A 144179-nucleotide genomic window follows, 5' to 3' on the forward strand; every position below is an offset into this window, starting at 1 on the left:
TTGGACTTCACACTCTTCGCATGCATGGTTTCATCCATGGTGGGAAGCGGTTGGTTTCTTGACAGTGGAGCTTCTTTCCACATGACCGGTGACAAAAGTTTGTTCAGTACTTTGAAGGAGAAAGATCTCCAAATACTCATAGGGATGGGTAATGATGAGAAGTATAGTGTCTCAGGTGTAGGCACGGTTATTTTTCAAAGGGAGCATGGAGCTCGCCTTACCTTGACCGATGTCAAGTATGTACCAGGACTGAAGAGAAACTTGGTGTCGATCGCGATGTTGGAAGACAGAGGCTATGATGTGGTCTTTAGTAAGGGAAAGGTTTTCCTTAGACACATCATCACTAGACAGGTGAAGCAGATTGGTTCACGGGTCAAGAACCTGTATGCTCTTGAGGTTCAAGATGCATGCAAAGCCTTGAGCACCGAGGCAACTGATGGAGACTTGGTGGTTGAGAGGGAGCGTATATTACCTCTCAACATGCAGAGCCAGAAGAAGTCTCAGACGATTGTGGAGGAGCCACGATTGGTGCAGCAGCTTCAGGAGGTTGTGGAGGAGCCACAACAGGGGAAGTTGAGAGGAGATCGAGTAGAGACATCTACTCATCCAGAGACCTCCAGTAGGGGGAAACTTCAAGCCAGGTGGGCTGAGGGATCGCATGCAGCCATACCTCCAGGTAGGAGGTGGGGTGATGTGGATTGATTGTCCCAAGGAGGAGGGGCAGGATCCTTGAGGTACCCAACCTCTTGGATGAGACCTTTCTACGGGAGCCCAAATGTGTAGTAGCAGGAACTGACTGATTGGGTAGAGACAGATGCGGATGGAGCGGCAGAGAGAGCGACAGTGCAGGGAATCCCAGGACAGCGCATAGCTAGCAGGCTGCAGCAATGCGAGAGGCACAAGTGTTTTGCACAGTGCTAGGTGGCACAGAGAGGTGTGCAATGGTGCGAGATGCATGGAGATGTTGCAGTAGCGCAGATGTCAGAGAGGGAGCACTTTTCAGCAGCAGGTAGAGCTTCAGCATCAGAGGGTGTTTCTATCCCAACAGGGAGGTCAGTTGGGAGGTGCAGTGCGGATGCAATGCTGGGAGATAGAACCAGCAACAGCACGGATGAGGTCATAGATCAAAGTGACAGAGGCTAGAGCAGTCATATACTGAAGAACACAGAGATGCAGAGTTTTAGTCGACAGAGGTAATAGCAGTCAGAGACTTTGATGACAGAGCAAGTGGACCGGCCAGATGTGTTGCATGGAGAACATTCCAGAGTTACAGGATCGGGTTTGAGAGGAAGCCTTTCTTGTTGAGAGGGAGTGTTGAAAAGTGTGCAACAAGAAATGCTTGTTGAGATTGCAACAAGATGATGGAGCTTAGTGAAAAGAGTCGCCTTCACTAAGTGGGCCCGCAGGCTATTTTTGGCGCAAGTCTATTTTTAGACTATGTCTATTTTTAGACATATGGATCATGTCTATGGATTGCAGGTTGTTGTTTATGGATGATTGATCAAGTTGGGAAAAAAATAGATGGACTTCTATTTTTTATGAAAGTGTGAGTGATCACAGTGTGAGTGATCAAAGTCAAAAATAGAAAAGTCAAATATTATTATCTCACAATAATATTTGGACTATAAACTTAATCTTATTCTCTTGGAGCACTTCAGGATGAGCTACAGATGTGGTACATGCAAATCCCAGAGGAAAATACGTGGTTACCTATGGGATGACTAATATTTGCATGCATGACTTCAGTTAGAACTCAATCAGTTGAGTTTGGTGGAGTTGATGGAGTTGTGTTCAGTTTAGCCCTGTTAAACTGGTTGTATTTAGTCTAACTGGCAAATAGACTAGAGATGAGTTGGGTGAATTAGTTATTAATTAATTCACAAGTTATTAACTCATAATACAACTAATGAATACATCAGTTAACTCAGTTGCATGTCAGTGCATGTTCAGTTCAGCAGGGACAGGTGTTAGAGAATCAGATTGCTATCAGTTGTGACTATAGTTGTGCACCAGATCTTGCACAATAAAGGGATTGAGTATGCCAATGAGTTTGCTCACGTATTTGCCCACATTATAGCTTGTGCTCACGTCCAAAAAAGTGTGAGTGACTATTTTGCAGGTGAAATACGAGTTTGGGAAGCCATTCTCATCAGTTCTTGAGCAGGTATTGAGCTGTGGAGGCAGGCAAGCAGCGGGGGAGATTTGGAGATCAAATCTAAGCTGTATTGTGTGTAGCATGTGGAGATAGTACTGAGTACTTGTGAGGAGTATTGTACTATGTATTGTTACATGATTCAATCGATATAATATACAGATAGTGTGGGGTTTTCAGCGAGATGCTTTCCCCGGGATACATACTGTGTTTATGAGTTTGATTGATGCTTCTATGTGTGCCTGTGAATGTTTCTGCTTCTGTAAATTGATGATCAATGTAGAGGAGATTATGTATTATACATGTTCCGCTTATAATTTTATGATCAGGATAATCTCTGTGAATATGTGTTAAATTATTCAAAATTTCTACACTTATTGCCAAAGGGAAGTTGATAAAACACATGGATAGTGGACTCCATCTCTTGAGTATTTGACTTAAACTTGGTGTGAAATTCCCTTGAGTATGTATCTCCTTAGACTTTGAATCTGGCACGGGGGTGGTAAGTTGCAAGAAAGATTATTGTGTAGCTGACCTATGGTTGGGAGAAGTTGAAGTCCTTCCTTTAGTTTTCAACCATTTTAACTTATTCAAATAAGTATACTAACATGCGTTTATTTGAACTATGGATGATGAACTTATATGATATGTTATTAATACATTTATGGTTAAACATTACTCATGGAAGGTTGTTGAATCCATTGCATGTTCATGGTGAATGAGTTTCCTTATATATCTTATGGTTATCTTGAACTTTTTGCAATATGTGATGATTATTATCTCCATGAACTACATGGTTATTTATATGAATATGGTTGGTTGTATGAGATCTTTCAGTTAACTTGTTATTACAAGTATTTTTAGCCATTTGGCATGTTTGAGAATTGAATGGTTCATTGCCATATTTAATATTGTAGACTATATCATATGTTAAGAAGGTAACTTATTTTTGTATATTAAATGAGAATTTAACTAGCGTTGATGGTCACTTGGTTTTGGAGTGATAAAATGATTCTATGGATTACACACAATTGTATATTGTTGTGATGTCCTAAGATTCAGTGATCAAAGCTCAGTTTGTAGCTTTCTTGTGAAATCTGGTCTTTGGATCCATTTCTTTCATTATTCAAGTTCTAAGGTAAATTAATTTTTGTTGGTACCCTTGAATTCTTGTGGACATAACATAGTATCTCTGAAGGATTGTTCTTAGGATTTAGCCAATGTCTTAGAAAATTAGAGTTGGGCATAGGTATTAACTCTTTAGGAAATTATGGTATTTTCCCTTGAATTTTCTTCCCCACTAGTCTTAGCAGTAATCTAGAGTTATCCGAGTTCAGATGGTCCTCTTAATGAACTTTACATCTAGGTTGAATACTGCTTCATATCCTAAGTTTCATTGTATCTAGATATTTAAGGGGGGCAGATGTTACCGGGAAAAGTGTCTATTTAGAACTGCTCTATCCCACTAAGGTGTGACAGCTGCCTTAGAAACAAACAGAGAAAACTACTTTTGTATTTCCTTTATGAATTAAAGATAGAGGGGGATAGAAAGAACCGACCTGTGTCTTGCGCTAATCCTTTGATTCAATCCCTCTCTTCTTTGACAGCTTCCAGCTACCTGCTCCCTTACTTGCCCAGCTTCACCAAGTTCCTGTAAGATCACAGAAGAAGAAAACTATACAAAGACATGGATCTATATTCATAAACAGCTTAGGATCATATTTAAGCTAACCATACAAATGTAACAAGCATCAATGATACACAAGCATGTAGGAAAAACTCAAATAGTTTTTATTGATATACAAGAAGATCCAGGAGGAGTTACAACCGATGATTCCTGACCCAGCATCAACCTCCCAGCAAAGAAGCCCCTCTTCACCTCCAACAAAGCATAAATCACCCAATACTCTGATATCTATCTCAAAACCAACAGCAATTCCTTACAATGTGCAAAATTCCAGCCTCCTGGATCTCTGGGATGAGGGATCCATATATAGATGTATGTAAGGAGGATGAGTCAGCTTGTGATTTGATTAGTGTCTTCTCTCTGTCAGTTCTTGCTTCCACTTGGAGACTAAAAGCCTCTTACTCATCCTTGGTCAAATTCAGTGAGGCAAGTGTCATAGGAGAAGATTCTGGAAGCTTCCATTGTCTTTCCACCTCGCGGAATGGCACTGCCATTTGTCATTTCTCGCTCAACGCACCCTCATAGTGCATTTAGGTGCGTTGCAACGCACCCAACTAGTGTGTTTAGGTGCTATGCAACGCAGCTAGCTAGTGGAGCAGCTGAAATGATCATGTTTTGACTTATTCTGAGCAGTTTCTGGTGGAGAACTTCTGGGAGAAGCTGTAATTTGTTGACCTTGTTCCTTTAGGGGTTAGAACAACACTTTTAGGGACTTAGGAGCCCTTGGTTTATGGACATTTCATGCCTGGAGCTGTAAGGCACAAAAATGTCTATAACAACAGATTTGCAATTCTGTTTGTGGATGCATTTTGTAATCTAGGCATTCAAATGGTCAATACATGTACTCATTGGAAATGGTTCAAGTTTAGTTCGTATTAGATTTTGCGATAAGCTCAACTTGTAACTAGAGATTTGGGGTGGGCCCAACATTGGCAGTTCCTTTGTGTGAGGGTTAGATTTACTTGTGAAGATGAAACTATATCTGGGATACAAGAAATATGAATATGGACAAGTTTTCATACATCTGAGAGGTCCCAGATAGGGCTGGGACCATATTTCTTTTATGCACACATAAGATTCAGGGAATTCAAGATCTAGGGGTGGCAAGTAGTGCACAACTTTGTGGATACCCAAATGTCCGCTAAGTTAGATATCACTCGGCACAACCAAGTAATTCATAGGTTCAGGAGTCTAGGGTGTGTCAATAAAGGGTAAATTTGCAACACCCTGAATTTCTCTTGAACTAGATATAGTGCTATATTACCATTTGATACGAAGAGGTTGGGCCTAATGGGACCCATAAGCTTGACTTGATGTGGCAAGTGCCATTGGGATTTGGTAATGATTACACAATTTCCACGTAGGGGGATATGAGTGATGTGGAACTAATAGAGATGACATGGAAAGATCACATGGGTCACACATGGATGCCACATGGAAGTCCCTTGTTGATGTGGCGCAACACAATTGATTACACTTCGAACGGACATAACTTTCAATCTGGGATTTCGATTGAGATAAAATTTATATCATTAGAAAGCTCTTAACGAGCTAAATGCGATAATAAAGATTGTTTTGGGTTTCAATGAAGTTGGAAGAAGAATATTTGTGTAACTCCATCTTCATAATAGACCTTGGAGGTCAAGTTAAATCATCAAGTAACACCTCTCACAACCTGTATACCTTGAAGGGGGTGAGAGGGAGTGTTACACATTCCTATTCATTTTTTTCTAGTCTATCATCATTATTGGATGGGTTAGTCAACTAATCCTAGTTGAATCCACATATCTCACTCAATTTTGGTTTGTATTATAATTCAGTCGACTCCTTGTCAAGTTCGTTGATTAAGTCAGTTAGTTAGCATAACTGTTGTAACTAGATAAAGGCGGTATAAATATGTATGTACTTGGCACTATGAAGTTGTTGTTGGTTACTAATATCTAAAATATAAGGGTGCTTTTGCTGGATCTCCACCAAATTTTTTGTCTCTTTCCCATTTTCTCATTATGTATATTGTTATATAAGATTGTTGGGCATATATAATACCGGTAACTAATGCATGGTATTCCCTATATTAAACAAACACCATACCTGTAGCTGCAATACCAAGATCCATAATGACCCATTGTTCTTTTTCTACAAGAAGGTCCTCCAACTTAGGATTTCATAGATTAAAGGTTTTCCATTAATTTTCTCAATCTCAATCTTATAACTACTTTCCATTCTCTTTCATGCAAGAATCACCATTGCAAATCTCCCACAAAACAAGGCTTATCATTGATCAAGATAAACTAGCTCTATCAATAACAAGCTAAACCCTTAGAAACCAAGGCATCCCCACAAACCCAATAACCCCACTCTTATACCAAACATAAGTTTTAAACCTTTTCAAGTGAAGAAATGCACATACATTCTCAAGCAAAACAAAAAAGAACAACAATGTCGCACACACAGTTCACAAAGATTTACCCTCAAAACACTTCATTAGGAAATCCAACAAAATTAAAGCTACACCTTTCTCTTTTTCATTCTATTCACTTCATTATTCAAAGTTCAATATTTATATATATTTTTAGCATGAAAAACCTTAATATGTTAACCTAGATTAGATTACATTGCCAATCTTGTAAACAAGATTAGATTACAATTGGTTGAAACTATTGGCTGAAAAAGTACAACGACTCCTCTCCCTACCACCCGTAAAAAAATTGGTGACATCGCCTTAAACCCTGCCTAACGCTTATGGATGACTGCTCATCCACATGCGACAATTAACACTTCATGCATCATTGCACAATATACAAGCAAATAATATAATACATCTCCAACAATTTCTTCATCATTATGCATGGAAGTTGTTTGGGAGGTCAACATTATGAGGACTATCTTGTGAGCTTAGTAATGAGTAACTTCACTATTTTTGGAAGAGGAACTTGTGGAGTTGATTGTTTTATAAGTGGAAATTTAGTAGGGTCTTCTCTATAGAACCTTATAGAACCTTACTATCCATTGTCTTCATTGATTTATTTGATGTTTACAATGATCATGTTCTATTGAACTTGATCTAGATAAACTTATGGAGAGATGTTGATGTACTTTGGTTTGATCCTCTAATTTTTTTTTAAGGTGGCATGTTGGAATCTTATGATGTTGACAAACTCTACTTGTTAGAGTTGACATGGTTGATCAACTAAGGGAGTCAAATGATAGGAATTCAACTAAATAGGGGAGTTAATCAATCAACCCACTCGGTACCATGGCATTAATTAGATTCTCACTTTAGCCATATGGATCCCAACTTACATAGGGGTATTGAGCAAATCTTGTGGAAATTCATGGTTGATGGGGCCACTCATAGGGTTTCAGGTGAAAAACCCAGACTTATATATGAGAGACTTTAACATTATCGTATTATGAAGTATATATCACACATTATATCAATCTACTACAAGATTATGTTGTAAGGATCATCACGGATTTCAATGATAATGATATCTTGATGTTCTTCTATTGATGACTCAACAAAGCAATGATGATGATATATTGATGTTCTCCTATTGATGACTTAACAAACTCTAAATAATGATAATAACAATTAGTTTAAATTGATGTTAACTCTATATCTATTAAGGGAAGGTATAAAAGGCAAATAAAATTCAAAAAAAATTCAAAAAATTTAGTCAACAATATAGTCATTAAGAAGTCAACATGTAAATTGTTGCATTGGAAATTTGATATAGAGAATAATACTTCTCCTCTCAACCATACAAGCTAAACCAAATTGACCATAAACTAAATACATCTCTCACTCATAAAATTAGAATGTAAGATTTCAATTCACATTGCTAAAGTTTTTGACATTTCTTAGTGTTAGCACAACCACATAAATTAAATGGCTCGTAAACACCATAGACATCAAAACAATTAGCTTATGATATATCTCACATTGCCAATATTAAAAAACATAAAAATTAAGTAAATTATAACTTTCTTTTAATTATTTTGATTATTATTAATTAAAAAGAATAAATATATGAGTTAAACATATATACATTTAAAAATACATGTAAGAAGATTTTTAACCATGGAGATTCATTGTCACTTTATTATGGAGATCTTTATACTCTAAATAGGTTTTGCTACAATGCCACGGCTTACAAAAAAACTGTAACTCATGTTCACATGACCTTTTTGTTTAATTAATCAATTCAATTAAAAGAGTAGAAATGACATGACCATGGTATTGTAACAAAGTCTATTTATTGGACGCTCCCTAGCCTAATATGGTAGAGATGTTGTAATGTCTTGTGAACATAATTTTTTATTTTTTTATTTTTGTTTTTTATTATATATATATATATATATATATATATATATATATATATATATATATATATATAGATATTTATAACTATAACAATTATATTAATTATTTAAAACCGGTTGGGCCAAAACCAAAACAACCATCAATACAATATTCAAGATTCCTTTTAGTTTTAGCTCTCCTTTTCCTTACATAGATGTAGATTTACCCTAGATTACGGGATCGGGTTCCATGTTGGTTCTTCATCATTCTTGCTTAAGGTTCCTTGTGGCAGGAGGCATACCAAGTTTGCTTTTGCGTCTGCTTCCTTATTTGAACCACGTAGAATATGGAAAAGGAGATAGGAAGAGAAGTCTTGGAGCACATATCTCAGCGTTTGAAGTGTCTTGTTAAGCACCAGATTGCTGAAGTGGTCCTCCGAATTTAATATCTTTATCAAAATTTCTGAGTCCCCGAAGACTTGTATTTCCTTAATGCCTTTTTCATGTGCTATCTGACAGGCTTTTAGCAACCCAAGAATTTCTGCCTGGTTGTTGGTTCTCTGTCCAAGTCCCCAGCTGAAGCTATCTTCACGAATACCCTCCGGGGAGTAGATCACTCCGCCTGCTCCTGCTGTCCCTGGATTGCCTTTGGAGGCACCATAAAAAAAGATTGTTGTTTTACCCTGTTTCCTCCACCAAGCTTGAAAATCTGCGTCTGTTTCTCGTAGTCTCCATACAAGAGGTTTACTAGGGCAAGTGGTGTTGTTTATCCTGTCTCGAAATATATAAGTTCCCATCCATTTTTTTTCTTCCAGGAGAAGCATGTTATCGTTTTTAAGGGGATGATTGGCCACAGTCTCGAGGAGTAATGCTTTTGCTTTTGCTGCCACCTTCAAAGGGGAGTTCGAAATGTTGTTGAAGATCTGGTCGTTTCTTGTGAGCCATATTTTCCAACAGACATATTTAGGTACTACTTTCCAGATTTTGTTCCATGTTGTCTTTCTTTGGGTCATGTGGGGATAACGCATTCTCCAGGTGCTAAAAAGGTTAGCTACTTTGACTTGCGAAGGGGCTGAGACGTTGAGGCCTTGAAGGATGCAATCCCAGACTTCTTGAGCAAAAGAGCAGTCCACAAACACATGCTCCATGGTTTCCTGGGCTTTGCAGCAGAGAGAACACAGATGTGGCCCGTGAATACCGCTTTTAGTCAGATTGTCACCAGTTAGCACTTTCGCATGCAATAATACCCAGGTGAAGAAATTTATTTTGGGGAGACTGAGAGGGTCCTAGACTTGTTTCCACATAGATGCAGTATGGCTCGAAGCTTGCTGTGGTTGAAGAGCGGCAAATCCATGTCTTGCGTTGTAGATTCCAATCTTTCCCCATCCCCATTTGTCCATCAAACGCATGTGAACTAGTGCTAGTCCCGTTAACGCTTCTTCCAGGAGGATATTTTAACTGCGCATTTGATCTGGAACTCGAGGGATTTCCCAAGTTCACCATTTCCCGAAGTCGTCCCATGTCGAGATATCTGCCAGGGTGAGGACTCCTTGTTGAATGAGCCAGTTCCTGATTTCTTTGATTGCTTCATTTTTGCTCAAAGGCGACTGTCCCATTATGCTGTCTTGCCAGAGCATCATGTTTTTTCCATTGCCAGGAATGCGATACAAGTGCTTTTGGAAGAACTCTATCCCATGGCGGTAGAGATGCCATATCGACATCCCTTTGATGTTGTTATCTATCTGTATGTTCCTTAGCGATGAGCCTTTTAGATATTTTTTTTCCTTATGACCTGACTGACAGGGTGTTTGCTGTTTGAGAAGAGGGTCCAAAGTATTTTACCTCCAAGAGCCAGATTGGCAAGGCCTGGGTCTCTTATTTGCAGGCCTCCTTCAGAGATGGGGCGTTTAACTGTATCCCAATTCACTAGATGGAATTTTCTTTGGTTTCCTCTTCCTCCTCTCCACAGAAAATCCCTGATAAGTCTGGAGATCTGTTCCGTGATCTTCTTTGGAGCCAGAAGAAAGGAAGCCTGATAAATAGGCAGGGAGGACAGTACAGATTTTATAAGGATGAGTTTGCCAGCATTGGTGAGCCATTGACCTCCCCAAGCTGTAATCTTGGACTTAATTTTTCTTATTACCTCTTTCCACAACGATAATTTGTTAGGGCCCAGGGTTATTGGTAACCTGAGATATTTGATTTTATCCCAAGAAGCGAATCCCAAAAATCCTAAGGAGAGGGCTATTCTCTAAATTGCTTGTTGATCCACATTCCACCTGTATATTTCACTTTTCCTTTTATTTATAAGAGCTCCTGATATGCTGCAGAATTTTTGAAGAATTCCACTATAAACTTTGGCTATCTTGATGGAGGCTTGCCCCAAAAGAAGAGTGTCATCTGCAAACAGTGCGTGATTGAGAGGCTCTAGCCCTTTCGTCAACCTGACTCCTGGAGCTGTCCCTACTTTCTATTCAACTATCAGTTTTCTACTTAGCGAGTCTGCCATTAGAATGAACAAGAAAGGGGAGAGGGGGCAGCCTTGCCTTATTCCCCTCGAGGCTTGGAAATAGTTTGATGGCCTACCATTAACTATAGGAGCTATCCATGGCTTTTCAGTACAAGCTTTAATCAAATTGACAAAGTTAGAGCTGAAACCAAAGGAAAGGAGGACTTTGTACAGGAAAGAAAGATTTACCCGGTCAAATGTGTCTACCATGTCTAACTTTATGAGCATACCTTGCTCCTGCCGAAGATAACTGGAATGTATGACTTCTTGTACCTGTATTACATTGTCCAATATATGTCTCCCTTTGACAAAGCCGCCTTGGGTGGGAGAAATGAGTTTCCCAAGCAGTGGCTTGATTCTGTTTTCCAGCAGTTTTGTCAAGATTTTGTATGATGCATTGCAGAGCGAGATTGGCCTAAACCTGTCAAAAGTGCCCAGATTCACTTCTTTTGGAATTAATGCAAGGAAGGTAGAGTTAGTACTGCCTCCCACTTTGGCTTTTTGATGAAAAGCTTTAATCATCCTTAGAAGATCAGTTTTTATTTTTTCCCAACAGATTCTGTAAAAATGAATTGAGAATCCGTCAGGTCCTGGTGCCTTGTCTAGTTCCCTGGACCATATTACTTTACAGATTTCCTCCTCGGAGAAAGGTTTCGTAAGATTAGTGTTGTCCTCCTTTCTTTCCAAGATGGAATGTGGGGGAGAAATTCAGAGGTGACTTCTTCATTCCCATTCCCTTCCTCTTTATATAGATTCTGGAAATGATCTTCTGCTGCCTTTTTTAGCTATTCTTGTCCTTTGAGCACAGTCCCATTTGAGCAAGTGATTTCAAAGATATGGTTTCGAGATAGCTGGGCTCTATATTGTCTATGGAAGAAAGAGGTATTTCGATCTCCAGCTTTAAGCCATAGGCTACGAGACTTGAGCCTCCAAGTCTCTTCTTCATGGCGGAAAGCGCGAAATGATTTGCTTTGGGTAGCTTGTTCTTTTTTTAAATCTGAAGCAGAGATCTCCTTACTTTCCAAATCCATTTGCAGATTTGATAAAAACTGAACTGTTTTCTTTCTGTTACTAGTAGGAGAATTTGAGGGTTCTTTTATCCATTTTTCCAGGGCTCTCTTGGTTATTTTTAGTTTCTGCTCCCACACGAAGTTGGGAGATCTTGTCTCAGGTATGGACCATGCCTCCAGAATAGTTTCCATGAACCCTTCTTTCCCTGACCAAAGCAGGTTGAATCTAAAGGGGATACGGCCCAAATTTTCTTCCTCTTCTAGTTGTAAGAGAATAGGTTTGTGATTTGAGGCCAGCTTTTGGAGAATTTTCGAGGAGATCAATCTTTTTCCTAGCAACAAAGAGCTTTGCGCTAGGAAGCGATCTAGGCGAGCAGAGATGTGTTCTGCCCCAACTCTATTGTTTGTCCAGGTGTAAAGACCTTTCTTCGGTTTGAAGTCCAGAAGATCCCAATGAAGTATCAACTCCTTTACTAATGGAAGCATTTGGTCCCTGCCACTATTGCCACCTCTCTTTTCTTTTGGATCAATGACGGGGTTGAGATCTCCAACCACTATTATATTCTAAGGGGAGTAAATGTCTAAGAAATCAGATAAAGTCTACCAGCATTCTTTCTTCTCTGTAAGGTGGACTGGAACATAAAGGTTGAAGAGCGAGATGGAGAGCTTACTAGAGAGGTGTCGAAGTTCGGTGAATATCCAATGTTGGGTCTCAAAGGAGCTTTCTAGTTGATACTTGTCCTTCGACCACAAAGTTGCTAGGACACCAGAGGTACCTCTTGCACTAATGGCCTTTCCTGCATTTTTTTCCCCATTTTAATTTGTTGATCTCAAGAAGGTTTTCCCCTTCAATCTTAGTCTCTCAGAGCATGAGGATCTCGGGAGTTTCTATTTTCAGAAGATCTTTGACTGCTTTAACTTTCGAAGGGTTCCCAAAGCCTCTGCAATTCCAAGAAACTAGTTTCATTATTTAACGGAATTGGAGTGAGTTGATCCCCCCTTAGAGGGACTTGTTATGGTGTTTCTCCTGATAGAAATTTTAATGGTGGATTGGCTGCCTTGCATTTTTTGCCTCTCCGCCTCTTCTTCCCTGGCTTCATTATGAGATTTCCTTCCAAATCTTTTAGAGGGTCTCTCGAATGTCTCGTCTTCATATGACCCAGAGGTTTCCAGGGATTTTTTCCTTGTCATTTCTGCATATGTGGGTGAGGAGGAGGTTCCTACTGGGGAGTCAAGTTGGGTTACTTCTATGTTCTTCTTTTCTGCTTCAAGTGAGGGGACTTGTCATTCAATCTCCTCTGTCTCTGTTTCTGGAATTTCGATTGAAGTGCTGAGGGTTTCAAATGGGTTTATTGAGGCCATTGTCTTTGGCTGTTCTCCTCTTCCTTCTGTTTGAACCATTCCTATTAAGGGGGTTCCAGACTCCATCAGTACCTCTTTCCCTTTATTCCTGCTACTCACCTTGGCCTGGACTGTTTTCTACACCTGGATCCATTTTTCTCCTTTCAACTTCTCTAAATCTCCCTCCTTTTTTTTGCTGTATCTTGCGAAATGCCCATATTCATGGCAATTTCTGCATTTGAATGGTAGCTACTCGTAGTCTAAATCTTGGATATAAGACCAGTCTGCTATTGTTAACTTTATGGCTTTAGTAACCCTATTTCCAAGTCGACTTCAACCCATATTCTTGCACATGAATACTGATCCCTTCTCTTTGCTCTGTCTATGTATTTTCCCAGGGTGTTACCAATCATTTCTAGTGACTTCGGGTTCCAGCAGTGCAGTGGAAGATGAGGGAGGCATACCCACACTGGAACTGCTGATGGCACATCTTGTGTCGGATCGAAGTCTGGTGACCATGAGTTTAGATACAAACCCTGAGGTCCCATGAAATATGGTCCATTCCTAAAGATGAGATTTTTGTCTTCTACTGAATCAAAAACAAAGACAAAAAAGCCCTTACCAACCAGGAAGCTTCTAATGCCTTCCTTTACTAGTGGTCGCCAGTTCCTCTGTACCCACGCCTCGACAGCCTTGGGGGAAGGCCATAGCCCTGTAAATTGACCGATGAGCCCTCTTTCAGCTAAGTTCAAAGCAGATCTACAAGAATCTTCAACGGGCAGGGCGACTGTGGGGATGCTGTCGAGTTTCTTTACAAACTTTCGCTGAGTTTCCCTTGCTGGGCGTTTACTACTATCGCCAATTAGCTTCCTGAACGCAAGGATCTCTGGTGGAGGAGGTGAAGGAGGAGGGGCCTTAGGGCCCCCTCCTGGGGTCATGGTGTTGGAGGGAGTACTGTGCCAGGGGTTGCTGTTGTGCGCGCGAATCATCTCCAGCTCGCTCTCTTGTCTCAAACGACAATTCTTGTGAACATTTTAGTTAGGTCGAATTACATAAAAATAAAATAAAACAAAACAAAATAAAATACCTAAAATTAATAATTATAATTATAATTATAATTAATAATTATAATTATAATTATAATTAATAATCAAACTAGCTTAGATCCATCTTAATTCAAGATCTAATAAGCATCGAGAGGGATCAAATCTCTTGAGATGCAAACCTCTTTTAAAGTGAAAAGATATTTGATTCTTCTAGGTGCTTGGTATATTCAGAGTTAAAATGGATCTAGGTTGGTAGGTTTAAAAACACCATAATAAAATGTGGTTGAATTTCTATAATTAATATATATATATATATATATATATATATATTCTCTAGAGTGTCCACCCCAAACATTGGACATGATCTTAAATCCTACACATAGTGCTATCCATAAAATATTCACAAGAGTGGAAATCCACAGTCTTTCAATTTAAATAAAGTCATAATTTAATTAAGTTTTATGATTTTTTAATTTGGTAATGTGAAATATATTGTAAGTGTTTTGATGCCTATGATATTTATAACATAGAGCCTAACTAAATTATAACTTCTTTGAAATCATCATTATTATTATTAGTTATAAAAACAATTGATATATAAGTTAAACATATATACATTTAAAAATATTGAACAACATTTTTAACGATGGAGATTTATGTCAACTTTACATAGAGAATGAAAATTCTTTATTTGTAAATAGATTTTGTTACAATGCTATGGGCCAATACCATGACTCATTGATACCATATGCTATGGGCCAATACCATGGCTTATCAATACTATATACTCAAAGACAAAAATCATAAATCACTTCATATGACAAATAATGTTTTTTAATTAACCAATTTATTTAAAAAAGAAAAAATAACCTAACCACTTTGAAAAAATTTCAACCTTTAATTTGTATATAATACTAAAAATATTTTATAAAAATTAAATTCTTACTATCCACTTCATCTATTTAATAATAAAAATTAAATTAAAATTTTAAAAATATCAAATTCAATTTAACATTATTTTAATAATTATGGTAATGTGTCACTGTCACACACTGGAAAACTTATAATCAAAATACCAGGTTGTAATTTGTACGGTTTTTACAATCCGCGATAAATACGAAAAACTTTGCTATGTCAGAAACCCTGCCTTTGGACAGATTCAGGAAAATCCTATTTCCATCACTATAGGATCATTAATGCGCTCTTACATGCGCGGGAGATATAATAAAAATAAAAACGGCACGTTACCCCTGCGCTTGTTATAAAAGTCTATCTCCCGCGCATGTAAGAACACATTAATGATCCTATAGTGGTGGAAATAGGATTTTCCACAGATTCAAGTCAGAAATTTTATCTGTACAGTGTTGTGACCCTTATCCAATGCCTCGGAGTTGACTCAGCTTCATCCATTTAAGCACGTGGATAGTCGAATCGACGTGGCGTTAATACATTCACATGTGGGAGCACAGAGTGGACCATTGGGTAACCAAAGATAAACATTACATTTACTGTGACGGGATACCACGTCACTTCTTTTATCCATACAGAATAAGTACTGGGCGACTACGTCGGTCTTGTTTGAGTAACGATAATGGAGTTCGCACTGAGTATGCAGCAGCCAGCAATGAAGAAACCCTGCCTTGGGGCTTCTCTCGTCAAGTCCAGCGGTCTCGGGTTCGAATCGCCTCGCAGGAAATTCGATGGTTTTCGCATGGTAAAGACGAGGGTGCAGGCATCCAAGATCAGACTTGAAAGGAGACCGCAAAACAGCGACGGCGACTACTACGTGGGTAGGTGCAGTTAATCAAATGAAATATTTAAAAATTTCAGAGGATTACTGGTAATGTTGGATTCTGCGTCTGATATTTGGGATTTATATTCCAGCTGTTCATGCCATTTTGGTTCTTAGCCAATTTGTTATCCAGAATTTTCAGAAGAAATTGTGCAAAGAATATTTTAATTCTTTGGAATTTGTTATCCAAAATTTTCAGAAGAAATTGTGTAAAGAGTATTTTAATTCTTTGGAATATCTAGAATTTTCGGAAGAAATTGGGTAAATAATTTTTTAATTAGATAATTTTTTTGGGTGAATTTTTCATCCATCATTTTGGTCCGCTTATTAATATCAATGAGCAGTAAAGTGTTCAAAATAAATTTCAAAATAATAATGAAGAGAATTTTTTTTCACAATTTCTTCCGAAACAGCTCAAATTTATTTTTGTTGTTGTTTTTTTTTTTAATATTTCGTTTGAGTGTAGAAGTGAAATTTGGTTTTTGTAGACAATGGATGCATCGACTGCGATACGTGCAATTGGATGGCCCCAGTAGGCGATTCAAAATTTCCTTTCAACATTTTTTTTAGTGGTTTTCTGAATTTTTTTCTTTATCATTTTCAACAAACCATGACAAGCTTTGATAGTTGTTGCTCTGCTAATTTTTTCTATTTTCTGTTCATGTCATAGAGAACCTTTAGAAGAATCGATGAGAAGTCTGCAGTATACAGACAACCTAACTCGGCGGAAGAAAAGCTCAAAGCTCTGCAGGTATAGCAAGCTTCAACCAAAGTCGCTAATCAGATTCTATGGTGCTAACTTCAAACATAACAAATTGGTCAATGGTGTTTTCTTTCACTTATTTATAACCATGAAATTGTGAGACTGGTATTAGATTCAAATATAGCCATTTTCGCAAATATATATAATAGTCATTTTGGCAAATGGTTATCTTTAGATTCTGGCACATAATTTGAAGTCTATCTAAACTTGTGTTAGTGCAGTACTAAATAGTCTGAATCACGTAACTTGAAGTCTATCTAAACTTGTGTTAGTGCAGTACCAAATAGTCTGAATCATATAACTTGAAGTCTATCTAAATTTGTGTTAGTGCAGTATCAAATAGTCTGAATCATATAACTTGAAGTTTAGGTGGTCAATGGTGTTTTCGTTCACTTATTTATAACCATGAAATTGTGAGACTTGTACTAGATTCAAATATAGCCATTTTGGCAAATATATACAATAGTCATTTTGGCAAATATATATAATAGTCATTTTGGCAAATAGGTATCCTTAGATTCTGGCACATAATTTGAAGTCTATCTAAATTTGTGTTAGTGCAGTACCAAATAGTCTGAATCATATAACTTGAAGTCTATCTAAACTTGTGTTAGTGCAGTACCAAATAGTTTGAATCATATAACTTGAAGTTTCGTGGTCAATGGTGTTTTCATTCACTTATTTATAACCATGAAATTGTGAGACTGGTACTAGATTCAAATATAGCCATTTTGGCAAATATATATAATAGTCATTTTGGCAAATAGTTATCCTTAGATTTTGGCACATAACTTGAAGTCTATCTAAACTTGTGTTAGTGCAGTACCAAATAGTCTGAATCTTATAACTTGAAGTCTATCTAAACACATAACTTGAAGTCTATCTAAACTTGTGTTAGTGCAGTACCAAATAGTCTGAATCATATAACTTGAAGTCTATCTAAACTTGTGTTAGTGCAGTACCAAATAGTTTAAATCATATAACTTGAAGTCTATCTAAACTTGTTAGTGTACCAAATAGTTTGAATCATATAAATTGAAGTCTATCTAAACTTGTGTTAGTGCAGTACCAAATAGTCTGAATCATATAACTTGAAGTCTATCTAAACACATAATTTGAAGTCTATCTAAACTTGTGTTAGTGCAGTACCAAATAGTTTGAATCATATAACTTGAGGTCTGTCTAAACTCTTGAAGTCTCTCTAAACACATAACTTGAAGTCTATCTAAGCTTGTGTTAGTGCAATACCAAATAGTCTGAATCATATAACTTGAATTCTATCTAAACTTGTGTTAGTGCAGTACCAAATAGGTCTGTCTAAACTCTTGAAGTCTATCTAAACACATAACTTGACGTCTATCTAAGCTTGTGTTAGTGCAGTACCAAATAGTTTGAATCATATAACTTGAAGTCTATCTAAACTTGTGTTAGTGCAGTACCAAATACTCTGTAACTTGAAGTCTATCTAAGGTGCAGTACCAAATAGTCTGAATCATATAACTTGAAGTCTATCTAAACTTGTGTTAGTGCAATACCAAATAGTCTGAATCATATAACTTGAAGTCTATCTAAACTTGTGTTAGTGCAGTACCAAATATTTTGACTTGTGCAGTACCAAATAGTCTGAATTATGCCTGACAACTTTGGACACTATGCCATTTGATTGCTAAGTCTAGTAAGGCATACATACTCTATCCCACTCTGGTTTTGAACGTGTGACCTCCTAGAAGGGAACATATGCTCTTAACCATAGGTCCACTCAAGCTGTATTATATATATATATATATATATATATATATATATATATATGTACATAATGAAATGGGTATGAGAATTCTATTAAAAAGAAAATTTGAGATTTGGCTGAAAACGATTACATTTCATCAAAACTACCAATATTCCTTACGCATTTGAAATGAATTTAAGCAAAAAAATTAACAACAATATTATATAGAATTATTATATAAATAAAATAATTATACTTATTATATAATAAATTTATACAAATGTTGAATAACCACTTTAAACCTCATTCAATACAACTAAACTGAATTTTAAAACAAAATACACACCAAAATAAAATTTGATTTCACATGAGCACGGAAGGCCCTACCCACTCTCCATAGAACCCAACCTTCATACATTCTTTCAACTATGCTACTGCTTTTCAAGGGATTTGTTATCGAAGTTCTCTCCTTATACTATTAGATATTTATGAGATGAGCAGGGAAAGCCCCACCCACTTTCCATAGAACCCAACACTGATACATCCTTTCCACCATACTCCTCTTTTCAAGGGCTCTGTTGTCAAACTCTTCTCCTAATACTATTAGATATTTATATGTAGTCTAAAAACGATTTGTTGAATAATATTAGTTTAGAGTACAAACAAGATATTTATTTATGTTTAATTATTTTAAAGTTAAGGTTGAGTTAGGGTTAGTTTTAATGTTGGCTAGTAAAATGATTTGTCTAACTGTGAGATGTTGTCACCAAGATTATCCTCACAATAGGCTCTCACTCTCAATCCCTTTTCATGAAATTTGAATGTGTAATTTGATGGGGACTAAACAACTACATGAGGTTGTTGTTACCTTTTTCTTCTCCATAATAGGATCTCTATAATATTTGAACTTAAACCTATAATAAGAAGGAAATTAAATTCACACAAACCAACTCACCTATTTTTTTAAATTTTTATCTCTAAAAATACTCAATTATAGTAATTTAAACTTTTTTTTTAGTTCCCTAGATCTTGTATTAACTAGATAGCAAAAATTACATCATCAATGGGTTGCCACTTGGGAGGCCATACCAATAGCAAAATAGCAAAATTATGACACCAAAAACTATGACTAATACATCATACTTCTACTTAGACTTCCTTACAGAGGTATGATCAACACATATATATATATCTAGGATGAACAAAATGAGCTAAGTTGCATTTTCTAGAAAATAACATAAAGATAATAAAACGAAAGTGTATAAGATAAGCATAGTGAAAGCGCATAAGATAGACACAGTAAGAGCAGACCATGAGAGACAAGCATGCAACCCTTGAGAGGCCATACTAGTAGCAAAATAACAAAATTTTGACACCAAAAACTATGACTAATACATCATACTTTTGACTAGACTTCCTTACAGAGTTATGAGCAACACACTATATACATCTAGGATGAGCAAAATGAGTCAACTTGACTTTTCTAGAAAATAACATAAAGATAATTAATCGAAAGTGCATAAAATAGACATAATAAGAGTGAACCATGAGAGACCAGGCATGCAACGCCTCTATCAACAGACATTATAAATTTCCTTTACTCAACTCCATGCATGTTAGGTAGTTAGCAGCCTAGATACATCATCCACATTCCCAATACATTATAAATTTCCTTTGCTCAACTCCATGCTACGTAGTTAGTAGCCTAGATACATCATCCACATTCCCAACACATTATAAATTTCCTTTGCTCAACTCCATGCTAGGTAATTAGCAGCCTAAATACATCATCCACATTCCCAAATAGTTCTCACGGGCTATGGCAAAAATTGCTTTAAATATACTTAGCGCTAGCTACCTATCACCCTCATCGAAAAATTAATATAAACATTTAAAATAATAATATATAATAATGTTTATATATATATATATATATATATATTATTTTTTAATTTCAATCAATTTTAATCTTTTTTCACGAAATTTAATTTATGGTTTGATAAGACTAAATTCTACACCAACTACAAATTAACTAATTTAAATTTACTCAGTTTTATTACTTGAAATATTTAAAACAATAAAGAAATAAATAAAATATTTATTAAAAATATTAACAAAATTATTTTTTATATGTTGAAAATATTTTTCCCTTTTGAATTTAATTGAGGACTCATCTTACAGGGGGATGAAGATACAAATGCCGTTACCAAGAATAATTTTATAACATATAAGCTTTCATAGACTCAATAGAATCTACCCACTTATAATTGCTGTTACCGAGAATGATTGCTTAACATATAAGTTTCCATACACTCAGGAAAGTGTTTTTTTTCTTCCTGAAATTGCTTCTACTACTGATTTTATGGTTTTCGCTCTGAAAACCCCTGTTGACGCTGTCGTGCTGACTATTTTCACTTGGTGTTCTAATAAAACTTTCCCATCTGGTAAAAAATATCAGAGCAAAATTGCAAAACAGCAAAGCCTGCTCTAACCGCATGATTCGTCCCACGCTTCCTTTCTCCTTTCTTTCAGATTGCAAATTATCTGCACGAATGCATTGCCGGCCTATGCAGTGGAGCCTTGCATTTCTCACTAGTCGCTGGCAATGACTGATCCCTCCATTCTCCTCATGGCTGGAAACGCCATGGTCGATTCTTCATTTTCAGCTGTGGATTACTGGTAACTAGCCGTGACCCTTCAAAATCCGGGTCAGTAAAGCGCAGGATTTAAAAACCCTCGCGGTGTACAATCCCCAAATTCTCTGCTGAGGAAGGTCCTGGGGATGCGCACCTCGAGGGGGCTACATTGACCCGGATTTAAAAGGGTCAGAGCTAGTTGAGGACCGAGGTAGAATCTAGACAACGTGTCATAAGAGGGCCGTTATAATTTCCTTGTCACGTTTCTACTATTACTAAGTGTATTGATGGCGGTTATTTATCTGGATATATCGTCTTAAAGCTGAACAATCCATGTAAACCTCGCAATTTCTAAGCAACTCCTTCTGTTTACATTTTGCAGCCTTTTCCTGTGCTCTTCTGTGAGATTTTCTCTCTTTTCCATTGAAGCAATCTGCCTCTTCTGTCTCTTTCCACAGTCCTAATTAAACTGAACTATATAGCGACTCAACATGGACATTTGCAGAGTAAAAAGGACCTCAACTAAACAATCATGTTTGTACTCTTCTTACAGCCTGCACCAGCTTTGTTTTAATCACTATACACTGGTACTAACAGATTACATATTTATGTCTACAAAATATTTAGTAATGCACATTGGTATTTTGTTTCTCGGTATATTTGTTAAAATCACACGTGTGAGAGAAGTGTGGTTATATAAACTTCTACAGAGTGTAGAGGGTTGGGATCATTGTTAGCTACCTTACCCCATGGCATGAAGGTCACTTTCATGTGCAAATTTAAGTCAAGTGGTTCCCTGGTGAGTGCATGTCAACCTAGTGCATTTGGGCTACCATGGAGAGTGCAAGTGATAAGGTAAGATGAAGTGCATTACTTGCAATTTACACACTGATATTTTGATTCTGAATATATTTATAAAAAAAGAAGACGTGTGAGGGAATTGTGGTTATATGAACTCCACACAGTGTAGAGGTCTAGAATCATTGTTAGGTAGCTTACCCCATGGCATGAAGGTCACTGTCATGTGCAAATTGTAAGTCATGTGGTTCCCTGGTGAGTGCAAGTCAAACCTATTTCATTTGGGCTACTGTTGTGAGTGCCAGTAATAAGGTAAGATGAAGTGCATTACTGATTGTTAAATGACAAATGGCACCTTCCGATCACAATTGACTCTGTTTTTAGTTATATTCAAATTCAGCGCTCTGGCATAGCTGTTAACTACAGAAAGGATTATTTGGCTCTAGTGGTTCAGGCAACACTGCAAATGAAGTGACAAGTACAAATTTCATGATAAAGAGCTTGATGGTATACGCATGGCTGGATATAATTACTGATGTTTGAATGTGAATGATTTTCTCTTGTAGGCTCTGATATCTTGTCCCACAGCATCTATACATACAGAGAGTCCTCTCGACATTTCACAAGTTCAAATGTCATTTCCTCTTCCACTTGATGAGAAGAGTCTTCCTGTAAGAAATGGTTCTATCTTTTCTTTCATTCAATCTTAGTTCACCTTGTTTCCTTTATTTCGAGTACGCCAACAAACCTAAGACATTACATTTTCTGCCTTGCGATTCCTACACTGTTGGATTCCATTTGTAAAAGCATTCTATTAATCCATCAATGTTGTACATTATTTAGTAAATGCTCTGGGCTCATCTGTTTTAAATGTAGACAGGGCGTTTACCTCTGTGGTTATCATTCCGATAAATCGTATGGTGCAACATCATATTTTATTGTGCATCCAAAGGGAAACATTCTCGTTGACAGGTACACTCTAAAAACTATCCTTTTCTTTATGTATATTGAAAAACAGAACCATTCAATTTCCATTTGCTTCTGGCTTAATGCTTCTATTATTATTGTCCTATTAGGACCCTTCGTAATTTAACATTGCAACTCTTATGTTTTAAATATCTTATAGTAATACCACTACCATTCGTACTATTTCAAGAATAACTGAGATGGGCTATATGGAAGCTAAAGGGATAGCTCCCATATGTAGAATTCTAAGTCATATAATGGAGCTGATGAGAAATTAGATATTGACATGGCAGCCTTTGGATTCAATCAGTCATTCATAGGATTGAATATGTCAATTCTGTTATTTGCATGGAGCTGAAAGGAAATTTGGACAGAATAGTCATTGCTTTCCGAATGAGCTTGCTTTACATTTCATATCTTTGTCTGTGGTTCCATGGTTATTTGACTTTGAAGAGAAGAAACTGATTATCAGGGTAAGTAGGTGTATTGATTTTGGTTCACTTCCTAAAATCCTTGCTAAACATTGCAAGGAAGTATACATTGAGATTTAATTACGATGGTGTTCCGAATTTATAATTACTTTTGGTTACTCATTTTAATCTATTATAGATGAGACATGCACTTGGTATACCTTGCTTGATGAAAGTTGAAACTTGAATTTATAATTACTTTTGGTTACTCATTTTAATCTATTATAGATAAGACATGCACTTGGTATACCTTGCTTGATGAAAGTTGAAACTTGCTTTGCATTTGCAAAAACTGCAAAGGCTTGTGGCCTGTATGGATTACTATTTTCTTCCCTAGAATACAAGCTCTCCAATGCTTCACTACTTGATGTAAAGCTAGAAGCTCGTTGTCATAGGTAAGGTATTCCTAACATCGCTCCACTAATGGTTTTTGAAAGGTAAGCAACGTCTTTCCTCTTGCATGAGAATTGCCCCCATAGCATAACCAGATACTTTATCCTTAAGCTCAAAATGCTTTTGTAGATTTGAAAGTACCAACACCAATGCTTCAGAAATCTTTTTTTTCAAGATGTCAATGGCTTTCTCTTGTTATTTTGACCAAAGAAATTGGCTTTTTTCTCTTGGCAAGAAACGTAAAGATGTAGCAATTTCTAAGAAACTTGAAATAATTTTTTGCAAATATTGACAAGCATTGATGAAACTACTTACCTGTATATAATTCATGAGCTAGTTTCATTTCTAGAAGGTCTACACTTGACTAACTTGACACTTAGTCAATCTCCACCAATCGTTAATGCTAAGCATAAAAGTACATGTCTGGCAAGGACATGTTACAACAAAATCTAGCAAGTCTTAGAGAGGGAAACCCTGCAAGACAAGAGGTATACAAAGTGCTAACAATGGGCTAGAGGCCCAATGTCACCTCAGCCAAACCCCCTGCTCTTTATTGATTTTCACCGATGGGAAGAGTCCCGATAAGAGAGGAAGAGATAAATTCCAAGATAGATAGGATGTAGATAAGGTATAAGATGATCTCACTAAGGCTCATTCAAGAGAGAGACACAAGATAAGTTCAAAGGCTTCTTTAAGGAAGCAATTCGCTCTCAATGAAAAGACATAGAAAAGGGAGGTGCAGGACTTAGGGTTTGATGTAGTTGATGATAATGGGAGTCCCAAAGGTCAAGGCCAAAGAGAAAAGGTTCCTTGTGATGGATTACAACAATTAAAAGGCTCATGAAACCTTCAAGAAAGTCCTCAAGTTGAGGGAGAAAAATCTAGGGTTTCCCTCCCAGGACAACACCTAGGGCAAGAGATTTTATTGATGAAATTTGAGTGGATACCCAACAAAATGATAGGTCATGTAGTCAAGACCTATCTCTTGAAGTTTAGTTTCTCAAACCACCAAAATCCCTCCTTAGAATTTCGTTCTAAGTTTGAGATTCTCCTTACTAGTCTTGAAAGGACTGAATTTTAAGGAGAGAAATTTATGGAGGAAATTTCAAGATGATCAACCAGTGATAGGACTAGTGCCTTGTACTATGGGCATATGGAGTCTAGGATGCTTAAGATAAACCAAATTTGTTTCCAAGGAGACTGAATTTTGATGCCCTAGCTATCAAATTTCCAGCATTTACCCATTTAATGGAAAAATGGAGTTTCATGGAGAGCTACAAAGAGATCACCACTAGGAATATTCATTACATGTTATGATGAGTAATGCATACAACATCCATATAGATATTCTTCAATAAATTAACCTTCAACAAATTAGGGCACAAAATTTAACCTAGAATCAATAGTTCCATGCATTAGACATTCAAGAAAAAATATTCAATGATAAGATTCACTTTCAAGATAACATGCAATATATCCTTCCATTAAACCAAGAATAGCTCTAAAGAATATCAAATCAGCTTCCAAACATCAAAGTGCATCCTATGATCTCCAATTCACCCATAAGAAGCAAATGCGAATTCTCTAAAGAGGTCCAAATTTACAAAGTTGGTGATGAGAGAGATCAAATGAGGTGTCTCCAATATATGTGTCCAATGATGTCTAATTTTAACTTATTAGTCCCTCAACTAATAAAATAATGGGAAAATACTAGGCAAGGTCACATGCTGACGTTATAGGCAATGTGAAAACATAATAATTAACTCATAGGAGGGCCGAAATGTTAACATCATGCATGCATAGGCCTCCTTTAGGCAACCGTTGGGCTCCTGTAGTGCGAAAATGAGTGTAGAGGGCTCCAAAAATCACGCTCTGGGGCTAGGCCCCTAGGCTTCCATGCAAGTCATCTTGCGGACCCTAGTTTTGGTTTTGGGGCACAAAAGTTGGTTTCATGGGTCTCCTGGTGGTGAAATAGCTTGGTTCTGCTCCAATGTTGAGGGCTCTGAGGATGGTGCTAGCCCTCCCATGTCTCAAGGGGTGAGACAAACCTCATTTGGGCCTCAGATCAGGGGCCAAAACATGTGGTCATTGTTAAGCCGACTATGGCATTCTAGTCCAAGTGCATCATCTCGTGAATAATATGGGGCAAAGTGCAAGCCTGTTGAGGTGCTGAGGGTGCCCATGGATATGAATGATGCTCTGCAAGTGACAAGAGTCCCATGGCTCTCAATGCTTCACCTGTAGGGTGTCATATGCTCCTCTAATGGGCTTGGGTCCCAGTTATGTTGCCTAGCCCATGATGAAAAGCACTTGCCAATCACACACAATATCTAGTTTTGCATCTTCAACATTAGGTACAATAGTCATTAGTGTATCTAAGTGGACCAAGCTTGTTAATCAAGTGCAAAATGACACTTCATAAAAGGCTTCCCTTCCAAATTTACTGCTTTGATCACATAATAGTGTTACCTCCCTAGGTAGGAGTGGCTAATGAATGACCCTATTAGGTGTTTCCAACCCCTAAAGGGAAAGATAGGTCCTTGGTACATCCTTCAATCAATAGGTGTCATGTGAATAGTGGTGGAACAAAGGGGAAAAGGGGTATTAGGGCCAAATGCCATGGTCAAAGGGGTAGCAATGATGAGGAATTCCACATTCTGGGCGTACAAAAGTGAGGAGGGAGAAATCATGGATGCATGAGTTACCCTGAACTTTGTTTTTCCACCCTTCATATTGCCTTAGGTTTTTCTTGATTTTTCTTTGTATTATTGTGCTAAGCACTAGGAAATGAGAGCATGCTTTAATTGTTGTGTAGCAGTGGTGTTAAATTTGGACAACTAGGTCCAAACTCCATGTTCTGATGCTCAGATTAAGAGGCTAATATTTTTGTTGGATTCCTCTTTCTGAGAGGTGTAAAATCCATATAAAAATAGTCTTAATCCGATGAGCAGAACTTATATTTTGAATTTATTATTCTTAATAAATTATATGTGCAAGGTCAGCCAGTTTTGTAATGTAGGCTCACATGCCCAACAGATGTGTCACACACCCTCATTGATGGATATATATACAGGAAAAGTTAGAGAGAATTTGATGACAACACAACTCACATCTTCCTCTCTCATCCTAAAAGTACGAGCTATCTGGAGAACAAATTTCAGCCACACGTGGGAAGGACGAATAGGGTTTCTGCTGCTAGGGTTTCGCAGAAGTTCTACTGGTTGGAGGGTTGTTGTGACACATGCTGGGCTGGCTGACCAAAGGAGACTTTGCTGGTTGAAGCATCCTGTTGACCGCCGAAACGAACACATACATTTTTCTTGTTTCTGATTTGTCTTCTGTAAGATCTGCTTATATGTTCTATCTGCATTTTGCTTATCTACTTGTATGATTGCTGTGAGAAAAGTGAAATTGCTCTTAGCATAGAACATCTACAAAACTTTACATGGTATCGGAGCTGAGGTGAAGACAAACTCTATCTATATCAATCATCGGGTCTTTAGATCTCAAGGGAGAAATGGCACAGTTCTAATGTGTCTAATCTATGCGGTGGTCGCATAGAGTTCCTGTTCGAGATTCGGTGGAACAGTGAGAGATGATTTTAGGGTTGCGCAGGTCGGACGAGTGCTCAGGTTCATTCGGAGGACAGCGCAGAAGTTTATGTCTAAACAACGAACTGTCGTGGTCGTTGGAAGCGGTTCACAAGTGTAAAGCTTACAGGAGTTTGCGCAGGCTATCTATGGCATAACCTTATGAACCGAATAGTGTTGGGTAGACAAGACTACGTATATGGTAGCGCAGTCTCATTCGGGTGTTGGAGTTCTCGAATCAATACGCAGAATTACATATGCGTTGTCGGCTGTTGATCCAATATAATTGAAGCGTTGACGAACGCGAGAATTGTGATATAATATGCAGGTCTGTTGAAGGGTCGCCGCGTGGACAGAAATCTGTGTTAAAACGCAGGTCAGTTGAACGACTGTCACGTGGCCAGGAATTGACAGGACCGCAGAGAGATACCCGAACGACGGACTATCGAAGCATTACATCTGTGGGCGGCTGGGTGTATGTGAAGCGCAGGTTTGTTGACGACCTGTAACGTGGACAGATATCTCCAGGACGTTGGTGGACATCACGTGAACGGAAGACGGCAAACGCTGAAGTTGCATACAGTGGACAGTCGGGACGACGCGTGGTCAGAGATATATGGCACAGAAGTGTTAATGGTCTGACGCGTGGGCAGTTAGATATACACGCGGGTTTATATATATAAAACGCCGTATGATCAGTTGCGGGTTTATATTTATAAGCTGGAGTGTTAAGGCAAGCAGCAAGGGAGTTGCGCCAACAACACGTGGACAGAAGGCCACGAGTGCTGAAGTTGCAGAGGCGGTAAAGCAGTCGGGGCTTGGCAATGACACGCGGTCAGGTTGTTGATCTGACGCGTGAACAGTCATAAATAAACCCAGGTTTGAATATACGTATGCTGGCACGCTGGAGCAGACGGCAAATACGTAGACAGATATATATATGCGCAGGTTAGAACAGCAGACCAGTTATACGAAGGCGCAGTCGAGGCAGGCAACAGCGCAAAGAGTATAACCAGCGGACTGTTCGTAGTTGAAGACTGCCACGGTACATGATATAGCACTGTTAGCAGTTGCGCGGTTTACTGGAACAGTCTTGGCATAGTGATAAGTCGCAGAGATGATCAGCCTCGGAGGATACAGTCTCTGCATAATAAAGAGCCATTACAGTCTCGGCATATATGGGATAGTAAGGATCTCAATGCAATAAAGAATAGTATCACATCTCGATGGATCTATTTCCTAACAGTCACTATATATATATGTGATGGAAAGATCTTCGGATCCCTCACTGCTTTTGCATAGTCTCACTGTCTCGGTTTAAGAAAGATCACAATGATCCTACAGTCACAATCACAGCTCGGCATACTCGCAGTCACAGTTATGATGATTCCAGATAGACGCAATACATATAATGACTAAGGTCTCAGGTATATTCGCGTGATATAAAGATCTCACAAAGTGACTCACCTAGTCTCGACATATAAATGCAGTAAGCATATGTGGAGTTTTTATAATGATACTCTGTCTTGTTATATATAGTATGGTCGATGGTAATCATGATCTTGGTCAGATTCTTGATGAAAATCTCTGTATAGATCTCTGAAATTTTGAGGCAGAAAATGTTATGCGAAGAAGCAGTGCTGATTTGGATGAATGTGCAGCAGTTTAGTAGTGATAACATCGATGATACAGGCAGTGATGATATCAGTGATGCAATAACAGGGACCTCAGTGTAGTAGCAATAATGATGATGGTCTCAGCAGTGTCTGAGAAAGGGATTGATGATCTTGGTCTTGGAGTGGCAGAATAAGTCTGTATCATGATCTCGGTCTAGTATTGATTATGAGAAGATCTTGAGATCTCAGTGTTATAGCTATGGTTTCGGTAAAAGCACAGAGATTATCTCAGTAAAAGAACAGTAAAGTTCTCAGTAAGAATGTTACAGTAAAACAAGCAGTCATGATCTTATTCTGTTATGAAGACAAGGTCCTGAGCATGATCCTGGCTATGATGAAGGTAAGGTCCTGATCCCTATCTAGGTGTAGCTATCATAAAGACCTCATTGTTATAAAGGTTTGGTACTCAAACAAGACAATTTAGTATAGCTAAGACTCAATGCTATGGGAAGGTTATGCAGAAGAATTCATATCATCTGAAGGATAGAGGAATCTTAAGGAAAGAGGGAGTAATAAATCTCCAGTATGAATGAGATGGTATCCCTTTCGATAGGATCCTATCAGAAGTCCTTGCAGATATGATCATGATAAGAAGATGCATCATAGCATCATGGAAACAAGAGCTCGCATTGGAATCATGAAGAACATAGCTCTTGGGAATCTCATTGGATATTAAAGGAAAGGAAGAAGTCATCCAAGACAAAGGGGAACATTCCGAGAAAGCAAGAAGCCGTGTAGATACCAAGGGTATCTAGCTGCGATGAGTACTATTATACAATCTGAACCTGGATCTTTTGAGGAAGCCATCAAGCATCAAGTCTGGAAGGATGCTATGCATGAAGAATATGAGGCTATTATGAAGAATGATGTCCGGGATGTGGTCCCGAGACCGAAGGACAAATCTGTTGTCACCGCTAAATGGCTCTACAAGATTAAACATGGATCTGATGGGAGTGCTGAAAAGTTTAAGGCAAGATTTGTTGCCCGTGGCTTCTCTCAAAAGAAAGGAATTGACTATGACGATATATTTGCACCTGTGGCTCGATATACCACCATCCGATCCATCATAGCCCTTGCTGCTACGCAAGGATGGAGTCTTCATCAGATGGATGTCAAGACCGCTTTTCTGCATGGTGCAATAAAGAAAGAGGTGTATGTAGAACAACCTCTGGGATTTGAAGTTCAAAGATCGAGACACTTATGTCTGCAGGTTGAAGAAAGCCCTCTATGGGTTAAAGCAAGCACCCAGAGCTTGGTATGAGAGGATGGATCGTTACTTGATGAAGCTGGGCTTCACTCGAAGCAATGCTGATCCAAACCTTTAATTTAAGGTTGTGGAAGGAAAGCCTCTCATTCTAGTGCTGTATGTGGACGACCTCTTCCTGACAGGTGATGACCCTCTCATTCATCAATGTAAGAGGGAGCTTGCTGCTGAGTTCGAGATGAAAGACCTAGGACTGATGCACTATTTCCTAGGCCTGGAGGTCTGGCAGAGACCTGGAGAGATTTTCCTTTCTCAAGGAAAGTATATTGTGAAGCTTCTGGAAAGATTTGGGATGGTGGACTGTAAGTCCGTGTCGACACCAATGGAACTCAACTTTAAGAAGTTGAGTGGCAGCGCTGCAGGGCCTATCTTGGCCAATCCTACTGAGTATCGTCAACTCATAGGAGCTTTGATGTTCTTAGTGAACACCCGTCCGGACATATGTTTTGCAGTGAATACTTTGAGTCAACAAATGGTTGAGCCTCATCATTTTCACTGGGTTGGTGCCAAGAATCTTTTGAGATATCTTCGGGGCACGATAAACCATGGGCTGAGATACACTGCCGGGAGTGTGATACTCCGGGGATATACTGATGCCGATTGGGCTGGCAGTGTGGTGGATCGTAAGAGCACATCTGGATGCTGTTTCAATCTTGGTTCTGCTTCGATCTCATGGATGAGCAGGAAGCAGAAGTCGGTGGCTTTGAGCACCGCGGAGGCCGAAAACATTGCTGCTAGTATGGCCTGTTGTGAAGCAGTTTGGTTGAGGAAGCTCTTTAGTGAGCTGTTCCAACATGTGCTAGATACCACTGTAATACTCTGTGATAATCAGAGTGGGATTCGTATGACTGAGAATCCTGTGTTCCACGACCGATCCAAGCATATTGATATCAGGTACCACTTTATCCGGGATATGGTACAGCGAGGCGCCGTAAGGCTCGATCATATAGGAACTGATGAGCAGGTCGCGGATATTCTCACTAAGCCCCTGGGGAAGGTCAAGTTCCTAACCTTCCGTGAGAGTCTTGGTGTCGTGGAAAGACCCTATGATGTGGGTCCTGTTGGACGATGAGCTCTGGGAGCTCTGGGGGGCTTTGGGGTTAGCTTCTCGGAGCTATAAGCACTCATAATGCTTCTGCCCCACCCTTGTGATTATTGAGCTGGTTCGCCACTCATTTAATCTGTGCCCCGTATGCATCCTACCCATTGAGTTCAGGGCTCATGGGAAGTACCTCTCATTTGGCCAATGAGGTGTGGAAAAGCTAGAGACTATTAGCAAAGACTGATGGACGCATCAGAGATTGCCGTACTCTCTATCTAGGATGGCATGGTCCAACCACTTGATCTGGGATCAAGATTTGTGAGGTCTGGGACCTCTGGACTGATTATGTCAGTCGGGGAATGATGTCTTTGTGACTGACCCACTTCTGTTCTGAAATAAAGAAGCCAGCAAAGCAAGTTTCGGCGGGATGACTCACGATGTTAATTGCACTAATAGATGGAGTTCTCCCTAGTTGAGAGGGAGTGTTAAATTTGGACAACTAGGTCCAAACTCCATGTTCTGATGCTCAGATTAAGAGGCTAATATTTTTGTTGGATTCCTCTTTCTGAGAGGTGTAAAATCCATATAAAAATAGTCTTAATCCGATGAGCAGAACTTATATTTTGAATTTATTATTCTTAATAAATTATATGTGCAAGGTCAGCCAGTTTTGTAATGTAGGCTCACATGCCCAACAGATGTGTCACACACCCTCATTGATGGATATATATACAGGAAAAGTTAGAGAGAATTTGATGACAACACAATTCACATCTTCCTCTCTCATCCTAAAAGTACGAGCTATCTGGAGAACGAATTTCAGCCACACGTGGGAAGGACGAATAGGGTTTCTGCTGCTAGGGTTTCGCAGAAGTTCTACTGGTTGGAGGGTTGTTGTGACACATGTTGGGCTGGCTGACCAAAGGAGACTTTGCTGGTTGAAGCATCCTGTTGACCGCCGAAACGAACACATACATTTTTCTTGTTTCTGATTTGTCTTCTGTAAGATCTGCTTATATGTTCTATCTGCATTTTGCTTATCTACTTGTATGATTGCTGTGAGAAAAGTGAAATTGCTCTTAGCATAGAACATCTACAAAACTTTACAAGTGGCTACCCCCTTGGTGGTGGGGCAGTTCATCGCCCACCAGGGTTGTGACGTGCAAGGGTTCCTTTCCATGATGTGGTTGAGAAACATTGGCCCTAGGAATTGGGTGATGGCCATAATGATAAGGGTAGAGCTCATGCTTGGCTTTTGCTCATTGCTAATGTTAATGTTCTCGCCATCTTTTGCATTTTATAATTTTCTTTCTTTTGTTTCTTACTTGTGGTCATGATATGCTCTTTCCTTTTCTTTTAATTGCATCAACCTCCCAGGGCAAAGTTTCCAGGCTCAACCCAGATATGTGGTGAAAGGGGAGTGGAGGGAGTGTTAAATCTCAGTTCACCCATGGTAAAGTGGACTTGTAAACGGGAGGTGGATTATGGGGCTTATAAGGGGATGGAAAGTGGTAAGTATGGAATGGGGAAAACCGGACCACACTATCTCAATCAAGGTTTCCCAAGTAGTGTCCTTCTTGAAGCCACGGGGGGTGGTCCCACTAGACTAGGATTGAAGATTAACCCCCATTTAAGGTGAGAGAACAAAACCATGGTCAAAACCCTTCCTTCTTCCAAGTCACCCCATAATCCATCCCAAATGCCCAAATGAAAAACAAGCATAAGCATCCGATTGCATAATGAATAAAGCACCTTTTGGGTAAGATTGCCCACCTTCCAACATGTACTCTTGACAAATGCGAGGAAACATACCACTGACGTTGGTGGCAAAGATAAGAATGACACATCACATCAACTACTCGATGGCTGTCAGGGGTTGCTAGCTGTTGGTTGGAATAGCTAATTATCATTGTAAGAAACCCTTTCTCTTTGGTCTTGACCTTGTGAATACTTTTTTTCATCGAAAATATCAAAACCCTAGGTCTTGAGCCATCTTGTCTAAGGCTTTTCTTTGAGAGCGTTTTGCTTCTTCAAAGCCTTGTACCTTTTGTATGTCTTTCTTTGAATAAGCTTTAGTAGGGTCAATTTGTACTTTATCATTAGCATATCCATTTTAAGTGATTCCTCCTTTACTGAGACTCCTACCATCAGTGAAAATCCATAGAGTAGGGGGTTTTGGTTGAGGTGACATTAGGCCTCTACCCTATTGTTAGCACTTTGTTTAGCTCTTGTCTTGTAGGGTTTCCCTCTCCAGGACTGCTAGATTTTGTGGTAACAGGTCACACTTCTTCGTGTTCAGCTACAAATTCTTCTTTTTTGAGAGAGAGTTTCAAGAATTTGCCTTAAATGGTTCAAGTGTTCTTCAGTCTTTTGTAAGAAGGCCTCATCTAGTTGTAGGTGTTGTAAACAAATTGGTTGTGATTGGGAATTGTCATTGATCCATCCCTCATATATTCTAGGACAATTAAGTGAGCTTCATTCTAAAGAAAGATATATGTAGGCTATTGTACCGGTTGTCCATCTCAAAACCATTGAAGTCAACAGTGTGGCAAAAGGGTAAATGAACCTTCACATCCTTGTATGATATCGTCCATGGCTTGGGGATAAGATCTGAATGGTGTTTTTAGGTCACTCTCTTGATTCAGTACTAATTGATAGGTCTCTATGTTGTTTATGGTCCTAACTTGATTTTGGAGCATAGCAAACTTTTGGATTTGATGGTTTCTTTCTTGGTTGCAGACTGGATTGTAGGAAAGCATATCAATATGGTGGAGTCAGATGGTGATCATTGTGGAGGGTTGGGATTTATGGTTAGTGGTACGAAGAAGTAAGCTTAGTTCAAGTGCAAATTTTTTCTTCTTCAGATTTTTAACCCTACTAGAAACAAAAGGGGCTTAACAATGAAGGTTGGTTCACTTGGACCAACCTTTCGCTGGGTAAGGATAGAGTCTAAGCATGGTTGGATTGTTTCCATGGTCCCCAGGAGGATATGTCATTCTTTAGCAAGCTTCATCCCATGGATTTGCTTATCTATAATACGTTTGGATCATCTTTTGATTCAAACTATATGGTTTTTTTGGGTGGATTGGTTGATTCACCCCTTTATATTGTTTATACTAAATGTGTCCCATCTAGAGTCATAGGATTTCTAGGCCCTCATTTAGGGAGTTTCGAACATTTCTCCTAGGATGTTGGGGATTATCGTTGGATTTTGTGGTGGGAGGATGTTTTGTCCCACATGGTTAAGTTTAGGAAAGGTCAATGTAGGATGATAGCATGGAAGTGAAGAAAAGAGTTGCAAATGGCTTCATGAAGTTTGTATCTTTCTTGAAGAGGATTTGCATAATGTGACTCTTCAAGACGAGTTTGGGAAGTTGGAGATGGTTATAGATAGAAATAAGGGCTTTTCTATAGGGGAGATAACTTATTTCATTTCTAGCTTTCTAGGTCTCCCTAAAGGGTCTATCCAAAGCTTTCTTGAGCAAAGGAGAAGTGCATCATTGATATCTTTCTTGAACAAATAAGTATTACGGGTTTTTGCTAACCCCATGGATAAGGTCTATCTTGATGGTTTAGTGCTCTCTTTAATTTGTGAATCTGAGTCAAGCCCATCAAATCCCCTCGACAAATATCAAAAATCATCCATCCCTTTACAAAAGTTATTCTTATCTTGTTCCACGTTGTTTGTTGTCCTTACTGGAAAAAAGAGGACCAACGAGTGATCTTTTGAGATGGTCCTCCATCAAGTAGTTATTATACGTACTTCCTCTTCTTCTAGGCAACGAGTTTGTATATTTGATCCTGTCTCTAGTGGATTCAGTTGGGGGATGAGGGATCCATCTTCTATTTTGATTTCCTCAAGTGGAAGGTGGCTGTAGATAGGGTGCTTCGACTGTGTGTTGGGCTGATGCTTCTCTTGTTGAGGATCTTGTAGAGATTAAAGGTATGCTTAGCATGCATTTTCAAAATACTTTCACTCCTTATACTTTGATAGGTGGGGTTGTGGTTGTAAGAGATGTTTGTTGGAGGGTTGTACCCCACAAGGTTTATGTTAGTGATCAAGATAGGTCAAACAAAGATTTTTCGAGAGAGGAGGTTTATGTTGCTGTGTCTTGCATGTATAATGGCAAGTATATAAGCATGGATGGTCTTCCTTGTGAGTTTTACAAGGTTGTGTGGGATACCATTAGTGATGATTTCTACTATTTGACCTTAGAGGTGTTCACTTGTTGTCACTTTTTTGAATTTCTCAATCAAGGTCTAGTCAAACTTACTCCAAGGAATGCAACTTAGGAGTCCATTAGGAGGTGGTGGCCTATAATGTTGCTCACTGTTGCCAACAAGATCGTGGCCAAGGATTTATTTTAAGTAGATGGTTAGTTACTATATATGTGGTGTTTTAGGAGTAGAGAGGGTTTTTGTAGGGGAGAGTCAATTATGACATTATGGTTTTTGCTTGTGAGGCTATGGGTTGGGCTCACAATGTTGGTTAAGAGTCCCTTATCTTGAAGATTGATTTTGACATGCCTTATTATAGGGTTGATTGGTCCTTTATTTTGAAGATGTGCTTTGGTTTTAGACCCTACTATGTCACCAATGTGAATACCTTCACTAATGCTTCAACCTTTGTCTTAGTTAATAATGCGTTGTATCTTATTGCATCGGTCCATTATCTAAGGATGTCTGTTGGCTCCTTATATGTATGGCTTAACAACTAATGTGTTGGGCTACTTGCTAGATGCTACCCATATTGTGGGGCATGTTCATGGTATTCTTTTCTCGATTGCTTCAGAGATGGTTAATAACCAATGTGTTGGTGATTCTCTCCTTTTCGTTAGGATGGAGTGGGACCTAGTTGATGGGGCACTTGCATGTTTGGACACCTTTTTCTCTGCTTTAGGTGTTGTGGCCAGTGGTCATTAAACTGATTTTTGTTAGTAGGGTTAGGTTTTCCTCTAGATTGGATCTCTACACTATGGTCTTATATTCACCTTGAGGTCATTGTTCATTATTTGGGTATTCCTTTCGGAGTTGGTTTGTTCCAATCTTTATGTGGGAATGGTGTCTTAAGAGGCTTCAAATCAAGATCCATTTTTTGCATAATAATGACCTTCCCTTCGAGGAAAAGCTAATTGTTGCCGACCAAATTTTACAGGGTTCTCGTGTCTACCACAGATCTTGTAGGTTCCTTAGCAAGGCCTAGTTACGAGGATTTGACTATATTTTGAGGGTATGTATATGGCCGAAATATCACGGGGAGTGGGGTTTCCCATTGGTTCCTTGGGATGTCTACACCATGCCGAAGGATGACGGGGGCATTGGTTTGATTGATGTTGTCATTGTAGGTAGCATTCTTGCTAACAAATGGGTGGTGTGTTGCTATGAGGGTTCAATGCCTTGGTAAGTCTTGTTCCATCAATGGGTGATCATTGCACAATATACCAATCAAGTTTGAGGTGCTTTTGGGTTATGTGATATTAATCTCATTACCCCACCTTTTTCAGGTGATAAGCTCTATCATGTTTAGGAGCATTTGGATAGTATGAAATGTTGTTGTAGGTTTGATTCACTAACACTAGGGGGATAGTTGGTAGGCTGAGACTTATCGTATTGGCTCATTTGGAGTAGGCGATAGCAAAGTTCTTATGTTGCACAATTGCATTTGTTTCAGGGTCATTGACTAAGTAGAAAATGCATCTTCTTCTTGGATGATCTGTGGGATTTTGCATCTCATTCTTGGAAAGAGTAGCGATATTGCTTTTAGAAGTATGATTTCCTTTCCCTAAACCATCTCTTGATTTGGACTCAATAGGTCTTATTCCAAAGTCGAATTTGTTTAAAATGAATATTGGGTTGTCTAGGTTGTTTTGGAGGGATTAGGGTTAGTGTTTTGGTCATTCACTTCTATAGTATGACTCTTGATGGTTATACTCCATTTTTCACTAGTGACACCTTTTATCCCCTGTTCTTAATCCGTATTAGCTCTTGATAGACTCAAAGGACCAATGGGTTTGTAGACTCCCCAACATTGGGTCAATTCAACTTTCTTATATGTGGAGACATTTTGCTTGGTTGGTTATATATCAAGGGCTTTTGGTCAATGCCATGTTGGATGAGAATGGATTCTATGATGGCCTTTGTCCCATTTCTTATTGGCGGAAGATGTTGAAGCACATTTTTTTGGGAGTGTTCGATGTTGGAAGTGCTTTAAGGATCAATTTCCAATGTTTCTCGTAGGCAAGATCCATCATAACTTTGCTACATTTGGCATTTATCCACGATCTCAACATTATTCATTCTTTGAGTTTAGGCTTCTGTGATCCATATCAAAATTATTAAGATGGTTTTCGGTTATAATCACATCGAAATTCATTTGTCGACGCGTTTCGAACCAACAAGTGTGGTTCATCATCACCGGAAATTTAGGGAGGCCATTGAAATTGAAAGAAGGCCGAGCAATTTCAACAGAGATGACAGCTGGAAGATTAGTAGTTGTTGGATCCCTGACCTTTCCCCCTAGCTCCCCTCCCCCCTTCCCCCTAGTTGGTTCCACTGGGGCCTTTTTCCTATCTGGTTTTTCTCCCGGGATTGTTTACTTTCCCCTTATTTCCTTTGCTAGTGTTTTTATTTTTTCTCATTAACTTTTATTTAATTAGTATTATTAATATTTTACTCTTAATAATTGATGGTTACTAAAGCCTCCCTCTTTTCCTTTTATTAGATTTAGTTTCCTATGATCTTACCTTTACCTAGGTTTTATTCTTTGTGATACTTATAAAACTTAAATATAGTCTTATTAACTAATTTGTGGGTTATTTAATACTTTTACACCATGTTACCTTTAATATTTAATTTAACTGGTTATTTATATTTAATTTATCCAATAAATCTTCATAAGATTTACCCTTATTGTATTACCTAGGTAGTTACATATATAGTTAAAATAAATAAATAAATGCACTTATGATCTTACTAACTAACTAACAAACTATTGATTAGTTTTATAAGTCCTTTAATAATACATATCTTAAGGTAGTTTTAAAGTATTAAAGAGGATATAAAAATATTTAAGTCTGAGGTTCGATGTTTAGGTTCTTTAAAACATTTAGTTATTTATAAACAAATTTGTTGGTTAAAAATAAAAATAATTATGAATTATTTTAACAAACTAAATAAAATAATTTAATTAATAAATTAAATAATTTTGACTTCTTTCCCTTGGTCCAATCAAATGTAGTTGTTGCCCTGTCCTTTGTAGCTGTTTCCTTGGTCAAAAGTAGCCTTTGTATGATGAATCTCTCTATTTAACTTGGGGCCATGATCTGATTCTTCATCTCGTCTTGACGATGAACCACACTTGTTGGTTCGAAATGCGTCGTCAAATGAATTTCGATGTGATTATTGCCAAAAACCATCTTAATACTTATCCATTCTTTGGAAACTTAGATGTGAGGTTGCTTTTGGTTAAGAGGTCATCTCCCTTTCTACTTTTTCTTTTGTTGGAAAGATGAGGTACAATGTGCTATTGATCAAAATCTTTGGTTGCTATAAGTAGTCTAATTTTGTTTCAGCTTTAGTTGCTTTGAGGAAAAGGTTATGATGTTCATTGTATGTGCATCCTCTGCACATATTTTTGTAAATTTTTTTTTTTTTTGGTTGTTGTTTATTTGGTTGTGTCTGTAAATATATAACATATTTTTCAAAAAAGAGATTTTCTCTAAAGTCTTGTTGTAGACTAAAATGTCATCCACATATATAATTACAAAAGAGTCGGTGGAGCATCTAAGATCTTATTCATTAATGTCATAAATGTGGTTGGTATGTTAATAAGTTGAAATGGCATTATCAACCATTCAAACAACCCTTGTTTGCTTTTAAAAGTAGTCTTCCAAAGGTATTCCTCAATGCTTACCAAATGATATCCCAACTTAAAGTTAGTTTTGAAAAATTCAAAAATACTTTGCTCCTTGCAATTGATCTAGCAAGTTTTCAATCCTTGGAACCAACACAATTGGAGATTCACAAAGTTTTCAATCCTTGGAACCAACACAATTGGAGATTCACAAAGTTTTCAATCCTTGGAACCAACACAATTGGAGATTCACAAGGGGGAACTAGGCTTGATGTCGTCTTGAACCCACAATTCTTGAATCTCCCTCCAAATCTCGTCACTTTCCATAAGAGAAGCTCAAAATGTCCAAGATTTGTTAATGGTGATTCTAGTAGCAATTGAATATCATTCTCAAGTGGTCTTGTAGGTGTCAACCCCTTTGGTTCTACAAAAATGACCTCATAATTGCGTAGAAGTTGACTCAAGTCTTCTTTCTAGTGGACTATGATTTCAACTCCTCTTCTCATCTTTGTTTCTGCAACCTTATCCTCCTTGGGTCTACAATTCACATTATGCATTTGTTACTGTTGTGGATCAATCCCTTAGCCTAGCTAGTAGAAATAAAGGATATTGTCTTTTGACCCCTATAACAATTATTAATGAATGACTATCCTTCCTTCATCAACCTCCACTTCCTGTCTCTTCTCAAGAAGATAACTTCTTTATCGCACAAATATGACCTCCCATTGACAACTTCACGTGTCTAATGGCACAACATCACACACCATCTTGTTTGAAAATTGATTTGAAATACAAAATTTGAACTTACATTGGTGAGTGACTCGTAGTGTTGCATCCTTTTGTAACCAGCCCAAAGGATAAGGTTTAGGATGCTTAGTGTCTCATAACTAAGGGTCTTTTGACTCCCAAAGTCAAAGATGGTTATTTATTTATTTTTCTATATAAAATAGATCACTAGGAAACCTTTGGGACACTTCCCCTCATTCTCAGGATGGTAACAAAGGTAAACCAATTGTTGGTACCTTGCCAACCCCAATCAACAATTATCTCATGAAGAGTCCAGTAACTTGCTCATGTATAGTTGTTAACTTATGAAGTGTTCAACATATGGCTCGTGTATGTCTTATTGGGGATTTGAACCTGGGCAAGGAGAGTGAAAAAATTACCTCCCCAATTCAAGCTAATGCCCCTTGACTAAGTAAAAGATAACCATTACTATGATCTTCTTAATTTAGATCTTTACATGGAACAACATTTTCCTCACTATGTGTAAGGATCTTTGCTTGGAAATTGATTTCTTCACTCTAGTAGGGTCTTTCTTCTTAACAAACTCACCTCTTCCAATGTCTATAGTTTTTGACAGAGCCATCAATGAAACTATGTCATCAACATCCAAGACTCCTATCTTTTTTATTTCTACTTTCTAGACTTTCAAGAATTTCTTCCCAATGTGGTGCTTGGGGATAAGTTTAGGATGTAATACCCAATAATTGTCCTTATAGTGATCATCCTTCTTAGAGTGTTCAAAGTGCAAGTTCTTCTTCTGTGTGTAATGGAAAATATCATCCTTCACCTTTGTTTCCCTCTTCCTTCTTGATCCTTTCTCCCTTGTAGAAGCATTCATTCCACTTAATTTTGTGCCATCGTTTACTCTCAATATATAGGGCCAGTTACCGATCAAATTAGCAGTGTTGTTAAGGTCTTGGCAACCTGCTAGATGGGCACACATAGGGCAAGAACCCACTGTCAACTCGGCCCAAACCCCCACTATTTGGGCCCAACACCTTCTAAACAACTAATGGAGAAGTCCCTTAATCACCCTCACAACTCTGGTGTAAGACCAGTGCCTTATATGGAGTCAACTTAGGTGGAGGTGTTTACTTGATATCTGTTGCTTAGCTATATAAATGTCATTGTAGTAGCAGAATTCTAAACAGCAAAATCAGTAGCTAAAATACACCAAAAAATAGCATGCAACCTATAGATTTTGGTCTACACTGAAAATACTAACTAGAAATGATGTTATCTTTCAGTTTGTGTGACTAGTTAATGAGATATGACTTAAAACAACTTATTGTCGTGTGTAACAGACTGTAAAGTTTGTGTAAAATGCAGGGACAACAATCTGATTTAATTGTTACAGCCACCCTGACACTCCTAGAGAGTTAGTCTAGAGGGTGGAAAGGTTATATGGTTAATATAGAGCCTTGTGGGATCTCCTCTCTACCAAAATTTGACTGAAAACTCAATTTCCAACAGACTGGAAATTAATACTCAGATTTCTGGGTGAAACATTTATGTGTTTAAGGCTTAAGCACCCAAAAATATACTGGATTTAAAATATGCAATTATTTATTGCTGAAAATTAAAAAGATTACTCTAAATAATTAAAATACTGCTTTTTAAACCATTTACAACAAATGGAAAAGTTAAAAGTTATAGGGTGAGTACTTACTTGGATAGCCACAGTACTTGCTTTAAATTGTGCAGATCACTCTTGTACAACAGCATAATCTTCAAATATGCAAATGCCAATGGCTAGATACAAGTGTAAAATAGTGTATAATGGAAACTTGTACCTTATCTTGGTAAGATCTATTAATTAAATTAATTATCTCCAAGATTCTAGCTTGCTAAAAGAAATAAACAAGAGAAAACAAAAAGCTGACTTCCCACTCTAATTGTAGAAAATTAAAATTAATTTTGATATATCTGTTGTGATATATCTGTGCCCTTTTGGATCTCACCTTTCACTGGGGTGTGAAGTCAATACTTCTCTAAGTCAATATGAATGGATTTTTCCAAGGGAATGAGCTTGGTCTGTAATGGAAGTCACCCTCAGTGTTGGTTAACCTTCCTGATGACTTTCAAGCTTTCCTAGGAGCAGTCTCTTCTTGTACTGGTGTCTCCAACTTTCAATTTTTGTGTGCAGTAGAATACAAAATTCGGAAGACGAAATGAAGCTCCCTCAACAAGATGGTTCAAACACTTGGATTGACCTACCTGCAAAACCAAGAAACTCAAGTGGGGTTATCCCCTAACTGTTTTTTGCAATGTTGCGAAAATTGTTATCGGGATTTTCGGCGAGGGGAAAAAATCGGGAAAAAATCGGTAAAAATAGGGAAAAAATCGCAAAATACAAAATATTCATTTTTTATTCAATTTTTTTAATATCTAAAGCATCTACAACATAAGATAAATACATTGACACATAAATATGATAAAAGAACTAATATATAAGATGTGTAATATCATTTCTAGTGCTACATCACACATAACAACGAATCATGCCTTGAATAGTAAGCCCTGACTCCTGAGTCCCAACGCAGCCTCAAAATATCAACAAAAAATATAATAATGTATCTCACATAATGAGTCATAATGTCATATACAATGAAATGAACCAAATAACTAATACAACTGATTTCCTCTGCCCCCCTTGCGAGAAAATGCAATAGCTTTCCCTTTCCCTCTAGATGTAGATGCCGGTGGAGTTGGCAGTGGACTCTACTGTGCTCTAGACGCTGAAGAACTAGGAGCTACAGGAGGTAGACCACGTCCTCTACTGGTGACAGGGGTAGCTCGGGTAGGTGGTGTCACCTCCTCCTCCTCCTCCTCCTCCTCGCCCTCAATGCCTTCCACTACCTCCTGCTCTAACCAATCATTGGCAAATTCCATGAGAGGCCTCTCGGCCTCAACTCTCCATGCAGTAGTGGTGTCAATCCCATCCAATGAGATGGCCTCCATATCAGGTATCCTCTCAAGTTGCCTCACCCACAATGGAAGATTGTAGTAGACATAGACCATGTCATTAAGTCGTTGGGACTCCAACCTGTACAAAGATCATAAAATAATAATTAAAAAAAAATATTGTTTAATGAATTCAAAAAATAATTGGAAATTTGCAATATTTTAAGTTTTAACCTGTTGCGCTTCTTGTTGTGTATTTTTTCAAATGCACTCCAATTGCGCTTGCATCTTAAGGAGCTACATGTTTGGCTGAGGATTCGAATGGCAAGCTTTTGCAGATGGGTTACCCTGGCACCATAGATTTTCCACCATGCATCTACAACAAAATTACATATAAAATTTTAAATAAACATAAGAAAAAAATGAAATTTGAAAGTTGAAGCAAAGTATGAAGTTATGAACTTGAAGAGACAATGAAATTTGAAACAAACTAAAAAATACCTAGCATTTTAGTCGTCTTATCAGTCACAGCCATCTCAAAGCCAAATGTGCCACCTGCCATCCTATATATCTCGATTTCTTTGGATATTTCTGCACGTTCTGCTGGAGATGGCACCATCCTCTGAACACAGGTTAAGAATCCATCTATGATCTTAGCATCAAATACGAACCCACATGGGTAAGAAATTGTAGGGTTCAGGTAGATCCCTGCAGCATGAATGGGACGATGGAGTGTGTTGTTCCATTGTTCATCAATTACTTACCATAGGAGGAGTTGTTTCTGAAACCCCTCATCTCCCTTATCATCATAGTAGGCCTGAATGGATTCTTTGGCCCTGTTCATGGCCTCATACAAATAGCCCATTGCGGGCGTCTCACCATCAACTAATCAAAGAACCTTTACCAAAGGTTTAGTGATGGTGCACACCTCCTGCACTCTCGTCCAGAAGTCTTCCGGGTATGAAACTAATCTGCATATGGCCTTTCCCTCTGGTTTGCGGTTCATTTTCAAACACGCTATTCCTTTGAAAGAAACATTCTCTTCACATCCTACATAGAATTCAAGGGGGATTGAAGAGATATGAAACTGGTGGCAAACTGTGTAATGGCGGGGCGCACCAACTCCTTGTTGTTGGTGAATTTTCTCATCAAGCTAAGCACAGATGTATGATTATATATAAACTTTGTAATGCTTTTTGATGAGTCAACAATATCGTTGACAAAGGAAATTTTTCCTATGTCCTCTAACACAAATCAATACAATGTGCGGCACAAGGTGTCCAAAATAAAGTAGGATTCCTCTCCATAAGCATCTCTTGCCAGCGACAACATAATTTGCAGCATTGTCTGTTATGACTTGGACAACATGTTCTGCACCCACCTCCAAAATAAACACATCCAGCAAATCACATAAAGTTTTTGCATCTTTGATATGCGAAGATGCATCAACAGATTTCATAAACATTGCCCCCTTGGGACAATTAACCAAGAAGTTTATAAGGGTTATCCTCTTTTGGTCGGTCCAACCATTTGACATCTGTTTGTGCCCATGATGCCCTAAACTCCTCCAATCATTGGTGCAATCAACCTTTTCATCTTGAAAAATCCGACCTCTAAAGTCATCATAAAAAGGGATTTTGTACCCTATAGCATCAACAATAGGCTGGAAAAATGGATTATTCCTTGCAATGCTGAAAGGAATATCACTCCAAAGGAGAAATTTGCCCAACAACTTGTCAATTTGTTCTTTCTAAGTTTTTTTAAGCATTGAAGTGATAGATGGTTATGAACCAGGCGTGGTTCTAGGAACAAAAAATGATGAGGCAGCTACCGGGTTGGTTGTAGATATTGATGCTGAAGTAGAACCAATGCCACTTCCATGTTCACCTGAGCCTAACATTCTCCCTGCTAGGTGCTTCTTCATTTTTGCTTTGGCCACCTTCTCGTGCTCTAATTCTTCCAATGATTTCATGGCTCTTCGGATGATTCCCACATTTGTATTTGTGCAAGGCCCTCCATCAAATCCAGGGATTTGTGCAAGGTGATACTTCAATCTATAAAACCCCTCTGACATATGATGCCCACACAACTTGCAAGTCAAGTTCATTCTATCAAAACCTCCATCAGATTCACCAAATTCCCACAGAGGGTCCAATTTCCTTGGTATGTTTGTAATTTGGTTGAACTCTTGAGTTTTAATGTAAGATGAAGTTTGAACTTTGAAGTTGAACCAATGGCACAATAAGAATTGCAAGTTACAAAAATTAAAAAAAATTACATACATGACACAACACATTGAATTTTTGACAATTTAACAAACAAAAAACCCTCAACTCAATCCAAAATGAACTCTCTCCGCTCTATGCAACAAAAATGAAAAAAAAACACCAGCAAATCCACTCAAAAATCTTTGATAAACAATGGGTTATAGAAACCCAAGCAAAAACAAAAAAAAACCAAAACAAAATGGCCAAATTTGGTGCCCATACCTGGAAACCACGGTTTGCCGGAGAAATTTGATCCAAAGACAAAGTTCTCTTGTTTGGGATGGTAAAATCTTTAAGCTTCCTCCTCCTCTGCCCTAGTAGACGCCTCCCAGGGTTCCTCTCCTCCTCAGCTCTCAATCCACCAAGGTTTTTCTCCTCCTCAGCTCCCAATCCACCAGGGTTTTTCTCCTCCTCAACTCCCAATCCACGCCGTTGCCGCTATCTGTTCAAAATGAAAAAAAAAATTCATTTTTTGCCTTATAAAACCTGTTGTCCGCCACCCCCACGATAATTTCAGATCAAATCGCCATTATTACGAATTAATCACGATTATTTGAAGTTATCGCGATTATTTCGCAATTTTTTGTATTAATCAGGTGATAATATCGACATTTTCAAAAACTCGCGATTTTTTATTGTTATCGCGATAATATTGCGATTTTCGCAACACTAGTTCTTTGTCCACGTGACTAGGTAGACCTTGTTAGTGTTGGAATAAATTTATTAATCACCAAGGTCCAGAACAAGTTAGAGTTATTATGCATGAAATATATATCAAGAAGAAAAGTAAAAACAAAAGACACTTCAACCATGTACAAAATAAATTAGACAAGGGTTTGCAAAATATAAGCTCTTTATTATGATAGCACTTGTCTGAATTGACAACAATCACATTACAATGAGGAGATACTAGCCTTTTATAGAAAACATTATGATGGCTAGTTAATAGTTGGCTAATGGCTAGTTTGACTCTTTTTCAATAAAATGTTTACTCGTCATCCACATGTTGGAGACATAATAAATTAATTCATAAAATATTACAATATAATTTTATTAATTCACCCACTAAGGGGTCGACTTGGACAAATTTCCACAATTTTAGCTCAAGATTCCCTTTGCTCATGGTCTGTTGCTCGACTAATTGGTCCACCCGATCTCAACTTCTAGTTAAACCCTCTAACGACTAGTTGACTTCACCAATGGCTATTTTTGACTTGAATTTTCCCTTTAGTAATTCAACTTATCCACATGGACATTGTATCCCCAACACCCTTGACATTTTGACAATTTTGGCACCTAGGTATGTTGAAATTGGCTTGGATCTAATCTCAAGATCCATATATCTTTCTAGCATTGCCACATCATCATTTTTCCTGCCACATCATCATACTTGTGTTGGAGCTCTAATTCCCTTAGGAATTTGGAGAAACTGAGACCTCTGTTTTGTTCCCTTTGCTCTGTAAACCAATTTTGACATATTACATGTCAAATTCTGTTAAGATTTGCCCCTGTCAAGCCTTCTGGAAACCCATCTTGCCACATGGTCATGCCCAAGTGGGTGATCTCTAACGCCTTTGAGGATTTGCAAAATCCGAAACATGGGTTTTGTTCCTTTCATTGAGACCTTTGACGTAATGCATGTCATAAACAACCCAATGCTTTGCCTGAAATGCTCCCTAATAATTATTTTTTTTTGACATGTTGACTAAGTTTGATCAAGCTATAACTAGCCACAGAATGCTCAGATTTCAAAAATTTCACGCGGCATAGAATCGTCTCATCATGCTTTACAATTTGAGACTAGGTTGACTTTTTTCAAAAATTTCACGCGGCATAGAATCGTCTCATCATGCTTTACAATTTGAGACTAGGTTGACTTTTTTTACCACTGGGACCACTTTGCTTGGGAACATGAACTACTTTGGGAAACACGAATGTTGTCAAATGAGACTGCTATGCTCTGAGAGTTGTCATGAGGAATATTGCGCCAAGGCCAAGGTCACATACAGAGTTGATAGACTCTAACCATGTGGAATGACATAGGTGCAGCTTGACGTGAGCTAGACTAACCCATACACTAGTGATCACCCCTACAAATGTAGGCTCCCATAAAACTATGAGTCCTCAAGAAAGTTCAACTAAAGCCCTCCAATCCGGTTAGGGACGAAGTGACCTTAAGTGGAACCTGAAGGGACACGACATGGTCTGACCAAATAGTTGAATAAAGACTCGATGATAAAGGAATAGGTCTAGGATGCCTAATACAAGGCCTCACATGGTTTTTACATGGTTGTTGACTTGTGATCTTGGGCTTACAATGGTGATGGATGTTGCACTGAAATTTTTTATGTATCCCTACTGAGAAGAGGGGTATGAATGCCTTTTTACGTGCCTCATCAAGGGTCTTGAACTCAAAGAATCCACTTTCTTTCTAATGTCATTGAGTAGCTCATTGATGTACTTTTTTATAGCCTTCATTTTGGACTATATTAAGTTGGATACATATTCTCTTGGACTTGATTTTATATTCTTGAACTCCTTGTCTTTGTCTCTTTATGATGATGCCATTTAAAATCTCGTTCTTCTTCATATAACATTAGATGGAATTGAATTTTAACGAGGGTCTCCAACTCCTTCCAATTTGCAACTTGCTTTTTATTGTAACGATATTTTCATGACATACGCTTTCCTACCATGGTAATGCATGTACCTCTTTAGAAAATAAATAAAATGTTGTTTGTATTGGTAAAACCCATAACAATTGAAACGTTAGACTTCTTGTTGTCTCAACCAATTACTTAGTTGATAAAGGTCTATCTAACCATCATAAGGCTTTATCTCTACTTTAACTTTGACTCTAAAAGGGGTTTCGATGTCCAATGGTAATTTTTCTATTGAAAATTCTTCTTAGGGTTTGTCTTAGGGCTTCTAGGGTTTTTTTTCTTAAGTGGGAATTTCCTCTCCTCCAAGTTTAGTCTTGTCGATAATCACTCGAACCATATCCTATAGCAATTGATTTCTCAATAATTTTTGCATGCATCTCCAAATTATTGAATCTATAGCTTCTTACATTGATTTTTCAATCTTCTCCCATTGTAGTTTGACTTGAAGCACAACTATGAGTAATTACATGTAGTAATGGTTCTCCAACTTTTGAATATCCAAGTCTTGTTTTCACCATACACCCTATAAGATGACAAGAACTTTGCTCTGATACCAACTTGATCCATTTTCCAAAGAGCAAGTCGGAATCGTCCAATATATCTATACCATGGATATCATGAGACAAAACGTAGACTGTCTAATAAATATTATGGATTAAATTCTCTCCTTTGTTAAGCGCGAAACAAAATAAGGAACAAACAATTAATCTCATAATATTCACAATAGAGTACATAGTTATTTTTAAGAAGAACATTCCTAGGGAATAAGTTCCATATATTATGAAATCCTTAGAGAATGTCGATCAATGACTGTTTAAAATTGCATCCTTACACAATATCTATGATTCCACATCCACAAGGTTGTGTTCTACAATCCATGGCACCCATCATTGGAAAGTCGAGGTCTACGCTTTCCTTAAGGAGAACTTCCTTCTACTCTAAAAAAAAAAATGACTCCCTAAGCCAATTGTGATCTTTCAATCGACTCCCATAGTGAGATTGTTTAATGTCCAGTCTGTTCATCTACCTCTCCCAACTTGCAATCAACCTTCTTATGGCCCATCTCCAAGATGGTTAGATTGATTAGGTTATCTTTGTATCTCATTAGCTATCGAAACAATTCAACTTCCCCTTTGGTAACCAATGCCACCATTCAGTAAAGTCCTAATCAATGAATGCTGCATAGACATCCCTTCCTCATTGACATTTGTCTAACTATCTTAATGTTGAGAATTAAAGCTTGGAAAGGAACTTCCGCACATGTTTAGTGTGAACATGCAAGAAGAAGTTTGAGATAGTTTTAAAAAGTAATATTCTATTTTTGGAAAAGTAATTCTAGTTTGTAATTCACTTTAGTAAAAGAAGTGAAGTCTTATATTTGACAATTGAGTCTAAAATTATAATTGATGCATGACTTAGACTAGGAGAAATATTAAAAATATATTCTCCACTAGAAGTATAAAGCAAGACAAGGTGGAGGTTCTTAACACATACTTGAGCAGTTGAGTCTTACAAATCCATACAATCATACAAAATCCATATACCAGTGCTTTACAACAGTTGTACAACCCATACAATAGTGTTGTACAACAAAGAACTGATGTTTGTGTTTTTTCCAACCGTTGCATCTCTCGAACAACTTATAAAAGCTGAAATTTAGAGCAATTTTTGTAAAAAAATGTAAAGGAATGAAAAGTTGTTTTTGAAGGATAATTAAGGAATGAAAAGTTGTTTTTGAAGTAGTAATTATCTAGAGCAATTTTTGTAAAAAAATGTAAAGGAATGAAAAGTTGTTTTGAAGGAGTAATTATCTCTCTTGGTGAGAAATTAATTTTTTATGCATCCACTATTTAATTTCTATCAATTTTGTGGTTGATACTATGGACTAAAATTTAATATCAACATTAATTAAATTCCACAATCCATTTGTCTAATTGACATCATAAGGAGATTAGTCACCTAGGGCTTGAAAATTTGACATGGTATCATATCTTGATCTCTGATTGATATTCATAAGGATCTGCAACAATAAATCTTCGCTTGGAAGGAGAACCAATAGTAAGAGGCCCATGAAGTTTAATTTTCTGATTTGGGAGTATGTGCAATAGATCTCAGAGATCGCAAGAGTGGGCCTTTTGTTTGAGGACAAATTAGATGGTGCCTCAAATTTCATAACCCGGAAAGTGAGGGTTACACTTACTAGACAAGATAGATCTTTGGGATATTGTCAAGGATGTTGTGACTTTGCCTCTAGATCCACAAGACTTGGAAGCTCACAACGAAAAGGAAGTGAAGGCCAAGTAAATGATCTTAGATGGCATAAAGGACCATCAAATCCCTCGTATACAAGAAGATTACGATGAAGGAGATGTTCAATGCCCTGTGGTTAGTCTTTTCTAGAGTCGGAACATAAACAAGATGATGAAATTGTGGAACAAACTCAGAGCCATAGAATTGACTAGATTAAACATAGCGACTAGTTACCTTACGAAGATCAGATAAATTTGTGATTAGATTTCAATGGTTGGGGAGATGGTTGCAGATGAGAGCAAGTGAACATGGCATTGAATAGCTTCCTAGCTTCAGGAGGATCATTTTTCCAAGTTATTTTCACTTGGGAAAATGTTCTTGATTTTGAGAAGCTTTGGGATGATTGCATCTAGGAGGTGTCTTGGAGGTAATCAAAGGCCAACAAGAAGGGTGTTGATGAGAACCTAGATCTATTTGGTCAATGAAATAAGGGAAGAGGTAAAGGACCCAACAAGGGCAAGGGAAAGAGTGAGGAATCATTATCACATTTAGGAAAGAAAGACTTGAGTAAAATCAAGTGCTTCATTTTTCATAAGTACAATCGTTATGCCTCATAGTGTCCAGATTCCAAAGAATAAGGATAAAAGGAATCAACATCTGAAGAAGTTAACCGTTTTTGTAGAAACTCGATTGAACGAGTTTGTTGCCAAGTTTGAGACATATTTGTCAATGATATCTTGCCTTTCTAACTACATGATTTCTAGGTATGCATGGCATGTGGACTATGGGGCATATCAACATACGACATCAACTTGGTAGTTGTATTTTAATCCGAAAAGGTAGGAAGGAAGAGTACAGGGTGAGTTTGGTGATGATGCCAAGTATCCAGTAGAAGGAGTTAGTACTATTCTCTTCTAGTTTGAGTCAAGTAAATCTTTAGATTTTTACAATGTCTTGTTTGTTCTAGGTCCCAGGAAGAATTTGCTTGTGGTTTTGTCATGGAGGATAAGGGCTTTGCAATTGAGTTAAAAATCCAACCCAGATACAACTTAGGTAATAGAAGTTAGAGAAGGTAGTTTGTACAAGTGGTAGGGTGAACCTATTCAAGCTTTGGTGCATGATAATGACAACTTAAGTTGTGGGGCAAGAGGATGGGGCACTTGCATCATAGGATATTTCCTATTCTAAGGGAGATAGTCACAAATCTTCCAGAATTCAATAGTAAGCAACATGGTGAATTTAGAGGGTGCATGCTTGGCAAGCATGCTAAGGCTCCTTTCCCGAGCAACGAGCATAGGTTTAAGGGATTCTAAACCTAGTACATTCGATTGTTTATGGACCGATGTTAGTAGCATCAATAACAAGTAGCATGTATTATTATTGATGATTTCTTTTGCAAGACTTGGATCTACGTCTTAAAAACCAAGGATGAGGTCTCAAGCAAGTTCTAGGAGTTCAAAGCTCTAATTGAAAACCAAACTAGGAAGAAGATCAAAGTCTTGAGATAAAACAATGAAGGAAAGTATACCTCCAAGGAGTTTGAGGGTTTTTATAAGGAGGCAGGAATCAAGAGGGAGTTGACAATTCCGTACAAATCATAGTAGAATGGGGTTGTTGAGTTGAACAATTGATCCATCATAGGGGCTTTGCTTGGCAAGCATGCTAAGGCTCCTTTCCCGAGCAACGAGCATAGGTTTAAGGGATTCTAAACCTAGTACATTCGATTGTTTATGGACCGATGTCAGTAGCATCAATAACAAGTAGCATGTATTATTATTGATGATTTCTTTTGTAAGACTTGGATCTACGTCTTAAAAACCAAGGATGAGGTCTCAAGCAAGTTCTAGGAGTTCAAAGCTCTAATTGAAAACCAAACTAGGAAGAAGATCAAAGTCTTGAGATAAAACAATGAAGGAAAGTATACCTCCAAGGAGTTTGAGGGTTTTTGTAAGGAGGCAGGAATCAAGAGGGAGCTGACAATTTCGTACAAATCATAGTAGAATGGGGTTGTTGAGTTGAACAATTGATCCATCATAGGGGCTTGGAAGGAAATAATACATGAACATGGCTTGGCAATGTTTGTTTGGGTTGATTTTCTAGTGCTAATTTAGACAAGCACAATTTTCAGAACATCATTAAGCAATTACACCTAGAAAATTCAACAGTAGTTGCAATAGAACAATAGAGATTATAGTAGAAAAGCCATGCACAAAAGACACCAAAATGAACAATAGAGATCATAGTAGAAAAGCCATGCACAAAAGACACCAAAATTTTTCACCTGGGAAGCCCAAACTCGGGAGAAAACCCAACAATCTGTTCTAGGAGAAATTGTTTAGTTCAACAAAAGTACAATCTAATTTTTCCAGTCAAACTTGGTCAAATTGACAACATAATCCACACAGGTCAAACCTGGTTAAAATGGCCTAAATTCGGCCTCCTACATTTGCCCACAAATTTGATCAACCTTGAGTCAAACAGGCAAATTTTGGCCTCCTGTTGCTGCCTAGAAGTTCGGTTAATTGCCTTAGAAATTTAGTCAAACTGTCTCGGTCAAAGCCTTGAACTTGGTCAAACAGATCAGAACAACGCTAGTCAATAGACTCCAAAAACAACCCGGTCAAACTTCAAAAGACTTCGGTCTTCTTCTCCTTCACATGTGAACAAAAAACAAATGGTTTTTTAATGGTTCGAATCGACCTCCAAATGAAGGAGGTCGAATATGTTACTATGTATATATAGTAGTTGAAGGAGGTGGGTTTTGACCAAGGGTCACACCCATTAGCATGGTGGGGCCGACCTCACTTTCTATAGCCTACATAAGTTCATGAATAACATTTTTTTTCTTTTAATTTCGCTAACTTGAATACCAACCGTAACTACCAAAAAATCAACACATTTCCTATTTTGACGGAGATAGTCACAAATCTTTTGGAGTTCGATATTGAGTAGCATGGTGATTATAGAGGGTGCATGCTTGGAAAGCAGCATGGTGACTGTAGAGGGTGCATGCTTGGAAAGCATACTAACGCTTCTTTCCCAAGCAATGAGCATAGGTTTAAGGGATTCTAGACCTAGACCATTCGATTGTTTGTAGATTGATGTCAATAGCATCAATAAAAGGTAGCATGTATTATGTTTCCTTTGTTGATGATTTCTTTTGCAAGACTTGGATCTTCTTCTTAAAGACCAAGGATGAGGTCTTTAGAAAGTTTTCGGAGTTCAAAGCTTTAATTGAAAACCAAACTAGGAAGAAGATCAAAATCTTGAGATCAAATAACGAAGGAAAGTATACCTCCATGGAGTTTGAGGGTTTTTGTAAGGAGGTAGGAATCAAGAGGGAGCTTACAATTCTGTACAACTCATAGTAGAATGGGGCTACTGAGTTGAAGAATTGATTGATCATAGGGGTTCATAAGGAAATGATACCTGAATAGGACTTGTTAATGTTTCTTTGGGCTAAGGCATGCAACACAACAGTCTATTTACATAACTGGGGTCCTTATAAGATCTTATTAAAGGACAAGACACCAAAGGAGGCATTCACTAGTTTGAAGCCAGAGGTGAGTCATTTCTACATCTTTGGTTATCTAGTTTATACCATGTATTGTTAGAGAAGAGGACAAAGTAGAAGCCCTCTAGCATGAAGGGCTAATTTGTGGATTATGGTGGGACTTTAAAGGCTTACAGGGTATATATTCCAAAGCAAAGGAAGACAATAGTGACTTAGGATGTAAAGTTTGAGGAAGACTTTGCAACTAGGAAGTCCCATGAGCTTATTCCACTGACAGAGGATAAGGAGAAGGAAGCTTTGGAGGTTGAGCTAAGGTGACTAGTGATTTCTAGGGCAGTACAACAACCTTCAGGGGAAGAAGGGAAGATAGGAGCCCCTTCAACTTTTTTTAGGATATCTCAATGGTTCTGTAAGACATTGAGGATGATCAGGAGCATGTTGTGACTCCTAGGAGCACTTTTAGGGAGAGCAAACCTTTGAAGAAGTTTCTAGACTATATGGCATTGATGAGAAACATTCTAGATTCTAGGCCTTACAGTTTCAAGAGTTAGCATAACAACAAGTGTGTTGGAATGTCATGGTGGAGGAGTACACCTCCATCATGAAGAATGATGTTTGGGACATAGTGTTAAGACAAGAGGGGAAGTCAATTATGATTTCTAGGTGGTTCTATGAGATTAAGCATGCTATAGATGGAAAATTGAGAAGTTTAAAGTGAAGTTTGTGGCAAGAGGGTTCTCCTAAGGACAGGGAGTGGACTCCAAAGTCCAATGAGACGTTTTCTCCAATCAACAAGTACACTTCTATTAGAGATGTTATGTTCTCTGTTATGGGATGGAAGATATATCAAATTGATGTGAAGATAACTTTTCATAGTGGGATCCCGGATGCGGGTGTTGACATGGCGCGATAGGCAGGTGTCGGAAGAGGCTCGTCACGTGGGCAGACGTGAGCCCGGACGAGCCACGACACACCAGATCGCAGAGACAATAAATGTGATGGGAGGCTCCGCAAACTCGGCTTCAATGCTGGTTTTATGGCTGGTTCAACGGGCATTCATTGTGCAGCTGAGTTCGAGGCAAATGGCGCTCGTTATCTACGCTCCCCCGGTCGCCTGGATTCATTCCTGCAAGAATTCCGAGCAGACGTTGGCAGAGGAGGAACATTCCCTGGTTCAGAGCACAAATACTCAGTGGGATTCTGGTCCGAAGGTTAATTTGACAATGCAGAGGGAGAGGCCTAGGATGAGCAGTCGCAGGGGCGGTTCTAGGGGCCGCTTTGCTACCCAGCGCCCAGTCAATTCGCCCTCCTCCTCGGCGGAAATTGCTTATGAGCATATCAGAGGCTCAAACAGACCTGTAGGACGCGACACTGTGCGTGGGTGGGGAGAAATTCCAGAATGCAGGCATTTGGAGCACCCGACTGTTCGTTATCGAATTCCTTGCACGCTGGAGAACAATACTCTTATCGTTTCAGTCATGGTGGAACACTGCAATAATCATAGAGGGCCTCTGGACAATTTGGGCGTGCCAGTGGTCGATATGCAGGTTCCTGCGGTCGATATGCGGAGGCCTACCAAAGATTACTCACCCCCAGCAACTCAAGCTGAGGAAGCTGGCCCTAGTGAGCCGATTCAGCGGACGCTGCGCTCGGAAATGGGGGTCTCGCAAAAGCTCAAAGGGTAGGCGATGGATATGGAGGTCTCGCAGAAACTCAAAGGACCGGCGAAGGAGGAGCCCCATACAACCGATGAGGACTAATTCCGCTGTCAATCTGTTTACCGCTGCCAGGAAAGCAACTCTTTGTTTGCCTCTCAGGCTCTCTGTCGATTTACTGCTCTCTTTGTCAATCTGTCTATGTGTCATCCATGTCGGATCTTGTGTCCACCGTGTCAGTCAATGTGTCCATTGTGTCGGTTTGTCAACCCACCGTGTTAGTTCACATGTCCATTGTGGCGGTTTACAAGCTTACTGTGTCGATTCAATTTTGTAATGATGCTACTCAGAAGGGTCTTTCATGGAGACAATCTCGCTGGAGATGCAGGGCCACGGCCCTGGTGTAATTTTGCTGTAATTTTTGTTTTTTGTAATATAAATTAGCCTAGTCTTACAGAGAAAAAAAAAACTTTTCATAGTGGGATCATTGAGAAAGAAGTGTACATAGAGCAGCCTTAGGGCTTTGAGGTAAATGGGAAGGAGTCGCATGTGTGTAGGCTTAAGAAATCTTTGTATGGACTCAAGAAGGCACTGAGAGCATGGTATTCCAGGGTTGATGGATATCTGCAAAGTATGAGATTCACCAAAAGAGAAGTAGATTCTAACTTATATTTATTTTTACTAGTCTACTTATTTTGGTGTTATATGTAGATGACTTGTTTTCTAATAGGTGCAAAGAAAATCATTATAGGTGCAAAGTAGACATGGCATTTTATTTCAAGATGAAGGACGTTGACTTGATGCATTACTTGTTGGGTTGGAAGTTTGATAGAGATCAGGGGAGATTTTCCTTGAGAAGGGTAAGTATGCAATTCATATCTTGAAGAGGTTTCAGAAGCAGGATTGAAAACGTATTGCCACACCCATGATTTCTAATTTGAAGAAGGTGACAAATTTAGATTTAAAGTTGATGGAAACCATGATGTATAAGCAATTGATAGGTTCTTTAATGTATTTGGTCAATACCAGGCTAGATATATGTTTTGTAGACTGATAGGTTCTTTGATGTATTTGGTCAATACTAGGTCAGATATATGGTTTCTAATGAATATCTTGAGTTAGTTCATGGTAGAGCCAAGGTAGGAGCATTGGGTAACAACAAATCATGTGCTCATGTATTTGAGGGGGCATGGTGGAGTATGGTTTGATATATCTTGGAGATGGTGAAGTGAAGTTGCATGGTTATTCAAACTCATATTGGTAGACAATGTCCAAGCATATCATGATCAAAGATCAATTCATTCGAGATAGGGTTTAGAAGGGAGCAATGAATCTTCAACATATTCCCACGGATGAATAGGTAACTAATATGTTGACTAAGTGCTTGGCAAAAGGGAAATTTTGGCAATGAAAGAAAAACTTGGATCGGTACATAATTCCTTCCTCGCTAAGATGGAGTATTGAGAATTATAGCTTGGATAAAAACTTTGATATATTTTTTAGTGTGATGTTTGAACATATGAAAGGTAGTTCAAGATTTTCTCTAGATTAATTCTAAAAGTAATTCTATTTTGTAATTCAATTTTTTTTGGTAAGGTGCATTTCATTTACTCCAAAAACTGGAGATTACATCAAGTGTCAAAATTGTCTTTTCAGTGTCTCACTAGGGAGACCTAACCAGAGCCAGAAAAAGACTCTTCATAGAGAGGAGAATGATAGATGAGTACAAACAGAGATTACGAAACTCAAAATAAAACTGGAGAACTGGCCTGAGATATACTCTGTAGGAACATTTATATCATAAGATACATAGAACATCAACATGAGATATATATGTTGAAGGATCCAAGTCTAAAACTGTGATTTGTACCGGCTCCTTTGAATCATCTTTTTTGTAATTCGCTTTAGTAAAAAAGTGAAGGTCTCATTAGGGGAATTTTGAGGTCTAAAATGGGCCTCCTAAGGAAATTATAAAATAATAAAATAAGATTAGATTGCATCATCAAATTTTAGAGGGAAAAAAAAACTATTTTTTTAAAACTTATCTCCCTAGGGGTTTACTCAAATTTCGAGTGGAAACACTCGTTGGATGCAAAATTTAGTTCCTCATCCAAGGCGTGCCCATGTTGCATACTTTCGATGGACCCTGCTACGTGAAAAATGAGAAATACATGAAAAAAATGTGACTCGTTGGATGCAAAATTTAGTTCCTCATCCAAGGCGTGCCCATGTTGCATACTTTCGATGGACCCTGCTACACGAAAAATGAGAAATACATGAAAAAAATGTGATCCATCGAAAGTATGCAACATGGGCACGCCTTGGATGAGGAACTAAATTTTTTTTCCAACGAGTGTTTCCACTCAAAATTTGAGTAAAAGTTTACGGATATAAGTTGAAAATACGAGTTGAAAAACTCGTTATATTATTTTATTATTTTATAATCTTTTTACTTTTTACTCCAAAAATGGTGAATCATCCCCCATGGTTGACATCATCTTCTTGAATCCTATTGGTTCTTAGGATGCCCATTTTAGACCTGAAAATTCCCTTAATGTATATTTAATAGTTGAGTCTAAAATTGTGTCTCTTGCATGACTTAGACTAGGAGAAATCTTTAAAATAGATTCTTTGCTAAAAGTATAAATATAGGGCAAGATAGAGGTTTTTAACACACACTTAGCAATTAAGTGATAGAGGGAGAGAGAGTACACGAGTGACAAAGAGTAATTGAATCAATCTAGCTGACTACTGGAGATGGCCCATAAGGAAGTGGGCTACAAGATGAGAGGTGCTATATGAGAGGGTTGGAGATTAAAGAAAATGATTGTCAAAGTTGATTGAAGTACCACAACCAACTTAGAGAGTTGAATTTTCTAGAGTAGAAGGAAATTTCTTATGGAAAGAATGCCTCGAATTTGTTACCAGGTTTAGCAAAGGTTGTTAAACGTAGCCTTGGGGATGTGGAATACCAAGGGTTGTGCAAATGTACAATTATAAAATACTCATTGATCGATGTTCTCTAAGATTTTATGATAAAATGGAGTTTGTTCTTCATGAGGGTTCTCCTTTATAATATATGTGGATTGTGTAATGAATGTTTATGACATCGATTTCAATTTCTTATTCAATCTAAATTCTTGATAGGAAAGAAATCTAAGTTGTAAATTCATTAGAATTTAGAATTAGTCGACTAGTTGTTTTAATGATATCCATGGTGTCGATACATTTGGTGATTTCAACTTGACCATTGGAAAACAAATTATTTTTGGACTTAGATGAAGTTCTAGTTATCTTGAGGAGTGTACGGTAAAAACTAGAGTTACAATTTAGGATGATGCCCTAGCCATTGTTATGTGCAACCCTTATTCCGCAGCAAGAAGACCTTATACGTAGCTCTAAGAGACTTGTTATAGTCATCTAAGCAGCTGTCATAATGCCACATTGCTATAGGTGATAGCGTGGCCTATTTAAGGACTGTTTGGGCAAGTTAATGTTATTCTTGAGGGGTAGTAGAATCCGCAATAAGGAGGAACTAGAGGTTGTTGTTTTAGGGCTATTTGGATCCCTAAGCTACAACCAAGAAGTGCCCTAACCAATCATCATGACAGCATCAAAGATTGTGTCGTAGAAGTGTGGTGACAGTGCAATGATGAGGTTGTTCATGAGGACAATTTATAAGGTTGTCATTACAGTGAAGAAAATTGTCTTTGTGTATATTTAGATTGATTCAATCTTGTTGGACTCAATAATCATAGGCTTAACTTGCTGTTGGGCTAGGCCGTAGGCCATAGCCAGCATCACAGTTTGATCTAAGGATTGCTCAAGTGGTAGAGCCTCACCTTGAAGACCTGCATTATTGACTGTATGAAGGAAGAGCACTGAATGTTGATGACCTATCTCATAAAGCAGTGACAGCTAGTGTAGTAGCATGATGATTAAGAGCAACAAGTTTTGTACAGTGTGATGAGGTACAACTCAGCAGTGGAGCATCATGGTGCAGCTCAGGAACATGGTATGACGTTGTAGCATGGTGCAGCACGGTGAGGTGCAGCACATGGATGAGATGCAGCACAATGATATGTGAAGGAGTCACCTTAGAGAATTAGTGGCAGCAACATGTCTTCAACTGATCTCATGTCGAGATGATTGATTCTCTTATCTAGAAAGTCAAAGTGTTGACTTCTGTTGTAAATGTACTATCTCTCTCTCTCTCTCTGCTGAACTATTGAAGAACATATAAGAAGAATTGATCAAGGGTTTCCCCACTTTGAGGTTTGTCCTTGGCTAGCGCCACATCTTGTGTCCTCTTGTCTTGGCATGTCTTTTGCGATTTATGTTTATATTCTATCTGTAGTTTACTTTAATGCTGATGTGATTGCTAATCTGGAAAAGATATTGAGCTAACTATGAAAATTTAAATAAATTGCTCTAAACATAGAACATACCTAAACTTAACATGGTATCCGAGCTGAGGTGAAGACAATGCCCAAGCAAGAGTGAAAGAGCAATCACCGAAGATAGTTGGGAAAGGACAAAAGGATCAATGGGTTCTTCATCCCTCTTCAAATTCACCGAGGGTGAACTCGAAGCAGAGAATATTATCAGTATGGCGCAACTGAATATGGCCTACCTAAAGATCACTTCATTGAGAAGACTGGATCTCAGGGTGGAAGGAAAGGCAGATAACTAGTTCGGCCATTATGCGAAGGAGTGTCTGAATGGCAGGGCACATCACTTGATGATGATAATAATCATTTTAGGGACATCTTTAATGGTCAGAGGAATGACAGGTAATGCAGGTCATCAAGGAAACAACCGACTCTTCAGAGAAAGCAAGGAACCCCAGGTATGAAGAATCAAATGTTGTTTCTGATACGATAAAGAAGCGTTATCTTGTATTGGCCCTCTCCTTCAGATTCTTTGTGAATCTGGCTTATTAATTGTAGTGCCCCAAAGCATTTCAACGAATAGAAGGGTGCTCTCACCAATTTGGTAGAGATGGAAACAATCGTGGGATTATACTTTTGGAGCTGATACTACCTATCCCAGAAAGGGTGTAGGAAATGTTACCCCTCTTGAATGATGGTAACTCGATTCATTTACATAATCTCTTTTGTGTACCTAATCGCAAGAAGAACCTGGTGTCCATTTCGACAATGGAAGTCAAAGGTTACAGGGTGGCATTCATCGATGAAAATGTACGTGTTTGAAAATGAAATTTTCAAAGATGCTTTTACTCATGGGTTCAGGGTTGGCAATTTGTATCAAGTTGCAAGATGGTCCATTGGGGACCATGTCAGTTGACACATCTCATCTGTAGCACCGGAGGTCTACTTATTATGGGGCCCTACCCGATGTGAGTCAGATGGTGATTGGGATGTCTGAATTCAAGAAGAGCATGAAGGTACATGTCTGAGATGTACCAAAGGAAAATCTTACAAGGGGACCATTCCCCTCATGTAGCAGGTCCACAGGTTTGGAACAACCCGAGGGGTTTGAGATTCATGATCGGGAATCTCATGTATGCAGGTGGAAGAAAGCCCTCTATGGCTTGAAGTAAAACACCCCAGACCTAATATGAGAGGATTGATAGCTGTCTGATGAAGCTGAGATTCACTAAAAGTGAAGCCGATCCAAACCATTGTTTGAAGGTTGTGGATGATAGACCTCTCATACCAACACCTTCTGAGGACGACCTATTTCTAACAGGTGCAGACCCTCTCATTTGCAGAAGTAAGAGGGAGTTGGATTCCGGATGTGGAAAGGTAAAACTGCAAGCCCGCGACTACCTCGTGGATCTTAACTTTCAGAAGTTATATGGTAGTGATGCCGGACCAGATTTGGGAAATGCCTCTGAGTTTCATAAACTCATTTGCATTGATGTTCTTGGTGAACTTCCGTTTGGATATATGTTTTGTAGTTAGCATGGTGAGATCATATTTGATGGAGCCTCACTGGATTGGTGCCAAGAATCTTCTGAGATGTCTTCAGGGCACAATCTGTCATGGATTGAGATACACTACTGGAAATATGAAGCTACATGACTGTTCGAATGTTGACTAGGCAGGCAGTGTGGAGGATCTCAAGAGCACTTCTGAGTGCTGATTCTCTTTGGGTTCTGCTTCGATATCATGGATGAGTAGGAAGCACAAGTCGGTTGCTATAAGCACCACCGAGACCGAATACATAGCTATGAATATGATCTCGTATGAAGTTGCTTGGTTGTGGAAGCTCTTTAGTGAGCTATTTGTACACATGATGAAAACCACCGTGATCCTCTGTGACAACCAGAGGGGGATTCGATTATTGAGGAATCCTGTATTCGATGATTGCTCCAATAGATAGACATCAGATACTACCTTATCTGGGATATGATAAGTCGATGAGCGAGGAGGCTCCATCACATTGAGATTGATGTACAGGTCGCAGACACTTTTTCAAAGCCCCGGGGAAAGGTCAAATCTGTGATTTTCCCGAACGACTTGGAGTCGTTGAGAGACCTTCGTATAAGGGTCCTGCATGTTGCATGCATTGAGCTCTGGGAGCTCTGGGGGGCTTGGGGTACTTACTGGAGCGACATACGACCATAGGGCGACTCACCCTCCCCTGGTGGTGTGCTATGTACAGGGTGACAGGTTCAACCTTTCCCTGTGATACCTCGTGGCGACTATGGAACAGGATGATTAGTTCTCTTGTGGGCCAGGATGATTAGTTCTCCCATGGAAACTATGGAATAGAATGATTAGTTCTCCTGTGGGTCGGGATGATTAGTTCTCCTGTGGCAACTGTGGAACAGGATGATTAGTTCTCCTATGGGCCGAGATGATTAGTTCTCCCGTGGCAACTGTGGAACAGGATGATTAGTTCTCCTGTGGGCCAGGATGATTAGTTCTCCTGTGGCGACTGTGGGACACGATGATTTGTTCTCCTGTGGACAGGATGATTTGTTCTCCTATCGAGGCATCCTACCCATGCAGTCTGGGACTCATGGGAAGTACCTCTCATCTGATCAATGAGCAGGGAAATGGGGTTAGGGACCATAGTAGTACTATTGATGGACGTATCGTTGTATCTACCGTACTCCTTATGCTAGGATGACCTCCATTGATCTAGGGTTAATGTAACTGATCTGGGATCAGTATGAGTGATTGGAGACACTCTCTTGTGATATTGATCCGGGATCCATAAAACTGACTTCGGGTGAGTAAGATGAAACTGACTTTGGGTCAGTAGAGAATGGTATGAGACATTCTTGATCAATTCTTCTTCTTCATGGTTCAGCAGAGCAGAACTGAGCAGAGCTCAGCAGAGCAGTGCAGGGCACTGATGGCAGAGATAGTACAGTCGAACATATGGATCAACAGATGGAGTTTTCCCTAGTTGAGAGGGAGTGTTAAAATTGGCAACTAGGGCCAAACTCCATGTGGGTCATCGTATTAATGGCAACTGATTTTTTTCCTTTGATCCCTCTCATCGAGAGGTGTAGGATTAATCTAAAGATCATACGATTCTGATAAGTATTCATGGAGATATGAATTTATTTGTGTTATGGGACAATTCGTCGAGGTTGGCCAACAACCAAATAAACCCCACTTGTGCTCAACGTTTTAGTATAAATAAATGAGGACTTAAAGTCATTTAGACACTTATCCTTTTGGTGATCTCTTCCTCTCCACTTGTCTTTGGGTTTTGGTGGGAGGGGAGACCTAAAGAGGATACACTGCCCTAGAGGATGCCCTATCCTATACACTGTCATGAAGGAGACCTCTACGCTGCCCTAATGAAGATCAAGCTTCAACCATGGAGTGATCTATACGCTGGACACCCTATAGACACAGTCAAGGAGGATCCTTGTATGCTATATAAAGGAGGCCTTAATAAGCCCTAGCCGCAGTCACAAAAGAGGCATAGCCGCAGTTGGAAGGAGCCATACCTCAGGTTCGATTACACAGCAAAAGGAGGTCTAAATATAGCCCTATATCCGCAGTTGAAGGAGGCTTCTATATGCTGCACAAAGGAGGACTAAACGCTATCAAAAGAGACCTAATCTATCCGCTGTTGAGGAGCCCTAATCCACAATCCTGAAGGAGACTTATACGCAGTCAAGGGAGGACCTATATGCTCCCTGAAGAAGCTCCTCCTAAACACTGTCAAGGAAAGGTCTTAGACATAATTTAGGATGATGCCCTAGCCACTGTTATGTGCAGCCCTTATTCCGCAACAAGAAGACCTTATACGTAGCTCTAAGAGACCTGTTACAGTCATCTAAGCAGCTGTCATAATGCCACATTGCTATAGGTGACAGTGTGGCCTATTTAAGGACTGTTTGGGCAAGTTAATGTTATTCTTGAGGGGCAGTAGAATCTACAATAAGGAGGAACTAGAGGTTGTTGTTTTAGGGCTGTTTGGATCCCTAAGCTACAACCAAGAAGTGCCCTAACCAATCATCATGACAGCATCAAAGACTGTGTCATAGAAATGTGGTGACAGTGCAATGATGAGGCTATTCATGAGGACAATTTATAAGGTTGTCATTACAATGAAGAAAATTGTCCTTGTGTATATTCAGATTGAGTCAATCTTGTTGGACTCAATAATCATAGGCTTAACTTGCTGCTGGGCTAGGCCGTAGGCCATAGCCAGCAGCACAGTTTGATCTAAGGATCGCTCAAGTGGTAGAGCCTCACCTTGAAGACCTGCATTGTTGACTGTATGAAGGAAGAGCACTGAATGTTGATGACCTATCTCATAAAGCAGTGGCAGCTAGTGCAACAACATGATGTGTGCAACATGATGATTAAGAGCAGCAAGTTGTGTACAGCAGTGGAGCAACATGGTGCGGCTCAGGAACATGGTATGACGTTGTAGCATGGTGTAGCACGGTGAGGTGCAACACATGGACGAGATGCAGCACAATGATAGGTGAAGGAGTCACCTTGGAGAATCAGTTGAAGCAGCATGTATTCAACTGATCTCATGTGGAGATGTTCGATTCTCTTATCTAGAAAGTTGAAGTGTTGACTTCTGTTGTAAATGTACTATCTCTCTCTCTCTCTCTGCTGAACTATTGAAGAACATATAAGAAGAATTGATCAAGGGTTTCCCAACATTGGGGTTTGTCTCTGGCTAGCGCCACATCTTGTGTCCTCTTGTCTTGGCATGTCTTCTGCGATTTATGTTTATGTTCTATCTGCAGTTTACTTTAATGCTGATGTGATTGCTAATTTGGAAAAGGTATGAGATAACTATGAAAATTTAAATAAATTGCTCTAAGCGTAGAACATACCTAAACTTAACATAGCAAGAGAAGAAAGTCCATGAAAATGTGAATTATGAAATGCGTTCTTAGATAGTAACAATCCATTTATCACATGTGCTTGAAACTCTCAAACAAAAGAAGTTGAGCATTAAGAAGTGTAATCATGTACTTCTATACCTAAGATTCATGATTGGTGAATATTGGTTAAGAATTGGCCTAGTGAAAGCGAAAATCATTTAGAATTGGCCTAGGATTGTGAATCTCATAGAGATAAGAAGTTTTGATGGTGTTTGTGAAAGTTTATTTAACATTTTTTAAGTATTGTTGCACCTTTGCATTCCTTAACAAGAGGAGATAGTCAAATTCTTTGGAAAGAACAAGAAAAAACCTTCAACATACCAAAGGAGAAGATTTGTGAAGCATTTGTGTTCAAGACTTCCAAATTTGGAAAATCATTTTGAGGTTGATACTGATGCCTTTAATTATGCTATGGGTACAATCCTCATGCAAGAGGAAAGAATGATTGCTTATCATTCATAAACATTCAGTGGAGCTATTGGCTTTACATCAAGCAATGAAGCACTAGAGAGGCATTCTATGGAAGGAGACAATGATCCATTACAAACACAGTTCTTTGCAGTTTTTGTAGAGGCAAAGTCAGTCGCAACAAGCAATCCTTATCTAAGTAGATGTATTATTTGCAACAATTTAACTATATCATTAAATACAAGGGGGTTACTAATAAGATTGTTGATTTCTTATCTAGATCACCAAAGTCTACAACAGTTCTCACAACCATTATGAAACTACAACCTTTTCCATTTGAAGCCAAGTAGATTCGATATGAAAAGGATGTATGATTTCAGCCTATTGTGGTTTGAATTGTAGTGGGAAGTGAAGAATCCAGACTACCATATAAAATATGGCCTATTGTATAAATATGATGTCGTGTATACCAATTGGAGGAACTACGAACCACACTATTAAGAAAATCCCATGCTTCCATAGTTGATGTACACTTTGGAGTTGGAAAGACTTTCTTCTACCAAAGGTATATGTGTATTTGCCACACATCAATTGATGTTGCAAAATTTATTAGATCATGAATATTTTTTTGTGTTGAAACTTGCCAATAGTAAATTGGGTTTATATATTCCTTTCTCAATAATGTGTTGACCATTTGGATGGATTTCCATGGAGGATTAAGCTAGAACATGTGGTATTTTGGAGTGGAAGCTTCTTGAAACTTGCAAGGGTAAATGAGAGTTGTTGTAAACTGGTTTAAAGGGCCACAATATATATATATATATATATATATATATATATATATATATAAACGGTATATGTCAGAGGATGTGAAGGACAAATTTCCTCATTTTCTTCAAAACTAATAAGTTTTTTACTATGTTGCATGAGTTTCTGGAACGTGGAAATTTTGGGAACTTGGGGCGGGTGTCGGGAACGGCGAGAGGTTTCCACAAAATTTACGGGAAACGACTAATCGAGAGCGGTAATTTTATATAATAAAAAAATTGAAAATATAAAAATAAAAAATATTTTTTTAATTTTATAATTTATATAATAATCAAAATTAATATTGAATCAAAATATTCAAATATTCAAATCAATTTAAATATATAAATAATAAATATATAATCTCTCTTATATATAAATATATTCTTTGGGTGTCCTCTCCCTGAGTCTCTCCCTTTTATATATATAAAATATTAAAATGTCAAGTTCATTATGACACATGACGAGTCTTTGAAACAATCTAGCTTAATAATACAAAGGAACTATTTTACATATGTTTCTCTAGTTATTCTTAAGAGAAAAAGTAAAGAAACTCTAATGTTTAAGCATTGATTGCCACATACAATATGCACACACAATCTTTTGCCATATATATACATAAACAACATATAAACAACAAAAGAAATACTCATCAGCATGACATCCCGGATATCGCCCTTACATCGAGGTGCCACATGCTTCCTTAACCCATCAAGAGATTGCTCCAGTTTCTCAATTGAGGATATCGGCGTTAAGGATGTCTTTAGCCTTTCTTCCTGCGAAGGTTTCAACTTAGGCTCATGTTTTGTGGGTAGTTCAACATATTTCTCTACATGCTTTGTATTCCCCAACCCCAAGGAACGTTGGAACTCCAAAAAATTTGTCTTCAAAGCTCCTGGAACTTTCCCAAGCCCCCATTGCAGCTCCCGCTGAGAAGGGAACGTTCCCATACGGTTCCAAAGCTCCCGGGAATACGGGAACCATTGGAACGGGTTTCCCAACTCATGGGAGCAGTCCCCATGTAACAGAGGTTTTTTACAAAAGAACTGCAAGAAAGGGGAGGTTTTATTATAAATTGGATAGACTAGAAGAACTCTAGGCATCTAGGGGTAAGATCGATTAAGAAAGTTGTTTAAACCAAGTTGACTACTTGATAAAGAATTGACGATGAAGTTGACTAGCATATCAACTAGTCCACATATTTTGATGACCAAGCATGGGGATTTTCTCAGATTCGATGAAGGCATGGATTAAAGGATTTGTGGGAGCCTTGTGAGTAATATTAATTTAGTTAGACAAGTGTCAGCGAGGAGGGTACACTTATGCTGCATTCAATGACTAGGATGACTCATTTGGATAGTGGTGTTAGTCACCAAAAGGGAAGTTGGAGGTGGCCCATAGGGAGGTGGACTATGGGATGCTAGGGTTGGAGATTGAACAATATAACTATGCAAGTGGATTGAAGGATTGTAGACTTGGAGAGCGGGAGGAAGTTCCCTTTGGAAATGATAGTTCTAGACTTTGTTACCATGAGTATCAAGCATTGTCAAAAGCAACTTTGTGGATATGGAATCCCCAAGGTTCTGCAAGTTTACAATTGTAAAATCCTCATTGATCGACATTCTCTAAGATTTCATAATAAATGGAGTTTACTACCCCCCATGAGTGTTCTCCTAAACAAATTTTGTGCAATGTGTGATGAATGGTTATGGGATGGATTGTTTGTTCCTTATTCTATTTAAATGGTTGATAAGGGAAGAAGTATAAGTTGCAATAATCATTTGACTTAGTCAGCTAGTTTGTGTTTTCATTGTGGTGTAGATACAGTGGGTGATTCCAACTTTCTTACTTGAAAACATTCTAGATGCACATTTATATTGATTTATGCTAAAATATATGATGCACAAAATATATAGATATTTTGGTTGTGAATTGCCCTAAGGTGATAACACAATCACTGTAACTTTGCGAATGAAAGTAGCTTGGAATTTATTTAACTAAAAACTAACAAACAACTAAAGTAGGTAAACTATAAAACTACTAGGTGAAAATTGTTTTGATTAGTGATGTTTTGGTTTACAAAAAGTGTTGGTTGTTGTAGATAGTTGCTTGGGATGACTTTGAAAGTTGCAGTGTGAATTGTAGAAGTTAGAGAAAAGTATGGGCATAGGAGTAGGTGGCCCAGGGCACTAAGCGGTACTTTTGAATTCAAACACATTGACACTGATGAAAATCAAAGCTAATAGTGGAAATGTGAAGTTCATTAGAAACAAGCATTGATGAAAAATTGGAAGAGATCATATTAATTGCTTTAGCTAATCAATAAGTATGTAGAACTAGTAACTTGCATCTGTTAATTATATTAGAAGGAGAACCTTGAACATCTCCATTAAGAAGTATGTAAATAGAAATGATAAATACAAACAAGGTATGCCAATGCAACTACCAAAGAAATAATGTAGGACCTGAAAACGCATGCTTGCAAATGCAGAGTTAAATGTAGCATCAACCATTGGATGCCATCCATAGTTGTAAATTCACTGTTAGGTTTACTCTTCTCTTCTCAATGATCATTGTTACCCACCAAAAAGTGGGTAACCCATAGGAGAATTTTTTCTCCTCCTTGGATAGCTAGCCAACCAACAACCCTATTGATCATTGATCAACAAATGATATTATGCCATAGATCCTCCATATATTCCTCTGGCTAGATTTCTTTCTCCCTTCTAACATTCCTCCTTGAAGGAAGGTGGATCATCCATCAACATGCACTAACCATTTTTTAATCATGTGCTTTTACTTAATGTTTGCATGCATACTAATATGAATCAAGGGATGATTTGAATGATTTATCAATATTGATTGGATTCTTGTTCCCTCACTTCACCTGGAAGGTTAGTCTTTGACTCTAGTTAGTGGGACCTCCTTTGATGCCTTAGGGTTTTAGGAAGGACACTACTGGGAAGGCTTTGATTGAAGTAGTGTGTTCATGGTACTCCATACTTACCTATTTCCATATTCCCTGTTATTCCATCTCCATTCTTTTGGCTGGTGGTCAATGGTCATGGGGATTGGCACCTTCTCATCCTCATCCTTGAGTTTTCGCCGATTTTTTTTCCTTGGAGGTTGATGCAACGAAAAGAAAGTTAAAAGCAAAAGAAAGCCACAATGAAAGAAAAGGTAAAATGCAAAAGATGGCTAGGACAAAAATTAGCACTTGGGCAATGTTACCGCATAAACTAGCAGGGGACCTAAAGGGCAAATGCTAGATCAAGGGCAACAAATGGAGACTTAGCCCACTGTCACCTCAACTAAGGCTCCCTTCTATTTACAGAGTTTCACCGATGGGAGGAGACCTGGTATATTAAGGAGTCACCGATGAAGGATAATTCTATGAAAGGATGTGGAGTGACCCAAGTAATCCTTTTCTCAGAAGAGTTAGAAGGATAGAGATTGTTTGCTTTCTAAGCAAGGTACAAATGTCTTCTATGGAAAAGAAAGTAGGATTCAAGGGTTAGGTTTATGGGATATGGCTTATGAAGGAACTTCCTAATCCCTAAAATCCTCTTTGTATTCGGTATCCCGAATGGTTTTGAAGAATGGTCTTTCAAAGGAGCGGTACCACATGGGGCCAAGCGGACCCAGTTTAGGGTGTGAGGAAAGAATGTAGCAACAATGATATTCTTACCCTATACAAGGTGGGGGAAGGGTCAAAGAAAGTATTTTCACTTGAAGATGTTGTTTTGACCCTATGAGGTACTCGCCTTGGGGATGGCAGTGCAAGTTTTGATCCCGGAGCTAGGGCTTGGATTTTCTCCCAACTCCATCGTCGGAATGACTTCAAAATTGGAGGAGAGCTTGAGGAAAGGCCAGCGTAGGAGACCCTAGGAGATCGATTTTTTTATGGCTAGCTTGTCGGGAAATTGATTGCCTACGTACCCCAACTTGGCTAGACTTGGAAGGAGGTGAAAGAATATGAGTGTTACTGACCACCCTTGGTAGATCCATGCCTTAATCTTTGGGAGAATGGAGTCTATGATGAATATGAGTAGGATTTCTTGGTTCCCAGTCAAGGAGGCCTCAAAATCACTTTTCTAGCCTTCTAGGTAAAGGAGAAGCAATCTTGTAGCTTTTATACTTACTTCGATGTGCAAAGGGAATGGCTTATCAAGGTCAAATTCTTTCTAGAATTACCTCTAGGAGTTTTCGTTCATATCACATGGCCCATACATTGAGAGATGCTATAATAGAGAAAAAATTCCACAATTTAAAGCAGTAAATGCATGCAACAATTAGCCCTAGAACAACGAAAATCCTAGTCCAATGTATATGACAAGTAAAATAAGAATAACATTACAAGCATGTACTTACATGTATATAATATATCCAACCATTCACAGTTGACAAGAGACAATCTCCAAGAGAAGATAGACCAATATCCACACATCAAAATTCATCCATAAAGCTCCATTTCATCCTCTAGATAAAGTGCGAAAATCTCAAGAGAGAGAAATGATCCGAACCAAAGTGATGATGAGCAAACGATCTCATCTCACTTGTATTTATACACAACTTAGGAGTTCAAATTAGCCTCCTTGGCCTACATAAGCCCCAAAAATAAAATAATGTTCTAATAATACAACTTTTGGTGACAAGCCTACCAAACTAGCTCATGAATGAAAAAGTAAGCCTCTCAAGAGATCAAATAATAATCTATGCATGTCATAGGGCCCTCTAAGAGGCCTAATGAGGTCCATGGATGCCACAATGAAGAATAAGACCCTCAAAAGTAGTGGACAAGGGGTTGGCCCCTTGTAATAATCTATGGTGCTCCAAATGACATGTGGGGGCACACAAGTGTCCTCATGGGTCTCTAAACAAATCGAAGATGCCTGTAGATCGCTTGCAAGGACTAGGAAGATGATGTAGGTGATGCCACATCATCGGGCAAGTCCTGGATCATCTACCAAGTGTATGGTGTAGATTTGGGGCCAGTTGGGCATGATGGATCATGTGCATCCTCCTCGTCCAATAAGTGAAACACGAGCAATCTCTGAATGGCTACGGGGATCCATGGAGTGCAATCTGTTGTTGTGGAGGCCCATGGCTCTCAACGCTCACCCTACATGTGCTAATGTAGCCCTCTGGAGATTAGGACTCCGTATAGGGAGACCAAATCCAAGATGGAAACCATCTGCAATCTTGCATAAGATCCAATGCGTCCCCTAGCCTTCCAGTACAACAAATCATTAGAGAAATCGAGTAAATGAGCTTACCTAATCATGGACCGCAGGTGGGGACTTCATAATGGCCCGCCCTTTCATAATGGGCTTCAGGATGTGTTAGTGTCTCCTAAACTCCAAATGGGGTTAACCAATAATCCTATTAGGTGGTTTCTACTTCTAAATGGGATAATATAGTCAAGGTACATCCTTCAAGAGGTGGTGGCATGTGACAGATAGGTGAATGAAGTAGGGAATGAGAAGGGGCAGCCCTGGGTCACATGCTGGGGTACAAGGGTAGCTAATAAGAGGGAAGCCCACACTTGGGTTTATAATGTGTAGGAGGGAGAAATCGTGGTACATGAGGTGCCCCGACCTTGATTTTTCCACTCTTCTTTATATGCCTTTTGCCTTTTTATGATTTTCTTTGATTAATTGCTTGAGGCTAAAGGGTTTAGAGCATGATGTATAAGATATAGCAGTGAATTCTCCCTTTTAAGGTGGGGCAGTTCGTCGCCCACCAGAGGTTGGGACAATCATAGGTTCCTATATGATGAAGAAGGCTCATAGAACTTGTAGGAACCAGGGTGATGGCCATGATGATGGGGTAGAGGTCATGTATTGGCTTTTGGCCCACGTGCTAAATGTATTTGTCTCGACCATATTTTTCATTTTGTGGTACATTTTCCTGTTGAATGTGGCCATATATGCTATGCTATGCTTTTATCCTTTTCTTTTTTAGCCGCATCAACATCCGGGCTTCATTCCAGGCCACGACCTAAGGTGTGGGCAAGGGGAAGGGGCGAGCTAACCTATGTGGACCCAATGGAGGAAGGTGGACCCAGGTGGGAGAAATGATGAATGGGGTAATAATGAATGGAAATAGGGTAATATAAGCGGATAGGGGAGTGGGACCACGCAATCAAAATCAAAGTTTCCCATGAAATAGCATCCCTAGAGCCAAATGGTCAGTAAAAAAGACCCCACGGGACTAGAATCCAAGGCTAATACCTAAAAAGGGTCTAGGGGACAAGAGAATAGACCTATCCCATTCTTTCTGTCGAACCCCCTCATTAATCCATGCCCAAAAGTGTCCATGATAAGCAAACTACAATACTCTATTTCCAAATGACAAGGCATACCTTTAGGTTCGGGAGGTCCACCTACAAACATACGATCATGGCAGATGGACGAGGGACCACATGACTTGTTTAGGTGGCAGAGAAATGCCGCAATGAGCTAGATAGTGGCTGCAAGGGGTTGCTGACTGTCGACTGAGGACCATTTTGGAGAAAAAAATTCTCCTAGGGATGTTACCCACAAAATGGTGGGTAATAGGCAAAAGCCTAGCATGAGCTCTACCCCCCCCCCCCATTAGCCATCACCCGATTCCTAGAGCAAATGATGCTTCATCTATAAAAAGGAACCCTTGCATTGGCCCAACCTTATGAGTGATAAACTTCCTCATCATTAAGGGGTAATAAATGCTAAATCTCAAAAATCAAGCTTGGGCTCTTGAGCTATGCACCCAATTCAAAGCATTATCAAAGAAAAAGGTGTGCACTATAGGGGTGGAAAAAGTAGGCTGAGGAAAGGGGCAATCCATGCTTCCATGATTGCTTCCTCCTTACATCTATACACTTGTCATGTTGGACGACCATTAGTTGGTTACTTGGCTATGGCACTTTGCCCTGAAGCCATGCCCACTAGGTTGCCACCATCTTCACATGCATCTATGGATTGATGGGCTAACTTGGGACCTATCACATCCCTTTGGGGTTAGAAACACCTAATAGGATTATCCATCTAGCCATCCTATAACATAAGGTGGGAACACTTATAGGGGACTTGGTCTACTTAGATATTGAAGGTGATCTTTGTGTGAAGTATTATTGTGCCCCTAACATTAAGTATAGTCCACTATGATGCATCCATGGTTTCTGTTACCTAATGATTGTTTTGATATTGAGAGGGTTTTGACAGGGGGTTCACATCACAGCAGCAGAGGCTACTTGAGGTGATTTCCCCACCCTTCTCAGCAAAGCAGTAGAGGTCATACCATCAATTGTAGAGAGAGAGATTGACCTAGATATACAATGTTGCCTATCCAAAGCAGAGTGTTGGGCTATTTGATAACCCCACATGATGTTTGACATCCGAAGGGACCCCGATATACTGAAATGCTAAGCCCAGGGAGCTTGGTGTTAGAGGTATTGACGATGTGCCTAGTGGACCTAGGATGCCTCTAGGCTGGCCTTCACACTGTTTGATGGTGATCTCTTGTTTTGGAGCTTGAATGACGATGGTCGTTCTTGAGATGACAGGGGAGGGCTTGCACATCACCTTGGAGCTCCAATGTTTGAGTTATAGAGTGCCATGCCACTCCTCTTGCTCCTCCTACTGGAGCCAGGATGCCCTCATGCTGGCCTTAACACTGCTTGATGGGCATCTCTTGTTTTGGGAGCCCAGATGATGATGGTTATCTTTAAGATGATAGGGGATGGCTTGCACATCACCTTGGAGCCCCAACGATTGAGTTATAGAGTGCCATGTCACTCCTCTTGCTCCTTTGAAGGTGATATAGGGCACCATGGACATGACGTGTTGGCATAGAGTCACTTTGGAGGCTTGCACATGGTCCTTGAGATGCATCTTGGAGTATAGAGCACTCATTAGCCTATATCACACTTTTGGTGGCTTAGGGAGCTCTTTTGGAGGATGACTTCATGCTTTAGGAGTATTTTCTCCCACACATGTGGGTTTTTATGGCACTTTGTTATGTTTTTAAGTCATGAGGTTAGCTTGTAACCTCTTTCTTGTGGAAAACTTAAAGTAAACTTGTCATTAGCGCTTCATTAGTCTAATTATTGTAAAAATGAGTCGGATAGGCCTCATTTAAACATAGCCTCCCCTCATTTCTATTTCTCTTCATCACACATTGTATTATTTCCCTCTCTGTGAGAGTGCGAGCTAGCCTTTCTTCACTACATTGGGCAAATGTGATATTTATGGGATGCGAATTGCTAAAGGATGCGATTTTTGCTTGGAGACATTGTTTTGGGTTTGGAAGAAGTGCCTTTCTGGAGAACTGTTATAATTTTATTGTCTATTATTGATATTTGGCATGCTATAATGTTTAAAGTAGGGTTTTAATTGTTCCATGACTAAATGCTGAAATTTTGCTTCAATATTGCATGTGAAATTGTCCTTCCTAAGGCTTGTACGGAAACTCTATATGTGCAGACTCTATATTTAATTTCTCCCCTAACAAGAGCAATAGTTGGGCTTTTAGAAGTGGATGCCCTAAGGCCTCCCGCATACTTCAATATTATTCCTTTGAAATTGTGCCATAAAGACTCCCTTAAATCCTTGTAGGACAAGGCACTAGTCTAAGAGTGTTAATCACCATAAAATCTACTCTTTTTCTCTCTCCTAGATGGAATAGGACGGCTGCTAGGGTTTTAGGTCTGATTTATTCATAAAGTGTTGCTTTATTGCATGTGGGTGGCTCATAATTTAGGATTAGCCTCTATTAATCGTCTACAAGCAAAATCTAGCATAGGGCATGGTCTGATATACCCTAAAACGGTTGACATCATCCTTTTGTTTTGCTGTTTATGCATATCTAACAGCCACAAAACAATTTACCCTATTCTAACACTATCCTCTATTTGAAGGCCACCATTCTTGTTGAATATCATTTTAAGTCCTTTTCTAAGGCCGCTATATAACATTGAATGCCATATTATTGAAGATCATGCAAATCCTAACTTATAGCACTCCATCTAGTACTCTAGGCCTAGAGTATTTGAACCTTAGCATAGAAAACCTAGGTCATCTTTGTTCTCCCCAAGTATTTTATCTATCTTTAGACATTCAAAAACTTATCATTCTTGAGCCCTATTATTAGAAGTTAGAACATCATTGGGCGATTTAGGGAAGCCCTCCCTTGTGGTTTAAATCCCACCATAGAGCAGGAGGAGGTTGCTGGGGTGACAGTGGCAACCATTCCTCATTTTTACCATGAGGTCTGACCTCCCTTGTGGTTCAAATCCCACCATAGAGCAGGAGGAGGTTGCTGGGGTGACAGTGGCAACCATTCCTCATTTTTACCATGAGGTCTGACCTCTGGCCCTGTGAGGCTTTGCATCAGGCCTGCTAGATTTTGCAGCAACAATCATCAATAGAAAGACATCTAGTCTAGTTTATCTGAACTATATGTATGGGTTGCTCATTTATGTTTTCTGTTAGCTGTTCTCATACTGTCCAAGTATGGGAAACAAAATATTAACATTGGACAAAACAGGGATGAATAAGTACAAAGTCTTTGTGGCTATCCAAATTATAGTTACGAGGCAAACTGATATTCGTTTTTCCTTCACTGAATTCACATTGGAATATCGGATACGAGTGTCAATAGTTGTCAAAGAGTTAAGATTTCAATAGCCACGAGGCTAGGCAAGTTGAAAGACTTTATGTTTGAATGCAATGCAACTAAATATTTATTTGTCCATGTACTGGGAGAAAGCATTGATACAGTTCGCTATATTAGTTGTATTCTCAGTTCTCTACTTGAGAGATTTTCTTTTGTACTTTTGTCATTTGCATTTCAGTTTAGAGATGAATATCTTCTTGCAATTATATTGCAGCCCTCGCTATTCAGAATGCCTTGCACATAATCTAGAAGGCCTTGGAGGGGCCCGCTACATGTTCCTGACTCACAGGCAAGTTTCCAAACCTAGACTAATATATTGCTTTCTAAAGCTTATACCATTTTTCTTAGTACGTTCATTCTTTTGACAGTACTTTTGGTATAGTGGTGATGTGCCAGACCATGCTAGATGGGCAAAACGTCTCCAATGTGACCGTATTCTGCATATGCGTGAGGTGCGTGGCTTCTTCATTTGTAACTGTTGTCAAGAGTATCTCTTATAACTGTTAAGAATATACTAAGCAACAATGTACCTTTTAACTTTTTACGTTGAAAGTTAACATGAAATATAACGGGGAGTTGCCTGACTTCAACTGGAAATATTAAGGTATAGAATAAGTTATAACCTCTTCATTCTTAAGCATTTCCGTCTTTTAAAATCTTTAATCCATGATTGTATGTGTACCAGATAAAACTTTCTACTGCAGACGTTGAACTGATTCTAGAAGGCCAAGGTCCCTGGAGTATCTTTTCAGACTTTGATCTTATCTTCACACCAGGACATACAGAGGTGAACAGTTCGACTAAAGAATCTGGTTGAGAACTATGTTACTTCAACAGCATTTCTTGTATTGTGCTTGAAATACCAATGTGTGAAAATAAAATATGATTTTTTCTGAATATGTGCCTTTATGTGTAAAGAACAAGTCAATTGTTTGATCCCTAAAAGAGGGACTTATATCCCACTCACTTTACCAACATGGATCCTCTGTGGAAATTTAAATTTGTTCTCTATTCTCAGTCTTATGCTGAGATCCCTGTCTTCAGTATGGATCCAAGCTTTCTATTCTTGGTTCACCTACACACAAAAAACCAGTTCTGAGTGCAAACTACTCTGCAAAACTATTCAGGATTGGTGAGATGGTCTGTTTTCTGGTATAACTTACACACAAGCAACCAGTTGACAATGCCAATAATATCCAGGACTTCGGCAATTTCTCTCTCACTGAGAACCTTGTCTTTGGTGCAACTCCTCTACATGTTGATATCCAATTGAACTAGATCTATCAAGATGATCAAGTCTGAGACACTGTCATGGTTCTGTGTGTATTCACTTCTTATTGTAGTGGCTTGTTTGATGAATTGTATCCCAAAAGTCCAATGCTTTGGGTAAACCACCCAGCCAATGGTGCCAGCTATTGGTCGAGATTGTTGGGCTTAAACACGAACCACCAAACTGCCTATGCACAAGTTTTATAAATCTACTCTCAGTGGAACCAGCTTGCTTTTCAGTGTTTGGATAACCAATGAACTGATCTCAATGAACCTGTAAATGGCATATGATCGCAATGCCTTCACAATGGAATGTTGTGTTTCATTCAATGCCCCCCATCCTTCCAGCTTTCCTGTGCTTATAACCAAGCCAACTTATACTCCAACTCTGGTGTGTCTCATTCAATGCCCCCCATCCTTCCAGCTTTCCTGTGCTTATAACCAAGCCAACTTATACTCCAACTCAAATCGACTACCACTTATTAAAACATACATAAGGCAATCAGTTAAAACCATTTATGAAATGGTTACTCCTTAAACATAGGAGAGAGGGCTGCTACTCTAGAGATAGCCACAAATTAACTATATATAAATGAGTTGGCTTCATGAGGAAATGAAATATGACAAAACCACAATGCTAAATGCAAGGGAATATCTTTCTCTTCTCAAGCTTTCCTATACTTTATCTCAAATCCCTTCACTTAAATACCAATTCAACCACACATATATGAGTTGGCAGTTAAACAAATCATGTATGTGAAATGGTTTATTATTTAAACATATGAGAGATAGTCTTAATTGAAATATAAGAGATGACTGTCCCGGAATGTGAGAGTAAGACAAACATCTTCATTAAAAACCAATTCAACCACACATATGAGTTGGCAGTTAAACAAATCATGTATATGAAATGGTTTATTATTTAGACATATGAGAGAGTCTTAATTGAAATATAAGAGATGACTGTCCCGGAATGTGAGAGTAAGACAAACATCTTCATATTAATGCTTTGCCAAAGAAAACAATTAAATATGGTTTATTATTCAAACATAATGATATGAGAGATAGTCTTAATTGAAATATAAGAGATGACTGTCCCGGAATGTGAGAGTAAGACAAACATCTTCATATCAATGCTTTGCCAAAGAAAACAATTAAATACTGGTGTGATTCCTCCTGACCAATCTATAATGAACTACCTTAGTCCACTGTCCAACAAATTGAAGTTGAAACAACACCCAGCCACCAATCCTACGCACTCAGGGATGAGGAAGATGCCTACCAAGCAACCGTTGTACGGCATGCATATAGGCTCAAAGAACAACCAGAGACGGTGGATGGCCTCACTAGGGATAAATAGATTTGAGGTATATGGCCTCACAAAAGTGCATTCCTTAGCGTGCAAGTGGGTATGGGATACCAACGGTCTCAGGCTTCTAACTTTGCTGTTCTGTGGAAAGAAATTAGGAAACCTGCTAACTAATTGTAACAGTTAATTAATGGCAACCTTATATCTTCAACTTCAAAGAAAAATGAATGGTGGAGAATAGAGAGATGTTGGCATTTATCAATTACCAATGGATAATAAAATTTTGAGTGGAACAATCATAGCTATACATGAGAATTCACCATTAAGCATTAATGACTATAGGCAGCATCTTTCATATAGAGGAAACACTATATAACTCTTACACAGATTTTATTTTCTTCCCACAAAGAGAGAAATATTCAAACCATCCAAGACTCTTCAAACAAGGATAATTTCAATTCACTCAACATACAATGGCCACCATGTTTACGTTGGAAACACAAATGGAAAAACCAGCTTCAAATGGTTGCTCAGTTTCTATTTTGACATATCTGGTTACAATGCAGCTCATGTCTCCTGTGCATCCTCACCTTGTGGCCAGCCCCAAGCTCTTTGTGAGACCAACTACAAAAGGATACAGACAGAGATAGGGGTAATGAGAAGGCCAAATGTCCTTGTCCTTCCTTTCCCTATTCCTTAATTTTCTCTCCTATTTTTATTTTTATTTCTCCACTTAATTCTTTGTTTCTCTTTTATTTTCTTGTTTATGTTTACTTTCTTTATTATTGCATTGTCTTTTCTTGTTTTCTGACTTCATTAATTGTGTTGAGTCTTAATACCATACATCCATATCAGATCATTGTTCTGCAAAATAATCATTATGAGAGCACAGGAGATGTAATATATTTCATTTTTTATTGTTTTCAGGGTTCGGTTTCACTATTTTATAAGCCACTGAAAGCGTTGTTTACTGGGGATCAGCTCACAGTTTCAACTGACAACAACTTGAACCCTTTGGAGGAGTCTAGCGAGTACTCAGGTTTTTATAGAAATAATTAAGCGTTTCAGTGCATGCTAATTAGGGTTCTATGCTTGTATGATATTCTTATTTCATCGTTATTGCTCAAACGAAGAAATAGTACATTTAGAGATACTCAATTTACCTTAATTCTTCTAACAAGGTCATAACCCATTTATTTCAGTCACAAGGCAAGTAGGGAGCATACAACGCCTGTTACAGTTGGATTTCCTCTGGATTTTACCGGGTATGCACTTACTTTCAGCCTCTTTTTGATAAAGTGATGTCATAATCCATCAGTCGTGCTTTTGACCATCTGGATGTTATGTTATAGTAGTTATACAATATAAATTGTCATATAATTTTATGCCCTGGATGGAATATACCATATGCAGGTCATGGTAGGAGAATGAAATTCAAGGATTTCAAAGAAAAAAATGTTGCACTAGAAAAATTTCTTGCAAGTTGCAGTCTCACGGTCCACTCCTGCTAGAGACCTTGTTTGTCAAGCTACTTGGGGTTGCAAGTGAAATTTTACCTTCGATTATGTAACACTGTACAGTTGCAGATTGTCAAGTTTGTAGAGTTTGAGATTGCCTTTTTATGTGAAGTGAAGGTCTGTACATTAGATTGTAATTGCTCTGTATAAGGAAGCTATTTTGGAGAACCTGTAATAACCAGGCCAGCAAAGGAAGCCGTCTGTGGAGATTATATCTCACAAATTAGCATTAGTTACTCATTTGTGTTCTATTGCTTTTGTGACATTGTCACTCGCATCGCAATGTACAAAGTGTAAACATCGGGCTCATGATGCACCCGTGTCATTAATAAAGAATGTATTGGGTAATGGGAAGTTGGGAACTTGGTTTTCTGATTGTTTCCTTCCTAAAAAGGGCACATATGGCCTTCAAAAATACTATTAGTAGCCGCCTCCTTTTACTCACTTCTACCTGTACCATTACAAAGTCCTTTTACTCACTTCTACCTGTACCATTACAAAGTGAAAGACATGATGTTTATATTATATTTCATTACAAAGTGAAAGACATGATGTCTATATTATATTTCTTCATTGTGGAGTTCTTTGCCTGTTGAACTCTGATATCTTATATACCAGCAGCTCCAGGCTTATACTCAAGCATACATGTTTACTATTTTTAACTTTGGCTTCTCCCACAATGTACATGCAAATTTACATTGCATTAACAATGATCATTGTCACTATTTTAGTTTTCTTGATTGCCTACAATGATATGCAATAACTTTTCTTTATAGGAATTTATTGGAATTGGCGACTTACTGGCACCATTTTAGTTTTCTTGATGTGTACAATGACTATACAGTTTTTCTTTGAAGGATTTTGTTTTGGAATTGAAAGAACTTAACTAAATATTGATTTTTATATAATGTTTGATATACAGTTTCTTTTCAAGGATTTTGTTGTTTTTTAATTGGAAGTACTTAACTAAATATTGATTCTTATGTAATGTTTCCATATCTTATTAGTAAATTAACTTTTTAACAAGAGATTGTGCTCATCACATGGAATCTTTCCTAAACGTTATAGAGAATATAGAACCTGTATTTCTATTTTCATTTTATTGATGAGTTTATCAAATAGACAATGACATAACTTGCTCCGGAAGATACCATTAATATCTTTATTAATATCATTAAAGTATATTTACAAATCAAAGAATGCAACCTCAATATATATGATATCTTTATTAATATCATTAAAGTATATTTACAAATCAAAGAATGCAACCTCAACATATATGATATAATAGGACTAAATGTACGTAGAAAATGACCAATGTATTAAATACATTCTTAGGCTTGATATGTTGATAGTTGGGCATATTTAAAATTGGTTGCTATCAAGTTTGAACGGTAAATCAATTTGGAATTTCTAACTATCAATTGAAGATATCATCCCTAAGCTGATATGGAATAAGAAGGGTGAAATTTGCGTATAACCCTTTGTTTCAAAATGGAAAGTACAACCTCAACACAGATGACTTGGTCTATGTAACTAATTTATCATATGCATTCTTAGACTCTCTATAATGGAAACTAGGTATATTTAAAATAGATTTTTCCCTGTGTCTCAAAATGGAAGAGTACAACCTCAACATGGATAGCATGACTCATTGTATGTAGTAACCAACCTATCATATGCATTCTTAACCAACCTATCATATGCATTCTTAGACTCTCTAAAATGGTAACTAGGCACATTTAAAATAGATTTCTATGAATCTTAAATTACAATTCAATTTGGGATTTTAACAACTCCCAATAAAGTTGTATACAAGTGTTTGTAGATACAATTTCAAAAACTTTTTACAAAATTTAATAACATAATTGAAGTGATTTGTAAACAATCTCATAATAAGAAATTCACATTATAAGAAATCTGTGAATCTTAAATTACAATTCAATTTGGGATTTTAACAACTCCCAATAAAGTTGTATACAAGTGTTTGTAGATACAATTTCAATTTTTTTTTACAAAATTTAATAACATAATTGAAGTGATTTGTAAACAATCTCATAATAAGAAATTCACATTATAAGAAAGAAGACGACGGGAAGACACTTACTATAGTAAACATTGTACATGTATTGATCCATTGCATAAAGGTTATGTACCACCCAACCATATGTATGAATTGAAGATCCTATGCCCAAGCTAAGCTATGGAACAAGAAGGAAAATTATACATGTATTGATCCATTGCATAAAGGTTATGTATCACCCAACCATATGTATGAATTGAAGATACCATTCCCAAGCTAAGCTATGGAACAAGGAGGATATACAAGAAGGATGATATTTGCTTATAAGTCATTGTCTCAACTTAAGTGTAGTGTTCCAAATTTCAACCAAAACCAAACATCCAGTATGGATCTTTAGACATCTCTATAATCACTTATTTTTTTATTTAGTTATTTTCCTTTGAACAACTCTTAACTAAAGCTCAAGAAATTGATTTTTCTAATACATGCTAAAAAATCATTCATTCACAAATATTGTAATTCGCACAAGAAGGTTCCCCACATTATTATTTGTAGATAGACTAATAGATAGAGGTGCAACCATGAAAATTTAATCCGGATTAGATCATTATATTGTTTGTTGTTCATCTCAATGCTTTTAGAGTGGAAAAAATGGATGAATTTGCTCACATGACCATTTTTACCACTGGGGCCCAGTGTGGCAAATTGGTGTCTGAAATCACTCGGGAGCATTTTGAGGCATCAAATATCATTTTTTGGAGGGTAAAACTTGCCGCTTTAGTGTAAAACCTTTTCATCTTATTTTAAAACACAAAGACCTTTCCAATGGCACAAAAATCACCAAAATAGGAGTCCATATACAAAAAGTATGTCACTCAGAAGTTGACCTTCCTAATTTTTTCAACCATAATTCAAGAGAATGCCACATTAACCCTCATTACTCGTGGAAAAGAGGCTAACCACATGATTATGATGACAAATACTACAGAAGAGTCCATGTTGTAACTCTAGTTAAGAGTTGAATGAGTCAAACCTAACCACTAGTAGGCGAGTGGGTTGTGTTATAAGTGGGACATTAAAAGGAAAAGGGGTTCCATTTCTTTTGGAGTGCAATTTGTTCCATAGACGAGCAGAGTAGTCAAAAAGGATAAGGAGAGACTACATAGAGAGGATTTGTGCATTGTAGTAGCCCACAGGCCATATGACTTACCTCTTTGTATTCACAAACATTTTCTATTCAAAGAAAGATAGCAAATCTATCTCATCTTCCAGTTGGGTTTTTTCTCGAAAGGTTTTTTTAGGGTATATCTTGTGTCATGTATGATTTGTGAGTTTTTATTCTGTTGTTCTCTATTTCAACATAATCACAATTTTTATACATAAATAATAAACAATAATTTACAGATCCGAAAATCTAAAGATAAAATAAACCCTCATAGTGTAGATTTTGGATTTTTATGTATAATTTTATCATATTTGTTGTGACAAATTGTCCAGTGGAATATCCATGGATCATATTGGTATCCAAGTAGGTTTCTTTGGGTTCATTGTGGATATTTGAAAGGGATCTAGATCAGCTACGACAAAAGTCACTAGTTTTTTTGTACATGATAGGTTTTTGCAGTTGGAAGAACAAGTTGCAGATACAAATTGTAAGGTGAATCTCCTCATGGCGGCGTTGACCAATGAAATCAAAATATTTGGAAAAGATGGTGGTGCTAACATAGAGGTTCAATATTTAGAAATAGAGGAGCTGAAGAAAGAACTCGAAAAAGATCAACCCAGTTCAAGTGTCATGAACCATTCACATTCTTTGTTCAAAATGGAAGCGAAGATCAATATCAAGCCATATCAAAGTGAGATCGATGCTCTGAAGCTAAATCACTGGTTTCATCAATTAGAATATTATTTCATGTTTATCATATAGAGGAAGAATAAAAAATTTCATTTGCACAACTGAAATTAGAGGGGCATGCTTTGACACGGTGGGAAAGACACACGAAGACCTTGAGGTTGGAGGGAGATCATCTAGTGACCAAGTGGGAGGACTTAAAATCCTCATAAAGTCACAATTTTACTCTATTGGGCATGTAGAGGACCAATGGATCTGATGGCACTACTTTAGACAAAAGCAGGGGTTGAATGTATAAGAGTACACCATTGAATTTAAAAAGATGGTCATCATGGGTATCTCCCCAAAGAACCCAGATGTACTCCTCAAGTATCTGGAGGGTATACACAACTATCTATGGAAGCAAGTGATGTTTTTTAACACCATATTGGTGGTGAGGCTTGTGTACAGGCACAATACCTAGAGAACATATGCTAGAAGAAAGGGAAATCAAATGGATTGAAGTAGAAGGAGCACCATGATGCTTCTAAGGAGGGGAAAAAGAAGTAGAAAGGGGGAAATATAAAAGGACGACAACCAAAACACATTAGTGCAAAGATCTGGGCAACCACTGGAATCACTGTAACATTGATGGTCATACAAAGGAAAAGTTTTAGAAGTTGCACCCAGAGCTTAATCTGAAGAACAAAAAGAAAGACAATAAGAAGAATAACCCCATGACCATTTATTCGAGAAAACCAGGTTGAAAGCATCTCGGATGTGGATGAGAAGATCATCTATACATCAATGTATAAGGAGGTGAATCGAGTAGCCTTTAGCAATAGGGAGAGAACAAAAATACCAAACTTTGCCCTATAAAGATACAGGTTAAAAAGGCCAAGATTGATGTTATGTTCGAATTTGGATAATAGGAGAATCTCATTGCAACAAAGTTGGTCAAAAAATTGGAATTGGAAATTCACGACCATCCAAGCCCATATCCATTGGGTCAAGTAAATTAGGATTCGGAGATAAAGGTAATAAAACAATGCAAAATTAGATTTGTTATAAGTGTTGGTTTTACTGATGAAGTAGAACTAGATGTAGTTCCCCTTGGTGTATGTGGAGTAGTGTTTGGAAGTCCCTACATGTACATGCGAGATGAAATCTTCATGTGGAGAGCCAACTCGTATCGGGTTGTTAAAGATGGAAAATCGTTCATCATCAACGTGCACAAAGAAAAGTAAAAAAATTCAGTGGTAAGTGCCAACCAAGCCAAAAAATTGATTGGTTCTAGCAAGAAGTATGTTTTACAATTTTTAAGAGAAAATCACTATGTAGAGTCACAGAGAGTAAAGACTTCCCTAGAGGGTTGTACTAAGAAATAGAAACAACAATTGGAAAAGTTGCTACATGCATACATAGATGTGTTCCGAGAACCTAAAGGGCTATGATCGAGAGGGAAGTGGAGCACGAGATCGAACTATTTCCAGACTCCCCATTTCTAAACATTGAGTTGTATAGACACACTGTTATAGAAGCAAGTTGAAGAAATAGTTGCAACTACTACTAGAATAGGGTGTCGTTTGATCGAATACATCACTATGTGGGTCACTGATCATCATTGTGCCAAAGAAGGATGAGATTTGGAGAATGTGTATAGATTACAAGGCATTGAACAAAATTACACTCAAGAACATGTACCCCCTGCCTAAAATAGATATTTTTTTGGATTAGTTGCAGCAAGCGAAATACTTCACCAAGCTGGACTTAAAGTTTAGATATCACCAAGTTTGAGTCAGAGAAGAAGATATGTGGAAAACCACCTTCAAATCCAAGCAAGGTTTGTATGAGTGGTCCTTCATGTCATTTGACCTATGCAATGCACCAACTATGTTTATGAGGTTAATGATTGATATATTGTGCCCTTTTATAGATTAATTTGTTATTGTCTATTTGGATGATATACTGGTATACAATGCTACCTGGGAGGAGCACATCTCACATTTGACGCAGGTGCCAGAGACATTAAAGAAGCACTAGCTACAAGAAAATCTCAAGAAGTGTGAGTTTACAAAGCAATGTTTGGTGTACTCGGGGGTATGTGATAGGTGGAGGAGAGTTGAAGATAAATTCTATCAAGATGGAGGTCATTATGAAATGGTTAGTGCCTACTAGAGTTTTTAAGGTTAGGAGTTTCATTGGGTTGGTATAATACCTAAGAAAATTTATAGCCTCATTTTTAGTAGTGCCAACAGCATTCCATGCCATATCAACAAGTGACAAGAGTTTCCAGTGGGGAAGGGGTTAGTAGAAGGCCTTTGAGGAGCTAAAGAAGAAGATTAGTCAAGCACTGTTTATGGAATTATTGAACTTGCAGCAACCCTTCAAGGTGGAGACAAATGCAAGTGGGTATGCTATGGGAACGACCTTGATGTATGGAGGAAGCCTTGGATGCTATAATTTTGAAATATTTCATTGGGTAGTTCTTAACTACCCTACCTACAACACGTAGTTTTATGCTCTGGTGCAAGTTGTGAAGAAGTGGAAACACTATTTGATGGGAAAGGAGACAGTAATCCACATAGAACACGAGCCTCGCAAGCTTGGAATAAGCTATAATAAGCTAGACATTACAAATAGATGGGGTTTCTACAGTAGTTTCATTTAGTGATCAAGTATAAGAAGGAAAATACAAACAAGTTGGATGACACACTTTTAAGGCCACCCACATCAAAGATCACAACTTTGGGAACTTTGTTGCAAATGGATCCATTCACCCATGATGCATATACACAGACATGTTTAGAGGATGAGGATTTCAAGGAGGTGTTTCATTAGTTGTAGAGCCATAGTCATGTGTATGATGGTGACAACACAGTTGAATACCTTCTCCAAGTTAGTTTACTCTACAATTTGGATAAGTTATGTATTCCTAAAGGTGAGCGATTGTAGTCCATTAGAGAGGATCACACCTCCAAGGTTGTAGGGTACTTTGGTGTGGGGAAGACTCTGACCAACTTGTAGAGGTATGTGTATTGACCAAAGATACAAGAATAGGTAGCTAGGTTCATAAGAGGATGCATGCTTTGTTGTACCAACAAACCTAAGTAACAACAAACAAGTTCTATATCATCCTTATGTGTATCCATTCATTTTTGGGAAAGTATTTCCACGGACTTTGTTGGATGTTTACCAACAACTAGGAAGGGACAAGACTACTTCTTTATGGCATTTGATAGGTTCAACAAGATGTGTGTTCCTATGTCTTGTAAAAAGAGCATCAATGGGAAAGAAGAAAAAATATTTTTCTTTGGATAGGTCTGGGTGCACTTTTGGATACTGAGTAGCATCGTTTTAGATAGGGACATGAGATTTCTCAGTGTATTTTAGACTACATTGTGGGAGAATATGGACACAAAGTTGAAGAGGTCTACAAAATTTCATCCTCAAAAAAATGGGAAGACAAAAGTATTCAATAGTACTTTGGTGCAAATTTTTAGGGGTAACAATCAAAAGCATCTAATTACTTGAGATGAAAATATGGTAGATGTAATAGAGCAGTCCACACTTCTATTGATCAGTCCCCATTTAAAACTTGTTTTGGATATTTTCCACCTTCACCTTTGCATATTGCATATGGGCAACAAGGAGGAGTAAGGGAGGATCTTATTGTGGATGCTTTAAGGGAAGAATTTTTTTTTGAGAAGATCAGTAAGATCCATATATAGGTATAGGATACACTGCATAATTAATAGGAAAAATATAAGGCCATGCATGATCAACACATAACAAAGAAGTTCAAGGTGGGAGACAGAATATGGATACATTTGAACAAGGAGAGTATATAGGGTCCTAACGTCAAGGCTCTATGGAATGGTCCCTTTCAGACACTGGAAAAAATGGGAGATAACGCCTATAGACTAAGTCTACCCCCCATACATGCACATGTGACTCAATTTTGAATATAGAGAATTTGAAACTCTATGAGCCTTCCATGCTAGTTCAAGAAGAGGGAAAGTCCTACCTTTTGCAGAGGATTTGGCCCTAGATGCTCACGCATAGTTGACGAAAGATACAATTTTGCAGAAGGGGTCCATAAATATGAGATAGGGGCAGCATGAACTTTGGCATTATGGATTTAAATGAAAACATCTAGGCAAGTCTAATTGGTACACTTGAGAGAAGGAGGAGGAAAATTGTCCTCACCTCATTCAATAGAATATTTTGAGGACCAAAAACTTCCTGAAATGGGGAGGTGTGATATGGATTGGATCATTATATTTATTTTCATCCATATCGATGCTTTCAGAGTGGAAGAAGTGGAGGAATTTTCTCATATGACCATTTTTACTAGCGGGACCTAGTTTGGAAAATTGGGCTCTGAAACCTTCTGAGAGCATTTTGAGGCATCAAGTAACATTTTTTTGCGGTAAAATTTTCCTCTTTAATATAACACCTTTCTTTCCCATTATACACATAGATACCTTTCCAACGACACAAGAATTGCCTCAATCATATTCCATATGTAAAAGTTATGTCACTCAAAAGTTTACCTTCATGTTTCATCCACCATAATTTGAGAGGGTTCCACGTCAACACCCATTAATCATGGAAAAGGAGCTTGCGGCGTGATCATGATGGACGAGACTCTAGAAGATTCCATATTGTAACACTAGTTAATAGTTGAAGGAGTAAAACCTAACCACTAGTAGGCTATTGGGCTATGTCATAACCTAGCCAGTATAAGGAAAAGGGTTTCCATTCCTTTTGGAGGGCATGTTCCATAAAGAAGTAGAGTAGCTAAGAGGGTATTGTCGCTACTACAACACCCTCCAAATTTTGGTCTACATTCAAACTTTGGAGCCTCATTTAACCATGTGAGATGTCATTTCCAATAATAAAAGACATTACATGCTTTTTCTCTAAGTTTCCAAGTCCCTTTGTGAAGAAAATCCAAGTGTCGTCTTTCAGTGAGGGAAGTGTCACACATTGTGAAAGAGAGTTATAACACATCTTTAAAAAGAAACTTTGGTACTAATGGGTCCTATCTATCATAGATACATGCATTGGACTCATTATCAAAGTTATGTGCACTATTTTTTTTATGTCGTCACTTGTGTCACAAAGTGTCGTACTTGGAGGTAAGTGTTGTTTTGTTGTTATTCCAATGGGTACGTGTTGATTTTGGGTGTTTAAGTGTTTAATTGTTCTTTGGTTGATCATTTATGAGTGTGTGATCATTTTCGAGTCATGTTCTCATTTCATCTATGCCTCACTGATCCCACACTTAGTCAATTACCGAAGTGACCCTTACTCGACCAACCACCTTTTAGCATGCCTCCCTGAACTGTGCACTGCGCAGTCTCGGGCCTTAGTTAGCATCCCTTGCCTCTTGGAACTGCACGCTACGTAGTCACTACCTCCAAGGATTGCACATTGCACAATCACAGTGCCTAGTTTCTTCCTCCCCCTTGAAGTTGCACAATCTTCTCCCTTAGCCAGCCTTCCACTACACACTACGTAGTCTTACTCAGCAGTGAGACCTCACTATCTCCCTGAACTACGCAACTGTGAAAACTTATGGCTCAGTCTTTCTTGAACTGCGCACTTCGAAATCACATTGAGCAGGCCTGCCCTTCTGTGTCATTGTCTCCCTTAACTATGCTGTTATGTCTCCCAGACTCTCAACTACCATATACTGCGCAGTCGCAATGACCAAACCTCCATCACTAACTTTTGGAACTGTACACTGTGCAATCCTTGAGCTTCCTCCTCATTCCTGCCCTCAATTCTCGATCCAATCAGTGAATTGCATGAAGAAGTTAGGCTAGGATATTTCCGGACTGATGTCGCCTTGTCATGAGTGAATTGTATCTACAGGTACTGTATCTTGACATGAGAGGATGATGCTAAAGAAGGATGCCAAGGAGATCATGCGAGAAGACACTTGTGAAGCTGGAAAGACAAAAGAACATCAAGCAGGAAGATGAAGGGACACTAGATTATGACAAATGATTGAACATCAAGATCACAAGGAAGACTCCATAACATTCAAGCTCTTGGAGGATGAATATGAGACACATGTGAAACTTATTATGAAGATACAAAGATAAAAACAAGAAGAGAAGCCCGACGTAAGCATTCCATAATGAAGTCCATGTCATTAGTGCCAAGTCATGGCTTGTCCAAGTGTCACATCAAGAGTCATATGTGTCATTATATTTGCCACATCATTGTGGATGTAATTATGTAATCTTCAAAAATAAGAAATGTAAAGAGTATGGAAGTACAAAGGTCTCATAGGAGTTTGAAAAGTCACATGGAATCTCAAAAGTCATGATGGGTACTCAGGAGTCACAAGGGAGGTGGAAAGTCACCTCATTTGTTATATATACACCTTTATAGTTCAAGCCAAGGAATTTTCACCTTGGCTTCTCAAGATAGACATAGGAGAGAAGATTAGGATTTTAAGGAGCAAGTAGTTTCTTAACGTTCGACTATTGGAACACGTGTTGTATCATTCTAATGGTGCATCTTGTAACTTTCACTCAATAATTTGAAGCTCTTGGAGCAGACACACTTTTCATGCATATGTCGTGAATGATTGTGAGATTGTTCTTTCATTGTTTGTAGTATATGTTTGAGTAAAAACATACTAATGAAAATGAACTATTTCGTTGGCTTTAGTATGCATCATTGAATCATGTGTCTTATGTTTTCATGATCATTATTTCTTTGTGAACTATTTCGGAAGATTACTAATAATTTTTTTAGATTATGCGTGTCTTTCTTAGGATGGTACTTATAGTTTTATCTTAAAGACTCACTTTCTTTTCCGTTTCGTGAAGGAACCACTATATACTTTACAAATGAATACATCACAAGGCTAGCTTACTTACTTATCTTGAAAGTACATGCATTTCTCTTGTGTCATTTATTGTAGCCAAGGAAAATATTTAAGATAATAGCAACCGACCATACTTTCTGGTGGGGGCTCCTACTCCAAATGGTGTGAGGTCTAATTGGGACTTCATATTGTAGAGACCCCCTAACTATTGGTGGCATTCAACACCATCAATAGTTCTGCTGCTAGAAACCCTTTTATGGTTGATAATTCAAAACATTCACATAAAGAACCTTCTGTGCAAGGCAACAATAATTTTAGTTCATCTCTAACTCATATATCCAACAAAGGAGAGTCCTCTCATCAAGGTCCATAGCTTGCATGCGAAGTCACTTAGGATCAACTTCCAACACTTCGGCCTATTACTCGGTAGTTTGCTAGTGCTATTGGATTGCTTTTTGTCTCATCTTTTCTTCCTCATAAGCAAACAAAGAAAGAGACAACCCATTGCAATGTGTTGGTTTCGTCAATGGAAGAGTTGGCTAATGCAACCCTTGATTATTTATTTGATTTTTTTGAAGGAATACATTAGCAAGGGGCCTTCCACCATATATTGGGGAAAACATGGAGGGGGGCGGGGAAAATTTTCACTTTTTTGACGAGGAGTAGCTGAGGGAAGAAGAAGAACCTGATAATCACGATAATTTGAATGGTGAAGGAGAAGATTCTTCTGAATCAGAAAGTGAGGAGGAGAACGAATACATGGGTGATGACCAATTTTATTGGATGGCCCAAGGGCTTCTCTCTCTTTCGGGCAATATTCATCGCTTACCAAAGCACTCAGAAAAGTTTCTTACAAAGAATGATCCTGATAAGAAATTGAAGGCCAAAGATTACATTGATGACTTCTACTTGCATCTATGAATGTTAGAAGTGCATTTTGATTATGTTGCTTGCAAATTATTTCCATACAATCTAGAAGGTAGAACATCAATTTGGTACCACATCCTTCCACCCAATTCAATCCACAATTGTAGGGAGTTTAAACGATTGTTCTTAGAAAAGTTTGTTGATGATAAAACTCCAACCATGTTACTAAAAGAACTCAGAAATATTAAAATGGGGGAGAAAGAAAAATTTAAAGATTTTAATTAAAGATTCATACGTATTTTGAATAAATTTCCACCGATGTTCAACCACATGATGCTATTACTACAAATTATTACAATGCTGCCTTGCCTACTAACATTTCTATTTTTGTCAAGTACGCTACAAAAATTACTTTGGCTATTAGCTTTGCAGAACTAATTGCCATTGAGAAGGAATTAAGGTCTATTGGGGTTATTGTTGATTAGGATGATCCAAAATATTCAAAAGGCACTTCTAAAAAGTCCCAAGCCTCTTCCACCAAATCTGAAGAGAAAGATCCTTTTGACTTGGAAAAATTGACTAAATCCTTGAAGTTGTTAACCAACGAAGTATCAGAACTCAAGAGGAATTTAAGTGAGGCTTATAATAATAGTAGCAAGTATTTTAAGCTGTTTCTTAAGAAGAATTTCAATCAATCGATTAAGTCTACACAAATCTCCAATGTTGTGTTCAATGTGGAAAACATGGGCATGGATAACTACTATACCTTTCATCAAGAGGCTCATTCAGAGAAAACATGCCCTCAATGGAAATACAACACCAATGTTGTGGTTGTAAATATTATAGAAAGTTTGAGAGAAAAACTCAAATGCGGATGATTTAATCTTCACTTTTGATCTCATATTCAACAAAGATTGACAAGGTGCTAGTGATCCCCCAGTGGGTGATGCTCCTCCTCAACAACCTGCTAAGGAATATAACTTGAGGAGAAAAGGACTGGTACCTAAGCAATATGTGAGGAAACAATTGTTAAGAAGATCTTACATCCTACTGATCTTGCTCAAGGTACTCATAACAAATTTGGGAGTACACAATCACAGAAGAATGCTTCTGGAAATAATAAGAATGATTCCATCACCCCTGAGGTATAAAACAAATTCACATCACCTACCACTTCAGCACACCCTGCTCAAGATGAAGATATTGATTACAACATTATCGGATATATGAATAAGGCTCATGCAAATATTTCCATTTATGAACTAGCTAAGATAACATGGCAACACAAATTGATCATCCAAGCATTTACATCCCAACCTCCATTAGGGAAATCGATTTCTACTTCTCAAGCCTTGTCCGATAAGAATGCAACCATTCTTGAATCGATTGTTATTGTAGGTAACGTAAATGTTAGGTCCACTTGCCCACATTTTCTTTTAACTTTTGAAATATTTAACTATAATGTCCATAATTTCTTGGTTGATTATGGTGCATCTACGAAAGTCATGTCTATATCTGTTCCAAACAAAATAAATTCTAAATGGGAGAAGATTGATGCCAGAATCATTCAGTTAGGTATATGTTTAGTGCAGGTAGTTGGGGAACTTAACAATCATTAGACCATAGAGTTCATCAATGTATTGATATTGTCATCGGGGACATTTTGAAAGCTTATGGGTTTTTCTTGAGTAGAGACTGGTATAACAAGTCGCGAGGTTACTTTGCTATAGATTAGTCACATTTATGGCTTCCATATAAGGGAAAGAAAAATCAAATCTGAGTCAAGACTAAACCTTTCATGAAACATACCATCACGATGCTTGAAGCCCCTAATGAGCCTATCAATCAGAAGATATTTGGAAATTGTTTTCTAGAGATTGATCACAAATGTTATCTTGTGCAACCATCACCTGTACCACCAAACACACAGTTGGAACTCCTTCCTTGAAATCCAATTGGGGCAAATTATTTTTATATTATAGATGTAAATAATACTAGTGTAGGAAATAACCCTATTGCTGCTAACATTTGAACTTTATATTTTGATGGTTCGAAGGCACAAGAGGGTTATGGAGCTTGTTGTATATTGGTAGACCCGTGAAAGAACAAAAAATTGATCTCATGCCACTTGGAATTCTAGTGCACCAACAATGTCGGTTGCCTTGTAAAAGTGGTAAATTGGCCTTTCACTTTCACTTTCACTATATCTTTTCTGCCCTTTCTTCTGTTCCACAAGCCCTTCATCCCTTTCCGAGCCCTTCTACTTGCTACTCTACCCCAATAGTGCACCGTGCAGGCGTACGTTCACGTCGAAGTAGATTTGATAGCGACCGTTATGGTGGAAAGAGTTTCCGAATATGAAGTACTCGTTTTGGGTTTAAAGAATGTCATTGACCTCAAAGAGAAAGTGATTAAGGTAATAGGTGACTCAGAAATTGTTACACGCCAGGTGTGAAATACAATTCATTATGTGTCACCTAATCTTAGAAATTACTAATAAGAGGTATGGTGTCTCATTTCACATTTCCAAGCTTTTAATATTAATTATATTCCTCAAGTTCATAATGCAGTCACAGATACATTAGTTAATGTTGCTGCTAGGTTATCATTTTGAGATATGGACTTTCAATTGAGATTATTTATAAGCCATATGTGTCTGATAATGTTACTAATTTTTTTGTTTTCAATGATGACCAATAGATACTGGACTTCATGGAAAATGTTGATGTATTTAAGGATGCGACAATTGATGAAGATGAGCATGAGAAGGCCCTATAGTAATCGGCTCAGGAAAACAAAAGAAACCACATGCCCAAGGGTGTGGTATCTTTAGAGAAGTTGTATGGCCTGCATAATCATTTTAAGGGACCAAATAATGAAAAGACTCATAGTTCAACATTGTCTCACGAATGAGTAAATCCAGGTACCAAAGAAGATCTAAAGCATGTGAATCTCGGTACATGTTGCACACCTCAAAAGCAACAAGATTTTATTCATATTTTCAAACTGTATCGAAATGTATTCGCGTGAACGTACCATGATTTGAAAACTTATGATACACGAATTATCCAACATGTAATACCTATCAAAGAAAGGGTAAATTTCTTTTAGTAGAAGTTAAGAAAAGTTCATATATGCTTGAAAGCCTCATTAAAAAATAATTAAGAAATCTACTAGATGCTCGGATCATATTCAAAGTTCATCATTCCACTGGGGTCTCTAATTTGGTTCCTGTAAGAAATAAGTCTAGAGAGATACACCTATGTGTTTATTTCCGAAATTTGAATCGAGCTTCGGACAAGGAAATTATCTAGTGCCATCTATGGAGCAGATATTTCAAACAATATATGGGTCGGAGATGTTCTCGTTGCTAGATGGATTTTTCAAATACAACCAGGTTCTAGTAGCAGAACCCGATAGACATAAAACTACATTAAGGACAAAGTGGGGTACATTCGCTTTTAAGCGGACGCCTCTTGGACTTATCAATGCAGGTGCTACATTTCAGTGGGTTATGTACATTTTATTCTTAAGCTTAATCATACAAAGTGTAGTGGTGTACTTGGATGACATTACAATATTTCAAAGGAAAGATCAAATCACTTTCGTCTTTTCAGACAAAATTTTCGAGTGATGTCAAAAATATGGTATATCTTTAAATCTAAAGAAGAGCATATTCAAAGTGTTCGAGGTTAATATCTTGGACCACATCATAGCCAAGAGTGGAATTAAAGTGGACCCAGAATGAGTCAATACTATTGCTCAAATTCCCTTTCCCATGAACAAGAAAACAGTGTAGTCCTTTTTGGGGAAAATCAACTTCCTTCAAAAGTTCATCTCAGATTATGCACATATTGTTAAGCCATTAAAAGAGATAGATCAAGAAGGATGAAATCTACAAATGGGATACAAGGGAGAAATATGCTTTCACCCAAATCAAACAAGCAATTGTTGAATCCCCAACGTTGTATAGTCCATATTTTGGCAAAGATTTCCTGCTATATACTTTTGCTTCTGACACTTCTCTTGTAGTTGTTCTCACTCAAAAGGACAATCAAGGAAATGAGAAGAATATATCATTCATGAGTTTTGGCTTGCAAGGATATGCATTAAACTATCCCTACATTGATAAGCAAGCCTATGCAGTATAAAAGGCAATGAAGAACTCCAGGCCTTACCTCCTAAATAGTCATGTTATTGTATTTGTTCCTCACCTAGTGGTCATATCACTTTTTGTACAACAAGAGTCGGGTGAGAGGAGGGTGAACTGGATGACAAGCCTTAAAGAGTATGATCTTGAATTCAATTCAATTCATAAAATAAAAGGCCATGGGCTCTGACAACTTGCAGAAGAAGAACATAATGTACCATAAGAGGAATCTTCTGGATGGGAACAAGAAATTGAGATGTACAATATCGAACAAGCTACCCCCACAAATGCATCCACGTCTTGGTACACGAATGTGCAGCAATATCTAGAGCACGGTACCTTTCCCTTGCATTTATTAGATAAACAAAAGCATTAGGGGAATTTTTAGGTCTAAAATGGGCCTCCTAAGAAAAATGTACAACCAAAATAAACTTTATAAAAACTAATAGGATTCAAGATGATGATGTCAACCATAGGGGATGATTCACCATTTTTGGAATAAAAAAGTAAAAAAATAATAAAATAATAAAACGACTTTTTCAACTTGTATTTTCAACTTATCTACCTAAGTTTTTACTCAAATTTCGAGTGGGAGTATGCTATAGGATAAAATGCATGATGTATGGAGAATGGAGATACCCTCAAAGGTCTTCCCTGGACCTTTGGAAAAATGTAAGATTATCTGCAATCATCACAAAGTTACATGCATGTTCATAAACAATAACTAACTATCAAAGTAGGACAAATAGATTACCTCAAGCGTCAGTGTAGATTTGCTAGAGAGCACAATGCAGCTAGGTGGAAGTCCCCTGAGCCGTCTCCCGATCAAGCCCTGCACATAGAAGAGACAAGCATAATCACAACATACAACTTCGATAACTAATACATGAACACATAAAAGAACATCTATTTACACATAAATAAGCTATTCATGCTAAAAGGTATTGGAAAAACAAGCTAATGAATGATAGTACCAACACCACGGAGTAGACAGTACAACTACAGTTCTATATTAATGTTGGAAGAGTGATTACAACCATCTGTTGCATCAGCCTTCCCTTACCCCTATAGCTTCTCTCTCTCTCCCCCTTCTTACCAACTTCTTCTGATTTGAGACAATGCTCAACAATCAAGTATGCTATCCTTTCAAATGATCTGACCTCTATCACCATAGCCCTAGCTTTGCTTATGTAGCAATTGAGTTAGGGTTGCCAATTTTCTCCATGATTTCCTTAGGGTAAAAGAAATGAATTTGCCATGCTTTTCAGCTCTTTCCCATTTGCCTCCTTCATTAGGATTAGAAATCCCCCAAATAGGTCAAACTTGAGATGTTTCCTTGCTTTTCTTGAGTAGATTTAGGAGAAAATATCTAGATATTTATGAGTCAATTCGCTCCTTTGACCCTTAGAACTTCATTAGGATCCACTAACGTTGTTCCCGAACTAGCAACTAGAGTTAGTAGGGTCACTAACGCACCCTTAGGCTTACAGAGAAGCTTTATAAAGCAGGTTGTCAGTGCATAGCCAGCGTTAGTGTGGAAACAAGGCATGTGATCTTGGTCTTTGCTTCAGCTATCATGTCTTTCCCCTATGAGCTGATGAGGGGGTCAATTTGATGTATAACAGATGCCCCCTAAAGTGTGAGATCAGAGGCTGTGACGATTGCCGAAATAATTTACTTCACTGTAATTTTCCTTCTTCGACAAAAAGAGAGAGAGCATTGGAGCTGTGGGTGGTACGGGAAACCTGATACAACACACACACACACACACATATATATATATATATATATATATATATATATATATAAATACTAAAATCATGTACTGAGTGAGGCATTCCCATGCTCAGTAGCTATGTCAGAGTGATTTTCTTATAAAAGAGATATGACGATGTTGGCCGCCGATAAGCACAATGTGGATCTGGTGTCATAATAGGATCATTTTGATGAGTTGTCTCCAAAAAACAATATGCACAACTTGGGAGAGGAAGCAAGGCTGAGTGATGCAAGCCTCTACCGAAGGTCTTGATTTCTGCTTCACCGAACAACATAGATCGATACATGTGAATATATGCCTTGATGTCGAACATGCGTGAAATCATCTGATTACCAGTCAATAATGGAGACTGTTAACAGATGCGAGGAAGGCCACAAATAATGGTGATGGTCTCCAAGATGCACAGTACAATCTAACGAGTGTGAAAGATGTTTTTGTCATCGAACACCCGTAGAATCTCTTAACCAGGAGCCAGTAATGAGAACCCCTGATCAAACAAAAGGTGACTGGCCACTAATGTCTGCGAGTACCAAGGCATTGAATGTGTTTCTGAGTTGTCTTCCTAGATATAGTGTTGAAGTCGATAGGAAGATACCTGTCGAAAGGTAGGCAATAATGTGTCCTACATCAATCGACATGAAACGGGACAAGAATGATTTGTTTTTTGAGGAATCTTTGAGCATTGGGTCTAAACAACAAAGGGCATGATGAAAGGATATGCTTGATGGGTTGATGGAGGAAACAAAAGGTTAACCCTTGAACAATAGAAGGCATGACAATGGTTTTAACCATGCAACACTAGACTCATGAACACCAAAGAGTGTTAGGATACAGAGATGCAAGAACATCGGGGTATTTAGGCTAAACTCATAGGATGGTAGGATTCATATTGAGAGGCTGTCACAAGGAAGGTTTATCTGAGGGAGTGCCATGTTCAAGGGAACGACTGCTGCCAAACCACGCTTTCTAATACTGAATGTAGTTGTATTGTCTACTTTCCCCGTCTGATTAGTTTAGTGAGTCCAAATGGGTAAACTCATCGATATTTTCATTTTTTAAGAGTCTGAAAAGGACCACGAAAAGAGCGACTCTATGCCCTATCTGATTAGTTTAATGAGTCCAGACAGGAAAAATCGTCGATCTTTTCATGTTTTGAGAGTCTGAAAAGGATCGTAAAAAGAGTGACTCTATATCTTGTCTGTGTAATTTAATGAGTCCAGACTAGAAAACTCAGTGGTCTTTTCATATTTAGAGAGTTTCAAAAGATCATAAAGAACAACTCCATGATGGTCCCTTTGTCATAGTTGTTAACCAGGTGTGACAAAAGGTTAATAGTATACCCGGATCAGTTACTTTTCCGTGAGTTAATCTATTGAATCCGGATAAAGAGAAACCTATGTTCAATAGATGTTGACCTCATTTTATTACGAATACGAGGATATGGACTAAACTCATTTTTCATCGTGAATTTTTAATGAGTCACACGACGACAAACTCAATACCTTCATCAAATTTTAACGAGTCAAATGAAGAAAACTCAAGGTATCTTTTTCAGTTTATTGAGCAAGGAAAAAGAGGTAAAAGAACTTCTCATTCCTTCTTCGTATATTTAACGAGCCCAAAAAAGGGGAAAAACTTGGGGATTTTTCGATTTAAGAGCGAGAAATGGTCCCAAAAAAGCAAGTGCTCTTGTTGCTGCCGTAGATTTTTAACGAGCCCGGTGACAAAAACTCAGGATTTTTCAGTTTAATGAGTGAGAAAAGTACCTAAAAGAATGCTTGGGTCATCTTTATAAATGTTTAACGAGCCTAAAGAAAAACTCTGGATTTTTTTCAGTTTTATGAGCGAGAACGCATAAAAAGAATGCTCTAATGGTCTTTTTCAGTTTTATCAGTTAGAAAAAGAGCGAAAAAGAGTTGCTCAGACCATCGTCGTATGTGTTTAATGAGCCCAGCGATGACAAACTCGGGGATTTTTCAGTTTTTGAGAGCGAGAAAATATTCCATAACAGAAAAGTGCTCTTTGAGAATTGCATGCAACTTTTACTGCTTTTCATTCCTGAAGGTACTTTCATCAAAAGCGGAAAAGTATAAAAAGCATCAATTCTTATCCATATGGGTTCATGCATGATAAAAAATCATGGGGAATGGACTACTTTCTCTTTAATGATTTCAAAAATCATGTCTCCAAAAATAAATATAAGGAAGTGTTTTGAGTTTTCACATTCATCATTTTCACTATTTGAGAATTGTCAGAGCATTTTGGAGCTAAAGAGGAGCAGGTTTTCTGTGGACCATTGCAGGAGATTCGGGTGACCATTTGACGTGCCATCAGTCTCAGGTAGAGGCTAAAACCTTGCTCTATGCATTTCTTAACCTTTCTTGACAGTTTCAGGGGTGGATTTTTGCAGATCTAAGGTGCCCTAAAGCAGTGTTTGCACACTAATGCCCTCCAGATGGCCTGTAGGGAGTGTTAAACACCCTGTACGACCTACTAGAGGGCGTTAATCCTCCCTGTGTACCACTGGGGGGAGCGTTAGAGCTGAAGGGCGCAGTTTAAAACCTCATGCAAGGATTCCTGAAGCTATTTTGCCCCATTTTGACTATTTTTAGGGTTATTTTGCATAGGTTTCAGGCCATAATGACTAGTCTATGGAGAGAATGGGCCCATGATAGCCAGGAATTACTGATGTGAAACGATCCAGCATGCATACTTGCATTGTGTCGCTACGGTTTACTAAAGTATGGAAAGTTGGAGCTGATGAAAGGGCAGGAGGATTTATTGAGATGGATTATCGAGCGCTGGGATGAACACGAGCAAGTGTTCAGGATTGCAGATCAGGAGCTGGCTATTGACCATGATGACATATACTTTCTAACTGGGCTATCATGCCGTGGGGCATAGGCAAACCTCACCCGTGGTAGGCCAGATCCACGATCTACTCTAGAGCTGCTGCAATCCTACTGCATCCCTGAGAGGGGACTAGTCAGCAACAGAGTCCCCATAGAGAGGATAAGGTCCAGGTCTATGAGGGCAATTGGCGGGGTCAAAGAGTCCCCACATTGTGACAAAGGCCCAACTGTTGCTTGCAGTTGACTGTGTCTAGCTACAGATGTTCAACTGGTGTGAAGCAATGCTTCTCTAGTTGAAGGCAGAGTTAACGGCATGCAAGACTCGTACCCAACACAATGTTGGGTACGATACTCTCATAGTTTCATTCATTCTTGAGAGGGTACCTGTTATGCGCCCAAGGATGAGCTTAGGTCCCTTTGATCCGAGGGAGTCGAGGTAGGGGCGATGGTCATCACTTGATCCTCGCACAAGAGGAGGGCCGATCCGGCATTTCTTCGAGGAAGATTTCTTCCAGTGGCTTCGTGGCCAAATTGTGATGATTGATGACTATGATTATAAGGGCATGGAATTTACCGGTGACCTTGACTTGATGTTATTGCCCGGGACCAACTGGGGTCCTTAAGGTGAGAATGATTTTTGAAAGTACTTCAAGTATTTTTTAGCTTTTGAATGTTTATGTAATGTTTTTATAGGCGAAATAAGTACTGGGGGGGTGATGCCGACAGTCTTCACGAGGTTCTGAGGAACCTGGAGGGCTTGAGCATGGGTGTCCCCCCCTTCCTATGAGGGAGATTCCTGCTCATATGCAGTGGCACACAGTTGGTGTACCCCAGCGGTTTCTGGTTCCTCTTCGGAGGATGGCTAGAGCGGTTTTAGAATTTCAGGAGCAATAGGCTCTTTTTAGCAGGTGTTTTGGCGTAGCCAATGGGTGTTTGTAGCTAGGCTTAGTAGCCATTTTGTACTTAAAACATCCAAGTTTTGGAATATTTCGATGTAAAAGACTGGATTTTGATATATATATATACAAACATTTTGGTATTTTCATGGCGTAAATGTTTTTTAAATGTTTTTGTAAAATTTTTAATTCAGTAAATTTTTACTTTTCATGCATGCTTCTATAGTTAATGAGACAGATGCCAATCTAATACATAGTTAGCTAATGAATCAGCAACCGTATTAAATGCTCGAGGAATGTGTTCATATGTGATTATTTCAAATTGGCGTTCTATGAGTCATACCCTTAAATAATGATGTAATAAGGTTGGATTACGAATGTGATAACGATTTGTTAATTGCATAACAACTAGCTGGGAGTCTAACCTGACCACCAGATTGGAGATGTCCCTTGATGATGCTTCTGTGAGAAGTGAAATTACAGACATGTACTCGGCAATATTATTGGTGGTAGTACCAAGAAAGACTCCTCCGGAACAAAATAGTTCCGACTCAGGTGTGTAGATGACCCAAGTAGCTGATGCAATGTGCCATGTGTGACGACTGGCACCATCCATGTATCCTACGTATGCTAAGGGTAACGAAGACATCTACATTGCGAGAAGAATGTATGAGACAAGTACTCCAATAAATATCAAAACAATCCAATCACACCAAAAAGGGAAGCAAAACTTATGAATACATAAAATTACAAAGCACATGCCTAGTGCAATACTAGGCATAATACTTTTTCAGATAGAGCCCATTTCTGGGCTTGACGAGTGCTACTCCTTCCCAGTCCTGCAATTCATATGCCCCTTTTGAGAGGACTTTCTTGACAACATAGGGACCTAGCCATAAGGGTTGAAGTGTTCCTGCCCCTAAGAGGTCATGTTTTTGGTCATAGAGCAAAACAAGATCTCCCTCTTGGTAAGAATGAGGCTTGACCTTTTTGTCATATTGGGTTTTTACTTGACGCTTGTGAGCCTTAAGTGCCAATTCGACATCTTGATGGGTTTCGTCCAGTTGATTAAGGTATAGTAAGCGTTCTTCTTTGGCAGTAGTGTCGGGCAGGAGTTCAATGGTTATTTGTAGGGAAGGGATCTGACACTCGACGGGTAAAATTGCTTCGAGGCCGTAAGCAAGTTGGAAAGGTGTAAAGCCCGTGGCAGTTTTTACTAATGTTCGGTAAGCCCATAGCGCCAAACATAACATTCGGTGCCAATTGGTTTTATGATTTCCTACCAACCTACGGATCGTGGTTTTTAAGACGCCATTGATAGCTTCTACTCGACCATTAGCTTGGGGGTAGTAGAAGGATGATTGATCCTGACGAAAATCAAGCAGCGATGTTAAATCAAACATCATATGGTTCTAGAAATGAGATCCATGGTTTGTAACGATCGTGTGGGGTACACCAAAATGACAGATAACCTGATTGAACATGAATAGTGCTGTGGTTTCTCCATTGGCTCTATAAGTGGGAAGGGCTTCAGCCCATTTCGTGAAATAGTCCACAGCTACTATGATATAGTTGTGTCTAGCAGAGGAAACAGGATTGCAAGTTACGAAGTCTATCCCCCATTTGGCAAAGGGGCCAACGGAGATCACCGGGTGCAGTAGGGCCAGAGGAGCGCACATTTTCTTTGTGAACACTTGACAAGGATGGCATTGCCGGATGGCTTTGACACAATCTTTGAACAAGGTCGGCCAGTAATAGCCTGCGCGCAAGATTTTATGTGCAGTAGATATGCCAGAAAGATGACCGCCACATGCCCCAGCATGGTAGTCATTTAAAACATGTTCCACCTCTTCATGAGTGAGGCAACGTTGAAGAACTATATTCGCACCGCGGTGATATAACATATTGTTAATCACTACATAGTGTCGTGCTTGGTGGCGAATGCGATGATGGTCACGTGTCGAGAGTTCGAGGCAGAATCGTTGTGCTTGGAGGTAGAAAAGAATGTCACTGTACTAAGGGTCAGTGATGTTGATAAGATAGACAGCTTCATCCGGAAGAGGATCATGGGCTATCTCGTTAGGATCGAAGATGGGAAGGTCCGACAAAAGTTCGGTGAAGACTAAAGAGTTCTTTGCCTTGGCAGCTGTGAAAACCAGATCAAATCTTTGGAGGATCACGATCCATTTTGAATATTTTCCTCCAATTACTTGACAAGACAAAATATGCCTCATGGGATTCTCCAAGGCGATGACAATATTCTGTCGTAGCAGGATGTAGTGTCAAAATCGGTTGACAACAAAGATGATTGCCAATGACAGCTTTTCCACATGTGAATATCTGAGTTCAAGCCCAGCCAGGCCTTTGGACAGATAATAGATCACATTTTCACTCTGGTCGTCATGAGTTTGAACCAAGACCATTCTGAGAGAGGATGGTGAGACTGCCAGGTAGAGAAGAAAGTCGCGACCATAGTCGGGAGTGCTAAGGAGTGGAGCTGATATAAGTGCCTTTTTCAAGGCATAAAATGATCATTGAGCTTGATCATCCCACAGATACGACACTCCCTTCTTAAGTAGGTGCATAAAGCCTTTCGTCAACTCAGCATAATTTATGATGAACCGTCATAAAAAGTTTGCTTTCCCTTGCAAACATTGGAGCTGTAGAATGGATTGTGGTTCAACAAATTGAGTAATTGCTTTTACCTTATCGGGATCAACCTTAATCCCGTACTTGGAGACAATGAATCCAAGTAAGCGTCCAGACTCGACAAAGAAAACACATTTATGCGGATTCAGGCAGATGTTGTAAAACCAACACCTTAGAAAGATTTCTCTTAAATGGTTTAGGTGTTGCGTTCATTGCTTGGAATGGGCTGGAAGGTCATCCAAGTAAGCTTGAACGATATGCCTGATATCGTGAAATGTGTAGTCCATGGCTCTTTGAAAAGTTGCTCCAACATTCTTTAAACCAAATGGGAGTTTTCGATAGGCAAAGATGCCCCATGGGTAGATGAAGGCGGTTTTGTGTTGGTCTTTGGGTTTTATAGCAATCTGGTTGTAACCTGAGAATCCATCCATGAATGAAAATGATTCACAACTGGCGCAATCGTCGATGATTTGATCGATGAGCAGTGTCGGATAATTATCCTTGGGACACACAGCGTTCAAGTCTTGATAGTCGACACATACGCAGATGGTTCCTTATTTTTTATCGATAGGAACCAGATTGGAAACCCATTCCATTAAAGGAATAGGATAGATGAAACCAACATGTAACAATTTTTCTACTTCATTTTTTATGGCTACTATTTTGCGGGGATGGACCGGTCAAAGTCTTTGACGGACAGGTTTAGCATTGTAGTAAAGCTTGATCTCATGCTCGACAATAGACAGATCTATGCCGTGCATTTCCTCATAAGACCAGGCGAATACATCACGAAATTCCTTTAAAAGGCAGCTGAAGCTTGCAATTTCCTCAGGATTGCAATCTGCTCCAATCTGGATGTTTTCCACGATGCCTGTCTTGACAGAAATATCAATGAGCAATGTCTTTGAAATATTGCCTATGTTGCCTTCTACCTCCAGAGTTTGGATGGTCATATAGGGTGAGGAAACGATTTCTGGTATGTCAGGGGATAGGATTTGAAGAGGCATCATGTCCGAATCAGATATCCAAACACAATGGTGCGAATCCTCCCAAGGTCACTCTTCTAAACTCATGATTTCTCAAATAGCTTCGTCCATAGGTAGGACTTGATTGAGTGGATTGAAAGAAGGAGCGTTTATGGGAGGGGCAATGGTACAGTTAGCTGTAACCAAAGTGACCGGAGATGCGGATGCAGATTGAATGGCTTGGTAGGCCAATTCAGCTAGTGACAACGACATTTGTTCTTCGTATGTGTCAATGTCTGAATGAACCAGTAGGATCCATGGATCGGTCTGTCCATGAGGAATAGATGAAAGCATATTGACAATTTGTGAAACCTTGGGCGGCTGAAGAGGGAAACAACCCATGAGGGAAGAAGCCTTCAGTAGACCGGCACCGATACTGATGTAAGAGTTAGGTACACCACCTACTAGGGGTACAAAGCCGCTTGGGGTGTAGAAAGACAACTGATCTATTGTAACTACCTTTCCATCCAATGGAAATAGGATGATGCGAAAGACAATAGATACGATGGCCGTCATGGAATATGGCCTTTCCGAAGTATATAATCGTAACGAGTATATAATTGTAAGGCTTATCTTTTCTGGGGCCATTGTTTCGGTGTAACCTGGTCCCCTGTTGGTTCAGGAATCCTATTGGTTCCCTAATCCGATTCTGAAGCTCATGCCTCATGGAATCAAGCAAGGTGCATCGTTAATAACACAATCATACATTTAAAGAGACTTTCAATCTCCTAATTTCGACTTGATATAAAGAGAAAAGAAAACACATCAATCTCTATATACTCAGCATTCTGAGCATCATTGTTTATTCATTTCGATCGATTTTTCCCAGTCTCAATTCAGTGAGAGAAATATGCATATATTTTGTACAACTGCGACCCAGCAAGAGACTATAGTCGATTTTTTTATCTACGACTTCTATGTCCATCATTACCGTTTTCCATACAAAGTGATGGGGTAGCTAGCTAGGTAACCTTTTGGGATGAAAATGTGGCCATCGAAAGCTTTAAGGGAATTCGAAGGTGGAGATAGGGTTGGAGAACCTAGAGCGAGCCAACATGAAGCCGACATGACGTAGGTAGAAGCACCTTCGTTGATGACAGTTCTATGTATACCTTTACCTTTCGAAAATTCACTTGAAATGCAAGCTAGTGGGAAAGGGGAGGTTTAGACTTTTCCATGTTGAAAATTGCAAGCATGGAATCCTGTGGATCAATACCACCAATAGCCGAAAGCAAAGCTTTCCTTTGTGTTGGGCATGTTTGTAATACTTCGAGCACCGACATAGTCGACGGCGCTTGCGCCAAATCTTCTATAATGCTATAGTTTTGGGTGGCACGTGCAGATGTATTGTGCATTGCGTGTCGAAGTGCCCCTTTGGGGGGGCGAATTACAAGGTCAGTAACTGGCCGTTCAATATGAAAATCGTTGGGCGGTGGTGGGTTTTTACTTGAGGAAGGTTCCGCTGCATGAGTGACAGAAGCTCCATAGGATTTGGCTCTTGTTTGTAGATCTACTATTTCAAAGGTGTAAACGGTAGAAGATCCTTCACCAGCTGAAGGATGTTGCGAACCACTATTGCCCCCTTGCGGGGGTTGGGGTTCGTTTGCAATAAGGTTTTGCTGCTGCTGAGTGGGGAAAGGATTATTAAGGACAACGTGGGTCCTACTAGTATCCTTTTTAACAATGTATTATGTGCATTCCTGAAGACACGGGCAGCGATAGGTCATGTGGTCTTCAGCATAGATTTTGCAATGGAATCTGGCGGGTTTATCCTTTCCATCGTCAGGAGGCACTTCTGCTTTGGGTTTTGTTGCTTTATTGACTGCTCCTCATAAGGAGCGACCTTTTTCTTATTCTTCTTGTTCTTACCACCGGGTTTTTGCGGAAACTGTACAGAGTTTATCATGGTGGTAGGAAGAACAATCGATTTGGTAGAGGGGTCCACTGACATCTGGGCAATGTGATCGCTGAGTTGTTTTACAGTAGCCCCAGAGGTTTCACTGATAATCCCATCCGCGTGCACTCCATGGTGCTGAGTAGCGAAAACATTAGAGTTACGAGGAGCATTGGGGATTACGTCGTAAAGAGTGTTAGACTGTGGATATATTAGATCTAAGTGTTGGGCACGATGTATGGATTGGTATTCTGTGACCGCACCACCTAAAGCGACATCTTTAGCGATTTGCGGGACTAGGGACCTGCAGAACTAATCTGCTAAGAAATAGTCTGGGAGGGGAGCTTTGACTAACCTCTGCCTACGTCTCCATTCATGTATATGATCAGAGATGTGGGTGGCAGTATCCTGACATAGTGAAGTGAGGAGCTCTATCCCAGTCTCATAGTGAATGGGTAGCTAGAAGTAATTTTGGAATTCCATTGCTAGAGCATCAAAGGTATTTACTGACGCACGTGGTAACTCAATGTACCACTTAGTTGCATTGCCAGTGAGGGTGCGGAGAAAAAGATGTAACTGGACACTATCGTCCACCATGGAGTTAGAAACACACCAAATATGATAGGTGGTGATATGGGTGCCTGGATCCTCCCCTTATTTCCCTTCGAACTTGGGGTTGTCTGTTGGTATTTTATGCGGGATCGACGGCCAAAGTAAGTTATGGTAGATGGGGTTATTTGTAAGTTTGTACAAGCCGGGGATATCTAACGTTGCCAAGAAAGGAAAAGTGTGTGGTGCTCCCAACTCAGACCAAGGTGATGACATACGACTTGAGGAACCTTGCGGTCCTCCCAGTATTATACACTGGATGCGTGGTATAGTAATTTCCTTGGGGTATGGTGTTATAGTGTGGATTTCCATGGGAAATTTGATGTTGGGGTATAGAATTTCCCCTAGGAGAAGCAGTGCCCCCTTGACTCATTTGAATTTGTGAGTAGGGTGCCCCCATGGATTGGTTGGGACCTCCTTGAGGATTCCCACCCGCCACAGAACTAACCATATGTCCTTGATTGACATAAGGAACGCTCATGTAAATCAATGACTGACCATGCATGCCTGAGAATGGAGGGGGAACTTTTATGTTCCGGACTGGTATGTGCATATTGGGAATGCCCCCAGATACTTGAATCTAGGGGTTTGAACCATACAATGGATGCCGACCTAATAGTGCTATATTGAGTGTTATAAGGAGTGCTGAATGTAGCACTTGTCGAAGGTATACAATTTGACACTAAAGGGGTGGAACCTAGCATCGACTGGGTTCCACTCGTGGAAGGTGTCATGTGAGTGGTTGTACTTGGGACAAATGGGATAGCGGGGTTCACCACCAACAGTGTGGTTGTGACTGTTGACCAGGGAAGTGGTGGAGGACCAAAAGTGTCCGCAAAGTTCCATGACCCATTAGTCGTCGATGAGATGGATGGAAATGTTCCACCTAAACAAATAGGGAGTATAGGTGCCACGGGAACCAAGAGTGGGTCCAATGGATTCGTAAGCGGAGGGTTAAATGGAGGAAGAAATCCTTTGGTAAAGAAATCCTCCGACAAACTTGAATTGTCAGTTGTCAAAACAAATTCCGTGTGAGATCTAGGAGACTGATTCCCTGAAAATGGGGAATCGGTTCACTGGAGCTCGACGGATCTTCCACAATGAGTGGAGGAAGTCCTATCAATCGTCTAGATTGACGACGAGGGCCGTATGTAGCCACGGTGACCGTTAATTTTTATTAATAAATTTTATTGTGATATTTGTTAAAGTCTCAAATGATAACACTCGGGTGCCTAAAAAAAATATAAAAAATACACTAAGTTGATCTATCAACAAACAAAGGGAAATGACCCTGTCTGATAAGCACCGATCATTGGAGATGAAACCTAGTATCACAATGAATAACAGAGAGGGCTAGCCAAATGTACAGTTATGGTTACTCTTGAGCTTCGCTCGAACTTCAGATTGAGGGGCCAAGTACTCTTGTGAAGACAAGCACCCTCCCAAAAACTGAAGACAGAGTAGGTCCGTCTGTGCTAGGTACCAGGGTAGCCCACCCCAGTCACCTTGTGTAAGTACCTAAAAGCTTTGCCACTAAGGATACCTCAAACCACCGACACTACTGGGGGGGACATAGTCGCAGACAGTATGCTGTGTGGGAAGGACACCTGAGTCCCCGACTCAGCTTCGAATCCCCGAAGGGATCCCCAATACACAAAATACCCAAAGGAGTTGCAAGCGAAGGTGGGCTACCTTCACTTACAGTCCAATGTTGTCTCGTATTTAGCTCCGCTTTGATAGGAGTGGTCCCAATAGTATGAGTGCAACAAGAATTTTCTCTCTTTTAATGACACTAGTTTTGTTTTCTGATCTTGGGCAGTTTACTCACACTGCCTATCCTAGGATCCTAGCCTGGACTAATGTTTGTTTGCTCAATAAAGAGTTACTGATTGATTTTAGGTAAATTTTATGTGTACTTTTTTAGTGTCTTTGGTAGGGGAGTTGACGTATGAAATGTGATGGGACTCTGACTCAAAAATCATGCACAAGACAATTCTTGTGAAAAATATTCAATTCGATGAAAACAAGTTGTATTCTACAGGTGAGAGTCTTTCACATATTCATATTTGTTCCATGCATCCTAGTCATTATAACACAAGCATAACCAACATAAATCTTTCCAATGTTTTCCTAAAAACTACATGAAACCAAAATAAAGCAGCTTTTAACGAGCTAAACAGAAGAATGAATAAAAAATGTGGATCTTTCTTTCATAAAATTGTTTTAAGAAAGAAAAAAAAACTTATTTCCTAAAAAAAAATTCTTTCATGACACTGATCTTGCTAACAAAATGCAGTTGCAGACCCTCTTTCAGTCCATGAGCAGGCTTCCTATCCCCTTGAGTTTGCAGACACAATTGTATATCAAGATTTTAAGGGATTAACACTCTGTAGCAGTGGCCACAAAGAGTTACTGGGTCCACTAACGCTCTGTGTATGCAGACACAGAGCTTTATAAAGCACTGTGTAGTCTGCTAACCTGCATTAGTGTGGGAAAACAACTCAAAATATGGCCTTTTAGATCAGATTCAAGGTCTAATATGTGAAGGCAGAATGCTGCAAGGTCTTGGTGGGTCAGAAATGGAATGTAGAAGTATAAGGAGGTCTTAGAAGGAGGAGGAAATCGAGAACTGTCTAGGTAAATCGGGAACTAGATGTATAGTCCCCAGCAGAGTCGCCAATTCTGCTATAGGATAAAATGAACAGTGTATGGAGAATCGAGATACCCTCAAAGGTCTTCCCGGGACCTTTGGTAGACTGTAAGATTATCTGCAACCGTCACAAAGTTACATGCATGTTCATAAACAATAACTAACTATCAAAGTAGGACAAATAGATTACCTCAAGCCTCCATGTAGATTTGCTGGAGAGCACAATGCAGCTAGGTGGAAGTTCCCTGAGCCGACTCTAGATCAAGTCCTGCACATAGAAGAGACAAGCATAATCACAACATACAAATTTGATAACTAATACATGAATACATAAAAGAACATCTATTTACACATAACTAAGCTACTCATGCTAAAAGGTATTCGACAAACAAGCTAATGAATGATAGTACCAACACCACGGAGTAGACAATACAACTGTAGTTCTATATTAATGTCAAAAGAGTGATTCCAACCATTTGTTGCATCAACCTTCCCTTACCCCTCTAGCTTCTCCCTCTCTCTAACTTCTTACCGACTTCCTCTGATTTGAGGCAATGCTCAACAATCAAGTATGCTATCCTTTCAAATGATTTGACCTCTATCACCATAGCCCTAGCTTTGCTTATGTAGCAATTGAGTTAGGGTTTCCAAGTTTCTTGATGAGTTCCTTAGGGTAAAAGCAATGAAGTTTCCATGCTTTTTAGCTCTTTCCCATTTTCCTCCTTCATTAGGATTAGAAATCCCCCAAATAGGTCAAACTTGAGATGTTTCCTTGCTTGAGTAGATTTAGGAGCAAATATCTAGATATTTATGAGTTAATTCGCTCATTTGACCCTTAGAACTTCATTAGGATCCACTAACGTTGTTCTCGAACTAGCAACTAGAGTTAGTAGGGTCACTAACGCACCCTTAGGCTTACAGAGAAGCTTTATAAAGCAAGTGGTCAGTGCATAGCCAAAGTTAGTGTGGAAACAAGGCATGTGATCTTGGCCTTTGCTTCAGCTATCATGTCTTTCCCCTCTGAGCTTATGAGGGGGTCAATTTTCTATATAACAGAGTACTCGTCAGATGTAAAATTTAATTCCTCATCCAATCACATTTTTTAGATATTTCTAATTTTTCGCATAGTAGGGTCCATTGAAAGTATGGAACATGGGTACTCCTTAGATGAGGAATCAAATTCTGTATCCAATGACTGTTACCGCTTGAAATTTGAGTAAACCCATAGGGAGATAAGTTGAAAATACGAGTTGAAAAAATAGATTTTTTTTTTTTTTTTTTTTCCCTCTAAAATTTGATGATGTAAGCTAATATTATTTTATTATTTCCACTATTATTTTATAATTTCCTTAGGAGGCCCAGTTTAGACCTCAAAATTCCCGTAATGAGGAATATTCAACTTAAATCTTTATCATATCAGCTTGTACATGGTGTGATTTTTCCACAGATTTTTAGGAAGCATCACAATATTGTCCCACTCAGATGTCTGGAAGTAGAGGGTTTAGAAAGGGTACTAAAAGATCTTCACAATGGTCCATCTGGTAGACACTATGCGAGAGATACTACTGCTCACAAAGTTATGTGGGTTTGTCACTATTGGCCCACATTATTCAAGGACACACATTCCTACACTTGTAAGAATTCAGTTTGTCAAAGATGTGATGGTCACAATAGAAATTCAACCGCCCCATTGTAACCCATTGTTGTTGAGGAATCTTTTCAACAATGGCAATTGGATGTTATTGGTGAAAAATTTCCACATTCATCGAAGAAACACCAATATTCTTAGCTTCCACGGACTATTTTACTGAGTGGGCTAAAGGAGTTCCTTTAAAACAAGTGAACGAGCAAGAAGTCATCAACTTCCTCAAGCAGAAAATCATCACCAGGTTTGGTGTTCCTACATCAATTATTTTTTATAATGCAACTTATTTTTCATTGCTGAAAATTTATGAATTTACATTAGAAAATGGTATTGTTTTGAATCACTCATCTAACTATTACCCTCAGGGAAATAGTTAAGTTGAGTATGCCAACAAAAAATTAATCCATATCATCAAGAAAAAAATTTAGCCTAAGTGAAGGAACCGGCATAATGTTTTGGTGAATGCTTTATGGGTTGACAGTGTTACACCAAAACCCTCTTTGAAGTCTTCCCCTTAATTTATCGTGTATGGAAAATAATCTATCCTTCCCTTGAACATATACTTCCCGACCCTTCAACTTTCCAAAGAATCTTAGGTAAACCATGTCTTGTGATAGACACCTTGTTGAAGTTTGAGGAAGAAAGGCGGAAAACAAAAGAAAAGTTTGTCATCCATCATAGTCTTATCTAGTGTTGGTTTGACAATTAGAGAATTTTAGGTATAAATGGGCCTCCTAAGGAATATTATAAAACAATAGTGGAAATAATAAAATAAGATTAGATTACATCATCAAATTTAGAGGGAAAAAAGAAAAAACTACTTTTTCAACTCGTATTTTCAACTTATCTCCCTACTATTTTACTGAAATTTTGAGTTGAAACACTCGTTGGATGCAAAATTTAATTCCTCATCCAAGGGATACCCATGTTGAGTAATTTTTATGGACCCTGCTACACAAAAAATGAGAAATACATGAAAAAACGAGATTGCAATCACGTTTTTTCATGTATTTATCATTTTTCTTGTAGCAGGGTCCATCGAAAGTATGAAACATGGGTACTCCTTGGATGAGGAATTAAATTCTTCATCCAACGAGTGCTCCCGCTCAAAATTTGAGTAAAATCGTAGGGAGATAAGTTGAAAATACTAGTTGAAAAGTAGTTTTTAATTTTTTTATAATTTATAATCTTTTTGCTTTCTACAAAAATGGTAAGTCATCCCCCATGGTTGACACCATCATCTTGAATCCTATGGGTTCTTATAAAGTTGATTTTGGTTGTATATTTTTGTTTTGAGACACATTTCAGACGTCAAAATTTCTCCAATGAATAAGTTTGTGGGGAACAAGGAGTTCAATGTAGGAGACCTAGTATTGAAGTGGGATAAAGCACACGAAGAGAAAGGTAAATGCACTAAATTGCAATCCTTGTGGATCAGACCTGATGTTGTACATGAAAAGCTTGGCCACCATACTTATCTTCTTCAATCTTTAGATGGAAAGATGGACTCTCTTCCTATCAATGGCCAAGATCTCAAACAATATTTTCAATAGCAGCCTAGGGTTGTGTCCCTACCCTTGTACATATTTCTTTTCTGGTTTTTAGTTTTTTCGTTCATATTTTATGTTGATTCCTTTTAGTTGTTGTTATGTTTTTTCATTCCTTTGAATAAAACCTTTTGTGAAAATGTTTTCTCTAGTTCCAACGGATGTCGCAAAAGTTAAAAGGGCTTTGTGACATACAACAAGATTGGTTAAATTTCGATCCTTCTTCTTTGTCTTGGTCTGATATCTTTAGGTCAATGATGTCTAAATTCAAAATACGATCCATTCAAATGAAAATCTTCGGACAAAACCATGACACCCATATCTTTTCTAGAATCTTATTTCTTTGAATTAGTGTTATAATTAAATGGTGTTTTACATTCTAAATTCGATTGAGCAGATAAAGGGAAGGGGAAAACTTATAGTGAGTGTTTTAATTACAGAGGTATATAATAGTCTCTGAAGGAATAACCTCTCCTGCTCTCAATAATTCGGGATCCGTCTTCCACCTTGGTGATACAAATGTTAATTAAATTTCAGTGAGAATAATAAATAAAATAAAGGGTGAAAGAAGAGAAAGGCTTCCTTCGTAGAGAGGTGAAGCAAGTAACTTCGCCAGGGTATTGAATAGGCTTGTTGGAAGCAAAGCAATGCTTGTGTTCCTGTAGTGCCTCAGTAGGGGTACTGAACAAGCCTGCTAGTAGCAGAGAAACACTAGAGATGAAATTAAAACTCTGATCATCTCAAACTTGCGACTACATATTGTTGGGTCTCCAAAATGTCATCCACTTTTACCCACATTTCCATCATTTTACCCTCATTCCGTAGCTCTATAGCCCCATAAACCTACATTAAGTAACCATTTTCATGATTATATGGGTTTATGATTATTATTTTCCAAGTCATTTATATTAAGTATTTTAAGAGAATTTATGATTATATATTAGGAAATTAACATGTTTTCATATATATCTAAAAGTGGTATGAGTTTTGCGATATTGTAGGCCTACTAGGAGATTCTATAAGGGTCATATTTGGCCACCCAACCACAAATTCGAATTTCAAATTCCAACTCATGAAGATTTGTGGAATATTTGTAGAAGATGTGGATCATTAAATAAGCACATTCAAAGGAGAAGAATCATGGATGTTTTGATTTGTGTCTCTTATCAAAACTAAGAGAGAATTTTGAGAGGATTTGTATCTTATATTTTTAGGTGATTGGTTCTAACCACAAGAGATAAATGTGGATTTAGGAGAGAGTTAAGGATATATATTTATTGAATAGCTATTTTGAATTATTGTATATATAGGTGTGCATCCTCAATACAAAAGGTTATTGGTTGGAGGTTAGAGGTTAGAGGTTCCAAGTTAGAAGTTCCAAGTTCCAAAATTGGGAGTTCCATCCAAGATGTAATTTGTAAAGTGAGGATAAAGAATTCTTGTAATATCTTATAACTTCATTTTATGGAATACATACTGTTGATTTGATCTCCAAGATGTGATAATTGTTCGATGTGCTTGTTGAGGAATGGAGGCCCCCCATCAACCGCAATTTGCACATCTCTTTTCCATTTGTTGTACATACTGGTAACATTGTGTAATTATGTTATTTCATTTATTTTCATTTTAAGCAAGTGTGATTTTCCTTTCAGCAAGTGTGAAGTGTGATTTTCATTTCAGCAAGTGTGTTTTCCTTTATGCAAGTGTGATTTCAATTTCCTTATGATTGGATTGGGATTGGATTGGATTGATTTAATTTGATTTGTAATTAGTTTCAATTGCTTTAGATTAATCTATTCTGATAAATAACCACCTAGTACATATAGTACACATACACCTCATCAGTTCACGAACCCCGGGTTGACGATTAATGACAAGGATTTAACTTGCAATTAAATCACCCAACATTTTGGCGTTGTTGCCAGAGAGGTATACATAGGTGCTTATTTTGAAATTTTAGACAACTCATGATAGTTTCATTCATCCTTAGATGCATGGTTAAAAGCATATTAAAATAATTTATGATGCATAATAAATTTCAATAAATTTTCAAAACTTTGTACTAATTTGTGTGCACGATAGAAATTATCAACAATTAAGAGTTTGAAGAATGTCCTTCCAAGAAATTTCTTGAATCCTAGAAACAACTGAGATATATGCCTCTAAGGAAGAGTATATTTTCAATGCATTCAAAAACTTGTCTATCTTTCCACCTCCACAAGATCTTTAAGTCTCTTTTCATTCCTCTTGTCAATTTTTTGAAGAGACTAAAGAAACATGGAATACTTTTGATGGGGAGAAACCACTAGAATCTAAGATTGAGGAATGCTTAATAAAGGAGGATATTCAATGTGATTTAAACCAAGAAAGGAATCAAGAATGTCATGTCTTTATTGAAAGATGTTCCAATCAGGGATCAGGTCACATCACTCTTTCATTCTTCCTTACTTCTTGATTGCATGATCAAAACCACTGTTTTTTCATGCTTTGATGTACTTTAATGCACATTTTGAAAAACTAAGCATGCATATCTTTTTATTCCTGTTACGCACATGGTTACACTGGAAATATGCATACACTTGAAACAATTTTCCTATTTCCAGTAGAGTAGAGAAGGATAGAATCAATGAATAAAACCAAGTTTGGTGATGTTTTTTTCTTAAGTTTTTAAGTTAGATTTCATTTTATTTGCAATTTTATTTATTGGTGGTGTTGTAAGAGCCACCCCGCTCACTAATCATTTGCAGGAAGATGTAGAAAGAAAAGGAGCATTTTTGAAGAAGGAGAAAAAACAGAGTTTTGAGAGCCAAAATTTGAAGTTAGAGATCGAATCCTTTCACTTTGTCTTTTAAATTTTAGATTCCAAATGAATAAAGGATTTCAATATTGTTGAGTATGTTCTCTTCTTATGCTCTTTGCGACCTGGAAGATTAGAAAAGAAAATTGAATAAAGTTAGTTTTAAAATTTTGCAATAAAAATTGGATAAGAGATCTAAATTCATACTCAAAAATATAATTACATACTTTTACAAAGATCAAAAAGAAAAATTGATGTCTCCAATGGATCCATCGCTGTCGAAAACCCCTCTTTTGACTCTTTTTGCACCTCATTTGGCCAAAAATTGAGTAAATTATCATTGTTTCAAGTTTTTTTCCCAATTTTATAATTAATAATCCTACAATTCTACCTAAACCTAGCCTGTGCGCCCTGAACGCGGAAACTGTACACAAGCCTGACCTACATTCTTGATCGATGGTCAAATTTATAGGATGGATAAATTTGCTATTAAGCCCCAGTTCTGAATATCATGGTCACGTGGCACCATACAACCATGTTAGGTGCCAAATATTCTACCTCGAGGGCTAACGGATTTATGTGCCCCTGGTGTGGTTGTATGAGGGTCATACGATCGGGGTCTAGCCCCATTCCTCCATCGTGCACATGGTCATATGGTGCTATCTATGGTTTCACAGGACCATGGCCACGGGCTAGGCTAAGGCCTATCCCTTGGCCCCCGCCTATGGTTCTGTGGCAATAGAGTGGCCAAGGGCTAGGGCTTAGGCCGATCCATTTCCCCAATAGCACGCTTAATAAACTTCAAATACAGGTTTGGGGACTATATTAAACAAGGAATAATGCAATCAAATTGGTAAAGAAATTTATTGATATTTAAGAGGTCGAAGTTTCGATCCCTGTGGAGGTCATTCGACCTCACATAAAAAATTTTCCACCACAAGGAGGCCACGTGGAAACCACTAGTTGTTCCATGTAGCACTCCCTCATTGGGCCACCACTACAAACTGTTGACCAATTAAAAATAAAAACGTTTCAACCAATCGAATGATGCCAAGTGTAAACCATCTATTGGCTAATGAAGGACTAGTCAAACTTGCCAAGTCATGACCCAATTAGCATACGGGCTACTAACTGGGAATTCCTGCAACTCAAAATTCATTTTTTTTAGTTGTTTCCCAAAACTAATAGAACGTGATTCCGGAAGCATCCGAAGTCGGATTTAAGTGAAACAAATTGCGTTGGATTTAGAGCGATTAATATATGCTTTGGACTTGGTTTCAACGTGATCCAAGCATTTTGAATTTTGAGCATTTTCTTGATCCATGAGATCATGGATAAGGGTGGAGTGCTAAAGAAAAAGTATAAACGTTGTCATATGCTCCAACCTTCACAAAAACCTGCAAATATTAAAAATCCAACTATAATAATTGAAAAACCACCATCCGAATCTAATTGCAATATGAAAAGCAGCAAGGCAGTACAACGATCCAGTGTAACACCCTTTGTAGGTTTTAACCCCGTACAGAAATTACCTGCATACGATTTCTAAAACACAGAAAATAAACAATGCGAGAGCATAACACATAAAACACATATACATAGAGATTTTCCCCTGGATCCCAAAACCGGGACTACCAACTTGATTTTTCATTATGTTCCTTTCAATGTTATAATACATCTTTATACATGCTGAAGCATCCAGTACCATGGATCGAAAACCATCGCGTCCAATACCATGGAATGAAAACCATCGCATCCAAAAACATGTGCGAAAATCATGCACAAAACCATAGGTGAGTCCGCCCATCCTAACATAGGGTCCAAAACCAAAATTTTCCGGGGCGCTGTCCCAAACCCCATAAAGTGGGGTTACGGGTACACATCAAACCCCCTGTGACCCCCCCGCTACACAATCGGCGCAACGAAGGGGGGGCTCCGCCCCCCCTCTAACCCCCCGGTTAACTACGTGGGCTAGTCGTGGAAAGAATATAACACAACCCAACACCCTCCTCCCACATCCACCCAAGTAACCATGCCAACTGGGGTAAACATGAGACGAGAGGATATTATGATCATATTCAACCTCCTAGGTAACCTTGAAGAAGTGGAATCGATGGAACATCACACACAGTCATCCAACATCACCAACAAAACCCTCAGAAGATAAGTCAACCACTCAGACAGACTGTCCCCAGGTCCCATTATTTTTCTGCGTCTCTTAGGCCATAGTCACTCTCATGCTATGGGAAAGGGAGTGACCAGTAACCCAAAGTCTCTCTCGTAGGCCTTCCTGCCAGTGACTGTGGACCAAAGTTGCCAGTTCTGTGCTAGCGACCCTGAGATTTAAGCCACTTTTTCATCCCAGAGCCTAGGCCATTGCCTAGAATCGAATGAAAGCTTAGAATCAAGTAAAGTATAGGGAAACAATGTTTCCAAAGTAAATAGTTGATCAAGACCTTAACTAGACCCCTACTAGCCATGACAAGCATTTCGTCAAACGTATCATAAGCATGTAACCTACAGGTGTAAATAGCAGAATTAAGTGTAGGGATCTCATACTTATCTAAGAATCACTGTGAACCATTGTTTTCTCATGTCATTTGTTGCCTTATCATGTATTAGGTCATAGATACATTATCCATTCAAATACAAGTAAAAAAATGTTGAGATCCAAACATAGTTGTTGTCATAAAATGTGTGTATAACCAGCATAATAGGAACATAAATACAATAAAAATATCAACCATCAAAATCCATATATACACCAGTAAATTTACACATGAAAATCAATGGAATGAATTTCTCATTAATCAATGTAATGAACCAACCGGTGATGGGACTACCACATTCCACCCGACCATATATTGGCTGAGCCAAGTCTCTCTTCAGCCAATCACCCCCGTGCCATATTCCAAGAATGAATGTGGGGCTCATAGAACACATAAAAAATTCCAATCAATGTGGATGCCATCGGAGTTCTCCACCTATACTGTGAGGAATTTAAGTGCCTCCTAGTATCTTAGGCTTTACTGTGCATCCGCAGTCCGATCCAAGGATCACTAGGCCCTACATCGAGACATACCCTCCAAGCTTTACCATGCATTCCATCCCGAAATCACCAGGCCCAACAGAGAGAAAATCCACCACTTGGATTTACCATATATCCCGTCATTCACCGACAAGAATTCCTAGGCCCACCGAGGCACACAATATGGATTTACTACAACCCACAGTTAGTGATCCAATATATTTTAATTATATATGCATCGGAATTACATGAAACAAATCTTATTAACCATGGAACTTAAAAACTCACAAGACGATGCAGAAATAACAAGATAAACATGAAAGCATGACATGGTGATTTGATTACAAAGTTCGTCCATTTTGGACTACGTCCCCGGGCTCTTCTCAATAGTGGGGAGGCCTTCTTTCATTAAATCGCATAAAAAGAGATAAATTACAAGCAACATTCATTTAAAATCTTTATACCTCCAAGCTGGAAGATGGACGGAGCATGGAGAGCCCAGCTTCAGAAACAGACAATACTACCGAAACCCTGGGGAAAAATCATGCAAAAACTCTTATCTAAACACCCAATTCAGATAATCGGGCTTTATACACCTTCTCAGAACCTCTCTCTTGCTCAAGGAGAGGTTCCGACCTCTGCTGCCAGGTCGAGTTACTGCTGCGTATAATTCTGAAGTTTCGGCCAGTCTCCCCCCTTCCTTTCCTATGCAGATAGTCCATTATATATATGTTGGTGTCCAACTCCTCAATTCCTGAGAAGTTCCCAACAAATGACAAGTTTTGGCAAGCGGTGTTTCCAATATTCTCAGGGCCGCAAATAATATGCAGGTAACAAAAGTTGTTTATCGACCTTGATAACCCATCGCAAATCACAATTGGTTTGAGATAGGGTGATCCTACATATGGGTTGCTACACTGTGTGATCTGGCGGACCCGAAGAGTTTTCAATTTCTCACTCTATACTATATTGCAACCGGGAGCATTGGCATGTCGCAATCGATGGAATCGGTGGGTCTTACTAGTTTGCGGTGCTGTGTGATATGCGATTACGATATCACAATCGCAACCCTGGTTGCCAGGGGCTAATTCTATAGAACGCCTATCTGTGCGATGTGTGATTGTGATCATCGCATCACACCCTTCCTTGTTTGGGGCCGATTTGTAAAAGCACCTACCTCTACCTTTTATGATCAACAAAATGTAGGACCAATGGCGGCCTACCACTTGGCTCTTCCCCATTCACTGAGAGTGTTTGCCATGTCACTTCCTCCTACCACATGTCCAAGTCAAATTTTATCTTTGACTTATTCTAGCTTCTTCATATGAACTCAAATTGCAGTGTCGTTCACACTGTTGGAATTAGGATGACGAGCACTTCGATATGATGCTAAGTTCATAGAGTTTCTACAATTTGAGTTTGGAGCCTTTTTACCATGCCACCGGTAATTTTTAGAGATCCACCTAGATCAATCCTCCCCACTCAGAGATTTTGGACCGCCAAAATCCCTTTCAGTCAATTGGAAAGTGAGGAAATTACTCCCTCACTTTTTCTTTCTCCATCCATCGAGCTTTACTCAGATGCATTCCTTTGACGCCAACATGAATGTACTCCACATCTCCCCATTGTGAACTTCTAGTTTTTTTGTCGAGTATGATATCTTTAGGTAACTTGTCTAGATACTCTGGTGCAAAATCATCCACTGTAGTAATATGTGCAACCTCTTCAGTATCCATAATCAATGGAGGTTCACAAAGCTTCAGGTTTTCAACATTCACCACTGAGTACATTTTCATATAGGCGGGAAAGTCAAGACGAAAAGCATTGTCTCCAATCTTTGCCAATATGGTGAAGGGACCATATTGAATGGGTCTCAATTTCTTCCCTTCTCCCTTCATTCTATCCTTGCTGATGTGGAGCCATACCTTGTCCCCAACTTGAAACCGATGGTCAAATCGGTGCTTATCATGTAGAAATTTATACCGAGCCTGACTCTTCTCCAATTGCTCCTATACTGTATGATGAATCACCTGTATCCGCTGAATACACTTCCGTTCTTTGTCCGTATCATCTCGTACATTTCAATCCTCATCTTTCCCAAAGACCATGTCTAAGGGATCCCTTGGTAGATAACCAAAACATGTCTTGAACGGTGAGTTCTATGTGGATGAATGTGCTGCTTAATTGTATGCATGTTGCACATAAGGAAGTTGTTCATCAACAAACTTGGGATGTTTTCCAAAATAGCCTCGTAAAAAGTGTACCACAGTGCGGTTGACAACCTATGTATGCCCATTGGTCTAAGGATGGAATGTTGTACTTATTTTCAACTTAGTGTCCATCATTCTCCACAAGCTGGTCGAGAACTCTACAAGAAAGCAAAAGTCTCAATTTGACAAAATAGATGTGGGAAACCCAAAATGGACCCAAACATGCTGAAAGAAAGGATAAGTAGTCTACTCAGTAGTGACATGCTTTTTACAAGGCATTAAAATACTCATTTTACTAAAATGATCCATGACAACATACAAATAGTCGTGACCTTTCCTAAACATGGGCAAACCACCTACAAAATCCATGGACACACTTTCCCATGCTCAATGGGGAATAGGGAGTTGTTGGCTTGTTGGGGCCTGGCTCAGGTTCAGAGGTGATTTAGCCAAAAAAATCCTGGTACTACTGGCCCTTTCGGTAACAGTCTGCGGAGCGCAGATTGAGGTCTCACCCAAAGTAGTATGGGAGGGTGCTAGAACCAAGTTTCTGCACCCTGGAGATGTTTGATGGTTTCTAGTGGTCCGCGGTTCGACCCTGCACACACGTTGCTACAGACACTTACTCGTACCTCACATCCTGTGATGCTGCCTTCGTGTAGCCCTACTCGGATATCGAACAGTGTTATTACCCAAGTCTTTACTAGTGATCCTATATAAGTTGATTAAATTAGCTTATTTGTATGCTTTCAGTTATACTTAACAATATTCACAATTCATACAAGTGCGCACAGTAAATAAACAATATAATTGTAATTCATATCCAACAGATAATAACCCAAGAAAAATACACATAATTCAGATAAAACTTCTCTTTATTATTCTCTTCCTTCGGTTATAGACTCAACTCCGCCCTGCGCACTCAGCTGTGGACTCTACTAGGCCTCTGCGCACTAAACTGCAAAGCCTCTTCCTATTACTGTGACCCAAGACACACTTAGACTCTTATTTTATGCTTCGCTATCTCATTCTATCCATTAGCTCCTATTCTGATCTTATCTCCTTTACAACTTAGAGCCTCGCTCTATTTATATAATCCCATGGTTCGCGGATAGGGTGGACAACCATATGACTCTTAACATACATTCTGCGCCCACAATTCATGGAGCTTTACAATAATATCACTTAAAACTTGGGCTTTGAGCCCAAAAACATGCTGTGGGGGGATTCCATGCCCAACAGGCCCCCAACATAAACATCGTGACTTGCCCTTGAGTCACTCTGTCAGCACGACAATCTTGGCGCAGAGCCCCTCCAACTAGTCTCGAACAGTCTTGATGTCCACAACACACTGAGCTGCTGCTCGTTGAACCTGCTGCATCCTCTGTCCTGAGACCTATGTGTCTGAATTGTTTCCTTACATTTGTACCAGCATCTGCCTGCACCTGTTTATAGTCCTGCGCCCTTGTCCGACTCCTCGGTTCACGAATATTGTGCTTCGAACGGCTAGTCAGATAGTCGACCCACCAGTGTAGGGCTTCAAGCGGCTATCATTTACTTTGCCTGGGAAGGGTTCTCCATTCAGCTTGACTAGCTAGACCGCGCCTCTGTCTGTGACCTCGTTAAACACGTATGGTCCCAGCCAGTGCATTATGAATTTTCCTAGAAAATTTTCAAACTTACTGTCATACAGTAGCACTAAGTCATTTACCTTAAAGGTGCGCACCTTGATATGGAGGTCATTCCAGGCTTTTTCACACTGCTTTTGTACCTGCTGATGAAACCCAACCAAAAACCATTCTTCCTCAAGTTCTTCCAAGTGCGCGAGCCTTTCCTCCAGAGCTTCGTGGTCCATCATCCCTGTGAGCGTTGTTATTCACAGACTAGGTATGATGTATTCCATCGGCATGACAACTTCCATGCCATAAACTAACCGGAAAGGTGTCTGTCCCATCAGTTTCTTACACGTTGTCATGTAATCCCATAGCACGACAGGTACGCGCAGATCCCAATCGTTTTGCTGCGCGTTGCACACTTTGGTCAGTGTAGTCTCCAGTATTTTTTTGAAAGCTTCTATAGTCCCATTGGCTTGTGGGTGATATGGTGTACTTTTCTAATGATACACCTGGAACCCTTTGGTGAGCGCGTTGATGGTTTCATTCAAGAAATGTGTTCTGTGATCACTCATTAAGATTTTTGGACAGCCAAATCAGGTCAACACGTTTTCGAACAAAAAATTCATAGCCGTAGCGGCCGTGCAGTCTTTGATCGACTATGCTTCCGTACATCGTGTCAGGTACTCTGTCGCGGTGATGATGTTGTGCGCGCTCGTCTTTCCTTGAGGTTTGATCGGTCCCACAAAGTCGATTGCCCATTTTTCGAATGACTGCAGTGTCATTTGTGGATTTAATGGCATCTCGTCCCTCTGCAATGGTTTTCCAGTCCTTTGACATATGTCGCAAGCCTTACAGTGTGCTTTCAAATTATGGTGCAGGGTTGGCCACCATAACCTTGTGCGAAGAATCTTTTGTGCGGTTGCACGTCCTGCATAATGTCCTCCTGCAGCACCCCCATGTGCTTCCGTGAGGATTTAACTTTATTCAAATTCAGGTACATATCTTCGCAATTTCTCAACATTTCCCATTTTGTATAGGTGCCCTGTTATGACAGAAAAATCCTCTGCACGCACCACTAATTCCTTCTTCTTTTGGACAGAGTATTCCTTCGGTGTAGTTCCTGTTATCAGAAAATGGATTATATCTTTGAAGTGCCCGTCTGCAACACACACTGCAAAGAGTTTTGCATCAGGTAATCCTTCCTCCAAACTAGTAGGTTCCTTGCCTGTCTCAATGCGCGACAAGTGATCCAGTCCTGTGTTCAGGCGTCCCGACTTTACTACAAACTCAAAATCATATTCCTGGAACAATAAGAGCCACCTGAATATGCGCCCCCCCAACACATGCTTATTGATTAGGTATTTCAGCGCGGAATGGTTGGTATACATCTTGAAATGTCCTCCAAGCAAATAGTGTTGGTATTTTTGGAGCGCGTACACCATCGCCAACCCCTCGTGCTCGGTGGTGGAATAGTTCTTCTCTGCTTTGGACAACCTCCGGCTTGCAAACGCGATAGGGTGATCCAAGCCTTCCCCACCCTCTTGTGTGAGCACTACTCCCAACGCGATACACGATGTGTCAACATGGACATGAAGCTCCACATCCCATTTTGGGTGTTAGCTTCCTATACCAATAGGTTTCATATTTCATGATTGACAATGGAAGTTCCAATTTCATTTGCAGGAAGATGTAGAAAGAAAAGGAGCATTTGTGAAGAAGGAGAAAAAACAGAGTTTTGAGAGGCAAAATTTGAAGTTAGAGATCGAATCCTTTCACTTTGTCTTTTAAATTTTAGATTCTAAATGAATAAAGGATTTCAATATTGTTGTGTATGTTCTCTTCTTATGCTCTCTGCGACCTGGAAGATTAGAAAAGAAAATGGAATAAAGTTAGTTTTAAAATTTTGCAATAAAAATTGGATAAGAGATCTAAATTCATACTCAAAAATATAATTACATACTTTTACAAAGCTCAAAAAGAAAAATTGATGTCTCCAATGGATCCATCGCTGTCGAAAACCCCTCTTTTGACTCTTTTTGCACCTCATTTGGCCAAAAATTGAGTAAATTATCATTGTTTCAAGTTTTTTTCCCAATTTTATAATTAATAATCCTACAATTCTACCTAAACCTGGCCTGTGCGCCCTGAACGCGGAAACTGTACACAAGCCTGACCTACATTCTTGATCGATGGTCAAATTTATAGGATGGATAAATTCGTTATTAAGCCCCAGTTCCGAATATCATGGTCACGTGGCACCATACAACCATGTTAGGTGCCAAATATTCTACCTCGAGGGCTAACGGATTTATGTGCCCCTGGTGTGGTTGTATGAGGGTCATACGATCGAGGTCTAGCCCCATTCCTCCATCGTGCACATGGTCATATGGTGCTATCTATGGTTTCACAGGACCATGGCCACGGGCCAGGCTAAGGCCTATCCCTTGGCCCCCGCCTATGGTTCTGTGGCAATAGAGTGGCCAAGGGCTAGGGCTTAGGCCGATCCATTTCCCCAATAGCGTGCTTAATAAACTTTAAATACAAGTTTGGGGACTATATTAAACAAGGAATAATGCAATCAGATTGGTAAAGAACTTTATTGATATTTAAGAGGTCGAAGTTTCGATCCTTGTGGAGGTCATTCGACCTCACACAAAAAATTTTCCACCACAAGGAGGCCACGTGGAAACCACTAGTTGTTCCATGTAACACTCCCTCATTGGGCCAACACTACAAACTGTTGACCAATTAAAAACAAAAACGTTTCAACCAATCGAATGATGCCAAGTGTAAACCATCTATTGGCTAATGAAGGACTAGTCAAACTTGCCAAGTCATGACCCAATTAGCATACGGGCTACTAACTGGGAATTCCTGCAACTCAAAATTCATTTTTTTAGTTGTTTCCCAAAACTAATAGAACGCGATTCTGGAAGCATCCGAAGTCGGATTTAAGTGAAACAAATTGCGTTGGATTTAGAGCGATTAAATCTATGCTTTGGACTTGGTTTCAACGTGATCCAAGCATTTTGAATTTTGAGCATTTTCTTGATACACGAGATCATGGATAAGGGCGGAGTGCTAGAGAAAAAGTATAAACGTTGTCATATGCTCCAACCTTCACAAAAGCCTGCAAATATTAAAAATCCAACTATAATAATTGAAAAACCACCATCTGAATCTAATTGCAATATGAAAAGCAGCAAGGCAGTACAACGATCCAGTGTAACACCCTTTGTAGGTTTTAACCCCGTACAGAAATTACCTGCATACGAATTCTAAAACACAGAAAATAAACAATGCGAGAGCATAACACATAAAACACATATACATAGAGATTTTCCCCTGGATCCCAAAACCGGGACTACCAACTTGATTTTTCATTATGTTCCTTTCAATGTTATAATACATATTTATACATGCTGAAGCATCTAGTACCATGGATCGAAAACCATCGCGTCCAATACCATGGAACGAAAACCATCGCATCCAAAAACATGTGCGAAAATCATGCACAAAACCATAGGTGAGTCCGCCCATCCTAACATAGGGTCCAAAACCAAAATTTTCCGGGGCGCTGTCCCAAACCCCATAAAGTGGGGTTACGGGTACACATCAAACCCCCTGTGACCCCCCCGCTACACAATCGGCGCAACGAAGGGGGGGCTCCGCCCACCCTCTAACCCCCCGGTTAACTACGTGGGCTAGTCGTGGAAAGAATATAACACAACCCAACACCCTCCTCCCACATCCACCCAAGTAACCATGCCAACTAGGGTAAACATGAGACGAGAGGATACTATGATCATATTCAACCTCCTAGGTAACCTTGAAGAAGTGGAATCGATGGAACATCACACACAGTCATCCAACATCACCAACAAAACCCTCAGAAGATAAGTCAACCACTCAGACAGACTGTCCCCAGGTCCCATTGTTTTTCTGCGTCTCTTAGGCCATAGTCACTCTCATGCTATGGGAAAGGGAGTGACCAGTAACCCAAAGTCTCTCTCGTAGGCCTTCCTGCCAGTGACTGTGGACCAAAGTTGCCAGTTCTGTGCTAGCGACCCTGAGATTTAAGCCACTTTTTCATCCCAGAGCCTAGGCCATTGCCCAGAATCGAATGAAAGCTTAGAATCAAGTAAAGTATAGGGAAACAATGTTTCCAAAGTAAATAGTTGATCAAGACCTTAACTAGACCCCTACTAGCCATGACAAGCATTTCGTCAAACATATCCTAAGCATGTAACCTACAGGTGTAAATAGCAGAATTAAGTGTAGGGATCTCATACTTATCTAAGAATCACTGTGAACCATTGTTTTCTCATGTCATTTGTTGCCTTATCATGTATTAGGTCATAGATACATTATCCATTCAAATACAAGTAAAAAAATGTTGAGAGACAAACATAGTTGTTGTCATAAAATGTGCATATAACCAGCATAATAGGAACATAAATACAATAAAAATATCAACCATCAAAATCCATATATACACTAGTAAATTTACACATGAAAATCAATGGAATGAATTTCCCATTAATCAATGTAATGAACCAACCGGTGATGGGACTACCACATTCCACCCGACCATATATTGGCTGAGCCAAGTCTCTCTTCAGCCAATCACCCCCATGCCATATTCCAAGAATGAATGTGGGGCTCATAGAACACATAAAAAATGCCAATCAATGTGGATGCCATCGGAGTTCTCCACCTATACTGTGAGGAATTTGAGTGCCTCCTAGTATCTTAGGCTTTACTGTGCATCCGCAGTCCGATCCAAGGATCACTAGGCCTTACACCGAGACATACTCTCCAAGCTTTACCATGCATTCCATCTCGAAATCACTAGGCCCAACAGAGAGAAAATCCACCACTTGGATTTACTATATATCCCGTCATTCACCGACAAGAATTCCTAGGCCCACCGAGGCACACAATATGGATTTACTGCAACCCACAGTTCGTGATCCAAGATATTTTAATTATATATGCATTGGAATTACATGAAACAAATCTTATTAACCATGGAACTTAAAAACTCACAAGACGATGCAGAAATAACAAGATAAACATGAAAGCATGACATGGTGATTTGATTACAAAGTTCGTCCATTTTGGACTACGTCTCCGGGCTCTTCTCAATAGTGGGGAGGCCTTCTTTCATTAAATCGCATAAAAAGAGATAAATTAAAAGCAACATTCATTTAAAATCTTTATACCTCCAAGCTGGAAGATGGACGAAGCATGGAGAGCCCAGCTTCAGAAACAGACAATACTACCGAAACCCTGGGGAAAAATCATGCAAAAACTCTTATCTAAACACCCAATTCAGATAATCGGGCTTTATACACCTTATCAGAACCTCTCTCTTGCTCAAGGAGAGGTTCCGACCTCTGCTGCCAGGTCGAGTTACTGCTGCGTATAATTCTGAAGTTTTAGCCAGTCTCCCCCCTTCCTTTCCTATGCAGATAGTCCATTATATATATGTTGGTGTCCAACTCCTCAATTCCTGAGAAGTTCCCAACAAATGGCAAGTTTTGGCAAGCGGTGTTTCCAATATTCTCAGGGCCGCAAATAATATGCAGGTAACAAAAGTTGTTTATCGACCTTGATAACCCATCGCAAATCACAATCGGTTTGAGATAGGGTGATCCTACATATGGGTTGCTACACTGTGTGATTTGGCGGACCCGAAGAGTTTTCAATTTCTCACTCTATACTATATTGCAACCGGGAGCATTGGCATGTCGCAATCGATGGAATCGGTGGGTCTTACTAGTTTGCGGTGCTGTGTGATATGCGATTACGATATCACAATCGCAACCCTGGTTGCCAGGGGCTAATTCTGTAGAACGCCTATCTGTGCGATGTGTGATTGCGATCATCGCATCACACCCTTCCTTGTTTGGGGCCGATTTGTAAAAACACCTACCTCTACCTTTTATGATCAACAAAATGTAGGACCAATGGCGGCCTACCACTTGGTGCTTCCCCATTCACTGAGAGTGTTTGCCATGTCACTTCCTCCTACCACATGTCCAAGTCAAACTTGATCTTTGACTTATTCTAGCTTCTTCATATGAACTCGAATTGGAGTGTTGTTCACACTGTTGGAATTAGGATGACGAGCACTTCGATATGATGCTAAGTTCATTGAGTTTCTACCACTTTGAGTTTGGAGCCTTTTTACCATGCCACCGGTAATTTTTAGAGATCCACCTAGATCAATCCTCCCCACTCAGAGATTTTGGACCGCCAAAATCCCTTTCAGTCAATTGGAAAGTGAGGAAATTACTCCCTCACTTTTTCTTTCTCCATCCATCGAGCTTTACTCAGATGCATTCCTTTGATGCCAACATGAATGTACTCCACATCTCCCCATTGTGAACTTATAGTTTTTTTGTCGAGTATGATATCTTTAGGCAACTTGTCTAGATACTCTGGTGCAAAATCATCCACTGTAGGAATATGTGCAACCTCTTCAGTATCCATAATCAATGGAGGTTCACAAAGCTTCAGGTTTTTAACATTCACCACTGAGTACATTTTCATATGGGCGGGAAAGTCAAGACGAAAAGCATTGTCTCCAATCTTTGCCAATATGGTGAAGGGACCATATTGAATGGGTCTCAATTTCTTCCCTTCTCCCTTCATTCTATCCTTGCTGATGTGGAGCCATAACTTGTCCCCAACTTGAAACCGATGGTCAAATCGATGCTTATCATGTAGAACTTTATACCGAGCCCGACTCTTCTCCAATTTCTCCTATACTGTATGATGAATCACCTGTATCCGCTGAATACACTTCCATTCTTTGTCCGTATCATCTCGTACATTTCAATCCTCATCTTTCCCAAAGACCATGTCTAAGGGATCCCTTGGTAGATAACCAAAACATGTCTTGAACGGTGAGCTCTATGTGGATGAATGTGCTGCTTAATTGTATGCATGTTGCACATAAGGAAGTTGTTCATCAACAAACTTGGGATGTTTTCCAAAATAGCCTCATAAAAAGTGTACCACAGTGCGGTTGACGACCTATGTATGCCCATTGGTCTGAGGATGGAATGTTGTACTTATTTTCAACTTAGTGTCCATCATTCTCCACAAGCTGGTCGAGAACTCTACAAGAAAGCAAAAGTCTCAATTTGACAAAATACATGTGGGAAACCCAAAATGGACCCAAACATGCTGAAAGAAAGGATAAGCAGTCTACTCAGTAGTGACATGCTTTTTACAAGGCATTAAAATACTCATTTTACTAAAATGATCCATGACAACATACAAATAGTCGTGACCTTTACTAAACATGGGCAAACCACCTACAAAATCCATGGACACACTTTCCCATGCTCAATGGGGAATAGGGAGTTGTTGGCTTGTTGGGGCCTGACCCAGGTTCAGAGGTGATTTAGCCAAAAAAATCCTAGTACTACTGGCCCTTTCGGTAACAGTCTGCGGAGCGCAGATTTAGGTCTCACCCAAAGTAGTATGGAGGGTGCTAGAACCAAATTTCTGCACCCTGGAGATGTTTGATGGTTTCTAGTGGTCCGCGGTTCGACCCTGCACACACGTTGCTACACGCACTTACTCGTACCTCACATCCTGTGATTCTGCCTTCGTGTAGCCCTACTCGGATATCGAACAGTGTTATTACCCAAGTATTTACTAGTGATCCTATATAAGTTGATTAAATTAGCTTATTTGTATGATTTCAGTTATACTTAAAAATATTCACAATCCATACAAGTGCGCACAGTAAATAAACAATATAATTGTAATTCATATCCAACAGATAATAACCCAAGAAAAATACACATAATTCAGATAAAACTTCTCTTTATTATTCTCTTCCTTCGGTTATAGACTCAACTCCGCCCTGCACACTCAGCTGTGGACTCTATTAGGCCTCTGCGCACTAAGCTGCAAATCCTCTTCCTATTACTGTGACCCAAGACACACTTAGACTCTTATTTTATGCTTCGCTATCTCATTCTATCCATTAGCTCCGATTCTGATCTTATCTCCTTTACAACTTAGAGCCTCGCTCTATTTATATAATCCCATGGTTCGCGGATAGGGTGGACAACCATATGACTCTAACATACATTCTGCGCCCGCAATTCATGGAGCTTTACAATAATATCACTTAAAACTTGGGCTTTGAGCCCAAAAACATGCTGTGGGGGGATTCCATGCCCAACAGGCCCCCAACATAAACATCGTGACTTGCCCTTGAGTCACTCTGTCAGCACGACAATCTTGGCGCAGAGCCCCTCCAACTAGTCTCGAACAGTCTTGATGTCCACAACACACTGAGCTGCTGCTTGTTGAACCTGCTGCATCCTCTATCCTGAGACCTATGTGTCTGAATTGTTTCCTTACATTTGTACCGGCATCTACCTGCACCTGTTTATAGTCCTGCGCCCTTGTCCGACTCCTCGGTTCACGAATATTGTGCTTCGAACGGCTAGTCAGATAGTCGACCCACCAGTGTAAGGCTTCAAGCGGCTATCATTTACTTTGCCTGGGAAGGGTTCTCCATTCAGCTTGACTAGCTAGACCGCGCCTCTGTCTGTGACCCCGTTAAACACGTATGGTCCCAGCCAGTGCATTATGAATTTTCCTAGAAATTTTTCAAACTTACTGTCATACAGTAGCACTAAGTCATTTACCTTAAAGGTGCGCACCTTGATATGGCAGTTATTCCAGGCTTTTTCACGCTGCTTTTGTACCTGCTGATGAAACCCAACCAAAAACCATTCTTCCTCAAGTTCTTCCAAGTGCGCGAGCCTTTCCTCCAGAGCTTCGTGGTCCATCATCCCTGTGAGCGTTGTTATTCACAGACTAGGTATGATGTATTCCATCGGCATGACAACTTCCATGCCATAAACTAACCGGAAAGGCGTTTGTCCCATCAGTTTCTTACACGTTGTCATGTAATCCCATAGCACGACAGGTACGCGCAGATCCCAATCGTTTTGCTGCGCGTTGCACACTTTGGTCAGTGTAGTCTCCAGTATTTTTTTGAAAGCTTCTATAGTCCCATTGGCTTGTGGGTGATATGGTGTACTTTTCTAATGATACACCTGGAACCCTTTGGTGATCGCGTTGATGGTTTCATTCAAGAAATGTGTTCTGTGTTCACTCATTAAGATTTTTGGACAGCCAAATCAGGTCAACACGTTTTCGAACAAAAAATTCATAGCCGTAGCGGCCGTGCAGTCTTTGATCGACTATGCTTACGTACATCGTGTCAGGTACTCTGTCGCGGTGATGATGTAGTGCGCGCTCGTCTTTCCTTGAGGTTTGATCGGTCCCACAAAGTCGATTGCCCATTTTTCGAATGACTGCAGTGTCATTTGTGGATTTAATGGCATCTCGTCCCTCTGCAATGGTTTTCCAGTCCTTTGACATATGTCGCAAGCCTTACAGTGTGCTTTCAAATTATGGTGCAGGGTTGGCCACCATAATGTCCTCCTGCAGCACCCACATGTGCTTCCGCGAGGATTTAACTTTGTTCAAATTCAGGTACATATCTTCGCAATTTCTCAACATTTCCCATTTTGTATAGGTGCCCTGTGATGACAGAAAAATCCTCTGCACGCACCACTAATTCCTTCTTCTATTGGACAAAGTATTCCTTCGGTGTAGTTCCTGTTGTCAGAAAATGGATTATATCTTTGAAGTGCCCGTCTGCAACACACATTGCAAAGAGTTTTGCATCAGGTAATCCTTCCTCCAAACTAGTAGGTTCCTTGCCTGTCTCAATGCGCGACAAGTGATCCGGTACTGTGTTCAGGCGTCCCGGCTTTACTACAAACTCAAAATCATAGTCCTGGAACAATAAGAGCCACCTGAATATGCGCCCCCCAACACATGCTTATTGATTAGGTATTTCAGAATGGAGTGGTTGGTATACATCTTGAAATGTCCTCCAAGCAAATAGTGTTGGTATTTTTGGAGTGCGTACACCATCGCCAACCCCTCGTGCTCGGTGGTGGAATAGTTCTTCTCTGCTTTGGACAACCTCCGGCTTGCAAACGCGATAGGGTGATCCAAGCCTTCCCCACCCTCTTGTGTGAGCACTACTCCCAACGCGATACACGATGTGTCAACATGGACATGAAGCTCCACATCCCATTTTGGGTGTTAGCTTCCTATACCAATAGGTTTCATATTTCATGATTGACAGTGGATGTGCCAAAAATGTTCATATTTTCCATGCTGCAAAAGTTCAATTTTTGAAAGATTTCACAGTTAAGGGAAGGCCAAACAGCTTAATCTTGGCTTCCCTAGGTTTAAATTTTTTGTTTTAGAGATAGAGAATAAAGTGTCCATCCAAAAAGCTTAAGCTTGGCAGAACAGTAGATAGGCAGAGAAATGAAGGAGCCCAACTGCTTAATCTGGGCCCTCGGGAGAAATAAAGGTACATTTAGATAGGAGGGCAGTCAAAAGAAAAGAGGATAATCAGGGTCTGCAAGTCTAAGTGCACCCATGAAAAAAGAAGAAAAGATGTTAGGTGTAGGAGGCTGGGTAGGTAGTTTGAGGTTGCAGAAGTAAGGTTTGGATCACCTCTTGTACTATCAATCAGAGCTCATCTCATCAATCACAGAAAGGTTAAAGCAGTTGTCCAATGGCAGAACTCTGTAGCATGTCTAACTCCCTTTCACCCTCCCCCTCAAAAGTTTCTTACTAACACCCCCTTGAGGACCTTGGGATCTCCCCAACAAGTCCTGCTTTCAGTTCATTTTTGTAGAATATCAAGTCAAGTTTTGACTTCTTTCAATGAAAAGAAGCCACATTTCTTGTGTAAAAATCACTCTTCTACTTTTCATTCACTTCCTATGACTAAGCTTCAGTACATAAACTTAGCCTCTCCCCTACTCCTTCACCTCACAAACTCATATTAACCTCTTATTCTATTACATAGCTCCCTAGTCACTTTCCCATCCCTATTACTACAAAAACTATATGAAATTCCAAAAAACATATTAAATATCCTACCCTATGGCATTATAGCCATATAATACAGTATTGGGGAATAATAGTCCATCTGGGACTACTATTAACCCTTCCGCGTCCTAAAAACCTGGAGTTAGTTTAACCCCTGGTTAAATTAATAACCATCGCCCACCCCTTTACCCTTAAAACCTTACTGTTCTACCATTTCGTGCTCGCTGTTTAAGGTTCAGTGTTTAAAAGTTTCAATTAAACATTGAACGTTACCCCCGCATAACACATAAAACCCACATTAACCAAGGTTTTGTACCCCCCCATGGCATATTATCATTTAATATTCGCGCGGGCCCCGCTCCAAAGTTGCATACCACCCCAATTTTCCCGCCAGCCGTCCGATGGCCAGCGCTCCAGATCCAAGTGTGGGTGGTCATTCCTGCTCCCCGATCCACCGAAGGTTAACGTCCGGGGGATGGGCGGTTTCCCTGCCTTACCCCCGCCACGTGTCGGCCTCCCAGCGTGTTCGGAGGCCCCTCCCCCAATACCACCTACGCGGAAAACGGTTCGGGAGAAAATCGGATACCACTCCCCCCTGTGATGTCACCGCCACGTCCTCGTGACGTCACCCCCGCATCCCCGCTGCTGCTCCACGTCACCGCCACGCCACCTCTGCGTCAACCCCCCCACTGTTACGTGTCATTGCCACCACATCACCCTGCCGTACTGCCACGTCACCCTGCCACGTTACCATGCCATACCGGGACCCACCGCTGACGTCATGCTTACGTCATCACCGAAAAAGGCACGAAAGGCGAAAATCGCAGCAAAGAATGCCCGGAATGAAAAACTGAGGCAGTTTTCGATGCGTGATTAGCGCTTAATCGCGCATCGCTAAGAAAAATTGGTCAAAATGGGGGGCCTCTCATGGCTCGGCTACCTGCAAAATCCAAAAATTCGCAACTTGACAGGATTTCTTCATTTATATTCATGTTCAGATCGGCCAGCGCCGATATCATTCCAGAGGCCATGAAAAGCATTTGCAGCAGCCATTTCTGCCTTGAAAGGGCAGAAAAAGGGTGATTTGATAGTTTCAAACACATCAAGGGAGTGAAAGCGGCCCGATTCGACTATGAAAGAGTATCAAAGGAAAGATGCCCTGATCAAATCAAAGAGTATCAGTGAAGTGGCAAAGAGTATCAGTGAAGCGGCAAAGAGTATCAGATCGGCAATACCAAAGCAGGTGAACATTAAAGGCCCCCAAGAAAAGTCAAAGAAAGTGGTGAAGCCATTTAAGGCTCTCAAATCACAGTTAATGCACATCAAAACCACTCAAGAGCAGGGGATCAAAATCCAAAGCACAGTTATGGCTAAATGAACAGCGCAGAGGCATAAGGACACCATATTAACTCATTTTGATACATCTGCCTCCAGCGCAGCTCAAAGACATTCTCTTGCATTAATTTCAGGACAAGATTAGGTTAAAAAACTCATTTCCCTCAGACCTGTTTAAGGTTTGCTGTAATATATATTTTTGGAAAATTTCTCTATATAAACCACCCTAATTTACTGTTTAGAGGGTTGGTTGGTTGATTCGCTCCACTAGAGACTCGCTCTGTATGTTTGATGATTTCTTTAATCAAAGACTGTTGAAAGTTTGGAAGATGGACTGTCTGCTATGTTATTAATGTTTTGAAGAGTGAATTATGGAATTCTTGTGCTGCAACATGACTCAATAAGTGTTTCCTACCTCTGTTTTCCATTGATATATGCTCATATCATACATATGTCACCATCTAAAATAGCAGGAAAAATGAATAGCTTAGACTTTGTTTAATTGCACTCTGTGCTCAATTTCTGTTGTTTCTTTATGTTTTCATATGAATTGGTAATGAATATGAATTCCCTTTGGCTCATATTTCCCTAATTCACCCATGTTTGACAGTTATCTAGGGATTCTTTACTGCTCCTAGATAGAGCTCATTCACCTTCCCTCTGTTAAAGCTGAATGAGAGATTCTTAATTGCCTCTCATTCCTTAGCCTTCAATCCATCTCCATTTAGCTTGAATGTTGTTTCATGTGCTGCTATCCTGCTCCATATTCCTCTTGTGACCAAGAAAATGCACCAACAGTCCTATTCCTTGACTCCATGCCCAATGGTTTGAAACTTTCATACTATACCTACCTCTCTACTTGGAAGCGTCATCCTTCCCACCAAAACTTAAACAAAACCCCTTGAAATCAATAACTAGCCTAAAATCATCATCAACAAAGCTAAATCATTAAGAGAGAGCCCTCTCTGATTGCAGGTGGGCTAGAACTTGCAGTCCAAAGATTGGTTAGTGGTTACCTCGGCCGTATCCCTTAAGGAGCCAAGGGACAACCTAAGTGTTAACATAATGGCGACTTCGCTGGGGAGAATCATTTGTTTATTGCTGTAAATCCCCATTTTTGATCAGTTTGCCTTTCGAATAAGTCTTAAACTTGTTTTGAAAAATCCCAAAAAATAAAAAATTCTCATAAAATCTCAAAATATTTTGTTTCCTGAAAAAAATTCCCCTATTTTAGTTTATTCCATATTTAGCTCTGGTTTGTGTAGGTGGACAGAGATCAGACCTTTCAAAGTTAGTTTATCCACCTGGCGACTCCACATCATCCTCATAATAAAGACTCCACTGGAAAAATGAACCCAAAAGAAATATATGAGCAGATCAGGCTGTTGACCCGGATTATTATCCAAGAGGTCATGTTCTTTCTCTTCCATGAAATTTTGCTGTGTATATTGTATTTTAAGTACGAGTTTAAATTTGATTTTTATAATCTGCCTTTTGAAAATGTTAAGGAAAGCCCTCCTTGCACATTAGAACAACAGCCTTTAAATGCTGCTGAAGATCATCATACAACCAAGGAGGAAACAAGTATCAAAGCAAATCATCCTATCCCTATTCATATAGAGCCCAGTCATTCAATCCCTATACATACTCCCGTGCCTCATAAAGTTCCTGATAGATATAAACCTCTCATTTTGCCTCCCATGCTCAAACCTTTACCTAAAAATCATCCTGAGTATCTCCCAAGATTTGATGGAGAGAATGGAGTTACTGCTCAGAAGCATGTTCAAGTTTTGAAGATTATCTTAACTTATTTGAAGTGGATGTTGAGAATGTTAGTATTAGGCTTTTCGCTCTTTCTTTGCAAGGAAAAGTCAGGGGTTGGTTCAAAACTTTACCTCACGCAAGCATCTCAAATCTTGAGCAATTTCTCAAACTCTTCCTTGATAGATGGATAATCAAAGTCAATCTCCTCATGATCATAGAAGAATATAATCAGTTAAAAAGACATCCAGATGAGACAGTACAACAATTTTCAGACAGGTTCAATCAAATTTATCATTCAATGCCATTGAATATAAAACCTCCCCCTGATTTGGCTCTACTGCATTATCCAACAGCATTTGATCCAGAGATAGAATTTCATCTAAGAGAGAGAAACCCCTCCACTATGCAACAGATGCAGAACATGGTAGTAGATGTAGAGGTTAATCTGAAAGTTAGGGAGAGGAAGCTGAAAGCAGAAAAAGAGGAAGAACTTGATATCTTGATAAAGAAAGCAGAGGAATTAAAGCAGAAGATCACAATGAAAGTTGAATGTTCAGATCACCATGACACTTTTGCTCCACAAAAAGAAAGGATTGACATTCTTGAACATATTTTTACCAATTCAACCTACCACAAATCAGATGACATATTCATAGAGCCATATGTGAAGGAGCAGTCTCCTGATATACTGTGTGAATATGGTAATTTTTATTCTTTCAGGTGTCTACCAAAATATGATCAATATGATGATGACTATGTTTTTCAGATCCAAAATAACCTTGCAGACGAATCAGAAGATAATTTGGGCAAAAACAAAGAGATTCAGGTTCAACAGCTTCAAGGTACTAATAAGCTCGTTCACTTCAGCAATAAGAATGAGGAGGAAAGTGCAGAAAATTTTGAAATAAGTGAAGGAACTTTACCATTTTGTTTTGAGTCTTTTCAGTTTATCAGAGATAACTATCATGCTACAAAAAATCAAATATCAACAAGCCTTGGTATTGACCATCTGGAAAGCAATCAAATCTTTGTTCAAAATTTGTCATATCTAAATTTGCAGTCCCAGAATCCCATTGAACATCAGATAGCAGAAAAAGGCGTGGAAGCAGCAACATATGATAAAAAAAACCAAGTTGGTTCCTTGCCCTTTTGTTTTGAATCATCTGAATTATTCAAAGAAAAAGAAGAACAGCTGGTAGGAATCTGTCAAGTTCCATTTGAACCTGTATGTAATAAATTACAGCAGACCTTCCAAACTCTCTATGATCCAACAACTGACAGGTCGAATGAGGAGAGAAATCAGAATTCTTCTCCATTAACAGACCATGAAGGTCCAAATCAAGATGATAATGGTTGCAGTAGACAGACCCTACAGTTAGTTAAAATATCATCACAAACAGCAGTTGAAAGCATGAAGGGTGGTGAAGACAAGGATCATATTTCAGGTTCATGGCATGAAAGCTATCCAGAACATTTGCACAGTTGTTTGATTCAGCTTAGGAGTAGTGTGTATATTTTGCAAGATCCTTTTGTACAGTTTCTAGATTCAGCAAAGGAGATCAGGAGTTTCCTTATCTTCTCAAAGTTCAACAAAGCCAAATTTGATTGTAAGATCTCAGTTTTAAACACCATCAAATACAGGCAGCACAGAGCACTGATGTTTATAATGCTTAAGTGGCTGCATTGGCTATTTCATTTCACCTAACCAACAAAGAAAGTGCTGATTAGAGTAGGTAGGTAGGATTTCAGTTTTCTGTCTAAATAGCAGCTTCCTGTAGTTGAAGCCCGAAGTGAAGGCCCCAAGCTCTTCAAGTCTGCTGTCATATATATAAATAAAGCAGCCAGCAAAGGGAGGTTCTGAGAGTACAGAAGCAATTAAAAATCAAGGCAATATGACCTGCTGTTCTTGACTTTTCACAAGGAAAAGCCATCCCCAGGTGGAGCCAATGTTAGCTTCCTATACCAATAGGTTTCATATTTCATGATTGACAGTGGAAGTGCCAAAAATGTTCATCTTTTCCATGCTGCAAAAGTTCCATTTTTGAAATATTTCATAGTTAAGGGAAGGCCAAACAGCTTAATCTTGGCTTCCCTAGGTTTAAATTTCTTGTTTTAGAGATAAAGAATAAAGTGTCCGTCCAAAAAGCTTAAGCTTGGCAGAATAGTAGATAGGCAGAGAAATGAAGGAGCCCAACTGCTTAATCTGGGCCCTCGGGAGAAATAAGGGTACATTTAGATAGGAGGGCAGTCAAAAGAAAAGAGGATAATCAGGGTCTGCAAGTCTAAGTGCACCCATGCAAAAAGAAGAAAAAATGTTAGGTGTAGGAGGTTGGGTAGGTAGTTTGAGGTTGCAGAAGCAAGGTTTGGATCACCTCTTGTACTATCAATCAGAGCTCATCTCATCAATCACAGAAAGGCTAAAGCAGTTGTCCAATGGCAGAATTCTGGTAGCATGTCTAACTCCCTTTCACCCTCCCCCTCAAAAGTTTCTTACTAACACCCCCTTGAGGACCATGGGATCTCCCCAACAAGTCCTGCTTTCTGTTCATTTTTGTAGAATATCAAGTCAAGTTTTGACTTCTTTCAATGAAAAGAAGCCACATTTCTTGTGTAAAAATCACTCTTCTACTTTTCATTCACTTCCTATGACTAAGCTTCAGTACATAAACTTAGCCTCTCCCCTACTCCTTCACCTCACAAACTCATATTAACCTCTAATTCTATTACATAGCTCCCTAGTCACTTTCCCATCCCTATTACTACAAAAACTATATGAAATTCCAAAAAACATATTAAATATCCCACCCTATGGCATTATAGCCATATAATACAGTCTTGGGGAATAATAGTCCATCTGGGACTACTATTAACCCTTCCGCATCCTAAAAACCTGGAGTTAGTTTAACCCCTGGTTAAATTAATAACCAGCGCCCACCCCTTTACCCTTAAAACCTTACTGTTCTACCATTTTGCGCTCGCTGTTTAAGGTTCAGTGTTTAAAAGTTTCAATTAAACATTGAACGTTACCCCCGCATAACACATAAAACCCACATTAACCAAGGTTTTTGACCCCCCCATGGAATATTATCATTTAATATTCGCATGGGCCCCTCTCCAAAGTTGCATGCCACCCCAATTAACCCGCCAGCCGTCCGATGGCCAGCGCTCCAGATCCAAGGGTGGGCGGTCATTCCTGCTCCTCGATCCGCCAGAGGTTAACTTCCGGGGGATGGGCGGTTTCCCTGCCATACCCTCACCACGTGTCGGCCTCCCGGCGTGTTCGGAGGCCCCTCCCCCAATACCACTTATGCGGAAAAGTGGTGCGGGAGAAAACCGGATACTTCTCCCCGCCTGTGATGTCACCGCCACGTCCTCGTGACGTCACCCCCGCATCCCCGCCGCTGCTCCACGTCACCGCCACGCCACCTCTGCGTCAACCCCCCCACTGTTACGTGTCACTGCCACCACATCACCCTGCTGTACTGCCACGTCACCCTGCCACGTTACCATGCCGTACCGGGACCCACCACTGACATCATGCTGACATCATCACCGAAAAAGGCGCGAAAAGCGAAAATCGCAGCAAATGATGCCCGGAATGAAAAACTGAGGCAGTTTTCGATGCGCGATTAGCGCTTAATCGCGCATCGCTAAGAAAAATTGGTCAAAATGGGGGGCCTCTCATGGCTCAGCTACCTACAAAATCCAAAAATTCGCAATTTGACAGGATTTCTTCATTTATATTCATGTTCAAATCGACCAGCGCCGATATCATTCCAGAGGCCACGAAAAGCATTTGCAGCAGCAATTTTTTCCTTGAAAGGGCAGAAAAAGGGCGATTTGACAGTTTCAAACACATCAAGGGAGTGAAAGCGGCCCGATTCGACTGTGAAAGAGTATCAGAGGAAAGATGCCCTGATCAAATCAAAGAGTATCAGTGAAGCGACAAAGAGTATCAGTGAAGGAGCAAAGAGTATCAGACCGGAAATACCAAAGCAGGTGAACATTAAAGGCCCCCAAGCAAAGTCAAAGAAAGCGGTGAAGCCATTTAAGGCTCTCAAATCAAAGTTAATGCACATCAAAACCACTCATGAGTAGGGGATCAAAATCCAAAGCACAGTTATGGCTAAATGAACAACACAGAGCCATAAGGACACCATATTAACTCATTTTGATACAGCTGCCTCCAGCGTAGCTCAAAAATATTCTCTTGCATTAATTTCAGGACAAGATTAGGTTAAAAAACTCATTTCCCTCAGACCTGTTTAAGGTTTGCTATAATAGATATTTTTGGAAATTTTCTCTATATAAACCACCTTAATTTACTGTTTAGAGGGTTGGTTGGTTGATTCGCTCCACTAGAGAATCGCTCTGTATGTTTGATGATTTCTTTAATCAAAGACTGCTGAAAGTTTGGAAGATGGACTATCTGCTGTGTTATTAATGTTTTGAAGAGTGAATTATGGAATTCTTGTGCTGCAACATGACTCAATAATTGTTTCCTACCTCTGTTTTCCATTGATATATGCTCATATCATACATATGTCACCATCTAAAATAGCAGGAGAAATGAATAGCTTAGACTTTGTTTAATTGCACTCTGTGCTCAATTTTTGCTGTTTCTTTATGTTTTCATCTAAATTGGTAATGAATATGAATTCCCTTTGGCTCATATTTCCCTAATTCACCCATGTTTGACAGTTATCTAGGGATTCTTTACTGCTCCTAGATAGAGCTCATTCACCTTCCCTCTGTTAAAGCTGAATGAGAGATTCTTAATTGCCTCTCATTCCTTAGCCTTCAATCCATCTCCATTTAGCTTGAATGTTGTTTCATGTGCTGCTATCTTGCTCCATATTCCTCTTGTGACCAAGAAAACGCACCAGCAGTCCTATTCCTTGACTCCATGCCCAATGGTTTGAAACTTTCATACTATACCTACCTCTCTACTTGGAAGCATCATCCTTCCCACCAAAACTTAAACAAAACCCCTTGAAATCAATAACTAGCCTAAAATCATCATCAACAAAGCTAAATCATTAAGAGAGAGCCCTCTCTGATTGCAGGTGGGCTAGAACCTGCAGTCCAAAGATTGGTTAGTGGTTACCTCGGCCGTATCCCTTAAGGAGCCAAGGGACAACCTGAGTGTTAACATTGGGAAGACCAGGATTGGAGTGGAGGCCAATTTTCCCTTTAGGATATCCAAAATTTTCATGTAATCATCATTCCAGTAAAATGTAACGTCTTTTTTCAATAGTTTTTCCATTGGCGCGATGATCTAGGCATAGCTTTTGATAAACTTTATGTAGTACCCAGTGTGGCCCAAGGTCGCACACAGCTGTTTAACACTTCGCGGTGCTTCCAAATTTAGAATTACTGAAATCTTCGCAGGGTCCACCATCAGTCCCTATTTGCAGACCACATGTCCCAACAGGTTTCCAAAGGGAACGAGGAATGTGCACTTCTTAAGCTTCAGCGCAATCTTCTAGCGCGATCTTGATCTGATGGTGCCCTGAGAACCCATTTGTGAACGAGTATTCTTCCTGGTCGCCAACGTTTTCCAATACTTCATCTGTGGACAGTGTCAGGAATGGGTCATGTACACATGCATCATTTAGCTTCCTGAGGTCCACGCATATTCTTATTTCACCCTTCTGCTTTTTCTCTTGTACTACCATAGGACTCACCCAGTCAGACTCTTCCACTGGCTCAATAATTTCGGCTGCAAGAATTTTGTCTAATTCTTCGCAGACCTTTTCCTTATATTTTGGATTCAAGCGGTAAGGCCTCTACTTAACCGGCTCCGCGTTGGGTTTCAAGGTGATCTTCATCATCTCTAAGTCGCCAACGATCCCTTTTAAATCCGTAATTTTGGTCGAGAACAAGTCTTGGTATTCACGGAGCAACTCAGCGACCTTATCCACCGTGGCATCATCTTAATAGTCTCCAAGCATTGCATAATTTGGTTCCGCCTTCGTTCCAATGTTTACCTACTTCATTTTTAGCGGCGCGGTGATGTCAGAATCCTCAATCAATGGTTCTCGAACCTCGTGACAGCCTTCCATTTCTGGAATGTTAATATTTCGTGGGTCCTCATCATCCTCCTCAACATTTACATGGTAACACTCCAGCTCGCAGCTTAGCTGTGTCGCCCATTCGGGCTGAAGCACTTCTATTGGCTCCTGGGGTATTTTGAAGATAACTGCTTTCGCTGCTTGTAGCGCATCATCAACAGTATCTCACCAACGATCTTAAAACGTTAAGGTTAGTAGGAATCCTTCGCACAAGATATCCGATTTTCTCATGCCATGGCGGAGCTCTGTCTCAGTATACCAATTCATGGGTATGACATCCAAAGTATGACAGAAAAAATGCACCCATTTTGGTTGAGGCTCTTCCCCATAGAACTTGGTCCATTTCGCGAGGTGTGTACGTGGATCATCCCGTCTGTCATACTTGTCTGCTAGCCACATCTGTGGTTTCCCAAATCGTAGGCGCATCATCCTTCTGTATTCGTGCCAGTCGTCAAAGCTTCTCTGATGCGTAGCCCACCACCTTGTGAGCGTAGCGCGTAGTGTCCATTTCAGAGCATCGAATCACTGCTGCTCTGGAGTGCAATTTCAAATTTGTTCAAGAATTCATCCATTGCTATCAACCTGTCATACATTGGCAGATCTCGTACCTCTGTTGTCACGCAGCGCAGTGATCTTACCATCATGTTGAAATTGAGTGTGGTTACCTCGTGTAACCGACTCTCCCATTGTTCTGTTTCTTCATCCGAATCTGATGTGCAGGAGATTTCGCGCTCCCACGAAATCCTACCATCCATTGTAGGATTCACCCAATCCTATTCTCGGGTTGTTATCTTTTAGATACAGTCTAGCTCGTCGTCGCTTTCGTCATCGCGCACTGGCTCTGTGTAGCATGATCCTTCCGCAGGGTCTAAAGGTACCACTATGCGCAGTGACTTTTTCTCAAAAATCATTTTGCGCTTCTTCAGGTTTATCACTCCATTCATATCAGTGGCCCAATCTATTCCCAGCAGCATAGGATACGGATTGTTGTCATCAACAATCTCTATCACTTCGAAATCTGCAAGCTCGCTCGCACCTTCAATGTCTACGTTATCCCCTGCAATCTTCCCATTGGTAGGATCTTCAACTGGTTTTCCATTCACAATTGAATAGGAGACCACCGCAAGCGGGCCTACCCATGCACTCCCACATCTATTTTGGCAGCACATTCGCGTCCGATCCTAGATCTAGAATTACTTGATCCATTTCATCCTCCCCGATTTGCACAATCAGTCTCATTTCCCTTCCTTTTTGCGATGTATGTTTCCTAAGCTTCCGGACTATGCATGGTTCTCCTGACCCAGCGCACCTAGTGATAAGTTTCTGCAGTCCTTTCACAGCCTTACTGTCGCGCAACAGCTTCATACATGTCTCCATAAAGGTAGTGATCATTGAAGGATCCATCTCTGGCTCTAGTTGATCCTTACTACCTGAAGTGGAAGCCTCCGTGAAGCTCTTCTTAACTTCCATGAATGTCTCCTTCGCGCACTCCAAATCAAATTCAGGTTCCTTTGTAGGAGCCTTGCGAACCCATGCACTTTCTTCAGGCTGCTTACCTTTGTCATCTCCTATCATGATACCACTTCGGAGCACTATGTTTACATTTGGGTCCTCTTCGCGCGGTTCAGACCTCAACATTTGCAAGTTCTGAATCAGAGGAGGCTGGAGTATCCCTTTATCACGCAGCCTCGCTATCAGCATAGGGTAGTCTTCCGTCTCATGATCAAACTGAGTACAATATAAACATGATGCTCTCGTCAGATT

The 144179-nt window shown here is 39.2% G+C and overlaps 1 protein-coding gene across 2 annotated transcripts; it reads left to right on the forward strand.

Moving 5' to 3' along the window:
- The first annotated feature begins 15595 nt into the window (after positions 1 to 15595).
- On the forward strand, positions 15596 to 79812 carry LOC149233285 (uncharacterized). 2 transcript variants are annotated; one of them, XM_089379721.1, is made up of 11 exons: positions 15596 to 15840; positions 16331 to 16374; positions 16513 to 16593; positions 22332 to 22436; positions 22646 to 22737; positions 75448 to 75558; positions 75652 to 75721; positions 75955 to 76056; positions 78775 to 78886; positions 79050 to 79112; positions 79261 to 79812. In XM_089379721.1, the coding sequence occupies exons 1-11, from the start codon at positions 15642 to 15644 to the stop codon at positions 79356 to 79358; spliced, it is 1077 nt and encodes a 358-aa protein (XP_089235847.1). In that variant the 5' UTR covers positions 15596 to 15641; the 3' UTR covers positions 79359 to 79812. The 2 variants fall into 2 exon arrangements, with proteins under 2 accessions (XP_089235847.1, XP_089235848.1); XM_089379722.1 differs by having other exon boundaries at positions 15600 to 15840; positions 75484 to 75558.
- The last annotated feature ends 64367 nt before the right edge of the window (positions 79813 to 144179 follow it).

The sequence above is a fragment of the Pinus tabuliformis genome, chromosome J, assembly GCF_031772625.1.
Source record: "Pinus tabuliformis cultivar Carrire ecotype Pingquan chromosome J, CPIR1, whole genome shotgun sequence".
In the NCBI taxonomy this organism is placed as follows: Eukaryota; Viridiplantae; Streptophyta; class Pinopsida; order Pinales; family Pinaceae; genus Pinus; species Pinus tabuliformis.

Bases quoted from the DNA above. Each gene is read 5' to 3' on its own strand.
- LOC149233285 (XM_089379721.1), top strand. From the start codon at position 15,642: ATGGAGTTCGCACTGAGTATGCAGCAGCCAGCAATGAAGAAACCCTGC. The intron at 16,375-16,512 runs GTAGGCGATTCA...TTCATGTCATAG, and splicing joins CGTGCAATTGGATGGCCCCA to AGAACCTTTAGAAGAATCGA. The intron at 22,738-75,447 runs GTACACTCTAAA...TTTGCATTTCAG, and splicing joins GGAAACATTCTCGTTGACAG to TTTAGAGATGAATATCTTCT.